This window comes from Lampetra fluviatilis, chromosome 2 (assembly GCF_964198595.1).
Source record: "Lampetra fluviatilis chromosome 2, kcLamFluv1.1, whole genome shotgun sequence".
Classification (NCBI taxonomy): domain Eukaryota; kingdom Metazoa; phylum Chordata; class Hyperoartia; order Petromyzontiformes; family Petromyzontidae; genus Lampetra; species Lampetra fluviatilis.
In genome coordinates, this window is record NC_136276.1 from 6,867,958 (window position 1) to 7,012,136 (window position 144,179).

The window sequence follows — 144,179 nt, forward strand, 5'->3', positions numbered from 1 at the left end:
GATGCTGCGACGAAATAATCCACCGAGTACCTGCCGAGAAGCTGATGTCATCACTCCTACGTGGACGTTGCCACTCCCATCGTCATCATTATTCTTGATGAACGGCCAACATCCCATCAAGCAGTCGTGTCCTGCCAAAGACCACTTACTTTTGTTGACAGTTAGAATGGTTAGACTTGGTCATTAACCTGCTTTTTTCGCAATGTAATTCCAACCGTGCAATTTCCCATGCTTCCCCATACTTATCGAGTTTTTTTTTCTCTCAACATGTTTTATTGCTTTTAATGACTGTGTTTCGGAATTGATAACAAAAAAAAGTATGGCGAATAAGCGTCTGGTCACGGTGCCTATTATCCTGCTCCTCGTTGACTAGAGGAGGCGGATCAACATCGTGAAACTCCCAAACTCGTCGAGGTGCCAGTTTGTCTCGTGGGGTGGGGTTGCTTGTCCAGATGTCACTACGTGGAGGGGCTGGAGCAGGACAGGAATTGCTTCACTGAGCACTCGCTACTGATGTTAGCCGTGGCCAGGAATTAAACTCAGTTCATCAATACTCTTTGATTCTTTCGGTAAAGTCACGTAGGTATAAAATAAAATAAATCACGACGTTTCGGGCGCAACACAAGCGTCCATCATCAGGTGGGAAAGCATGGTCTGCTGTTGAGGCAGACTGTTTTAAAACGTGACTTTACCGAAATAACCCAAAGAGTATGGATTCCTGCAGTCACGAAAGCTTCAAATCAGTTCATCAAGTTTCATAGTAGAACAGAGTAAATCACAATAGCATAACAGGAATTTGAAGCACCGAAGATTCATCTCATATGTTTACCAAGTGCTGCTCTGATCTAATCCGCGGACTAGTTCAGTACTAACTTGGCTTAGAGAAGGGGGCGCTATCACAACTAGTGTTTCCAACAGAGTGATGTTGTCATTATATAGCGATTTAGTTGGCGGGAGGGGGGGGGTTCCTCGCGACAAATTGTTGCCAAAGTTGCCAGCGACGCATCGAAACTATTCTTTTTTGGGGGACCAGGGCATGCTGCAGAATTAGGAGCGATTCCATGTGCGTATTAACGACCCTCTATCAGTTTACCGCTTTGCAATACGCCGGTGTATTGTCTAGCGACATCGTTGACGACTGCATACGGTCTCATCTGGTGACTTTTTTTCGGTTCGCTCAGCGACACTCAAAAGAGTCGTGCTTACGACGACACGCCGTCTCGTGCCCAACCACAACGCCGTTCGGCATGATGTCCCACGTGTGGTGGAAGCTTATTCGGGCACTCAAGAAAGCTCACGGCGCCCGGAGCGAAACGTCAGACGTCGTTCTAGAAGTGCACGGAACGACGTCGGGAGGAAGTCTTGTTCAGTATCTCTCATCTTTCAATCATCACTCGCGTGGTTATGGGCGCGGCTCCATCCTCCCTCGTCCACCGCAGTCGCACTCCTTGGGGACACCTGTGCTGCACACCACTCTAATTTCCACTCTTGAAATCGGCCCCTCCTTTTTATATTCATATAAAAAAAACTAAAAACTGTACTCAACAAAGACATCTTGGTTGGAAGTGAAGTGAGGATGGTGGTCGTGGAAAATGGCCGGGTCACCGCGCTTAATGATTTAAAAAACACGAGGTTGTGTTAAGGCTATAATCATCTGACAAACGCCTCATTGTTATTGGAGTGCTGTGCATTATTCGTGTCGGCGCCTTCGAGTCTGACCAATTCGGACCTGTTTAGCAAAGTTAGGTGTGTGCTCGGACATGATACGTCGCTGGAAGAGATGATTTATAATGATGATGGTCGATACGTTGATTAGGAATAGATGATGATGATCGATACGTGTATTAAGAATAGACGATGATGGTCGATACGTGGATTAATAACGACTGGGTGGCAGCCAGGAGATGGAACGCATCTGAGCGGACATTTGACGAACATCTAGTGAAATCGGATAGTGTTCAGGTGCCGAGTGCATTCTAACATTGCAGGATTGTAATAGATGGTGGCAGTTGGAGGAGGCATTCATCCAGCAGTGGATTGATAATGCCTGATGATTGGTGGTGACCAAATCACTTCGAAAGCCAAGCATGGCAGGATCGTGCATGGATGGTTGACCACCATGTACAAAAGCAGGCTGCTGTGGAGGCTACGTGGCGGGGCTTCAGAGTTCAGTGCAGACAATGTCCCCTTCACCACCAGCCCGCACTGAAGAGCGTGAGTGAAGTATGGTGTAATGACAGTAAAGTCAGCCTGCGGTGGGAGTGGACAAGTGGCCACCGGAGGTAATGACAGGGGAGTCAGCCTGCAGTGCGAATGCGCTAGTGGCCACAGGAGGTAATGACAGGGGAGTCAGCCTGCAATGCGAAGGGACTAGTGGCCACGGGAGGTAATGACAGGGGAATCAGCCTGCAATAAGAAGGGACTAGTGGCCACGGGAGGAAATGACAGGGGAGTCAGCCTGCAATGCGAAGGGACTAGTGGCCACGGGAGGAAATGACAGGGGAGTTAGCCTGCAGTGTGAATGGGCTAGTGGCCATGGGAGGTAATGCCAGGGGAGTCAGCTTGCAGTACAAGTGGACGGCAGAGTCTGCTGGTGGAGCGAGCGTCTAGAGCCAGCGAGAAGGTTCGGGAAGGGTGGCGTGGCCTCGGTCCGTATATAAGGGAGATGCGCGGGAGACTCGGGGCTGTTGCAGTGGGGTCTCCGCCTGTTCGAGTGAACGTGTCTCATCAATAAAGAAACCATCTCAATACAAGGGTGTCAAGTAGTCATTGCACATGTACACGGGAGAGCTTGTGCATTGCACGGTTGATGTTTCTCAACACGGAGCAGACGCAAAGGGAAACGAGACGGCATTCGTCATCCTATTATACGCTTTAGATGAGTACGATTATGTGGCTGCTTTAAATGTCTACACGACAAGCCACTTCAGTTGTGCTATCATTTGTGGCCAGGTCGCTTCTGAAAAAGAAGCTCATAGCTCAGTGGGCTTTACCTGGTAATATAAACAGATTTTTTTTTGTGATTTGAATACCTTTCCTATACTTTGCACTCCTATCGTGTTTTCCTACTGTTGTAACTTTCTGACCCGCCCCTACTGGACATCTGTGAATAAAGAGCTTTATAGCTTATCGGATTCCTCCAATATACATAAAAATTCTGATTCTGTTGGCCCTAAAGGAATATTTCTGATAGACATGTAACAACAGATTAGTCATAGATAAACAGACCTCCGTTCATGCATTTCCACAAACATGCGTGTTGAACGTCTTTCGCACCCTACGTCGTAGCCAACCGTGCCAATCGGAGGTGCGGGAACCTCAAGAGGCAGGTTCGCTCGCACACACACGATGGGGCATCGGGACTTGAGAGGTGGGTAGCGAGGTGCACTTTTGAGGTCTTGGTTGATGATGGGTTGGGTTGGTTGTTGTTGGAAAGAAGACACGCGAGAATGGAACCCTGCATTTTCGCTCCGCGTACGGCTATTGTGAGTGGTTTATCATAGAGGTGTTTGGGTTAGGTCGCGTACATATACATTTGGCGACAGCCAGATTTGTGGTTGCCGACTGATGATGCTCGTTGTACTTACTGGCGAAACGTTGTACTCGAATTATAAATGTTTTGCGTTTACTCTCCAACACACACCGGGTGTGCGGAAGTAGTCACTAATCGGCACGTTTTGTGCACGTGACAACCCTTACTAATTGTTTGTGTGTCGGGTGGCGGCGGGTTTAACGACGCATTTATATTTTCGCGACATAACCCAAAAATCTGTGTTATGCTATTGTGATTGGTTACGCAACCCCTTGAACCACTAGAGGTCACTATATTATTTCGCCATTCGGTATGATACAAAAAAATGTAAACCGCTATTGAATCGCAACTCCGAAGTATGGAAATATAATATGATGATGATGCATCTTGTATAAAATATTGTAATTTTATTTCAGCCCTTCGTCAATCCACTGCTGGACAAAGACCCTCCCGCCAGTGTGCCGAAAGAGTAGAGTAATGGCGTTTAATAACTGCTTATTACCTGCTATGACATGAATCGTAAACATTCAATTTAACAAAAGCCGAAACTAACGCATGGATGCATGTTGGGAATTGTCAATGGGAGACGGAGAGATGAACACATAGGTCAGAGAATAAGTGCATATTATAGACATATTGATTGTCAAAATCGGCTTGATCAGGTCACGTCCTTTAGAAGGGGTGATGGATGGCTCGTGGTGGAGACTGATTATGGAGTGGCAGCCAAAGTAAGGGAAGTCATCCATGAGTAGGATTATAGTGAAGCAATCCAAGACAGCGAGCAGGTGAATTGCTTCACTATTCTGGCAAATCGCCCGATGATGCTGGATGTAATTACCAGCGAAACGTCGTACTACTCAAATTGTAGATGTTGTGGATTTAGGCTCCAACACACCGGTGGGCTGAAGTTGTAACTATTGGGCGTTTTAGTTTACGTGACAAATTCCTTACTAATTGGCTGCGTCGGGTGGTGGATGGTTTTGACACGTTTATACTTACGCGATCTAACCGAAACAAAAACCTTTACTATGAATAATATTGGTCGCGAAAGCCTACGTGTTAAACTGGAGTGAGATGGATTACAGCATGGCAATTCCATGAGGGGTCCCGAAAATACTTCTGGGCTCTAATCTAGCAGTTGCTCGATCAGGGCTGGTGATGATTACTCGATTACTATTTAAAATCAAATCTCAACTGAGCAGGATCGGTTCGACTGACGGAGTATCATCGTCTCCGTGCAATCGTGGATCGGACCGGCTTCGTTAGGAATGGGATTTTTAAAAATACTATCTGGGGCAATATGATCAAATTTAAACCGCCCACAACAAACCGTGTTCGCCAGTCATGCACACCCAGGCCGCGTCTCGGGCAGTCTGGCACGGGGTTGGAGCTTCGTCGTAACGAGAGACAGCGAGACTTTAAACTCGCAAATAGCTCCGTGGAGAGATCACTGCGTGTGACCTGCAGAGAGTGACATTTCAGTGACGTCAACGAAGCAGGCTTCAATTCACTTGAAAGTTATTTTTCTTCTTCCATAGCCTGAGATGCACAACACATTATATAGAGGGACGTATAAATGAGTAAATTGTGTTTTTTTCCAAGAAAACACGTTCTATTTAACCATTGCACCGGTTAGCATACACGTCTAATCATTTTTAGCAAAGAAATAGTCAAATGTTAAACGTTCATTAAATGTTCTTCTTGTTACGTGTGTTCGCCAAACTGGCGAAGTCTGAAAAAAACCTGGCACTGTTGTTAAATACAAGTATTGTACTGTGACAACACCTCCGATTAGTGCGGTTGGCTATGTATGGCGCGAAAGAATTTCAACATTCGTACAACATTGTTTGACTTGATTATAACATACCGTGTCAACCCATACCGTTTACCCGTATTCTTGTACAAGGAAATTGAGTTTTCAGGTGCATACGACATACAGCCGTTTCAATACGGGCAAAAACATGTTTTTGCCTATTTTATTGTTTTTCCCTTGTGATGGGACTTTGTAGGATGAACGTTGAGATTTATAAGGGCACGGGGTAACCAATAAGGTCTGAATTGGTCTGTAATACGGTAGGGCACCGATAAGGGGTTGACAGGTATATGTTTTAAGAACCAGACCAGGTGGCTATGAGCAGGAGAGCACCAATACAACAACAATATTGCGAATTCCAATCCTCTTTGGGAGGGGAGTTGCCTCAGCCCATCAACCCTCCGGAATCCATAACGTGAGGACCACTGACTGATGATGCGGACAAACCCCTCCCTGCCCGTTCAATCTGCGTACTCCACGTGTCACAATACCGCTCCCTGGTGACGTTTCCTGAGGTCACAGTTTGCGCTCGCGGGGCCGCGCAGTGACCATTTACTGCCGCTAGAGGGCCCCACGTCACTTGCCTTTTCATTTCGACGGCAAGCGTGAACCCTTACGGGGGTTTTGTCGACGTGTAGTATTTTAGCCGTTTATCCATCACTGCTAATAAGTGAAAAGTCGTGATTGAAACTTTTAATATGGTTTCAGCCAATTGCAGCATGATCATATCCCATGGCAATATTCTTATCTGGCGATTGTTATAGCCATTTAGAGGCGGTCTGTTAAAGAGACCGCGTGTGTGACGTGTGGTTTATGCTTACAGCAACTGGCACAAAGGCTCGTTATTAAAACGTCTGAGAGGGTATTTAACTTGCGTAGACGACTTTTTTTTGATGCCGTGCCGACATAATCGGTGGATATCTAAATGGAGGCTTAAACATGACCCACGTCACAGGAAAGTTCTGTATTGAAAAGCCCGCAGGCCACCTGGTAATAATAGCTGCAGGTAGATAGCGATGCGAGGAATGTGGAAGGGTTCTGTTCAACCCATCAGGCTCACAATAAGCCTGTTCAGTTTCCTTCATCTTGCACAAGACTTCATTATGCGCTGCTTTGCTGACTAAAACCTATGTTTAGAATCAAACGAGAACTCATTTCACTTGAAAGGAGGGCACGGTGCAGAGCACAAACAAATATCATGCTATCAGGCATCGGTACGTTTTTATTGCATTTAAAAATCCTCACTGAGTCTCAATACTTTTCAGTAGGGTTCTGGCAATGTTTCACAGTCGGGGGCGATGATTGCTTCGTGTAAACCCACATGGTTAATATGCAGGGTTTTTCTCAGCATTGGAATGTTTGGTCAATACTATTCAGATTGCATGTTTTGTATGTTTTGTTAGGTGACCATTGAAGGTAGGTGTTCATTTGATGTAAAACTAAAGTGTACTTGGTTCATGCATACATGGTTAGCGCACCGCGCTAGGAACCAAGCAAGTTGAGTTGAATTCCTGGCCACGGCTGACAGCGGTGAGTGATGTCTGAACCAATCCTTGGCCTTTCGATTTAAAGCTTTCGTGACTGCAGGGGTTCATCTTCTTGGTTCTTTCGGTAAAGTCACGTAGAAGGAAAATAATAAATTAATAGACAGAGTCTGTCTACTTGACAGACCTATTCTCCACCTGAGGACGGCTGCTTGCGTTGTGGCCGAAACGTCGTGAGAATTATTTTATTATGTTTTATTTTTATTATTTTATTATTTCCCTTCTACGTGACTTTACCGAAAGAACCAAGAAGACATTGCTTGGCCCTCTTTGCCTTCACCAGCCCGCACTGACTATCAAGGTGAAGTATGACCAAATAACTCCCTGCGACTTGCAAGGTGTGGAGAAGACCCCTTATCCTGCAGCAAAATTACATTAATATCCATAATATCGTTTTTTTGGGGGGTTAGATCGCGTACATATAAATGTGTCGTTAAACCCACCACCACCCGACACAGCCTACGTGTTAATCTGATGTAAAGATGACTGGCGGCTTCGTTATTTTCGTTCTGTGCAGATGTTGCTTTAGAGGTAAAAGGCAATTATGTGCATTGTTGTGTTGCTTTAGAGGTAAAAAAGCAATTCTGCGCATTATTTAAGTCTACAGTATTTATAGAGTAATAAACATGTTTCACAGAAGTCGAATTGAGCATTTGCCAAAGGGTTCTGGCGCACACGCCAAGACTAACTTTCTCATTCTACGTCTTAATGGTTCTTAACATTCATCTTGACAGCTGCCACCTACAGCACAGTCCTCGCCAATAAGAATAATAATCATAATTTAAAAGCCTTGAGCTACAAAACAGTGTTTAAGTATAGTGCATTTGCTTTGCCATGTATATGAACGTATAGTAATGCTCATACAACATGTGCATACATCTAAACTGAAGCGTATTTAACACTGATTGTTTTAATTAAAATTCGTTATAAAAAAAATGCCGAACGCATCATTGCACAACTAGGCCCTTAATATTTATTTATTTATTTCGGTAACCCTGTCCGACATTACAATAATGCACACAAAGAAATCCTTTCAGGTCACCTAACCGGTTATTTAATATATGATCTGAAGCCAAGCCCCTACACCATCCAACAGCCTCGGTTCAAGGCGCGCTCTGCTCACTGCTGCATAGACAATGCACGAGCAGCAGAGATGAGATCAAAACATTAATTTTCAGCCACCACAGTTCCCACAGCTGATGCTTCTTCCTCGCTCTCTCTCTCTCATGGCCCCACCGAATTCCGTTCCGCCATTGCTTCCAGCATGTACACTACCCCTCAAGGAGCACATTTCAGATAAATCTTGCACTAAAGTCGCGTTTGACTAACTGCAGAACAATGGACATAGTGTGTTTTTTTCCCCTTTAATTAAAAAAATAAACCACAACGTACTGGAGCTTAGTTTACTTTTCAATATTTGCCATGTGTGGTGGCCAAAGGAAATGCCGCGGTATTTGAGGGCCCGATGGATGATTGCGTTTGAACTTTGATCCCCTTAGCACGCGCCAGTGTAGCACTTCGGCAATGAAAACACGCGCAAGCACAAGCATGTAGACTTGTTTTTGAACGTGCGCATCGTTTTGCCTGCAAGTATTGGGGACGGTAAACATGTTGACAGCTCCATATTCAAAAATGTATTTCTATACACATTGCATCATCGAACAGGCACTTGTTTTCATCCAAGTTTATTGAGCAAAATGTTGTTGAGTCGCACACTTTTACTTGAAGGTGAACCGTGCAGCCCTGTACGCCTGACCGAACGGCCTCTACTAGAGGGGGGCCTAGAAAGCGAGCTCTATAATGCCCCCTCTGTCAGGTTTTTCTTTGGCCAACTCTTCCACGCTGGCGAGACACCTTGAAATAAGTAAGAGCGCTCACGCTATTTTTTTTCCCACCACACGTATCCTGCCGATCAACTTAACTTCGGTGTACCCATGTTGTAACGGTGAGCAGAAGCGGGCAAGTTTAAGAAACTTGACCACTGGTTTCAACTGCCACGCCGGGAATTGAATCGAACCAGCAAACTCTGGGTTGCAGGTCCAGTGCGTGTCGCCAATACCACGCACACGCATTGCTTCATTGCTGTGTGTTTGTGGAGCGCACGTTCTGCTGCCAAGCTCATAACAGGTGAACTGTGGAACCCGTGCTTGAATGGTGATGAATGACCAGCGCTTTAACAACCAGTGACTGCACGTTAATTCATATCCAGCACAAACCACAATGCTTCAATGTCCCAATATTTCATACGAAAAAAGTCAACCCACGCAGCTTGGATAATTCATCATTTGTAATGCAAACTTTTTTCGTTGCTTCTCATCCCCCTCCCAACTAATTTTTACAAAAATACAAGTAACATTTTTATATTTTATTTAAGTGTTTGTACAGATGTTGGTAGAGTATTTATATATATATATCCATCTTGATCCATTGTTGGATAAGGGCCCTCCCCATGCCGTGGGGGTTGTTTAACCATACTTCACTACGCTGATCAGTGCAAGTTAGTGAAGGTAAAAGAGCATTAATATTGGAGCCATAGAAGTACAGAGCAACAATTGACTTTCGACACTTAACCCTCTGCTTCCCACCACATAGATCAGCAGCTTATAACATGCTGTGCACGGATGGTCACCCATCCCAGTAGTATCCAGGCTCGTTCCTTTTTAGCTTCTGCGATCTGACGAGATAAGTTGCGTTGCGGGTGATTTGGTCGCAGGCTTGTACACGAATGCAAATGTGGTTCGACTGCTATGTTTCTTGAGGTGTTACAAGTACGTTGAGATTTAAACGGTTTTAAGGAAGAGAAAACTTGAAAAAAATAACATCGGCAAAAACCACTTCACGTATTCCCTTAAAAATGTCGTCTTGGCAAACCTACTGTGTCGTGGCTTTCCTGCAAATCTTTTTTTCTCTAAAAGACGCGCATCTGTTTAAACAAATGTCATGCTGATGCTGAAACATTGGCTACCATGACCTCATTGTTACCATTCACTCACTAAACACCCCCTCGTGAATCACAAGTACACCCACTGTTGCAAAATCTCGTAGAGGAAATGAATTAGTCGTGTAGATTAGGAACGTATAATGCATAGGATACATACTCCTTTGTCAATCCGCTGTTCGATGAAGGCTTCCACCATGCTGTGTCAGTCTTTTTTAACTGGGTGCAATTGTGAACAATATCAATATCAGACATTAGTTCATATAAGCGGCATAATCATTGTTTTACTGTAAGTCATGGGGTTTGAGTGGCTATGCTGGTCAGGAGCGATTGATAAACGTTGAAGGCAAGGAGGTAGCTCCAAGGCTGGTTCAAATAACATTCGCGACTGAAATTAGCCGTGGCTGGGAAACGAACCCAGGTCACCGGGTTTCTCAGCATAGTGTGCAAAACGCCTTTGCTGTCGCTCCTCTGCCAAGGACTGGATATTTGGATAAAATAAAATAAAAGTATTCTCATTTGGTCAAATTAATGCGGATGGTTTGGCGTTTGTAATATTGGTGGCTATCATAATTCAGCTATTTACTTTAGTTTGGATGCTGGTGATGTCTATAGAATGCAATATATAGGGTGGGCATGGAAAGTGTTCTTCTGTTTTGTAGAGGTTCCCGTACTATCGCTAAATTCTAGGCTAGAATTTCTGACCAATTGGAGATGGTTATCGGGTCTAGCAACCTGTAAAAATTCCTCTGCGAGTCAAACTGATGCAGGGAAATATAGCTTGTAGACCTGGCATATTCGTGGTAGAGTACTCATGGATTCATTATGTTTAATTTCAGGTGTGTGATCTAATATGGCAGATAGGATACATTTAATATTTTAAGTTTGATCTTTAAAGCATAAGTCACCGGTTCGTTACGCTGGGCATGGTGGTTGAAACAATTAGTAAGCTTCTTAATCCCCCCCCACTGCCCAGCCTCTGCCCAGCCAGTAGTATAATTGGGTTACGCCACAGTTCATCGACGGGTCGCGAATAGTGGGGTAAAGTGCGGGTAATCCCACCTCTGGATGTTAACTACCTCGCCTGGTATACAGGTGGTCGTGGGACTCCTGTATATTTGGAGTTTTCACGTTCTCCCCGTGGTCACGTGGACTTTTCTCCGGGATTTCCCTCCACATTTAGAGACATGCGTTTAGAGTGTTTTGGCTGCTATAAATGTCTGCATGATAATCGACTTTCTTGAGCTATCATTTGTGGCCAGGTCGCTTCTGAAAAAAGAGCTATACAGCTCAGTGGGCCTTACCTGGTGAAATAAAAAAAATTGTTTAGTTCAGTTTATTCCTAGGCGTTTGGCCAGCGGGGATCAGTAGGCCAAATGCCATCTATTGGGGCCATCCATAGCTCCCTCTTGTGGAAGCCCTTCCATAATCAGTGGGGTGAGCAAGACATTTCAGGGAAGCACATTTACCTTCTAGCCCGCATGAGTGGCGTTTTCAACCAGACTGTGATTACAATATAGTACATTACAGTATTCATTCTGGTGCATGAGGATAACCCTGGTGATGGGGAACCCTTTAGCTAATTCATACTATCGTGTTGGAGGGCTCCTGCAATATCATTTCAGAATTGTAATTAAATAATCAAAAAAGAAAAACATTACAAGTATGGTAGCCCAATAATAGTATGCACGTCTCTAAATCCTTTAACATTTTACTTCATTAGGAAGACAAAATTAAAACATTTCTTCCCAGACGATTTAAATCTAAAATCCTGGCTTCTTTTTATGACCGAATGTTCCGGCACCTGCAGTGACTTCTGCTGAGAATCTGGGGCGAATAAATGGATACCACACACAAAAAAATCTGACTTACTCGAGCATTGAAGGATGAGCAGCTTTGAAAAAAACCCTCAAGTTTAATAATCTATCTGTCAAGGCGTTAAATAAGAGTTAAAGCTGTTTGTTTAACGCGCTCTGTAAATCGTCCTTTTATAGCTGTATCGCATCGCGGTTTTTTTTTAAACCCGAGTGTGGTAGTTTTGTTCAGAGACTGTGCCCCTTATACAGAAAAAAAACACTGTAAAGGAATGCGTGTAAAATAAATGTAGTCCTCTCGTGCCTTGAGATGCATTACAGTGCTGGGCTCAACAGCCACAAAAGCGCATTCCTGCTGCACACTTGTTATCATAAGTGATTCAAGGCCAAATGTGTGAAGGTACAAGTTCAGCCCTGCAATTTCTTACTCACGCCACTCCTGATGGGTTGTTTTTTCATCTTGAGAGATGTGCGAGTACCCACGTTTTACCCCACCACGTGGGACCTGGCGATCGACTCCGGTGTACCAATTTTAACTGTTAAACTATGTAATCTTTTTTATTTTATTTTACCAGGTAAAGGCCCACGGAGTGACGTAGCTCTTTTTTCAAAAGCGACCTGGCCAACAAATCAACGAAGTGGCTCATCACGTGGAAATATGCAGCAGGCAAATACTCGAAACGCCGTGATGTCGATCCTAAATGTGGGGGGAAAAAACCGGAGGACCCGGAGAAAAATCCACGCGACCACGGGGAGAGATGCATGCAAGCTCCAAATATACAGCAGGCGTCAGCGTCGGGATCGAACCCCATGACATCCTGTACACAAGGCGAGGCAGTTAACATCTCCTAGCCACCGTGGCGCCCTGTTGGGGCGACAGAAGCCGGGAGTTGGTGGTGTGGTGGTAGTGGTGTGGTGGTGGTGGTGGGCGTTGAAGATGGTCAAGAAACTTGCCCGTTGATTCAACTGTCGAGCATGAACCGTCGACCTCGGGATTTACGGTAAATGCCAGTGGGGTCAACAACTGTGTACACCCACGACATAATTAACCCCCCCCTCGCCACCAATTAACGCAGATACAATATGTAAGCCGGGCACAACGCCCGCAACGGAACAACAGCCGTTGATGGCAACGCGCAATGTTTCTTAGTTACACATTTCAGACTTCGTTTGGCTGCTGTGCATGACGAACAATGGCTTGCGAATGCTTCACCACCATTGTCATTCGCAAACAAAAAAGAAGAAAAATTCCTTGCGACCGAACAATATGTAATGAACATTTTCCCAGTGCTCGTTATTTTTCGCAAAGGACCATTACTGTGCTTATCAATGAAAAGAACAGTGTTCGGTCAACGTCCACGGTGGTGAAAGGAATATTTCAGCACGTTTTCAATGATCCTCGGACTGTACCAAGCCTTGCGAGGATGCCAAGTGTATACCCGCTTCACCAAGGCTCATCCAGGGTACAGTGCGGCTCTTGAGTATAAAGTGGCGACTTTGATAGGAACCTCAACGCCTCTACTTGCACGAGGCCGATGCCCGAGCCACGCGTACAAGAGCACCATGCGTTTACAACCAGCTCAGCTCCCACGGTCGCAGTTGAACATTTTGGGCCAAATGCCTCGCGTTCAGCAACGTGGGGCAGTGACGCGGCACCTGTGCTGGCGCGTTCGCCCCTTTTTTGCAGAGGTTCACGTTTCGAATAGAGTGACCGCCCTGATAAATACCGCGGGTGTATTAGCTGTCAAAATATGCGCCGTCCGTTTCCAACGTTAAAGATCCCGTGACGTCGCTCGCAAGAGTCGGCCGTTGTATGCCAGCGTCGTGATCATTTGAAAAATTACCCGCAATTTAATCAATTGGGATTATGAAAGAGAGCCATGAAACTCAGGAAATAAAACAATTCAGCCCAACTCATGGAAAATTTTGAGCTGTGTCTATCTCCAACTAGTTCTATTGGCTTCTGCTCGTGTAATTCCCAGTTCTAGACTATCTTATTGGATAGCTCTCCGATGTTTTCGAGTTGAACCGCTTGTTGCTAGGCATGTCCAACGATTTGTTTGTTCCGCATGCTGGGAAATCTCGGGAAGCTTCTTTAGGAACCAGAAAACACATCGGAGAGCAATGCAGCACAACTGCAACAACATACGTCGAAGTCGTAGTAGTATTCTCATGACGTTGAACCATCTTTGACTAAACTTAACTTTTTATTTGACCAGATAAGGCCCACTAAGCTAGACAGCTATTTTACTGGTAGGAACCTCCTGGTTACACCAGCCCACAGGGGATTATTGTGTCCGTCCGTCCGTCGTGCAGGAAGGGGCTGGGTGGGGAGGGAGGGGCTGCGTGGGGAGGGGAGGGTGGGGAGGGTGGGGCTGGGTGGGGAGGGGAGGGGATGGCTGGGGAGGGTGGGGAGGGGCTGGGTGGGGAGGGTGGGGCTGGGTGGGGGGTGGGAGGGGTGGAGCTGGGTGGGGAGGGGCTGGTCACCCCGTGGTGCCCTTATAAAACGCAATGTTTAACCTACTCACGCCGGCTTGTGCAAGCCCTCACAGTCGGGCATATTTGCGGGATACACCACGCCGCCGTTGACCCTGGCCATTGATCGAGCAACCCAACGTTCCTACCAGCTCCCTCCGCAGGAATGTGTTTCAGAAGCGACTTGGCCACAAATTATAGCCCGACGAAGTGACGTATCGTGTGGAAATTTACAGCAGCCAAATACTCTAAACGCATGTTCATGCTAAATGTGGAGGGGGAAACCGGAGGACCCGGAGAAAAATCCACGCGACCACGGAGAGAACAGGAAAACTCCAAATAGATAGGCGTCAGGGTCGTTAACATCTCGTCACCTCGTACATCCCTTGAGACCTTGGCTGGAGAGTAAGTTGCTTTTAAACCCAGCGTCTATGCTGGGTTTTTTTCCACCCTTCTACATCGGGTCTGGCAGAGCAGACGGCGCAGACACTTGCTAGACTGGCTTTCTGGGCTGCAACCCACATTGGCTCACAGAATCCTGAACACGGCACCCTGGCATGTACCTTGGCGGTGTACCAAACACACGTCACATCAGCCCGTCAGGCGCAGGGTTACAGGTTGTACTGCAGCCGAAATCATAAATGCCACTACAATATATATTTAAAATAATCTGCTATGAATGGAGCCCTGTTTATGCCAACTCGCTTGCAAAATCCTCCTGAGGGTTAACGCTGGGTTTCTTGGTCAACACCTGTGCAAATAAAGGCCACAGGTCCTTGCCAACTGCTACGCTGTTTGGTCGAGATATTTTTTTAAACTTGACTTTTGGTCGACGTGTGTGTATGTGTGTGGGCCAGTCCCTGTGTGTACCCGTTCAGTTGTGCGTGTGACTGTGCACAGGTGTGAAAGCATGCAAACGGTTTAACATCTGGAAAGTAATATATTACTTTCTAACGACATTGTGAAAAGGTGAAATCTGATCGCAATGCTATAATTAACACAGCAGACTCACTCGGCATTCTGCTAGGTTAAGCAAACTTTTATTTATATGTTTCTGGTATAAAAACTGTGTTCACAACCAAGAGCTACAAATATAGAAAAGTGTAATGTGTGACGATTACCGTAAAAGTCTGATAAAATTATAATACATTTAAAATTACATCGGGCTACCAAATCATCTTCACTGCAGTGTTGTCAACTGAAAAACGAAAACTGCAATACACAAATGTGTGCTGTATATTTCAGTGGTTTCAATTATTGTAGGCTTCAGCAGTAATCATTGTTAAAAATTATAATACAAAATATACATATACCAGCACAAAGTCACCATAAAATCATGCAAAACAGAGTACACTATTTCGATTTAAAGCTTTCGTCACTGCAGGGATTCATCTTCTTGGTTCTTTCGGTAAAGTCACGTAGAAGGGAAGAAATAAAATAATAAAAATAAAACATAATAAAATAATTCTCACGACGTTTCGGCCACAACGCAAGTAGCCGTCCTCAGGTGAAAACCAGGTCTGTCGAGGCGACAGGCCGAAACGTCGTGAGAATAATTTTATTATGTTTTATTTTTATTATTTTATTACTTCCCTTTTACGTGACTTTACCGAAAGAACCAAGAAGAAGAATACACTATGCTTAGCTGCATGATCCTGAAGTTGTTGTTTTGAAGCGGGATAATAACTTGATTAACAAACTAAAGGTATTCACCCGGCAGTGTTCCATTATGCAACAAGCACCCTCATCTGAACAAAATATATATCTTAAACCTAGCATTAAAAAAAACGTATTTATACTGCAAACAAATGATAATACGTAGCATAGACGACACAAATACATTTCCAGTCAAACCAAAACCATACTCTTACCATAGGACTCCACACAAATACTAATGTGCTCTACAGTTGCAGTTTTCATATCTATCATTTATTTTTGCATGTCGACATATCAAAATAAGCAAATCTATATATCTAAAAAGTTTCTCTGTGCAAATTTAAAAGTGGTCACCTTGAGCAAAGTTGCGTTCAATTTCACACCCTACTCTCCCGTTCTTCCAAATCATCATTTACAAAAATAAAATATAAATGTACAGTCCTTTTATCCCCCACTCTATGTGCCACTTAAGATGTAATTGTGAATAAATGCCGAAGGGGTAAGCAAACGAGAGTAAATATAAATAATTGTGTATTTTAACCAATTTAAAATGTGCACAGATTTACATTTGCTTTGGAAAGTTACAAATCACAGCTACGTACCTTGTAAATTAATAAATTATTGCAAATTTGATATTAATGATATACTGCAGAAATGCTTAACCATTTAGCCATGAGTTGCTATCTGTCGAGAAGGGCATGACTATGTCTTTCGTGAAGGATGTGGATATTTCCACAGAAATCCCATTCATCAGTGATGTGTCAACATGATCAAACGAGTGCGCAAATGTACGATTCGTGCTGCGCACAGAGGGTAGTGGCTTTCCTGCCGCCGCCACTACTGCACTCACTGTGTCCTGGTGTGACATATTGGTATGGGTGATAGTGCATTGTGCTGCAGCTTAGAAATGATAACGTTGCCGCTGTCACTGCTGCTACTACTACTAATGATACTGGTGCCGCTGTTGATAGTTTTATACTACTGCGGAGGCACACACAAGTGTCCCTGAGTGTCAAACAGTGGTGTGAGTTGATAGAGAGTTGTGCAGCGTAACCGCTGCAGGCGTCTCGGCAAAGTCCCCCAAGTATTCCACGTTCTCTGCGGTGCTGAGCATCACGCCGCCATTCTGCCTGGGCCTGCTTTTGGCCGGCTGCATGTTCAAGTATTCCTGGTTTCTCTCACTCGTCGCACCGGAGCCGGGCGCTGGCCGCTCGTCACATATCAAGGGGCAGTCGGGTTCTCCTGTCGACGGTGTCTTCTCCTGCTCCATGTATTCTGGGTTTTCCATTGGGCTGGGAAAGTCGTTGACGTAGATCTGCTGATCGCCTCGGGGGCCGTGCGTGACGGCCGTCGGGCTTTCCAGGTAATCCGGGTTCTCCAGCATCAATGAGGGGTCACCTGCGATCGGGTTCACGTGTGTCGGACAAGGGATGGCATGGAAATACTTAGGTCAGAATGAGCCCTTAAAATGTTGCATCAGTCGGAAAACAGTTGTTTTTTATCTTGGATGACTACATTGTTATCATTGTCATCATAATAGGGGTTTCCCACTTTTTCTGGCAACAAAACTGAAACCTTTTTACGAGGATTCATGTCTGCATCAACCACAATACTTGCAGTCAAAATGCAAATAAAAACACACTGATAATATATGCATTGTCCTTGAAACTGATTGGCAAAGGAGGTCTAATGGCGATCATTATTATCATCAATTTGTTAGATTGAAATGACAGCCTATTGAGACAAATCTCTCTTTTGCAAAGATAACCTGGGGGAAATTAAATACATTGTGACTAAATATATTGCCGCGCTGGATCATTAACGATAGCGATGGCTTCGGGAGACATTCATAAATCAATGGATTGATCGTGGCCGATGATGATTAGGATGCCTAAAATCACCCGGAATGCATTCGATCTTTTCAGATCTCGCAAACTTAACAGGGTTGGATCTGGATAGTGTCTAGATGGGTGACCACTATGCACAGCAATTTGTTTTCGACTGCCGCAGGGCTACAAGGCGGACAGCAGAGAGCAATGCTGCAACATCCATTATTGTGCTGTGCTTTTGTGCTCAATAGCCACTCTCCCCACCTTCATCGTAGCACACTAATCAACGTGGCGAAGTATGGTCATGACCTGTACTGTGTGGGGAGGCTCTTTATTCAGCAATGTATTGACAAAAAGGGCTGTACGTGCATAAAATACAAGACAGAGTTCAATACGTGTGTAAGATTAAATTTAACTTTACTTAAAATCAAGATTCTAGGACCCATATCTGTAGCACCTAGCAGTTCAGCAGCATTGATTCAAGCAATCCTGACTACTGTTGATGATACACTGTATGTCAGTCCACAGTTGGCTTCTACTGAATAAATACTGCTGGAATTATGCATTCCCAGAAGGCCATGGGGGCCGATGGATTGTGTAACAAAAAAATCATATTTTTTACATGGAGACACAGGTATATGTTAAAATGAGGAATATAATCTGCTTATCCGTTTTGCAAAAATGAAGAATGATAAAACAATATAATGGCGTTGCGCCCGAGAATACATCCACCACAGAGACTGATCAATGAAATTGGCTCGTGCGCAGCAGATAGACAGATGGTTATGTCACAGGGCCTTCAGAGTTGGCTGACAGCTTGGGAGGAAGGAGGGGGGGGGGCTTCATCCAGTAGTGGATTAATCATGGTTGATGATGATAATAATGAACAAATAACCTGTAATGGATCTGATCTCATCAGATCTCAAAAGCCAGGCAAGGGTTGCCCCTGGATAGTGTATCGAGCAGCGGGGGATTGATCATGGCTGATGATGATGATGAAGAATTCAAAGTGAGTGTGAATATAAACGTGGCACGCACCAGATTGGGGCCAACCAGGGTCCGGTAGGACATCCGACTCTTCTTCCGTCGGGGGCTGTGCGCCGGGCGACTTGAGGTAGCGCAGGCTGTTAACCCTGGGGACAATTCCGCACTTGGCGGTGGTGGCGGCGGCCGCGGCGGCGGCACCGTCCATGCCCTTGGCCCCCTGCTCGACCCCGTTGTGGTGCACGCTGCGGCCGAGCCGAGGGTGCGGGGTCACGGGGACACGGGCGCCGTGGCCCCCATCCCGCACGGGGCCCTCGAAGGAGGCGGCCTGCCCGTGAGCCCGGCCGGAGGCGGAACGTGACGACGAGCGTCTGTCCGCGAGCAGCGGCGCTTGCTGCACGCAAACACGCACGCAAACACGCGACCACACTCCGTGTTTAGCCCGCGCTGTTGGCTCGCGTAAGTTACCATCAGTTGTGTGAGGCTGACATACAAGTACATGTCATTCCACCGTTGGATGAGGGCCTCTCTGTGCAATGTAGGCCGAGGAGGTTATTTGATTATGCTTCACCATGTGGGTTGGTAAGGGCAGGCAGCATATACGTGAAAGCATAGATGTACAGTACAACGACACAACAATGCTGTCCACCAAGTGAGATGGTTTGAAAGTTATCTGCCTGTCACCTTGCACAATAAAAAATACTCAAGTTGGTGATTATTACCGCATAGGCCAGGGGTCGGCAACCTGCGGCTATTTAAGGACTGATTCGTGATGTCATTTATTCAGGAGCCACCGTCTCATAGTGACATGGCATTGCGGCTCTTGAAATATTGAGTTTTTTTTACCGAATTCGAAAAAAATGTCTCTTCTTTTTATTTTGTTTGCTGACCCCTGGCCGAGGCCAACATTTCTGGCATGGTCCTTTGATTGAAGTGCATGTCCAAAAGAATAAGGGCCGTTGCATTACATAGTAGCCTTGCCAAAGGGTCTTTCTAGCGCTGTTCGGTGGAACTCAGAAACAGGGTTCACGGTGTACTTCTTGTGCATCACTCACAGGCTTTTCGCAGCATCGTCATCACACTTTGCATCACCACTGTCGCCATTAGCAGTATGGAGCCGCCGCTTCCTGCCCTCCTCTCCTTTCTCTGGCTTCTATAGTCCCTCTATATAGCAGGAGCTGAGCCAATTACCCAGGCACACCTTGGGTAACGAATGCCATCTCTCCCTCAGCCCGAATTTGCACAGTCAATCTGCCACAAGGCCGCGGGCTTAACAAAAACTTTTATAAGGCAGTGTTCATGATGAATGTCGTGAGATTTTTTTTACTTCTACTGCCAACACAGTCACTTGTTTTTTTTTGTCTGTCATCCAGTCAGATTTTCTTCAATCAAACATTGATTTGATCCGAGATAGAACAAAAACAATCACTATAACACGTTACCTATCATTACAATTATGAACATCGCATCGTTTGTGTGACATTGGATTTCCGGGGGCAAAAAAAAAAATTGTTTCCCTCGGTTTCCTGGACTTGAACGTAAATTACGTTGTACTTCAAATATGCTGCAGATAATGTCACTTGCATGCGCATTAAACGGTGAAACTAAACTTACACTGTTTGTTGGTGACGTTGGAGCAGCCGAACTGTCTCCGTTGGTCTGGAAGAAAAACAACGATCGGTGTTGTTAAAATATTCAATCGTAGTCGGTAACCAGGTGGCCCGTGGGTCAGTGGACTAAGCCGGCACCACCGAGAATCCCGGGTTCAATTCTGGATCCTAACCACCCATGATTACACCGTGTTCTCAAACGTAGTACGAGTTGTTTTTCTCTGTAGCAGGGCATGTTGGAAAGGTTGAGAGTCCCACATTGTCAATCAAAGATGTTACAGACGGAATCTCAGAAGTAGTTATGTGATATCTCCTTCCGTGGGCCGTTTTATAATGCAATGTTTTTGCACTGCTGTGTGAGAATCCCTTAAAGGCTGCTTCTCTCATGACGATGCGTTTTAACAGCTTGGAAAACAAAAACTTTTAACAAACTATTCTGTATATGCTTCTTAGGAGGTGTTTAGTAAACCGAATCATCATATTCACAATTTAAACAATCCAGAAATGGTTCACTACATAGCATACACGGAAGACTATCAGATAAAGCAACTTACTAACTTACCCAAGGTCTCAACCACCTTGAACGGCAATGTAAATGCATCAGTCTCTAGACTACGAGCCACAGGACTAGCTCTACAAAATATTACATACCTTGGAAGTAAAATATTTCTTAGCATTTAGTGGAGATACAAAACATAACAAAATGCAGCTTTAGTGCAAAATAGAATGTGCCAGAACCGGTCAGGAAATTATTTTTAAAAACCCAAGTGAATTATGAACAGGAAACCGAGCAGTCGACAGACTCTCTTTAAAATGCTCCGGAAAATGAGCACAATCAATCACCAGGCGCTCTGAAGCCAAAATGGCTTAGCACGTGGTTATGGATATTTATTGGCGAGAGGGCATTGCGGCGTCACCGTGGTGACCTCATGTGCTGACTTCATCTCGGCGGTCTCACCACTGCAGATGCCCCCCTTCTCCGGCCTGTAGGAGGAGGCTGCAGTGTAAAGGGCTTAGTATTGAGGTACTCTTCTCCATCCACAAAGTCATTAAACTCATCGTCCTCCAGCAGGTTCTTGTAGAACTTGCTGTCCAAGGGGCTGTGCTGGTCATGCAGTCCATCTCCCTGCAGCAGAAAAGTCAGTGCAGTCAACAGAGCCCCACTATTTCCCAGCGCTCACTCTACATCCAGTGGACTCTCTGTTCAGTGGCTTAAATATATGCTCATACTTTTTGGTGATTAAAGTCAGCTGCGAGCTGTGTACATTTGTAGGCACGTTGACCTGCACTCACCTGGATGACCAAGAACCTCTTTGGATCTCGGGCCATCTTAGAGAAGTCTGAAATAAGCTCGCTGAACCTTGGGCGTGCCTCAGCATCGATCATCCAACCTTAAAATGAATAAGAAATAAAGTTAACATAGGGTCCGGTTAAATTTCCATGTGTGGACTTATACATTATAGAAGAACCTCAAGATGGAGTGGGCACATATGGCTTACATTTGACCATGACCATGTACACATCAATGGTGCAGATAGAAGGCTGAGGCAGCCTCTCCCCCTTCTCCAGAAGATCTGGTATTTCTCGGGCTGGAATTCCATCATACGGTTTTCCTCCAAACATCATCAGCTCCCATACGGTGACTCCTGCAGGGACCACAAGCAACAGCAAACTCTTATTCTACTTTGAAGTCCACGTGTGGTTCAAACAACTTTCTCTAGAGCACTTTGAAAATAAACAACTTTCATTCAACAAAACAGATCGTATTCTTACCAAAACTCCACACGTCGCTCTGGTGAGTGAATTTTCTGTACTGTATGGATTCCAATGCCATCCACTTGATGGGCATCTGAGAAAAAAAAATACTTTTTTTTTCAAACACGCTTTAATGAAATGTACTGTCCGAGCTGCCCCTCCCCCTGCCCCCTTCCCCCATCGCCCCTCCCCTCCTTCCACATCCCCCACCCCTCGGCGTGGCTCCCCGAGGCTTGCCGTGACGTAAGGGACCACGTGGTGTTTTACAGCCAACGTGAGTTGAGCGTGGACAATTAGAGGCGTAAAAAATATTGTTTACAAATATTTATTTTTATTTTTTAATGATAGAATATAGTATTGTCATCAGTATGACATACCTATACCAAGTTTGCAGTCGATACGACATTGGGAATACGGTTAAAATTGAGTTACAAGATTTGTGGATACGACAAGACATACAGTAAGTTAAATAAAAGCGTGTAAACAGTTTTAAAATATTTGTTTTGGATTTTTTTTATGATAGAATATCGTATTGTCATCAGTATGACATACCTATACGAAGTTTGCAGTCGACAGCACATTGGGAAGTGTGTAAAAATTTAGTTACAAGATTTCTTTTTTGAGGATACAACAGACGAAGTGAGTTAAATAAAAGCGTGTAAAAAGCAGGACTTTTAAAATGCATGACTCCAAGCGATGTATTCTAAACATATGCTGGTTTTGCTATTTATGAGAATCTTAAGCAGGGCACAGCTATTTGTACAATTGCCAAAGCATACTCGAATGTTGTCTAATAGCCATTCATGACCATTTTTAAAATTAAATGTCCTTCTTGGGTCAATAAAATAAGTGCCACTGTAGGACGTCACCGTTCAATGTATACAAATATCTGATAAAGGAATGGGAAGTTTCCACCCAAGGCTCAATATTGCTTCATTAATTTCACGTCCATCATCGCGACTTAGTCAGATCAATGGCGATCATTTGTGTGCCCGGCCAATAGTGGCACGTCAATCATCAGCCGGGCACGGCTCCCCTAACAGATGACACTGAAGCAGTTGAGCGAGCCATCGTCTGCTCTTCGTCGCAGACGTGCCTCGAGTTCTGGGTCCAGCTGAGATAGACTGCTGACAACTATGAGCGCTGCTCGTTAGGGCACGATGACGTTGATAAATCACAAAGATAGCAATGCACTTGAAGCCAATTGTTGCTTTCATTCGTAAAATGGAGTTCAAGGACTATTTATAACACCACAGAGCCATTCGAGTTAATTAAGGTGTTTTCTTCAGATGCCAACATCAACCAATCAGTCTTTATTTTACGTGCCAATATCGCCCTCAATAAAGTAGGCATCAGTGCATGCATGTTGAGCGTCTTTTGCACCGTACGTAGCCAACCGTGCTAAACAGAGGTGCGGGAGAATGAAAACAAACTAAACACAAAAAGCAGTTCTAAAGAAACGGATTTTCAATTTAGATATCAAAGTGCACAACTCCAGCGGTACGGGGGCATAGAGCAAGATGAATGAAAAAAAAAGAAAACCTGTCACGACCTCAGCGGCTAACACGGACCTGCTGGTTTGCTAGTTGAAGAACCCATAATCCTACTCCTACAGTACTTCCGCAGGCCTTGCCGCACACGACTGGCGAAGGCTCTGTGCTGCGATTGGATCCCGGCGCCAGTGGCGGCGATCGTCACCTTGCCCCCCTCGGCGTGGTACTCCTGCTCGTCGCCGTCGAGCAGCCGCGCCAGCCCAAAGTCGGTGATCTTGACGTGGTTGACGGCCTTGACGAGGATGTTGCGTGCGGCGAGGTCGCGGTGCACCAGCCGCTGGTCTTCCAGGTAGAGCATGCCCTGTGCGGGGGGAGGGGGGGGGGGCAAGGAAGTGGGGTCGAAGGAGCAAATGGTGGTGGGGGGGGGGGCAGTAGGTACCATGCCGCTCAGCTTCACACACCAGGGTTGTCGTCTGTCCTGGTTCGTATATTTTTGACATAGCTGTCCTGGGAAATCTGTTTCAGTTTTACCAGGACGTAAAAAAGTACCGGTTTTTTCAGCTGTTTAATATTACACCACTCAACACACGGTAATGCGTTACACTAATGTGACATTGAAATATTCCTCCTGTGACCCCGCGAGGTGGCAAGGCTAGCTCGTGCGAGCATCACTGGCGCAAAAGGAACGGAATGCGGAAAGGGATAACAAACACTGTTACTACTGGACATATCTCAGCTGAGTTCTTAACCTTTTGGTGTCATACACCGGTGTGTGATGGTGCATGCCCACATTCTAGTGCCCGGAAGGTAAAATGGGGCCGCTAGGAGTGAGGATACCACATTGCCCCACCCCCCCCCCGTGGCTCCAAAATGTCAATAAGTGGGTCACTGATGACAACGATAATTACAATGACTGGAAGGGAATAGAAGGGGGGCAAAGGAAGAAGAGCAATGGAACAAACGAAACCCATGGAGACAAGTTTACTGGACATCTGTGAAACTACCGGACATCTGTTGAAAATAAATATTCTGATTCTGATCGAGACGGTGGAGTACCACGGTGGTACGTACCTTGGCGATCTGGACACACCAGTTGAGCAGGATCTGCGAGTTGAGCTTGTGTACGTGCTCGCGCACGTAGTCGAGGAGGCAGCCGTGCGGCATGAGCTGTGTCACGAGTTGCGTCGTGGAGGTCAGGCAGATGCCCAGCAGCTGCACCAAGTACGGGTGTTCCACGCGCGCCATCAGGTACGCCTCCTGCACGCGTGCGCACGAGATTGGCAACTTTTGGGACAGGCTACCTAACGATACGAGCGCGACTCCCTCTACCCCTGAATAAGAAATTGTGTTCGAGAAAATAAATATTCATCAACAGACACGACATCCCCACGCGACGGAAGGGTGACACCGGCTGATTATGCCACTGTGCCCCACTGGCATGATCCAATCAAGATCAACCCTTCTCAAATAGTTGTATATGTAATACAGGCGGCCATGTGAAATCAAAGCCCCATTCATATAGCGACAGAGTGATATGGTGCTTTTTGTTTAAGTGCTGTAAATATGGTGCTGATACAGGGTTATTATTTATAGAACATTACAATTATGTTGTTCCGTATATGAAACTCTACAGGGTATTGAGAAATACGAGGTGATATCGGCACTCCCTTGGTGTTCCATTATCTTACTTGGTTATAAATAAAGGATGTGCTGATAATGATGATTGAGGACAATGAAGATTATCATAATGTAATTATTGATTAATAATGATGATGAGGATGGATACAATGCCTGCATGTAGTGCTCAGCATTACACTTGGATCTACCATAATAAACATCTCAATTATCATCATCCGACACATCAAGTGTTCTTTCACAGCAGTTTCTGTGCAGATGAATAACTACAGCCTTGCATCCAGCCTCAAAAGGCATTCGGTTACAGACAGCATCGGTGCAATATAAAAACAATTGCAGATGATTTTCCAAATATGGAATTATATATAGAGGGGACATGGTTATGCAGTGATTCGTACAATGCACTAAGATCCCAACAAACTGAGTTCGATTCCCATCCATGGCTAACATCATTGGAATTTCATATCTTTCCTGTCTCTTGATATCACAACTCCGCTTCCTCAAGCCGCACTGACCAGTATGGCTAAGTATGGTGTAACAAACCCCCACGAACGGCATTGTATGGGAGGCCTTCATCCAGCAGTGGCTTGATAAAGGCTGTAATTGTTATTTTATTACACAGGAGTCTTTATCTATAGTGTAGTGTATGTGTTGCGCCATACCAAGGCGCTGTGGTTCTTCTTATGGTCACCACCCCCACAGGCCGATAGGGGGCGGCCGAGAGAATGAGCGGGAGGTGAGGTGGTTGACCTGGGGTAACCCCCCCCCCTCCTGGGTACCACGTGACCGGAGGTAGAGACCCCAGACCCCCAAGGGGTGGGGCTGGGGGCTAGGGGCCAACGATTAATTCCCGACCTTTCCAGAGACTTCTGGAAGGTTCTGGAGAAGGTGTGGTTAGGAGCGGGGTAAGCCCCTACTTGTGTATAAAAGCCGGTCCTCTCAACGGGACCGTCAGTGTTCATCTCCTCAAGACCCGAAGACGTCTGAAGACTAGGCCAGCACCCTGGGACCCTCAACCGAGGCTCTTGTAAGAGCCGGGTTGTAGCGAACCAGCGGTGGGACCCGTACCCTGGCTAGGTAGGGTCAGCCTAGCCTCCCCTAGCTCCCGTAGCGGAGGACCCATGAGAGCGTAGCCCGGAGTCTGTAGGGCCCGCTAGAAGGGAGGCTGTACCTCCCTTAGGTTATCGGGTAATGGGGGCGTACCCCGTAGTGTTACAGGAGCGATAGGCCTGAGTGTTACGGCTATCGCTATTGGTATTGTTATCGTTTATCGTAATAAACACGTTGCCTCCGAAAGAGAAGTCTCGCTCCACGTTTATACCCACAACATATGTGTGGCACATCAGTTGCCGTTGTGTAAAGCAGCACTGCATGGTTTTAATCTTGCGCCAATCCGCTGCGTGGAATGTGATACTTGCATCCAGAATCTCCTTGTTGGCCTTCGGGGATGTGGCTTCTCTCAAAACTTTGATGGCAACGGAGATCTTGACCGATTCTCCCTCGGGTATCCATACCCCCTGTGAAGGACACAACAACATGAGGTCACTGCTGTCAGTGACATTAATCAGACAGGCGGCCGGATGGCTCAGTGGTCAGAGCACTCCTCTCACACACGGTCCCTCCCATTAATGGATCCAGGCTGTCCATTGTCAGATGTTTTGGTACAGTTTTCCCCAAAATATTTTTTATGCTTGGCAAACACCAACGTGCAGTATTCATCTTGCATGAATTAACGCATAGTGGGCCCATGAGCATTCATATTTCCAAAGTGTATGGGATGTCGGGAGCACGGATACTGAGGGAAACTGAAATATGTCTTGATTTTAAGCTTTCGTGACTGCAGGAATTCATACTCTTTGGGTCTTTCGGTAAAGTCACGTGACTTTATCGAAAGACCTAAAGAGTATGAAATATGTCTGTAAGAATTTAAATACATTCGTCCTCCCTCCGTGCACCCCTCCACTTGAATAAAGTTCCCCCGTAAATGAATCAGTGCCCCTCCTTAACCTTCTTCCATCCCTCTCTTAAAGCTCCACATCTTAAAGCTCCACCTCTTAAAGCTCCACCTCTTAAAGCTCCACCTCTTAAAATTCCACCTCTTCTCCATTGCCCATTCTCTTCCTCTCCCCTCCACTGTTTCCCATCCCTTCACTCCCTCTTCATGACCAATAAGCACCATCTGCCACGGTCACCTATTCCTCAGCCCCTGCAACGTCCCTGCCATCTAAATCATTATTTTATGTTAAATGTTTTACACTGTGCTAATCACCTTGAGTACAGGTCCTCTATACATATGTAGTGACAACAGGGATGTCATTGTATGGTGCCGGCCCGGAAGAGCCGTGGCGTGCGATGCACCGTCATCGCGTACACCCCGTGGTGGGTGTAGTACCAGCCCTAGCGGGGCTTGGTGAGCGTGGGGATAGCGCGGACACCACGCATAGTGTGCAGTTCGGTCTCCCACGAGCGGTAGCGGCAGAGTGTCAGCCCAAGGACAGGGTTGCCCCGTGTCATGGCACTCTGGTTGACTCTGCAGACACGTGATATAGAGCAGCGGTCCCCAATCTTTTTGGCACCAGGGACTGCTTTCGTGGAAGACATTTCTTTCACGGACCGGGGGGAGGGGGGGGGTTCATCATTGGGTCTTTCCAAAACTGTGACTGAGACAAGTGCGCAGTGCGGGAAAGAGGCGCGGATGGAAGTGGTAAATCAAATAATGGGCCACGCGCGGACTCACCACTGTGCGGCCCAGTTCCTAACAGGCCACGGACCGGTACCGGTACCAGTCCATGGCCCGGGGGTTGGGGACCCCTGATCTAGAATGTCCAAAGAGAGGCCCCCAGGTGGGGGGACTAGGGGGTGATCACGTGTCCGGCGAGAGCTCTCGTGAGGGATCGAGGGGGGGCTAGAAGGCTCCAGAAGGTGGGCAGGGCCAGGGGCCAGGGGCCAGGGGCGGAGCGGCCTCGACCTGTGGGGGGATATAAGGCGGGTCCCTGAGAGGGACCGGGGTCGCTGCATTCTACAAGTTGGAAGCTCTACGTCTCAAGCTGGAAGCTCAACATCTACAAGCTGGAAGCTCAACATCTACAAGTGGGAAGCTCTACGTCTCAAGCTGGAAGCTCAACATCTACAAGCTGGAAGCTCAACATCTACAAGTGGGAAGCTCTAAGTCTCAAGCTGGAAGCTCTAAGTCCTATGAGGCAACCACGTGGTTGCGGACCCGAGTGAGGGCCCGACCCTTCGTAGCAGTAACTCCTCTGTATAGGGTAGTTAGCTGGATGGTCCCCACCCTAGGCTGTATCTGGTGAAGGGGCAGTTACCCCTTTGTGTTACGTGTTACAATAAAAGTGTTGCCTCTAAAAGGAACAACATCTGTGACTCAGTTGGACCCACTACACATAGTAAATAGGACATTTTCTAAATTCATACTTCACAAGCCCGATTTGATCTCACAGATTAAAAAAAATTTCACTTTTCCTGTTTATCATAGTCTGGTTAGTTTCATATGCAAACCTTGTACACTGTTCCAAAGGCCCCTGAGCCCAAGACTTTTCCCTTTTTCAGGTGTGTCTCCTTGATAATCCGTAGCTTTGATTGGTTCGGAACGGCACCGCTTGGCGTTAAAGGCTGCACCAGCTGAAACAGGAAAACAGACAGAACAAACACCTGTTACCATTTCCCTTCAAATACAAAAGCTTTAGAAACGTACCACCACCATCCACAGTCAAATGAGCCAATTTCTCAATACGAGAGTTATAAAAGATTATTTTTATTCCTTGGATCTTGTGACACAACAAACATTATGTTTGTAGACACGTGTGCAATGCCACCATTATAGGGTGGATGGGGATGGTGCATGCAATAGACCGCTCCTTCACCTCATTTTCGATGTACTTTCGGAGGGTTTTCTTACGGCGTTTTGTCTGCTGCCTCTTGAAGATAAAGATGCCCAGTACAAGTACGACGATGACAAACATGATGCTCAGGCCCGATAATATCGCCACAAGCTTCACGCTACAAAACAATAAAATATGAATTAGCACTTTGATACATATGTAATGCAAGCGTAAATGGGGTTGTTGCTGGGCTCGGGTCCAATCACACGGCCCGGGGTATTGGGGGGCGGAGCCTGGTCTGCAGGGCGTGTGGGAGGGGCCACCGTTCACCTCGGCTCCAATGGGAGGCGAGGTGAATGGGGGCGGAGCCAGCGGGGTAGTATGGGAAGGCCAGAATGTATATAAGTGGGAGCCCGGAAGAGATCGGGGCAGTCGGGGAAGTTAAGAGGCTGAGCCACGTTGGGTGGTGAGGAAAGAGCCGCGCCATCGGCCACGTGGCCGAAGGACCTCTGCACGCCGTCGGCCAGCGGTGTGCGGAATGCGGGAATAGAGGAGCTAACGGAGGAGCGTGCGTGGCACGAGAGAGAGAGAGTGCGTGGTACGCGAGAGGGAGCGTGCGCGGGGCGCGCGCGAGACGACACTGGTCCAAGAGGAGGCCAGTGGGGGGGTGCGGAGAAGAATCTAAAAAAAAGACAAACGGAGACTAGCATCGCCTGACTGAGTATTTTATTACACATACATTGATGCCACCACTCCTCGCCAAATCATTCTACCCTCCACCAGATCCCACCATCTGGCCTGAGATCTTCGCCTTGGTCACCAAATTCATAGAGACCACTCCAGTGCCTGCCTCATGAATCGGCCCTCCCCCATCCTGCACAGGTCTCACCCAGCGTAACTATTTTTGCCTTCTCGTATCTACAACACTTAACTGCCACGTTATCTTCCAGACCTTTGAATTGCTTATCCTGTCTTACCGTAAAATTCCAATCATCTGTCTCAGACACCTGTGTTCAAATGCCAGAAACTTAGTTTCAAGCTGCTTATTTAGCATCCAGGGGCCCAAGTACCGAACAGCTTATGCACAAAAGGGTGACCGTAAGTTTACATGAGGTTTTGCGAGTAATGGGGAGCAGACAATTTCTCCATTAGGTTACACACACAGACCAGCACAATTGACACATCATCATAAATGCACACGCAGAAACACAAAATTCATATTGGACATGCATGGTGCGATCTTCACCTATTTTTGGCCATTCCACTGCAGTCTTCTGCGTTTGGTCCTGTGCAGCTGAAAACATCGGGTTTGGGGGCGGGGGTGGGGTGAGGTAGGGAATGAAAGTTACAATAAGTGACTTCATTATAAATGTGGAGCGCCACAACAGTTTAACACATGCACAAATTCATGCACACGACAAGAGACGTAGACAAATGCTCCGCTGCTCACCTGTGGATGCAGCTGGTGTGGCAAGGCATGCAGATGTTGAACGCGTTTGGATACTTGTAAATGACCGTGTTGTTCTCTCCCTGGATGCCGCTGGGGCATTTCGAGACGCACAGTGGTCCCTCCTTGAAGTTACGACACGCGGAGCAATTTTCTGATCCCTGCAGCAAGCACCGGCACGGCCGTCAGTTAAAACAAAAACCTCCTAGAACTATTGTCCTTTGCTGATCAGCAATTTATGGCAGATGTAAGAAAAGTTGACAGCATCCACATTGAACAACAGAAGCACTTGAAAGTGGTCATTGATTTTTGATATTCACTGCTTAAGCAGGGCAGCAAAGGAATTAAATTAAATGATGCTATACCTGGCTGATTTGAAGTTTACAATTTGCTGTTGCACTTCTAATGAATGGAAATGGTGTGCGCGTGAGAGGGTCTGCATAAAAGGCCATGAGCAAGCATGGGATTCCAACACCAACTCCACAGTGTCCTTTCTGCATATGAGGTCAATTCCCCCTTCATGAGGTCAACACAGGTGGAACCAGCACCATATATTTGCAGGAGCGAAATAACTTACTGCTGTGTACTAGTTTCACATAGTTTCATACTCTGCTGCGCTAAAGATCTTTGGATTTGGAATTCCACGGTTATTTGAGCGATAATGCGTTCAATCTGTTATGCGTTATCGCAATGTACCATGTGTTATTCAGCATTATGTCTGAAGTTTCACTCCACTGCTGGGAGCTTCTTTAAGAAATTAATTCCTGATTAATGTCCCGGCATCCTTGGACATTGTGTCAAGCAACACGCGGCGCAACCCGAGAACACATAAGACAGCAGCAATACAGCATGAGTGTGAAAACCTAGGCAGTAGTACCTCAGGCCCTTTCGTGTACAGAGAAGTTTGGATTTACGGCCACCGTCATTTCCTGACGACAACACCATAATAACCGAGATGAATAAAAATCCCCATGCATTGGAGCGAAGGTGGCTGTGCATGTGAGCAGTACAGACCGGGCCGTTGCAGGTGAGATTGTTGTTCACAGGAAGGCACTCCGGATTGCACGGCTTGCACACGTTCCCATCGGCGAACTCCCGCACCTCCCTGTCACACGCACACTGCCACCATTAGGGCCACCATCCCTAGCCATCTCAAAGGGATTACATTGTATATCTATAGAGGCAATCAGTGGGACTGTGAGTTTCCACGTGATCATATTAAACGTTAACTTGTTTGATTTATTATTATAAAGGCATCTATTACCTATAAGAATGCAGCACTGTTGGACTACACATACCACAGACCGAAATTGGCCTGAATGTTTTTTTTAATTAGTTTTCGTTTGCAATATTTAACAGGCCAATTGAACCCCGGCAGAAATTCTGAAGCGTGGAGATATGCGTGCTGAAATTACATTGAGATACATAAATATGAACGCGTGGATTACAATGCATGTACAGGTTAATGACGGCATTGAGACCATTCATAATAATAAAAAAAAGTCTGGGGGCTTTGGAAGGACACGTCGCTAAATAGAATGATGGCAGATGGTCAAGAACAATGAGGGAGTGGTAGCCAAGGAACGGAATGTGTCTGAGAGGACATCCACCAAGGACATGTAGTGACTAAACCAGTTCGATTGCAGGTGATATGTAGATTCTTATATCACAGATAGATACCACCAGATTGTGTAGAGGCCTTCACTCTATAGTGGATTAACCATGACCGATAATGATGTCGAATATCTTCATTGCATGAAACTAGAGGGCTAAGATCTTAAGTTTTAAAGCAAGCCCCAGCCAAATGGAATGCAAGAAGGTACAACACTTGCTTAAGCAATCGTGGTGTGGATCTCTATGTGTACAAACAAAACGTTGGGGATTCCCTTGATGTGATGCAGGTTTAATGCAAACTAGATTTATACGAGGGTTATATGCTGTGCACATACAGCTGAACATTTCCTGGGTACTCTTGAAGCATATGTGGAAATCCGATTTTTTTTTTGTCCTAGTTTCAACTTCATGCTTGGGCAGGGTCACCGGAGCAGTGAGTGAGGTTGGCAAAGAAGTGGGTGAGGCCTCTGAGCCAGTAGGTGGGGGCAAACATCAAAAAGAGTGAGGCCATCAAATTTTTACATTTATTTTCTTTACCCAGGTGAGGTTGGGCTGACAGAGGAATGGGCTGCCAGCGCACTATACGTTGAGCCTCCAAGAAATGTCGTGGCTTTACACACAACACAAACACGGTGCACCGGCCCTTGGCACACAGATGCTACTGGTGGCAGGTCTCAGTGGGGCGACGTGCAGTGCTCACCCGTGCATGAGGTTGCAGGCTTCCACGCACGTGCGGTCTCTCTTGAAGTGTTTACAGGCGAGGCACTGCGAAGGCCCGGGGCCCCAGCAGCCATCGGTAGAGCACAGTACATCGCACTGCTTGTCTGGGGAATTTGGGGAACACACGGAATCATCAAGCTAACAGGGACACCGACACGCACTTTGCGGTTGGGGTGGTGACATCGCTGAGCGGTAACACGTTTGTTGCAGAGATTCGTGGTTCGGACCAACGGCCACCCTAGTTAATATTGCGGGTAGATTATCCAAAAATATGGTAAGTCTATTTGGCAGTGGGACGTTATTCGAAAAAGAGTATCTCTTCACTTCATCTCATCACTCCTATCTCCATGCAGTCATGTAGAGTTCCAGATGCGATTATCGGGTAGCCAAAATCGCAGATAGCAAGTTTGTGAATGACGAGGGAAGACTGTACAGTTCAGAGGGCAGAGCACTGAGAAGCCACTGTTGAAATACCGGGTTAAATTCTGCAATCACCCAGCTTCAAACCGTTTCTCATATGTAGCGACTTGAGGGGTCTCAGCCTGGCCACCGATGACTGCCTAAAAAACCCATTTTGTAAAATTTGGTTTTGACTTAATTTGATAACAATTCCAGCTCCGTCAGTAAAACAGTTACGGTTTGACCGTCACGTGACAAATAACTATGGGGCGGAGCATACGACAAAATGTACCTCCCTTACATGAGATAACAGACAATAACATTCTGAAATGGTCAGCGAAAAATTAAGCAGTGCTACCAATCCGTAGCCACACGGGCACGGTGCTTGTTTTTTTTTAACCGTGTGAAAACTCTCGCGACAAAAAAACACATTCTCTACAAACAACATCCAATATCAGGTCACAGATCCATGTGCTCATGGCAACATGCAGTTTGCAGCATACCACAGTTTTTGTTGTTGCCCATATTTTTAAGCTTGGTAGATGTTGACCCAGTCAGAAGGGTCCAATTCACAGAGGTGTAGAAGCACAGCTTTTTGTTCTGCTGAATTAAGATGTTGCCGTTGCTGATCTCTTGCAGAGATTGCAGATTCAGAGATGTGATATTGTTCAGGTTAGAAATTAAGAAAGAATACTCTTTAGAGCTGTAAAGAGAACCAACAGAAACACACACAAAATAATGTTGGTACAAAAAGTTACAACGATCTGGCGATGGGCATAGCAGCCTTTCCTCATTTACACCAGGGCTGAGAGCTTGCGCTGCATGCCCAAGCGACATCGACAGATCATCCGTCCATCATTTTGTCCTGCGGTAACATGTGCTTCCAGTTTGTTTAACACTGGCCATGTCGAGCCCCCTGTTCCCCAAGGCTTTTAGATTTATTAAGGCCCCCTTTAAGCATAGTCTCACTACAGATTTTATATTTAATCAATAAAGCAAAACCCAACAGTTGTGTTTACGTTTGCTAAACAACATAGACAGCATTCCATGTTGAGTGCTGTCATGCAATTATAAAGGGTATGTATTCGTTCAATGTATATTTTTTGTAGCTTAAACATCACCTTCTCAATTCTCTGCCTTGCACGACCCTGAGGTTTTCGAAGACCCCAAGATGCGGTAACTCTTCGGGCCATCCCTCGATGTTGAAGTATCCTGTGGTATACATTCTCTCAGTCAATGCACCGCAGCATTGCTAACACACAGCTCATCATTAGGCATGTATCGATAGAACAAATTAGAGGAGGCCATATAAATTACACAGAATAAACGAGATAAAGACGAATAGTTGATCGCATTCAATTATGACCCCAAAGAGGGACAATTAATGGAATTGTTATCGGGTAAATATCGACAGTAGATACCGACTGATAATTATAAAACACTGGCTGTACAGTGCCATTGATCAAATATACCACTCAGTACACAGCACCCTATATGTCATCTCTTTCACAAAAAAATATTCCGCCTTCCAGGGCATAGCTGGTTTAGCGGCCGTTGCAAAATGCACCCAGTCGATTGACCGTGGCTGATAATGATGATGTTAAGATGCACCTATCTTATAAAAATGACATTTAACAGAGTACTTTAGAAACGGTTGTGCTTCACATTGCAAAAGGTGTCTTGAATGTCAGATGCCCAACCACACCTGTTATTTCCTGCACGGTTCTGAAATTGTTCAGATGCTCTGGATCCATGCGTTCTATTTTTAAATAAGGATCCCTGAAACAAAACGAGAACAACAGAAAAAACACGTGAATTGCCGATTGAGAGACCCAACATGCAGTCCCTGCGTTAAAGAAGAGTTCCGGAATTTCGATTTAAAGCTTTCGTGACTGCAGAGATTCATATTCTTGGTTCTTTCGGTAAAGTCACGTAGAAGGGAAATAATAAATAATAATTTATTTAAGTCATGTAGAAGGGAAATAACAATAATAATTTATAATTTCCCTTCTACGTGACTTTACCGAAAGAACCATGAATAAGAGTTCCTGAGTTCACGCCGTGCGCATCACTGCTTTACAGTGGAAGATGGCAGCCTTCACGCAGCCCCACTCTGTTGAGTGACAAATCACGACGAATGCTATCAATGCGGAGACCAAACATCGATCATCAATCTCCCGGTCTCCAGCTCAACAACACAAGCCACGCCAACAGCCCTCTTCGGGGCAAAACAACGCGCCAGATGGGCCCTGGGACAAGGATCCTCCAACTGAACATTGAGGGACTCTCTGCGAGGGCCGAGGTCCGAGTATGTCGCAATCGTAATGAATCAAAAGGCCAAAAGGCGTCATCTGGTCCAACACCAATGGAGACTAGGCTCTAAGAAAAGCTGTGTCGGGTGTGGACCATTATCAGAGTTGTTTCTTTTTGTATGCATTTTGACTGCTTGTGTTGCAGTTATTGCAAACATGATGCCTTGTGTAATAAACGACTGGACCACGATGTCTGGCTCAGTGTCCTTTATTATTCGGTTCGTGCTGTACACCCACACGGCTGTCTTTACTCTGTAGCTTCTCCACGGTGCTGACTCCAATGTCGGCCCGATCCACAACAGCAGCTCCGCTGCTGTTTCTCTCACACAGCCCCCCTTGGCTGTACTCGCTGCTGCTCTTCTCCCTCCGCAGCTCTGACAGCTTCTTGCTCTCTCTCTCTCTCTCCGCAGCTCCTCCTGGCAGCCACACCGCTGCCTCTAACAAGCAGCCCCCTCTCTCTCTCTCTCCGCAGCTCCTCCTGGCAGCCACACCGCTGCCTCTAACACGCAGCCCTCCTGGCTGTCTCCTCTGCAGCTGCACACCACTCCGCAGCTTCCTCTTATCTTCGGGGTTGGCTCCCGATGGCCGTCGGCGCCCCCCCTCTCCACACTCGCCCGCGTGGCCTCACTCTTTTCCGCTCACACCCCGACTGACTTCTCCTTCCGGTTTACGCGCTTAAGGACCCCCTACCTTTCACCCACGTCACCTGGCTCCGCCTCCTCGTGACGTCACATCCGGAAGGTCGCTTTCGCCCGCATTACACCACCCTCCCCCATAGAAAAAACCCAGCCGACCTCGGCTGAACAACACCAAAGCGTAATGCGGTGAACCGACCTTCCCCCTTAAAGGACACTAAGCATGCAATATAACAACAAGAACAACACACAAGTAACATCGACGAACGTACGGAAGCATGCGATAAATACGACGGCAAGAACAAGAACAATAACAACATACAATCAACGAAACGTAAGCGATTTGGAACGAGTGCGGGTCGCCGGCCCGTCCCGGACGGTCGGCGGCCCGCTTGTAGAACGGGGACGCGATGGAACACGAGAAATGACAGGGGGTAATTCCCCTGCTGCGATTGGAAGTCCACCGACATCTCGTGTCCCTGACGAATCAGTCTTGGTCATATTCCGCGAATGCGCCTGCAGCGGGGTCGGAAGGGTCGCCGGGCTAGAAGGTCCCGCAGCCTTGGCAGGCGCCCTCCGAACAGGCCCACTCCTCCCCCGCGGTGTCACGGTCGGCCTGTCTGGAACAGGTACGACAGGCGCTCCAGCAAGATCAATGGACGCAGGCGGGGAAGAGTCAGAGTCAGCAGCAACAGACCCCGGCAAGGCAACATTGGGAGATGACGCATCACGTAGGGGAGCAACATATGGTTTCAACCGCGACGTATGAACAAACCAACGGCGAGAACCAAACAGAACGCGCGCCGACTGTGGATTGGGAACCTCAATGAGGCGCACAGGACCATGCCAAGGTTTGTGCAATTTAGGAGAGGTCCCCGGCCGCACCTGCGGGCAATGGAGCCAGGCCAGGTCTCCCACCTTCCAGGGGCACTCCCCCTCAGACCGCCGAGCATACCGCTCGTTCCGGGCCTGGGCTTTGGCCGTAGCCACGCGGGCGTTTTCCCGCGCCTCCGTAACCCGGCGAACCGTGTCCTGAATGTATTCAGGGAGTGGTTTACGAGGTCCCTTCACCCCAGTACCCAATTGCACATCCACCGGAGGCACGTTTTCCCGACCATACATAAGGTAAAACGGCGAATACCCTGTAGCCGCATGGGGCGTCATCCTGTACGCCGAAAGCACTCCGGGGATGTGCAGATCCCAATCCGATTGCTGTTCACTCACGGTATGGCAAAGCATGGCAGACAATGTCCTGTTCAGCCGCTCAACCATACCATCCGTCTGCGGATGGTATGGAGATGTCCGTATCTTCTTAGTCCCAAGGCCTGCGCACACTTCAGCCAATAATTTAGAAGAGAAATTTCGGCCCTGGTCCGTGAGGAGTCTCTCCGGCGCCCCCTTATCCATAATGTACCCAAACAAAAAGGCGTCGGTGATGGCCGCGGCCGACTGATCGGGCAACGGCCAGGCCATCGGCCAACGGGAGAGATACTCAACCCCTACCAGCAAATATTTATTTCCCCTCGCCGATGGTGGGAAGGGTCCCAATATGTCCAGTGCCACCAATTCATTGACTCGAGACACCTGAATCGACTGGAGAGGCGGCACGTAAGGATGTTTCGGCGGCTTACGTTGTGCACACGCAGGGCACGCGCGCACGTGCCCTACGACATCTGTCGCCATGCCGTGCCAAAAATAATGACGTTGCAACGTCAACAAGGTCTTCTGCACCCCTAAATGTAAGAGAGTGTCACAATGGAGGGTTCTAATCAACTCGAACCGCAAGGACGTTGGTACCACCAGGCGCCAACGTTCCTGGAACCCCTCCCGCCACATAAGCAGACCATCTCGGAGAGCGGTTTGCGGCCCCACAGCCGTACTCGGACTCCCATTGTCCTTAGCAGACCGCTTCCGCAAGGACACCAATGACTCATCCATCATCTGTTCCCGGATCCAGACAGACCGCGGCAGATTCAAAACCCCGTCAGCCGGTCCCGGTTCCATCGGAGTGTCCGACTTCTCGACGGCCAACGTGAGCGGCTGAGGGGGGTTTGGAATCGGCGAACACCTATGCGTCCCCGACTCACATTTACAAGGGGCGCGCCCCGGTAATCTGGAAAGTGCGTCAGCGTTCGCATGGCGCACTCCCTTCCGATGTTGAATTTGGAAGGAAAATTCCTGTAGCGTGTCCAACCAACGTGCCAACTGTCCGGATGGCTGGTCAATTTTAAGGGCATATTGCAAGGCCGCATGATCCGTACGCACAATAAAAGAACGACCGTAGAGGTATGGTCGAAATTGCCGTAGGAAAAAAACAACCGCCAATAGTTCTCTGCGAGTGACACAGTAGCGGGTTTCCGCAGGAGACAAGACTCGGCTACCATACGCCACGACACGCTCTACACCCCCTTTAGACTGTGATAACACCGCCCCAATACCTGTGTCACTCGCGTCCGTATCAAGAATGAATGGGTGATCGAAATCGGGATAATCCAATGTTGGGGCCGTGGCCAATAGATCACGCAGACTCCGAAAGGCCGCCTCCTCCGGCTGTCCCCAAACAAACTTCCGTCCTTTACCCGTAAGGAGATGCAAAGGCCTCGCAATCGTCGCAAAACCCGGCACAAATCTTCGGTAATACGAGGCAAATCCCAAAAACCGCCGAACATCCCCCACGGTGGCCGGAGTCGGCCAATCCCGGACGCACGCCGTCTTTTCCGGATCCGTGGACACTCCCTCAGCGCTCACAATGTGCCCCAAATAGCGGACGGACCGTTGCAGTAGGTGACATTTCTTTGGTTTGAATTTCAATTTGGCAGAACGCATCCTCGTGAACACTGTCTCCAGCCGCGTCAAATGTTCATCGAATGTGCGGCTGAAGACAATGATATCGTCCAAATATATAAGACATGTCTCCCACTGCAACCCCGTCAAAACGAGCTCCATCAATCTTTGAAATGTAGCAGGGGCCGCATTCAATCCCATCGGGAGACAGTTGAATTGAAATAACCCCTGCGGCGTACGGAATGCGGTTTTCTCCCGTGAGGACTCGTCAAGGGGAAGCTGCCAAAATCCCGAAGAGAGGTCCAGTGTGGAAAAGAACTTAGCCCCCGACAATGCGTCGAGGGAGTCATCCATACGCGGCAGGGGGTACGCATCTGCCACCGATATCTTATTCAATTTGCGGAAATCAACACAAAATCGCAATTTGCCATCCTTCTTCTTAACCAAGACGACTGGAGCGCCCCATGGGCTGTTAGATGGCGATATAATGTCTGCAGCCAACATGTCTTCCACTGCCCCCCGTACGTGTTCTCGCTCCGCAGGACTCATCCGATGCGAATTTAATCGAATAGGGGCAGCATCGCCCATCTCAATGTGATGGTAAAGCAACGAAGTGCGGCCCAAATCCAAATCATCGGAGCTGAACACATCGGAATATGTCAACAACAATTTACGCAGCTCAGCACGTTGCTCCATGGACAGGGAAGAATTTTCGTCACATAATTGAGCAACCCAACGATCATCCGAACTCCTTGGCTCGGAAACCCCAGCAACAACTCCCCGGCTATGTGGACAATCATGGGTCGCAAACGCCGTAGTGGCATGTGCCACAACCGTACCGGCCGGGACACGGACGTTTTCTCCCCCCGCATTAAGCACCTGTAAAAACGGTAATTGATCCGGCCGGACGATGGTCTGTGCCCCCACTAACGCCAACCCGGTTGTTATCGTGGCGGACGGTGACAACAAGACCCCTACTGCTCCTAGCCGATCAGGCAGGGGCTTCCGATACCGCAAGGGTATAAGCATCTGTGTACCAGGTGGGATGTCCACAGATGCGACGGACAGCGCCTGCACTTGTACGGCCGAAGCAGGTCGCCCCCAGGGCGACGGCAGAAACGAGATTTGACGGCCCCCCGGCAGTTCAATACAATTCTCATTGATTTTGATCAAAATGGGCATCTTAGCCAAAAAATCGGTGCCTAACAAACAAGGAACCGCCAAAGATCTCGATATCAACACAACACCCGAGGCCGACACATCCCCAATAGATATCTTAGCATCCACCTGACCCACGATACCCATGCTACCCCCGTTGGCAGCGACGCACGACCCATAAACCGGACGCACAGCCCCCGGCGGGATGCCCAACAGATGAAAAATGACATCCGAAATAATAGTCGCAGACGCGCCCGAGTCGACCAAAATGCGCACGTCCACACCTTGTATGGACCCCGGTACAGTGGACGAACCCGTAGCGGCCGCGACAACTCTCCGTGCCAATTTGCGCCACTGCGTAACTGAATGACAAGGCCCCGTCGATGGCCTTTCTTTAACAACAACAATAGGATCGCGCAACACAGGTGGTGGGTGAGGTGGAAAGCCTTGCCGAGTGTCTGGTGCGTGCCGACATGCCTGTTTCGGAGGATCTTTAGCCGACTTGACCAGTGCCGAGGCCTCCTGCTGCGGCGGAGCCGGGAAGCGGGCCCAGCAGTCTCTGGCGTAGTGGCCCCTACACCCGCAGCGGAAACATTCGGCCTCGTTGCGCCGAAGCGCAGGCCTCGCCTCCTGACGGCCCCGTTCTGGTAGCACCGCGCGCGGTCTCGGCCCGCCGCGTCCCGTCCATGGAGCGGAGGCGGCCGTCAGTTGTTGAGGGCCCCGGTCATCCGGAACATAGACAGCCTGCGCAGGGTTCCACCCCAGCGCATCCCCTTCTTTGACGGGCCCCCCCGTCCACGCCGTCGCTTGTTTCCAGCGACGGAGGTTGAATTGCGCATCGAGACACTTAGCAGCCGTCCGGGAAGTTAGCTTCTCATGCCCACACACAGGCATGGGGATCCCTAGATCCCGAGACAGCTCCAACATTTTCCCTAATATGAGAGGCTCGAGCAGGTCCTGTGGCGTCTCAGGATAAGCTGCCATGGCCAGCTCCAGCACCGCACCCCTGAACGCCACGGGCGACTCCTCTGGTGCTCGTTGTCGTTGAGCGAATCGCCGATGCGCATCATCTGGTGGCTCATAAGCATCGGCCATTTCTTGAAAAACACCACGTAAAGTTCCCTTCTTATCGGTCGTTATGGAACGGAAGAATCGGACAGATTCGTCGTCCAGGAGAGTCGGCAACACCTCCAAAGCCTCCGCATCGGTCCATCTTGCTGTGCGTACCGCCGCCAAGAAGCGGCAGGCGAACGCGCTCCAGTCCCCACCGACGGAAAATTCTTTAACCGTTGTAAGGTGGCGACTCCGACTCCTCTTCCCGCCGTCTTCCAATGGTGGTGGTTGTGATGGCAAATTCAAAATGGCGTCGGCCCGCGGCGTGGCCAAGATGGCGGTTTGGCGCCACGGAGCGCGCAAAATGGCGGCCTCTTGCCGCGTGGGCAATGGCGGCGGCAGGACAGGCAACGTGGCGGCCCGCGGAGCACCACTTGCATCATCCATCGTCCCTGGCGCGACGAGATGGCATAGATGCGCCAGGACGTCCTTAAGTGCCTCCAGTTGTACCGCCATCGCTTGCCATCGTTGATCCGCGTCTGATGATGTCGACGGACCCGCCACCGCGCCAACATCCTCCACTCCCGTTCCCGTGGTCGCCTCAGCCGGGCTCTCCTCCACCACCCCAACAGGATCCGTGGTTGGAGGGAGTTCGTCGTCGTCGGACGAAGAAGCCGATGCAGGCGCCGGATTAACTTTCTTCCTCACTTGTTTCGACATGCCGTTGCACTTCCGACACCAGTGTAATAAACGACTGGACCACGATGTCTGGCTCAGTGTCCTTTATTATTCGGTTCGTGCTGTACACCCACACGGCTGTCTTTACTCTGTAGCTTCTCCACGGTGCTGACTCCAATGTCAGCCCGATCCACAACAGCAGCTCCGCTGCTGTTTCTCTCACACAGCCCCCCTTGGCTGTACTCGCTGCTGCTCTTCTCCCTCCGCAGCTCTGACAGCTTCTTGCTCTCTCTCTCTCTCTCCGCAGCTCCTCCTGGCAGCCACACCGCTGCCTCTAACAAGCAGCCCCCTCTCTCTCTCTCTCCGCAGCTCCTCCTGGCAGCCACACCGCTGCCTCTAACACGCAGCCCTCCTGGCTGTCTCCTCTGCAGCTGCACACCACTCCGCAGCTTCCTCTTATCTTCGGGGTTGGCTCCCGATGGCCGTCGGCGCCCCCCCTCTCCACACTCGCCCGCGTGGCCTCACTCTTTTCCGCTCACACCCCGACTGACTTCTCCTTCCGGTTTACGCGCTTAAGAACCCCCTACCTTTCACCCACGTCACCTGGCTCCGCCTCCTCGTGACGTCACATCCGGAAGGTCGCTTTCGCCCGCATTACACTTGTATAAAGGTGTCAGTTTTGTACCAGTTTAAAGGGTAAAAACCTACTACTATATTTTGCCACTGGTAAAGGAGGTCTCATAGTGAGGGTGATGACACTTCGCTGCTCCTGACGCAGTTATCTGGCTCGAGCACCTGAATGTGAAATTTTAAGTTGTTGCTCTGTAATCTACATCTACAAGGAGGAGGGGGAGGGGGGAGAGCAGCTTGATAATGCCTGTGAGATGGAGGCCAAGCTTACCCGTTGATGCCCGGCTTCTGAATGACGAGGTTTCCTGTAATTTTTGTGCAGTTTTGAAAGAGGTGGATATTGGCAGAGTTGATCGTCTGACTTTCCTTCAGGCTCCCGGACCCTATTCCGTCACACACTAGCACAAAGATACCACACGTTAGATAATAATAATCATAATCATAAACAACCTCGTGTAAAAAAACTTGCAAATATTTACCTTTGATTTAAGCTTCATCAAGAAGTTTTACTGTTGTCAATATTGTACTGTGCACTGCAGAATCATACTTTGGTGTTTTATATCCTTGCAAAACAAGTGAAAGTTGTTGCTTGGAAATGTAATGTTTTAAACACTCGTAAAATATGATAATGAATCAAGAAACCATTAATTAGTAATGTAGACCAAACAAATAATCCACTTTGCAGAAAGAATGGTGTTCGTCATATAGCGACTGCTTACGTCGAGAGCAATCAGTGACCTTAAGCAGAATGTTGTTAAAAAAGTTGGAATTTATGTACCTTGTGAAAAACTATTTCCGGACATGTTTATGTCCGGAAATTATCACATGGCACCCAGTGTGTGAGTGCACAGTTGAGAAATTCACGATTAAGGAGCTGTGCTGTGTTCTAGTCTCCAGCACATTCGAAAATAAAGATTCTTCTGTGTGTGTAGAAACCAGGTTGTAAAAGAGCATGATGGGTGAGAGGTACCTTTGGGACAGATGTCACCGCAGGCGGTGCAGTGCTTAACCCCACTGCTGTTTTCTACTTCCATTTTATTTGCGGAGCACGCGCGAACACATGCATTTCCGTCCACCACAAAATGACCTAATATGGGAAACAAAAAGTATTAGCAGACTTTCTTTCTTCGTCTCCACACACACATCAAATATTTTTTTAACTACAAATGACGGACATTAACCAAAGCCCTGGGTTGTCTTGTGGTATTGTTGCAAATTCTCGGAAGTGTTAACATTTTTTTGAATCACCCTGTAGAGACACTCACTTGGGCACTTCTCCAGGCAGGTGGCCCCGTAGCTGTACTTGCCATATGGGTTAGGCTCCTGCTTGAATGTGATTGGGCTGTAGACCTCGGGCGACGGGCAGAGTTGTATGCACGCCCCGCTGTCGTTGAAGCGCCTGCACGCCTGTTATTCCGCGAGACAAAAGGTGGGTCGCATCTCGACGGGAACCATTCCCGTCCCTGATAATAATGATTATTTTCTTGCGCGTCTTAGATTACGTGAATATAAATGCGTCATTAAACCCTGCCGCCACCACCACCACCTGACACAGCCAACTTAGTGAGGTTTGTCCCGTCAACAAAATGTGCGAGTAAATTACTAGTAGTAGTACCACACCACGGTGTGTGCTGGAGAGTGAACCCACGACGTTCACAATTTGAGCACCGTGACGTTTCGCTGGTGATTGCAACCAGCTTCATCGGGCGATTTTTGCGCTGTAGCGAAACGGTCTAGGCCATTACGCCCTTCACGCCACCAAAGCCATCGTGCCCACGTGGAGGAGTCACGGGGGCCGCGGGCACATGCTGTGCAAGTGGCTGGCTCGTGCAGGTGGGCGAGCGGACGTCGTGGTTACTGCACAGGGCGACAAATCCAGCTGCCCCAATTCGATTCCCGGCCACAAAGAACATCCGTGGCAATTATTCGAAGCAGTCCTGGGGCCTCCCCTAGGTCATCTTAAATGAGTACCCAGTGCAGTGTGCAAACATTAGCAATGGGATGACATAGGTGGCCGGGGGTGGTCCTCGCCACAACCACTAACTCGTGTCCTGTGTCGGCCTTCATAGGTGCTCGCTAACAACCGTTTGCTCCAACAGCCTGTGCAGGCTATACGGGGTATCTTTGTCTTTTTGTGTGCCACTCACGAAGCAGTCGGTATCCAAGGGGCCTGTACATCCACTGGCGCACTGCCGGTGGCAACAGTTGTTGGAGTCGGGACCGTTGCAGCGTGAGTCGCACTGCTTGGCGCAATGCAGACTCGTGACTAAAGGCAGACGGACACAGTTAGTGCACCCACAATACCGCATGCACACCTACGTATGTACACGCTTGCATATAAAACACAGCGACACCAACTGCAAAGAGGCACAACATCAAATATTGACGATAATTGATCAAGGTGACAATATCAAGTTTCAAGTCTATTTTGTTTAACCAGGTGATAACTCAATAGACCCAGGGGATAGTCTCATTTACAAGAGGTACCTGGGGCATTAGGCAATCACTGTAATACTATAGTTCCATTTGAGTAATTTTGTATTACCCCTATAGGCACACGAGCACTGGCTTCCTGTTCAGTTCAGGTTCGATTCTAATGTCCTGCTCATGAAATATTAAGCTCTAAATCAGTGTTTTTTTAAGCTTTACTGCAGCCTTGCACCCCTTTGGCTCTCAATGGTAAAAAATATAAATAATGTTAATCAATGCATTGGTTTGACGAAACTAATTAGTTGTACTTATGTGCTTAATTTGTGTTTCCATGATTTACCTTCTAATATCATCTGGCATGTCTCACCGCCCCAGAAAGGGCATCTCGCACCCCCAGGGGGTGCTTGCACCCCAGGTTAAGAAGAACCACTGCTTTAAATAACCGTGGTCCCTCTATACCGAGAAGAACGTTTGACCCCATATGTACCGAGTCGGTCTCTTGGGTTACACGATCCAGACTTGTAAAATAACCCAATTGTGTTGAGAAAATGCACGTGGCAGAGGATTCGCCTGGAGCGCTCCTAAACTGTGGAATGAGCGGCCATGATCAGCAGGGAGGTTACGTCTGTTATTCTTATATTAATATAAGACTGAAAATACATGTTTTTTTTAGATATGGCGTTCACACCCTGATATTGTATTAGCTTAAACTGCTTTTAATATTAAGTATATACAGTAGAACCCCTCTTAACGACCACCCCTGTGAATCATTAATCGCTTAACGACGGGCCTCCGTAGAGCCCCATGTGTAGTGTATAGTGTAGTGTATAGTAGTGTAGTGTATAGTATAGTGTATAGTAGTGTAGTGTATAGTAGTAGTGTATAGTAGTGTAGTGTAGTGGATAGTAGTGTAGTGTATAGTGTAGTGTATAGTGTAGTGTATAGTAATGTAGTGTATAGTAGTGTAGTGTATAGTGTAGTGTATAGTAGTGTAGTGTATAGTAGTGTAGTGTATAGTGTAGTGGATAGTAGTGGTGTATAGTAGTGTAGTGTATAGTAGTGTAGTGTATAGTGTAGTGTATAGTGTAGTGTATAGTAGTGTACTGCCTCCATAGAGCCCCATGTGTTCGCTTACCAACCATTCCCCTGTTAACGACGGGCTTTTGTAGGTACAGTAAATATTAATTAATGCATTGATTAACCGTCTTTCTTTTAATAGTATGTGTGTATAATGGTGTTAGTAAGTTTATGTGTTAATATCCAATGTTTAAATATTATAAAGTACGTTTTTGGGTGAAAAAGGGGGTAACTTTCGATGCTATCAGAACGAATTAAACCTTTAACGTGTTTTTCCTATACTCGCTTAACGACCAAATCACTTAACGACCAAATCACTTAACGACCAAATCACTTAACGACAGGTTTCGTGAAAACAATCACCGCCATTAAGAGGGGTTCTACTCATCTTCTTGGTTCTTTCGGTAAAGTCACGTAGAAGGGAAGTAATAAAATAATAAAAATAAAACATAATAAAACAATTCTCACGACGTTTCGGCTACAACGCAAGCAGCCGTCTTCAGGTGAAGAATGAGACACTGCCAAGCTAGGAGCTTATATATAAGCTGAGTTGGAGGTGGAAGAAGAAGAGAGCCTTAACAAAAGAATGTGCATATCAAGAGGAATTTAGCATATTCATGGGAAATGCGTAGGAGATAGGCGGGGGGGTTTCAAAGTCATTATGCCCATGCATTATGCAGGATCAGCAGCACCAAAGGGAGGGGGGGTAGCATTAACAAAGGGAGGGCATGTTAATAGTATGTAGAAGCAATGAAACATGTGAATGGGAAAACGGTGGCAGGAGATCCGCAGCGGAGCAAATAATGCATTCCCTGTGGAGAACACAAGATACACAGTTAATGCCAGTGAGTGGACTGCGGTCTGAAAGTCACCATAAACGTGAACAACAATCAGTTAAGATCCGAAGTGGTTTATTACGTCCTTCCAATGATTGCTGAGCCAGAATCCATCTTCTCGGTTGAAATTGTCTCTGTGTTTGTATATGTGGATCGCCTCATGAACGAATCTCTCATGGTAGCCAGATGGCTTGCAGAGAACCTCTGTCTTGGAGAAGTCAATGTCATGTGAACCCACTGAATTGTAACAGTGATCTGCCACGGCTGAGGTGTTTGTCCTACCGTGTTTCAGGTCAGCTTTATGTTCACGGATGCAGTCTGAGACGTGTCGTTTGGTTTCTCCAATGTAACTGCTAACAGCCATATGGCTACCATGAGAGATTCGTTCATGAGGCGATCCACATATACAAACACAGAGACAATTTCAACCGAGAAGATGGATTCTGGCTCAGCAATCATTGGAAGGACGTAATAAACCACTTCGGATCTTAACTGATTGTTGTTCACGTTTATGGTGACTTTCAGACCGCAGTCCACTCACTGGCATTAACTGTGTATCTTGTGTTCTCCACAGGGAATGCATTATTTGCTCCGCTGCGGATCTCCTGCCACCGTTTTCCCATTCACATGTTTCATTGCTTCTACATACTATTAACATGCCCTCCCTTTGTTAATGCTACCCCCCCTCCCTTTTGTGCTGCTGATCCTGCATAATGCATGGGCATAATATGACTTTGAAACCCCCCCGCCCACCTCCTACGCATTTCCCATGAATATGCTAAATTCCTCTTGATATGCACATTCTTTTGTTAAGGCTCTCTTCTTCTTCCACCTCCAACTCAGCTTATATATAAGCTCCTAGCTTGGCAGTGTCTCATTCTTCACCTGAAGACGGCTGCTTGCGTTGTAGCCGAAACGTCGTGAGAATTGTTTTATTATGTTTTATTTTTATTATTTTATTACTTCCCTTCTACGTGACTTTACCGAAAGAACCAAGAAGATGAATCCCTGCAGTCACGAAAGCTTTAAATCGAAATTTAGGGGTTCTACTGTATATATATTTCTGCTTCCTATAATGGTTTTATACTTACTGCTTGTTATTATTCTCTCCGGATGCAACCATTGACAAAGATTGATCCCTTTATAAATTGTAACATTCATTTCTTTCACTTTTTTTTTGTAGATACAAATAAAATGTATAAAGAAATGTAAACGTTTTCTGTAAACGAACCGTTGAACTCAAGTGCTGAATACGCAAAAAAGCAGAGGGCTTTTACCGTGATGGGTAAGGATGGGCAGGATGGTATGAGGGCATTCGACTTACACTTCTGGCAGTAATTTGCACCTTCATCCCAGCAGTGGCCATTGCAGGACGGATGGCAGGGCTTGCCTGCCAGAACAGAGCGGCGAAGCCCATTTAGGAGAACAACAGAACGAGATGTGAGCTTCCCACAAACACAACCGTTACAGCGCCCGCCTCTCGCACTCGACGTTTGAGCACGAGACGTCCAAGCTAACTGCCACTGTTCCACTACACAATTGAAACGGCACATTTTTAACATCTGAATAGTGAATATCGCAACCATTTTCTCTCGGCTTTAGGGCTCAGAGCTCTTGTCCTCGATAGCCTCTCCGCTTGACTGCCAGGACTAAGTTTCAAACTGACCCGGGTTGAACTGGAGGGCTATTTACGCTGTCACATTGGTTCTTTCCCCAAGGATCACCAGCCTGCCCTAACATAAGTTGTCTTAAATAATCCTTCTGCATAGGTTTTAGTGGTTGTGCTGTGCAGCTTCTCCAATGTGTTCCCAGGTTGCACCACGAGTCGTTCGGCACAGTGTCCAAAGTTTCGCCTCCATGTGCTGGGAGTTTTTTCAGGAAGCCGAAAAGACATCGGAGAGCTAAGAAATATGTTACATTATTGCTGTTTGATGTTCACCTCCATGGGGATGCTAAATAATTAATAATTCTGATAGATTTATTTTTTAACTTTGGTCATGCAAATGACTCTACTGCCACGAATATTATTTGTACGCACATTCAATGTTATTTACGCCTTTAACTGTATTCTGATGCACATTACGCCACTCACATGTTGATTTGAAGAAGTCCAGCTTGTTGGTCACGTTTTCAGGGGACCCCTTGCTCTTGAGGTCAGCCCAGTTGATGGTATCAGCGAAGCAGAGGTACTCATTGGAATCGAAGTAGACAGCTCCTTTAAGGATTTCTGCGCGATTGAGACACAACAAATGGATCCACTCTGAATTGAAACTTATTTCGTGGTGTAATGGTTAGCACACTGGACTTGCTATCAACATCTTCACCAGTTCAACCTCCCTGGGGGACCAGTTGAAGCAATGGTGCAAGTTTATTAAACACCTCCGCCTCTGTGACATCTAGCAGTTTAAATGGGGACACGGTAGAACCTCGGAGATCGAACGCACCAGAACTCGAACAAATCGATGTTCGAACGATATTTCTGAAGATTTTTTGCCCCGGAAACTGAACGAAATTCGGAGGTCGAACGGGCAATCGCGACTTGAAAGAACCTGTACGGCTGAGATGCGTTTGGCCAGCGTGCATGACGCTTGCCCAGACAAATGGGACTCCCCTTCCAAACAATGACACCACCACCTCCTCCTCCTCACCACCTTCCACTCAAGCCATCAACTCTCCCTACTACAGGTAAAATGAAGTTCAATGTTCATTTATTTCATTTATTCCATATATGTATTCACTTATTCCATTTACTTATTGTGTTTCTTGTTTTTTGTATGATTTTATGCATGTAATTACTGTAAACTTCGTGTAAAAATGCTTTATAATGAGAGATTTCTTGTGTCTGCAACCAATTAATGTCATTTTCATTAATTCTTATGGGGAAAATTAATTCGGTGTTCAAACAATTCGGTGTTCGAATGGCCGTCTAGAACAAATTAAGTTCAATCTCCGGGGTACCACTGTACCACAGTTTGTCGACTGACAAGGTTGCGTGTGCCGGGGTAAATTATAGACATCCCATGCCTGTTCAGAGATGTTTGACCAGGATGGCAGAGTAAGCTACCACCCACAAGGGCTCTCTAGAGCTCCCTCTTGGGGGAGGCCATTTAAGCAGTGGGGTGTGCGAGCGATTGGGGCGGCACTCCCATGAGCGAGCAATGGATGTGCGTACCCAAGAGGCCCATCAGGTGGAGCCGTCGAATACCCTGCTGCGACTCAGGCTGCTCCTTGTTGTAGTTGAGCAGCACGCTGAGCGCGTACTTATTGTCGTAGAGCGTGTTGCCGCGGATGAGACGCAGGTTCTCCAGGGGCACGTAGTCCACCTCGTTGAGGGCGATCAGCACGTACCCAGACACCTCCCGGATCGACTGGCAAACAGCATGGAGGCGAGCGGGATGGGAGAGTGAATGAAGAGTTTAGGTGAAAAGTAAAATAAGCTATTTTTTTTTACTTTACTAGGTAACGCTCACCAAGCTATTAAGCTCTTTTTCAGAAGCGACCTGTCCCACAAATGATAGCTCAACGAGGTGGCGGCTGATCATGTGGACATTTCTAGCAGCCAAATACTCCAAATGCCTGTTTCAAAAACTGTAAAGGTGCAGCCCAGCAATTGCTTGCTCATAGCGTTGCTGGGGGGAGGGCTCCGCTGGAGGGATCTCTAAGAGTGCTTCCATGAGACGGGAGCTCAGATGGAGGTACAAAATAAACGTTCAGGGACCACCTTGGCAGTTTCTTGACAAGCATCACTATCATCAGGCACTGTCCATCCATGGTCCTGCAATGTTGTTGCTCCATCTCTTTGGCGCATAGTCCTCTTGGGGTCATTCCCTCCTTATTTTTACTGCTGTGGCACTGAGTAGGGGGCCTGTGCGTTATTTAAGGAATGCATTGGTAACACCACGTTTATTAGTACCCATTTATTTAAGCAGCGAATAAGCGTGAACTCCTTGATAAGCCACGAATTGCAAACGGTTGTGGCAAAATTCACCATTATGGCCTCGTAAAGATGCGGTTGAGGCTCGTGAACTATCGGCACAGTGTCGTCACACACCCGCAGGAAGGAGAGGTCGCTCCCATTGAGGATGTTGGTGATCTCCAGGTTCCCCATGACGATCTCACAGTTGGTGTACATTTCACGCAGGATCTCGTACTGCTTCTCCTTGTTACTCAGCAGATTTAACTTGTTCGTTGTCCCAGCACAGTCTGCAAATAAAGCGCATGACGGCATGACATTAACATACAAACAGCCCATTCTGTGAATATTTGATATTGTATTCTTGAACGATTTTGGGGAATGGTCCGGAATGGTGTTGAACAAAAATTGTCACCTGTTAAACTTTAGTGCGGTATTCCCATATGAAAGATAAGAATATGTTTTACCCTTTCTGCTAATAAAACAGGTGCTAAGATGTTTCATACCTTGATACTGGCAAAAAAAGGTCCCATTTTGGTATTACCATCATTTGAGATGCCGCTTGCAAAGAAAATATTTTTGTTGCGACTGATAAAAGATGTTGGGAAAAATGACCCCTGTGGAAATGCTGTTTTCCAAGCCATTGCATAAGCGAGAGTGGGCTTGAGTCCAGTTTGACATCCTTGGCTAGTCCTCCATCTAATTTATAATTCTATTTTGATTTAAAGCTTTCGTTTTATATTTATTTTATTTTATTATTTCCCTTCTACGTGACTTTACCGAAAGAACCAAGAATTATAATTTGATGGTAAGATGTATGTTCTGGATATCTTCACTTGTAATTCTATCTGACAATATCCTTGTCTGTTTACACACGAGTGCAATAATCACAATCATTCTACTTTTATCTTTGTTTTAACTGAATTGTACTCGGAACGGTTTTAAAAAGTAATTTTTACCAAGCCAACTCGCGTGACAGGAAATGTATTTGAATGAATACTTAATTATGTTTGTGGCGGTATTTTCAATTCCCTATGTAATGTAGCTGTTGCCGATTTGCTCTGATTTCTAAATCTTTTCAGCAATGCTTTATATTTCCTTCGTTATTGTACCTTATTTTATCTTATTGCATCTGCCATGCTGGTGACCCATGTCACTCTTGCAAAGGAGACTTCTAACCTGCCTCTCCTGAACACTCAGCCGGTCGAACAAAATAATCTTCAAAACTTTAAACTTGAGCTACAAATACAAGAAAAGCAATAACGCGTGTCGAAGAAAAAAAACACCACCCACGAAATACTGACCTTAACTTCGTATACAAGAGCTAGAGTCTGTGGCCAAGGAAAGGGAGGTCTGGACCGCCCTGCTTAACATGCTGCTGCCACGACCCACGCCGGGACAAGTGGATTGAGAAACAAACGACCGAACTTCGTACACCGCAGTACGTCAATCTCAATTCAGACAAGAACACTCGTTTGTCAACAGTGACAACCGCGAAATATTCTTAGTTGTGTGTTGTTACCAAGAGCACGGCTCGAGAGGAGACCGCACGCATTGCTTGTAAAAACAATAAAACTATACCAGCAGGAGGTATGTGCTTTAGAAAAAAAAAGACACTTTTGTGAATGTCACATTTTTTTTCAGCATTACTCTTGGCATGTTTGGTCAAAATGGAATCATTAGTGTTCTCAGCTTAAGCCTCATCACTCGGGACACACCCCAAAAGGGCAGACACCTTAAGAACGAGGAAATGTGTTTCACAATGGTCAACGCATTCCATAAGTGCACACTCAAGCCACTTCTTTAAAAGGCTACAATTGCATGCATGGACATGATATAGGGGGGCTCTTAAGAAACACAATGCACAATCGCAAAAATAAAATACAAATTGTAAACAGCACAATGTACATTTTGATGACAGTTACAGAAGCCACAGGGCTCTCCTGGCATGATTGCTTTTAGTTAACAGCGAGATTCTACGAATACAGCACTTCACACGTCTGTACGTTTTGTTTGAACACCTTCAGATTTCATTTTTGCTTGTGTTTACTTTTGTTCGAGAATAGATTTTGAAGACACAGCTGCACCTGTGTTCTCTGTGGACAATCATCTCTACCTCAGGCACTGAGTGAAAGGTAAACAAAGGGCCCCAATCACGATAGCTATCAAGGCTGCGATATTGTCTCTGTAAATATTGCAGCGTGCTCCTGACTAGGTGAAAACACGGTGGGTGGACATCTCTGCCACCTATCCGCGGCATGGAGTGCGATGATTTGGTGAAGTCATGATTCGGCGTGATGCTTCCATGAATGCATTTTTTTTATTTGTTTTGTTGGGTTTTTTCTCTCTCAGACTTGTGGGATTTTTATTTTCTGCATTTGCCCAAATGCAACATTAGCGTAGCATTTGTGTATTTAAAAAAAAATACAGACCAATCCACTGCTAGATGAAGGCCTCATCACGCTATGTTAGGTCTTGGGTGTTGTTTGATCATACTTCACAGGCACTGATCAGTACGGGTTGGTGAAGGATATCACTGTCGACTTATGTTAGCCATGGCTAGGAATCAAACTCATGTCACTGGATTCAGAGCACAGTGCATGAATCAGTGCACCAATTGGTGCCGTACATTTGCATAGAATAAAAAAAAATCATAAATGAATCCTGAACGATCATACGCAGTCAATTATCGCAGGACAGATGTATCGTGATCATGAAAATACATTTTAACCGATGCATCATTCCATGTACATTGCTCAGTGAAGACTTGAGTTGGTCTGGGAGACACACGAATGGGGAAATATGGTATGGGGGGCGGGGTGTGGGGTGCGACTGAAATGGTTGGCATATTGCAAGGTGGCAGTTCCACACTGTGTGCTCTCTCCACACTGCTCACGGTGATTGGCAATAATTCGGCCACGCCACTTAAAACACTATCAGGACATATGCTGCACGAATGAAGCACCTAAAAGCCGGACGTCCCATTGTAAAAATAAACAACCGCAGCGAGGGACACCTTTTTATCTGTTATTTATATTGCGAATGAGATGTGTTTACGGCTAATAATGCACAATTCTGTGCATCCCGCATGTAATATAAGCTGCCCATAAATTGCTCATTAATGTGTGGAACTGGCCTTTTACCACCTGCTTTTGAAGGGGCCATCTGCTGTCTGACTGCAATTAAGTTGCATTCCCTGTCCAAATATTGGAAAACAATATTTGCACGAGAGTCATGTTGATGGATGCTGGAAGGTCCCTGCAGCCTTTATGTGACTAGGATGGCGTGTTTTTGTTTTTATTAAAATGGATGTCTTGCACAAAACACACTTGGTGTACACCCCTTCTGTCTTAGAGGACAACTTGGAATGTCACGCTGAGCCATCAATGGCTACTTTAATTCGCGTTATTCAGAATTGTTGGAAAAAAATGTACAAACATTTATCGCACAATCGCGAGCACACGTACACACGTACAGCAGCGCAGACCAAGTGTTATTGGCTGCGAAAGGACAACGAGCGTCTCTCAAGGGTATACAGACTACTCCCAAGTAGCGGCATGTTAGGTTTTCTTTCGCCGCACAGTAACGCCCAACAACCCTTGCTGCCCTTCCACCTCGGTCACGTGCCTCGTTTCCCTGGCAGTGGGAACTGCACTGGCTCAGTGCTCCCACCGAAGCTGGACTCGATAGCACAATTTCGATTTAAAGCTTTCGTGACTGCAGGGATTCATCTTCTTGGTTCTTTCGGTAAAGTCACGTAGAATGGAAATAATAAAATAATAAAAATAAAACATAAGCAGACTCTGTCTACTCGACAGACCTGCTCTCCACATGAGGACGGCTGATTGCGTTGTGGCCGAAACGTCGTGAGAATTATTTTATTATGTTTTATTTTATTATTTTATTATTTCAATTCTACGTGACTTTACCGAAAAAACCAAGAAGATCGATAGCACAAGTTCCTATGGCAGCCCAGCCTGGCCCAGCCGAGCCCCTGGATGTTGCAGATCTGAGCCGCCCTCGCTGTCACTTTTCGACACAAGCCAAAGATGCAGTCGTGACGTTACGGGGTGAACGCAGACGTGAGACGAGCACACGGTGACACTCGGTTCGTTGAGCTGGGTCAAAGTCAGAACCAGTTGTCACATTACAGCAGCAGTGCAGAAGTCTAACATAGCCTATACGGATAAGAGATATTTTTATTTATCAGGCCACTTATATGCCTTGGCAACTCAAAGTAACTTATATCACATCTCATCTTAACGATTTAATTTCCCTTCGAGAGTCGAGCCAAGAGGACCGACCCCTGGTGGAAGGTGAACGCATACGGTGAACGCACGCAACACCATCCTATACCTGCATTAAGTGAAAATTTTAACTCGTTTAAAGATTGCCTCCTGACCTTCACCGTACACGGGGAGAGGGGCCTATGAGGGGAGAGCAAAGGGAAAGGGCCGAGCTCACAGAGGCTCATGACACATTGATCGTGGTGATATGTACCTGGTTTGTGGCTGCAGTTGATCAACTTAACAATCCACTCCTGGGGCCGGCACAGCCTGGTTCTCGTTTGTCATGGAAACTCATCAACAGAAAGCTGAGCGTTTCATTTTCCACAATTCCAAACAGCGCAGGCCTTTACAGCCACATTTTATGACGCATTGTACTTTTAATTTGACTGAGTAAATGTATAACCGACTCGGAGAACTGAGTAAATAGTGGAGATATTTTGCACAGCTTCCCACTCCGTGCCGTCTGGAAATATTCACGGAATTGAAATGCACATTAACCAGGTGAGGTTGGCACAATGCTTTCTACCGCCCACTATTTCTAATACTTCAATTGCGATGAAGAAAATGCACGTTTAAAGCCAGCAACAAGTGTAGGATACGTTCTGTACAAGCATAAACACAAACACAATCTACCAGCACGGAAGAGGGCATATGGCAAATACTGAGCACTTCTGAAACCCAACGGGAGGGTATTCGTAAACCTCAGGTACAGACATTGTTAATTGACTTATGTATACAAGCCAGGGTGGAAGAGTGGTGGCACAGTGGTTATCATACTGGTTTATCAACCCAGGTGACCAGAGTTTGATTCATGGACACGATCAACATTAAAATAACATATGAACCTTATGGCGGGACCCCGGGGTACCGAATAAACGGAAGTCAAAATCGTAATTAATGAATACATTTTTGGCGACTCCGTCCCACCGCGCACATAAACGCCGCGATCCACCTGGCGCGGATCATTCTGTTGTCACGTCGTCCAAGCGCAGTGAGGACGAATGCGCAGAAGAAAGAAAACGTTTTAACTTTGATTGGCGCATCATGTAGAGCTCGTCGAGAGGAATAGACTGCCGCACCATTCGCTTTCAACCGACATAAAATGACGTCGCAACGCAGTTTATGCGAGAGCCGGGGGCTTATAGGACCCCGGGGTTCCGCCATAATGTTCATTTGGTGACAAATAATATGTACACCGAACTGCCTGCTCTCCCCGCTCTCCCAGTCCCCCTACCTCCCCCACCCTCTTAACCAACCTACACTGGTCAGTGTGGTGTAGTTTGGTTACAAAAACCTACGTGAAAGGCTGTGGGGAGGCCTTCAACCTGTAGCGGTTTGGTGAAGGGCGTGGAAATTATCACTTGATTTGTTAATTATTGCACAAGCCAACTGGCGCAGGTACATGAGCAATACAACAAACGTGTATGGACAAGAATAAGGCCAAGCCATTATTATTACTGATTGGTCATTATCATAAACCATGATTGTGCCACCATTATATCAGAGCCTCTGGGTCTCTATGTGAGGCTATGAATCTCCACGTGGTCAATATCTCACACCACGGACCAGTGGTGCACCAATGCCCACTTCGATCATTTGCTGGGGGCATCATTCCAGATAATCATCAGGCTACTCTTGAAGGACGGTGACATTCACCCACAATCAGCCTCAATGTGTCTCTCTTGGAAATAAAGAGTTACCACTGATGAGTAGAAACTCACTTGCCTCGCCCGAAATTGTTTTATTTCCTCACGATTGCTGATCCTGGGTTGTGTTAAAAGATCATACGAACAGCTTTTAATCATCACCGTGACGCACGAAAAATTGCGTTTCTTTAATCCTCACGAATCTGCGGAATCTAAAAAAAAAAATCCATGAATGAAAACTCGAATTCTTTCTCGACAAGAGGGGCCATAGATCAAGCTGATTTTAAACACTGTATCGTTGAAAGTGCGCCAACATCGTCAGATGCATTATTGCAACAATTTATGACTGCAATTCTGTTTAGGGGGGCTCCATTTTAGGCGTGGGCAGTGTGGTTTTTTTTTTGTAACCCGCATGCCTCTCACTCGACGGTGAGGACAGATGCAAAGCTCCTCCTCGGTACGTTATGGCACCGCGTAAGGGGCCGTCCATAAATGACGTCACGCGATTTTTGACGATTTTTGACCCCCCCCCCTCGTCACACGGCGTCACAAAAAGTCAGACCCCCCCCTCAAATATGACGTCACAAAGCTCTGCCCCACCCCCCCAAAAAAAATAAAACATGCTTAAAATCGCTTTCAACTATTGTCATTGTAGTGCGTACTTAATGTGCCGTTGCACTTTGATGTTATAGGAGAAAACATGTATTAAAAAGTCTATTTAATTAAATAGATCGTGATAATTGTTTTTTTACCCTTCTATTTGGCAACAAAACTGACACCTTTTTTACATGGAGTCATGTTTACATAGACCACAATACCTGCAGTCATAATGCAAACAAAAAACATAACTCTGATAATGTGCACTGTCCTTGAAGTTGATTGGTCCACACCCGAGACAGCTTTCCTTAAAGCCTAGTCTCACATGGGTTGGACCAGATGACGCCAAAAGGCGCACAACTCAAAGACAATGCACCATCAGAGTATGAGAGCTCGGGGTAAGCATTTACACCATTGGAACCTCATTTGCCAATAAAAATATGATAATTGTTTTTTTACCCTTCTATCTGGCAACAAAATTGACACCTTTTTTACAAGGAGTCATGTGTACATAGACCACAATACCTGCAGTCATAATGCAAACAAAAAACATAACTCTGATAATGTGCACTGTCCTTCAAGGACAGTGCACATTACCAGAGTTATGTTTTTTGTTTGCATTTTTTTTTGCATTATGACTGCAGGTATTGTGGTCTATGTAAACATGACTCCTTGTAAAAAAAGGTGTCAGTTTTGTTGCCAGATAGAAGGGTAAAAAATCAATTATCATATTTTTACCCAATCAACTTCAAGGACAGTGCACATTACCAGAGTTATGTTTTTTGTTTGCATTATGACTGCAGGTATTGTGGTCTATGTAAACATGACTCCTTGTAAAAAAAAAGGTGTCAGTTTTGTTGCCAGATAGAAGGGTAAAAACCCAATTATCATATTTTTACTGGCAAATGAGGTTCCAATGGTGTAAATAGATCGTGTTGTCTATATTTTGATGTGACGTCACATTTCTCACCCCCCCCCCTCCTCGTCACACATCGTCACAAATGTCTGACCCCGCCCCCCCCCTAGGTGCGTGACGTCATTTATGGACGGCCCCTAACGTCATGGCGCAACACGAATTATCACGCAGGTGACGGCAGAGCGAGCGAAGAGCTGTTGCCAAACCGTCTGCCTCTCCATCACCGGCCGAGAAGAAAAGCCAAGCCGCAACGCACAACAGTTCACGGCGAAACCCAAGCAGGCGTGAAGTGAGTTGGGCGGGGGGGGGGTGGTTTAAATGTTCTCTACATATAAATGTAAGCAAGTAAATAAGTTAATTAATAACCCAGTAAACGGTTAGCATCGTTGGACTTGCAATCCAGAGGTTGTTGTTCCAATCTCACAGTGAGGCTGTTGAAACCGCTTGCTGCCTGTTGGCCAAGTTTCTTAAAATCACCGGAGCAGTGCAATTGAGTCCACCACAGCGAGTCTATCGGCAGGTCGTGAGTGGTGGGGTAAAGTGTGGGTACTCTAAGGGGCCGTCCATAAATGACGTCACGCATCTGGGGGGGTGGGTGGGTGGTCAGACATTTGTGACGATGTGTGACGAGGGGGGGGGGGGGTTGAGAAATGTGTCAAATCAAAATGCGCAACCTTAAATAAATATAGACAACACATTCTACTTAATTAAATAGACTTTTTAATAAATGTTTTCTCCTACAACATCAGAGTGCAGCGCCACATTAAATACGCACTACAATGACAATAGTTTAACGCGATTTGAAGCATGTTTTATTTTCAAAATGGAAATATGGTTTGGGGGGGAGCAGAGCTTTGTGACGTCATATTTGAGGGGGGGGTCTGACTTTTTGTGACGAGGGGGGGGGGGTCAAAAATCGTCCAAAATCGCGTGACGTCATTTATGCACAGCCCCTAACCTCTTACAAGACGTCCAGCCGGCGTGGAAGAGCAGGTGGATTTTCACTCTACAGGGGCCCTCTGGAGCTCCCTCCAGTGGAGGCCCTTCCACCAGCAGCAGAAGGGCCTCTGCTGCAGTTGCAGGGCTGCGCCTTTACACATGTATACTGCCGAGGGAGGTACAGGCCGGTGGGACTCCCAGAAACGTTCCCGTTGTTTTAATTGACGCGCTGGGAGATCAAATCGGAACCGTCGACCTCTGAACTTGCAAGTCCAGTGTGGTGACCATTACAAAGCATGTACAGTAGTTGTGCACACGGTCTTATGTCGACAGAACACAACGACTGTACGCTCAGTTATTCCACGTGACGGCAGTGAAAGCTTGGCTTCCCCTCCATTCCTTCACTTGGAATTCCTCTCCATGCGGATGCATAAAACATAGGCTGTGAGAGGGGGGGAAAAACCACGGTGTGTGTATATATAACGACACGGGGAACATTTTCAATCCATACTCTTTGGTTCTTTCGGTGAAGTCACGTAAGGTAGAAAAATGAAAGATCCCGACGTTTCGTTCGCAACACAAGCAATCGTCATCAGGTGGGACAACCACAGCAAGAAAAACTGCTGAAGTAGTCTTGTTTTTTTACCAACGTGACTTTACCGAAAGAACCAAAGAGTATGGGTTCCTGCAGTCACGAAAGCTTCAAATCAAGATTTTCAATCCAATTGAAGACTGTGAATTGCACTTTTATGTCGTTTGCGATCATGTGACTATGGTCCAGATCGGAAATTGTTGTCATATCTAAAAGGGTCATGAAAAACAACTCTTGGATGCCCCCTTCTCATCTGAAAGTTGGCTGCATTTCTTAAAAACAAGGTCACATCTATTCCAGTAAACATGCAACATTAGGCCAAAGTTGGCCAAATCTTGGCCCAAAGTTCCATGTTTACTGGAATTAACACCCCCCCCCCCCATCCTTCACGCGCTTTTCTTCTTACAAATTGTACAGTCACTTAATGCAATTAATCCTTTCCTTTATTGTAAACCTTACAGTTTTCCACGTCAACATTTCCAGTGTGTGTGTGTGTGATAGATTTCATTTGAATCTAAAAACCAAAGAGACGAGGCAGTTTGCATTCCTGTGGCCATGATTGAGTACTCAGCCTGGAAAGTGACGGACATTGCGCTACTTTGTAAAAGCAAAGTGATTTCACGCTCCGTTATTATTTTCTTCGCACTTTGTGAACAAAATGTTTCAGTGGCATTAATATTCTTAGGGGTTTTTTTGGGTAAAGTCACGTAGGTAAAAAAATAAAATTAAAATTAATAAAAGTAAAATTAAAATAAAATTAAAATTAATAAAAGTAAAATAAAATGTTTCAGTGGGGCCCTTTCGAGCCTGTGGCCGCGATTGTAAACGTCGCGGGTGGTGGAAGTACGTGGCGACGTTGTTGTGCAAGTGCGGCAGTGCCCCCCGCCCCCATCTCCCCGCCAGGCTCTCGCCACCGCAGAGGTGCCCTGCTGACGAGCTGCGATGACATGCCGCTCGTCAGGATGTACAGACGCCCCCACACACCCCACCTCCGTGTTGCCAACTTAGCGATTTTTGTCGTTACACCTGGCAAATTTTTATGTTTACCTGAAAGCGACTTTTTCACAAAGCTCGCAGATTTGTGAAACGAGGACACGATGCAGATTTAGAAGCGATTGCAGATTTAGAAGCCGTGCATTAAGGGCGATGTATCGTTTTACGATGCGCAATACACGGTGGGTATCCGATTGACATTTTTGATGACTTTCAGAGGTCTATCTAGCAACAAGTAGACAATCTTTGAGGTTGGTTGGCAACTTTCAGCGTTAAGGAGTTGGCGATATTGGAGCTCATCAGTTAACCAAGTGGCCTGGACCACTCACCACTGCCGGGCAGAGGAGTTGCAGGGAGTTACTGTGTAAACAAATGGTGTAACGCTATAAATCATAAGCCAATGACCTTGCCAATGCAATCACAAGGTCATTCCATGGCATTAACAACCCTGTGTAAAAACCATCTACGGTTGGGACTATGACAAATGTATACTTATGGGGATGGTTTCGTTTTAATGCGGATGGTTACGTTTTATTTGTGTGTTTTTTGGGTGATTTGTTTACCTTTGTTGTAATTTGCATTACTATCATGTTTTTTTTTTACTGTTTGTCGATGTCACGTTCTTACCCGCCCTTACCGGATTTCTGTGAAAAGAGCTTTATAGCTCATCGGATTCCTCCAGTGTAAATTAAGATTCAGAATCTGATACTTAACGTAATGTTACCATTAGTCCTGTTCCAGTAAGCAGAGACCGAATGAGCGCGTCTATCCACTGCGCATGCAGTGCCATCGCTCTCAGGTCGCACGGGCCGAAGGGGCCCCGGCACCACCAGGTTATGAAGAGGGGGGAATTGGACAGTGGTCGGGGGGGGGGGCTCATTTCATTCCTAACACCAGGGTCCGTGACAACCACGACACGCCACTGCCCCATAAGTAAAACGTGGCCATTCAATGATTTATCTGCACAATCCACCTCCTGCAAATGATTCAATGACATACTCTTTGGTTCTTTCGGAAAAGTCACGTAGGTAGAAAAATAATAGATCGCGAAGTTTCGATCGCAACACAAGCAATTGTCATCAGGTGGGACAACCAGAGCAAGAAAAAACTGCTGAAGTAGACGAGAGATCTGCCGTGGCACGAGGTTATATAGGCCTCGGCAGTAGGGGGGGGGGGGAGAGAGAAGGGGGGGGGGGCAGAAAGTGGACCCCGCAGCAGCACCCGGGTCACTGGAGTAAAGTGGACCACCGCGGCTACTGCCGAGGCCAATATAACCTCGTGCCACACAGCAGATATCTCGCCTACTTCAGCAGTTTGTTTCTTGTTGTCCCACCTGATGACGATTGCTTGTGTTGCGATCGAAGCGTTGTGATCTATTATTATTTTTCTACCCACGTGACTTTACCTGAAGAACCAAAGAGGATGCGTTCCTGCAGTCACGAAAGCTTTGAATCAAGATTGATTCAATGACATGTCGCCGATGTGAGGTCATGCTTTCATTCGTTTAGTTTGTTCTGTTTGTATTTTTTGGTGTCCCGTGGTCTGTCTCTGCTCCACCCCAATCGTGCTATTGGCCTGAATGAAATATGTCCTCCTTATTTGCATGTGCATTCTTACGGGTGTGATTTTCATGAGTCGGCGCTTAAACTGTAAGCACAAAAGTTTATATAAATTCCTATCACTCTATGCATGAGGTACATGCCAAGTAACTGGAAAATGGGCACTGCACAAGTGTTGGAAAACACGTTACCAATACTGTTGACCACTTAAGTGATTTTGGCGCTTGATCCAGCGACTTTTTGGACTTCCCCTAGAGACAACATTTGATCGAGGCGACTGGTGACAAATGCAGCGAATTTCTGGCAAGAGGACATGATACAGGTTTTTGGGAGTAATGCGAGGTGCGTACTAATGATCCTGTATCAGTTCACTACGTTTAATGCCGGGTAAATTTAGTGATATTTTGACGACTTTAGAAAGCCTATCTACAAATACCTCACGACGTTTTGAGGCTCTCTCGGCAGACTTTCTGCTTCAAGGAGTTGGCAAGACTGGTTACCGATCCCCTTCGTGTGCTCTGCCAATGTACACGTATGGGCATCACAATGGTGCCCGGACCTAGTGGTCGTATTTTCACAACTAAAATGCCTGGGTGGTCCTTTTATAAGTCAGTTTTATTGCTGTTTCAGCAAGCAGCATTCCAGCGTGGTGTACAGGGACCTTCCTCGTCTGCCTAATGTGCTTGCGCCGAGCCGTTTTTCACACTGCCCCCCCCTCCCCTCTGCAGCGCCAGAGTCGTGATGTGCCTGCGTGCACACTGACTCGTGACTCGGTGCGCAATCGGTGCGCAAATGTCTGTAGGCGTGAATGTGGTGGTGCTTCCAACAGCCGCAGTAATTCGAGACAGGTCGCGTTTTGCACGAACAACATTTCCCAACGCGCAGCTGCCAATTTGAGCACTAAAGTGGCGTTAAAGTTTCACCGGCGGTTGCCAACACCAACGAGAGATTTTTTTAAATATATAAAATGCAACCTCACGCACACAAAGGCTCAACCGTACAGCCTTTTTCGTGACTGCACGCACATACCCACACCTCCAATCCCCCACTACCCTTTCCTGTGTCCTTTTCACATGAAATCTCACTGCGTAGGTTTTCGCGATTGTGCTGTATAGCACTCCGATGTGTAGTCTGGGTTGTGCTGCGTGTTGTACGGCACGATTTCCGACGCATTGCTCCACGCGCGAAACGTCAGACATCACTCCGAACAACAACACACCCGGTACAACCCAGAAACACATCGGAGAGCTTTCATACGAAGCTACTGTCGTTCAACACTCTCTGAATGCAATGCCTCCATTACAACAACAAAACATCCTTCACGTTGCTCAAATAGCTCATTACTGGCGTAGCTTGCGTGAGACGCCTCTTGAAGAACTTTTCATGCAGAGTCTCGTATTCTGCCCTCAAGGCTATGATTTATTCAACTGAAATCACTGAAATATTGCTCTAAAATGTATTGTTTTGTTTCGTGCTGCAATTCCTAAAGTAGGAATTCATATACAATTAATACTCCCCTCCCCTCTGTAAGCATCTACGGGTCTGCTCAATGTTTTTTTTTTTAACACAAAACCCAAGGACCAACACCATTTAAATAAACATTTCAAAAACATCTTCAATACAAGTCACATTGCCGTCAACTGCTCATTACTCAACGTGCACTTTTGTGGGTTTATTAAAGCTGCATTCAGTTTTTAAAAAAGAAATCTAAGGCAAGTGAGCGCTCTTCGCCTTTACACAAAAGTAATTCCCTTCATGTATCTTAGAAACCTCCAAGAGGAATATTTTCAGGCGCACTTGTGTGCTTAGTCCACTGTGACACTCGATTAAAGTGGCCCCGGGGGTTGTTAGGGGAGGTTCACGAGCACGTGGTTGGCACAATCCATAGCCACAGATAAACCTCGCTGCCGCACGGCTGCTTTGACCGGCAGCGCAGGAGCCTTGCGTAATGAAATCACCCATACGCAGGTGAACTAACAAAAAAACACGTTACATTTTTTTTATGTTCTGATAAGAAACAAGATTTGTTTTTATCTTTGTGGACCTAGTTTGCCAGTATCAAATTTTATTTTAAAAATGATGAAAAATAAGAATAGGTTTGACCATTTGCGGCAATAAAACAGGTGTTTAAACACCAAATAGATAAATTTTGCAAGGCATCATGTCTGCATTAACCACACAGTTGCGTATGTTATATCTTATCAGCGCATGTTTGTTTGCGTGTTTTGCAGACTTGATACCTTGAGAACGTTACATGTTTGGTGTTTGAACATCTTAACTCCTGTTTTATTGCCAGAATAGGATAAACCCAATTTTAAATTTTCAACGATTGTTTTATATATTGTATGCCTCATTGTGATCGTGAGCGCATAGGGACTGGCGAGGACAACCAGGTGGAGTTCAGGGGCCAGAGACGCAGAGACGCAGACATCCCTCGAGGCTCAGTTTGTGTCTCCATGTGCCATGCACGATGGGTTCTGCGTGAAACATCAAGAGGATGCACGAAGAGAAAACCACGTGGACCAATACATCTCCCAGTACGTGAAAAACTCATCGATTGTCGAGAATTATAATAAAATATTCACATCCCTTAGCCAATCCACTGCTGAATAAAAGCCTCATACTATGTCAGTTATCCGGGTTGTTTGACCAGGCTTCGCCACACTGGTCGATGCAGGATAGTGAACCGCACTGAAGGTCTAACATCAGTGATTGAGTGATATCTGAACCGGTACTGGGTCATCCCATTCACCTACCTGCTGGATAGTACTGTTATTCTGGAAATCCCATAAGCTGGTGGAATAAAACACATTGTATATGTTTACGTGGAGATAAGGACTGAGATTTGTTTATATTTGTTATTCCCCATTGCGAATGGCTCGACTCATCCAAATACAGCATTCACCAACAATGGATGAAGAATGCATGAGTCTAATCAAAGTGTCTCCATGCTCAGATTTTCTATAACAGGAGCCAGTCTGTCCATCGGATGACTGCTGCTGACCGACAACACAGTGGTCATGTATTTATTGACCCTGGCAGGAGAATAAGCTCAGTGCTCTCTCGACTGGGATTTCAATCACAACCTCCTGTGAAGCAAGAAACGTTGCCACATCGCTCTCCAATCAGATTGCCATTCCGTTACGGGATATGCACACAATTGTGTAAGGCAGTATATAAAATATACAGCACAAAGATCCAAACAGTATGTATGATGCCCAAAGGCATGGCGTTAAGAAATTTGTTTTTTTACATTTGCATGAGTTCGTCACAGTCCAATGTTTAGGACACTCCAACTGACTGATATCGTCGGGATGGGAGCCCTGAGAGATAAATTCGCTGTTTGTCATTATTCACCACGGAGTTTAATCCCTATGGATGCTGCCATGGTGCAATGGTTTAGCACACTGGTCGTGCAATCTTGAAAAACTCAACACGTGCGTCAAACACATTCCTGCGGAGGGAGCTGGTAGGAACGTTGGGTTGCTCGGTCAATGGGCAGGGTCAACGGCGGCGTGGTGTATTCCGCAAATATGCCCGACTGTGAGGGCGGGCACAAGCCGGCGTGAGTAGGTTATAAGAGCACCACGGGGTGACCAGCCCCTCCCCACCCTCCCCTCTTCACCCAGCCCCACCCCTCCCATTTTTGGATGCAGGACGGACGGACACAACAATCCCCTGTGGGCTGGTGTAACCAAGAGGTTCCTACCAGTATAACACTGCCTTAAATTTACTACTATAATGAGCCAAGAGAATGTATGTTTGTGTGTCCCGCGTGTGACGTCACTCCACATGCCGCACCCCCTCGTCATTAATATTCATGAGCGGGTGGATTTTTACACTCACGCAGAAGGTTGAGCGGAAATTTTAAAAAATCGCAAATTCGCTTTAAGTTTGACGTTTCTTTATTGAAAGTGAATCTAATAAATAATTCTACGCAGCAACAAAGTGGAGTTGGTTTCTTTATTTATTTCCTTAGCACTTGAGACAAAAGGTAAGTGTAATTTATGCTTCTACATTATGGTAAAATAGAAATTTCTCGGTGATTTTCCAGATATTGTATCGATTTCCAATTTATTTCAACTCCAGCGACCGAAAGCAGAAGAAAATAAAGTATTAGAGCAGTGAATTTGAACAAATTGAAGGTCAGTTATATACAGTGCTACAGAATATGAAGTGGGGTGTTTTAGGACTTCGTTTTGTGCAAGAATCACTGCCATTAATACAGTGCAAAATTCACTGCCATTAAATTTACACAAGATACAATTATACTTTGCTCAATTTTTTTCGTAAATATTACAGCTTCCGTCCTAGGACGAGCAAAGAAGCTAGTAAAACATATATGTCCTGTAATGTGACATTTCAGGTAATGGCCCTTTTTCATAGCACATACATAGAGGCCAGACAGATAGATACATTTAAGTATCGTGAATGTTATATATATATTTTCTTTTAAGGCACTGCTACTCAAGAATGCGTTGAGGTTTTTTTGTTGTTGTCGTCGTTGATTTTGTATTGTGCACCACCGCCAACCCAGCAACGCCCAAACGACTCGCGATCCAGAGGTCGTCGCCTAGAATTCCGACCTCCCAGCGCGGCAGCCAAAACAACGGTGCCCAGGTTCCTGAATCCACCGCCCCGACCGCCTACGTTGACCCGGCAGTATAAATGGGCAACAACCACAGAGTCGATCGGCAGGAGGTGGTGCGGTGAAGTGTGAGGGTTCTAACACGCCTTGCAAAAAGACATCTGGTCAGCGTTGAAGAGTAAGCCCAATAGCCCCTAATTGAGGCCCTTCCATGAGCCAGCAATTACAGGGCCCCCATGTTCACCTGCATACCTCCTTTTTGTGCTCTACTTAGGCGATGGAGCACATGCCGTGATTATTGGGCGAGTCTGTACTGTTCTTGGACACCAAGCCAAGCAGCTTCGTGAAGTCACTGTCATTTGACGACAGAGGCGCTGCTGGCTCTTCTTTACCGAACAGCTCCACTCTCGGCCGTAAAAGGTAAAGGTGCGGCCCTGCAATTGCTTTGCCGTAAGCATGACCTTCTTTAGCACCGTACATAGCCAACCGTGCTAATCGGAGGTGCTCAAACTACTGCTGGCCGAAGGGCCTCTGCTAGAGAAAGAACCCCTCTAGAGGGCATTAGACTGACTCTTCTAGATTGGCCAGACATCTTAGTAGAGGAAGTGAATATCCACACTTTAACCCCAACCACATGTGATGTACCCATTTATGCTGTACTGCTGGGAAGAGAGAGGCTCGGGGTTTTAAGAAACTTGCCGATTGCTTCAACTGCCTCACCGGGAGGATGACCCGGTTAATCTCTGGATTGCAAGTTCAGTGTGCTGACCATTACACCAGACTTTTCCGCAGCGAACTTTCGTGATAATACTCACTGCTGATGAGTCCTAATTATAACAAAACCGGTTTAAAGTTGTGTCTCACTGCTGCCTGTCAGTCGGACACATTTGCTCAAATGTTATTTGATGGTGACCTACGACAAGAGGAAAACAATGCAGTTCTTCAGGAACAGTTGATGGGTTTTCCAAAGGTATGAAGCTGTACGTGTAGTTGTGTATCATTTGAAACATTCCACCATGGCACATTACCTTTTTGAAAGCGCATTCATCGATTTGAAAACGTACAGCTTTACAATCAGCATAGCCTTTTGTACCTTAGTGTTAAAACATTTTTTATGTTACATGTGCATCTGCATCATTAAATGGTAACTTTTTTTTTTAAGAACTGTATTTGAATTTGCTTAAACGGGACAGTTCCATTCATCAGCACACATGTGTTTTTCTAGTAGCTTATGTTATTCCATGGAACAATGGGGCTAATGGTGAACCCAAGTGTAATATAAAGCGCGTTCTTTTCTATCCCATCATTAATGATTCAACAACGCGCATATTTAACGAGACACTGAGGCATTATGAAATCGCAATAATTTCCTCCCAAATGGAAATTGCGTCATTGAGAACTTCGTATTGTCACATTGTGGAAGTCCCGCCGCTCTGCTTTCTCATGTTTGACTTGGATGCCTGCATGTGTGGTGGGTGTTCGCTATTTGCATTTTTACAACTACCGTGTGTCTAGGCAGTCAGTAATGGTGCTGCAATGCAGTCATTGCAGCCTCACAATGAATGGCAAGGACGATTACTCAAGGCTGTAGAGCAGGGCAGGAGGTTGCACGTAGTCATTTGTTCACGTGCACAGTTTAATAACAAACGGCGATATCGCATCAAGCAGCAGGATTTTTGGCTTTGTTTGAGCATGCGGTATTTATTTTTCCACCCCACTGTGCCAATACACACAAATTTTTACCACATAGAACGTGTAGGCATGGGGCCCCGTGGTGGCGAAATGTTAACTACCTCGCCTGGTGTACAGGGGTTCGTGGGTTACGATACCAACCCGGACACCCATATATGTGAAGTTTTGTATCTTCTCCCCGTGGTTGCGTGGATTTTTCTCCGGGTCCTCTGGTTATTCCCTCCTGATTTAGAAACATGCGTTTAGAGTATTTGGCTGGTAAAAATGTCCACATGATAAGCCACGTATGGTTATCATGTGGAAAATGCTTTTTGTGTTTAAATTTTCGTCGTTCCCCCGCATCTCCAATTAGTATAGTTGGCTACGTACGGTGCGAAATAAGTTCAACATACATACATATTTCGTTGAGCTATCAATTTGTGGCCAGGTCGTTTCTGAAAAAGAGCTGTATAGCTACAGTGGCCCTTACCTGGTAAAATGTAAAAAAACGGTTTAGTTTTAGGCATGACAACAAATCCATTGCTCCGGCTTATGAAATGGAGCATAACACTGAAAGGCAGGCATCTCCAGAGTCTGTGAGGACCCCTATATTCACCCACCGGGTATTGGGCCAAGATCCCAACATTCCGCCTTCTGCCCAGGCAGGCCCTCTCCGGCCAAAGCCCAAACCCACGCGTCGTCATGAAACCTACACCATGGCCGCAGTTCTCACCCTTACAAAAGGCTCGTCAACATCACTCTGTTCGCCTATTCTTTATTGTGTCAACTCACATCCAGCTAAAAAGTACCGCAAAACAAACATCAAAGTAACGTTTGAGTTATTTTGTCATATACACGTGAGGTTCTTTTTTGTTTTTTTAAACGGATGAAAATTGACTGCACAACCTGCTTAAGTGGCACACATTCGCTATCAACCTATCTGTCGCAATGTATGAACGTATACATATATCCTGTACCATTAATCTCAGCGCTGATATACAATTATTACCACCTATGCCAATTGTCGCATTACTGCACTGAACAAGCAGACTCATTATGGATCAGCAGACACATTACGGCTCAACAATATATTATGCTGTAATTGAGAAAATCGCAGTGGACCGAGAGCTTTGAGTCTGTGATTGTCACATAATTTACCTTAGGGAGTATGCTTTTAATATGAGATACTCCCTCGGGTAAATTAACCCCCATAACCAACACGGCGTGGGAAGGCCTTCATCCAGCAGTGGATTGACAAAGGGTTACATTATTACATTTATAATAAGTATCATTGTATTAAATGTTCACGGGAAGCATTACATTAGCTGGGAGTTGTGTTGCCGAGGTCATGCATTAAGCTCTTGCATCGATACTGTGTATGAACACGAGAAGTTTGTTTTTGTTTTAATTAGTGCATCCTCGTCATTGCAATGGACAAAGTCAAAAGTCCTGCCATTGAAGACAGAAGGCAAGAGACAGCCCATGATGGACAGGGGGGACGGGTCAAGCTGTCAAGAGGGCTGACTGAGAGGGCCTGGGGAGCTAGTGGGGATACGTTCGAGTTAGGGAGGGTGCGTTGGGTGTTGTGTTACGGCGTTGGGTGTTGTGTTAAGTCCCGAGTAAGCACCTTGAGCTAGAGTGAGTGCTGCTGCTGCTGCACGAGTGCTTCTCGACGCACATAAGCATCTGCTGCCTGCATGTGTATGCAACCCTTTAGTTTCATCTCGTTTAAGGCATGAAATAGTCACTGTAAAACAAAAGCATTTACGTGACACGCTAAACAGCATGGGTACAATCTGCTTTGTCTATCGTGCGTTCTGCTTTCGCGGCCGCCCTCTGTGCACGTGGAGAGAGGCTGCATCACCAATCACGCATTTGTATTTTGTCCAGCTCCCTCCAACTTTGCTCACGGTTTGTATATTATCAAACAAAGCTCGCAAATTAAAAAAAAAACATTTGCAGCGGACCAGTCCGTGTGTGCGAGCAGCCGTTAAAATGTTAGAATATTTTACGATTTTTTAAAATTGACTCTAGGATTCAGAAGAAGAGGGGACTGACCCTTCAACCAGTTTGCTGACAGGTATGGTGCATGTACACATATCTTCCAAAACACCTCTACGTTGCTAATCAAGGCATGCATTTGGTTAGAAAGCCACAAAGTAAACAGTGCTCGATGACACTTCATTGGCATGCTCATGCAGACAGATGGCATTACCTGTTATGAACAACAGAGCAACGATGAAATTGTGGAGAGGAGTATTTTTTTAATGCTGCCCGCAAAATGCAAACAAAGTCACACCCAGTACACGGTACTCAAGTACATAGTCTGATGGAACGTGAAGGCGTACACGCGAGCGAGACTTCCAGGTAGGGCTTGCACACACGTCACTGCTTTTTCTCTCCCTCTGTGTCGAGAATGAAAACTAATTTCTTCATGAAACTACTTTTTGATTTTAGCTTGTAGTCCCCCCCCCCACCCCTTGCACGCACCTCCGATTAGCATGGTTGGTTACGTACGGTGCGAAAGAAGCGGCCAACAACGAACAGCAGCAACATTGAAGTTGCAATGGACGAGAATTCGCTCGTTTCTTGAATTGAGCAAAGGTTGTTGTGAGAACTCGGGAAAGGAGACGATGGGAGGGAATTCCAAAGTCAAGCAGTGGGAGGAAACAAGCAGAATGAGTGTTTCGACCTACAGTGTGGTGGTTGAACACAACATGTTACGTAAGACCAAAATACGAAAGATTATTTGTAATTGGCTGTCTAAAGAGTAGTATTGTATAAGCCCCCCTCCCCGAGGGAGACAAAGTAAAAATAAATAACTCTCGGTTGTTGAAAATTTTAAATCTTAATCCACGAGCAATAGGTCAATGGAGAAATGCAATTTCTGATTGCATTGCGGTACGATGTGCATTGCTAAGCTCGTTTAAGTTGGTGAAACTCTATTCAGCGAAATGTGATTCACCGTGTCATATAAATGCGTGTCTCCCACAGCAGGGTTTAACACAAAGAATTTACGTGGGTCATTTGTGCTTAATAGACTAAGGATAAAACCCCGCTTCCCGTAATAAAAGTCGCCCTGGTGGGTGTTTGGAAGATGTGCTCACGGGGCTGCGTTACGGACATCTTAGTCGCGTCACCGCCAACGCGACGGTTGCGCCAACAGCTTCAAACACAAAGTTCTCAGCGGATCGTTACAGAACACGTGCGGAGAATGTGCCTCTTGCACCTCCCTCTCATGCGTATAACGATGCGTGTCCGCTAATCCGTGCGCCCACAAAATTGCATCTGAGAAAAGTGTAATGGCTTAATGGCGGTGACAGAGCACATGAGGGCGGCGTATAGTTTGTGACCGGGAGGGGAATATAGAATGTAGAACAATGGTGGACCTTTAATTGTAAGATATAATTACATTTGTCCATATAACAGCGTACCTTTAGCAGCAGATAAGTGTCGAATGAAGTCATAGCATCGAAATATTTTAATCATCCCTGGGTGTGCCTCCTCGTGAATGGAACACCACATTTAGGTGACATCACGTCTTGGGGCCAATGAAGGCCAGAAGAGGATTTTAGGCCACCACATGCGGACCAATTTTTGATGAACTGAAGCCAGAAAAACCCACAAGTACAGTCCCAACGCCAAATACTGGAGAGGGTACGCCAAAAAAAGCAACTAGCTTTGCCCAACAACAACAATCATAGTTCGTTCCAAACACAAATGCCAGTGAAACGGTGTTTATCATTTGTATTCTGTGTTCAAAAAGGCATACCTAATGGCCTGCACACAGTTTAATCTCTCAGCTGAATTTCGCCTTTAAAGCATGGTGCATACGGTCTGTTAATTAGTCACCCAAGCTGACTCCGTAGCAAAATGGACTTCATTGTGCAGAAGGGCATGCAGGCTTACAGACCGCACAATAATTACTTTCAAAAATGCTCTACACTAAAGAAAATGCACACCTTATGCCTCTGACCACCAGCAGACTGAATCAAAGAGACACTAGAGCCATGAATCTCAACACTTTGCATTGACAGAACCAATAAAAGTAACCTTTATTTACAGTACTGGACTGCCTTTTTGTTTATAGTCTTGTGTAAAACTAACAAAAATAGTCCGCTCCGAGACACACCAGGCACGCCACGGGCTTAAGCAAGCCCTGCCTCAGCTGATGAACAGAAAAGAAAGCCAAAATCGGTCAAGACTTTTCTCGTAACGAACCCAATGGCTGCTAACAAAAACGATCTCACAGAAGGCCGTGAAGCCAATTGGATGTGTAAACATACTTTTAAAAACAATATATATACGAGCGGAAAGACAAATATGACAATGAGGCGTATTGTCCGCTTATTTATTTTGTTTAATAATAAATGTTACAGGTCAATGAGCACGGGAACCGTGTTGACTACACTAAGCCTGCAAGCAGGGAATGTTAACGAATACTAATGGGAAGTCTATAGCGCATGTTTGTTTAAACTATCACGTGGCGTTAGGCTGCCACAGATACACTTAAAGGTCAGGTGCTTGGTTTAGATCAACATTCGCAAAATTTCAGGAAATTACACGTCATTTGGAACAGGTGGTGGCAGGTGGCAAAACAATTAGCAAAGCATAAAGAGGCACGTACATCACATGTACAGTTCCAGCCAGGTATCAGCCAAGAGAAACGGACTGCTTCTTTAACGCTAAATGCGCAATAAAGCATGTCAGAAAGGCTACCTGTGCCTTATTCATTACAATGAATATATCTTGCCGTTGATCTGCGAGCTTTTACCATGTTCGTGACCTTAAACGAGGATATTAATGTTTGATATTTTTTAAATTAATTAAGCTCATACCTGCGTCCCTTGTGAAACATGTGGATATGATATTTGGAGATAATCTTTTAACACAAGTTGTTTCACAGTCGTGAAAGGTCTTAACGGAGCGGTGAGGTAATGGAGTGGACTATCTGTACTTCGCATGTGTGGCACCAAGGATCCGGCTTTAGCAAAAAGCTTCATGCTTATGCCACTATGAAGTTCCTAGTTCCTTAGAAAACATTTAATCGACGATAGGTAATACTTTCCGATATGGACGTGCATGGTTTATTTTACCACGCATTTTATGACAAAGCCTTGATATATTTGCAGTGGGTTTCTTTTTTTACGTGCCGCCATGAACCATATCTTGAGGAAGGTTCAATTTCTGGCAATGTGTCTTGGTGTCAAGTTAGTAGCTACCCAGGTCCGACAATCTGGAAAAGGAAGTGCAGATAGCAGCAAATGCCTCCAACTGAAATGCCCCTCGCAGCAATAAACCGTCGTGCACTGTCTCTATTACACATTTATGCATTGCCTGAGGCTTTGCATTCCATCTTTGAAAATAATCCATGAGCATAGATAAGCGTATAAACATTAACGATTGGACAAATAAACATTCAAAAATGGACACATCAGTGATTCAATGGGGGAGGGTGGGGGGCAAAAAAAATTGAAAATAAAACATATCTGTTGCCGAATAGACAATTATGCTTGTGACAACGGTATTTCCGTTTGTTTAAGCAAATAAATAAGTGCATCTGGGCAAAAAAAAAATGTGTTCATACGGCTGCCGACGTCACGCCGGATGTTTATCTTGAACACACGAACACCTTTGCTGTACTGCCACCGCAGCCGCGGGCCACGGGGCGATCTGCCCCACCTCGCAGCGAGCGTCGTGCGTCAATTGGTAAATTACTCCCCGATATTCGTCATCTGCTATGACGACAGGAAATGCAGCCAGACACGGTGAAGCGATCAGACTTGACTCACCTTGTGAATTCCACCTTTAACCGTGACCTGTGTGCAATCCTGGTGTTAGACACAAACACTTGTTGGTAGAAGCTGAGAGATACCTGGTTTTTATCCATATGAGGTTGTTTTCGATCGCGTAAATATTGCGGTTACTTGATAGACACCGTTTGCCTTTAAAAAAAATTCCCCTTGCTGAGTCAAGTAAGTGTTCAGGTAACAACATGCACGGTACATAAAATACTAAATAACATCCGCCAAAGAGTTACTACACGGATGCGTTTGCGGTTGTGCTGTCCAGCTTTCTGATGTGTTTTCAGGTAGTTCTGCGTGTTGTGAGGCATGCTGTCCGACGCTTTGCATGACGTGCTTAAAGCTTCTTCATGACATTAATATTGGTAGGAACCACCTGGTTCCACCAACCCACAGGGGATTATTGTGTCCGTCCGTCCGTCGTGAATCCAAAAATGGGAGGGGTGGGGCTGGGTGGAGAGGAGAGAGTGGGGAGGGGCTGGGTGGGGAGGGTGGGGAGGGGCTGGGTGGGGAGGGGAGGGCAGAGGTGTGGACTCGAGTCATGTGACTTGGACTCGAGTCAGACTCGAGTCATGAATTTGATGACTTGCGACTCGACTTGGACTTGCATAACAATGACTTTGTCCCACCTATGAGATGTGGACTCGAGTCATGTGACTTGGACTCGAGTCAGACTCGAGTCATGAATTTGATGACTTGCGACTCGACTTGGACTTGCATAACAATGACTTTGTCCCACCTCTGGGGGAGGGTGTAGAGGGGCTGGGTGGGGAGGGTGGGGCTGGGTGGGGAGGGGCTGGTCACCCCGTGGTGCCCTTAAAAAACTCAACGTTTAACCTACTCACGCCGGCTTGTGCCCGCCCTCACAGTCGGCCATATTTGCGGAATACACCACGCCGCCGTTGACCCTGGCCATTGACCGAGCAACCCAACGTTCCTACCAGCTCCCTCCGCAGGAATGTGTTATTGTACACGGAGCACAATACGAAAACACTTCAGAGTTGTAGCGCAATCGTGAGATCGCACATCGTAGTAGTAACACAGATTAGCATTACAAGATACCTACCTGTCATGAGCTTCATTGACAGAGGGAATTTTTATTATTCTGAGATTGATTTTTTTAAAAGCTTACGAGTGTCCATCAAGTCGTACGAAATTTCCAATTAAGTTTTGCATGATTTTTTTTTATCTTTCCACGATTCTCACTCGTTTCGCACTTTGCTCTTCAGTGGTGTGCCGAGTAAAAACGTTTAGAATTGTTGAAAAACTACTTGACATCGACCCCAAGAGAGAGAACAGGAAATAACCAGAACTGCTAGAACACACTGTACAATCGAACATTCCTTTTTTCCCAGTTAATGGTGGTACTTAATCTGTTCATAGACATGCTTTGGGATTTATTTATTTGTTTGGTTGGTTGCAGTTAAATATGCTCAAAAAAGCATGGAAAATTGTGCAAACATAACCAAAAGAAATTATATTCTGGGAACAACTTCCGTCCGTCAAGATGTGCTAGCATGTAATGGGTGAAAAATTTGCCGCGTAACCGCATTTGAAATGAAAACAAGTTGATGCCATTTCAATCCTTGCTGTTATCTGCTGAGCAGGGTGAAGCGAGTACAGCGATGAGGGGAGGACTCGGCGTGTAACTCAGAGCAACCCACAACGCCTCCTCCTACAGTACTACATACCAGTCCTGACTCAACTTGGCTAAAATAATGATCATATTTTTTAATAATAAAAAACATCTTAGATTGTATACATAACAAATTCTGCTCAAGCAAACAAATACTTTCAACTTCTTTGCGAGAATTATGTATCGAACTTCCATTTACTGCACCGATTATTTTTTTGTTTAACATTTTTAAAAATGCATAAGTCATTGCGAGTAATTTATTAAAATTAAGATATGAATGTGATTATGCATTTGTTAAATTGTGATTTAAGACCACAACAACAAATCTGGGATTATCGACATTAATGCCGATGGATCACCCCCCAGCAGAAACCGGCATATAATTCATAAATCATAGCTGCAAACATATTTAAGCAGTCTAAACCAATTTTTTTCTTATTAAATGAACACATTTCTGCGGAAGGAGCTGGTAGGAACGTTGGGTTGCTCGGTCAATGGCCAGGGTCAACGGCAGCGTGATGTATTCCGCAAATATGCCTGACTGTGAGGGCGGGCACAAGCCGGCGTGAGTAGGTTAAACGTTGAGTTTTATAAGGGCACCATGGGGTGACCAGCCCCTCCCCACCCAGCCCCACCCCTCCCACCCCCCACCCAGCCCCTCCCCACCCTCCCCACCCAGCCCCTCCCCACCCCACCCTCCCCTCCCCACCCAGCCCCTCCCCTCCCCACCCAGCCCCTCCCCTCCCCACCCAGCCCCGTCCTGCACGACGGACGGGCACAATAATCCCCTGTGGGCTGGTGTAACCAGGAGGTTCCTACCAGTAATATAGAGTAAGTGCATACATGATATTCAATGACATAACAGTATTAAAACGTATCTCATAAAAATGCACTATAACTACATTTTTTTTATTTTCTGTTGGTAAATTATTCACAAAGCACAGACAGGTCACAATAGAGTACTGAAGCAAAGGTTTTCGTCCAATAATTATCAGTGGAACTTATTTTACAATGTCATGATATTTGATTTATAGCAGAAGGCTTTTTGAAAGTAGCTAACAAAGAAAGCCGTTGGAATATCATCAGGCCAGGGTGAAAAAAACGTGCAAAAGTGCAGCATGCTACACAAACCAATGCTGCTCTGTGAGAAGAAGGCTACAAAAAGTCATCGGGCACATTAAATAAATAATTGTGTAACATTTTACACCACCGCCTGGCACAAAGCTAGGCAGGGAGTCTTTCTCAAATGGAATGTACCGTGTGTGCAATGCCATGGCCATTTCATCACAAGCAGCCTCCTCCATGCTCTTTCACCAATTATTCAACACATTTAATTTAGCAAAGTAAATGTGCAGCAGTGCAATTTGTTGCCAATGCCACTGCCAGCAGAACTGTCTCCACGAGAGAAAGCCCTTCTAGTGGAAAATTTCGCCTCCTCTTCAACACTGGCCAAGCATCTTGGAATACATGGGAGTACCCACACTTTAGCCCACTGTATGCGACCTGCCGATTGACGAATTGAATAAAGCTAGTCAATGCATGTACCTGTCAAACAAGATGCACGTCGTGGTGTCTGGCATGGTGTGTTCCCTTACCCTGGAATGTCTGTCTCAAGTTATCAGTTCAAGGGCAGTTCCATGACTCAAGCTCCCTCCATCCCATCCATTCCCACTTCCCCCATCTCTCAAAATACTGCATCAGAGTTCTTGAGCCATAACTAGTGGGCAATATTTAACTACACTCTTGAATCTGTAATAGATAAAGATCTACATCATTAGACCTCCTTTGCCAGTAGCAATATATATGAATAGGGTTTTTCCCCTTTTTTCTGGCCACAAAACTGAAACCTTTTTACAAGGAATCATTTTTTTACAAACACAGTGATAATATATTATCTAATATATTATCTATTATATTTTCTAATATATTATCTAATATATTATCACTTTGGTTTTTGTTTGCATTTTGACCACAAATATTGCAGACATGATTCCTTGTAAAAAGGTTTCAGTTTTGTTGCCAGAAAAAAGGGGAAAAACCCTATTCTTATATATTGCTACTGGCAAAGGAGGTCTAATGATGTAGATGCTTACCCCGAGCCCTCATTACTTTAATATTGCATTGTCGTTAAGCTGTATGCCTTTTGGCGTCATCTGGTCTAGCACCAATTGAGACCAGGCTCAAAAGAAAGCCGTCTCTGGTGTTGACCAATCAGTTTCAAGCACAATGCATATATTATCACTGGTTTTTTTTTGTATTTTGACCACAACTATTGTAGTTAATGCAGACATGATTCCTTTAAAAATGTTTCAGTTTTGTTGCCAGATAAAAAGGGGAAAACCCCTATTCCTCTCAGTAGATAAAGAGTTTATATATTTCTTGAACTGAGCAAGGTTATAAAACCCTTGGAAATGGCTTCCTCATGCCTTCCTCAAGTGTGTTTTTTTTAAGGTGACACCATCAACCCATGCAGTTTTACATCATACCTCGTGGATAACCCTGAAACAGATATTCATAAAGCAGGAGCTTGCAGATTAAAGCTCTCCGACTCAAATTCAGTTTATCTTCACGCATCAAGCAATCTTACTGAATTATTTTCCTTATTCTCGACACTGTATGCCTTGAATGAGTTTGCGGGATGTAAAACGCAGATGAGAATTGGCTCCCACTGCTCTCCAGAGTCTACAGAATGCACCTCCATCCGACTGTTTATGTTAGGACGCAGACCAGATTTGGCACTTCTTTTCTTCGTGCAAACTTATAAAAGCAAAAGAAAAATGTAACGACAGACCACACAGAAATATATCCTACCACTCTCAAACATCACGACTTTACATTTTGGCTTAAAACTTGCTTGACTGCAGGAATTCATATTATTTGTTCTTTCGATAAAGTCACGTAGAAAAAAAAGTAATAAAAGTAAATAAAATAAAAACTACGACGTTTCGATCACAACACAAGCGACCGTCTTCAGGAGGAAAAAATCGCTTGTGTTGTGATCAAAACGTCGTAGTTTTGATTTTATTTACTTTTATTATTATTATTCTATCTACGTGACTCCAGAGTCTAGAACCAAAGAATATCACGACTTTATTTAGACTTACCCGCACTGACCAACGTGGTGAAGTAGGGTCAAATGAAATCTCTATGACTGACATGGTATGGGGGAGGTCTTCCCCTAATAATTGATTGACAAGAGGCTTTAAATTAGTCCACACAAACACACACTTTGTAGGCCGCTTTATTGCAAATTAATGACCTGTTAAATGTTCCCCTGCACTTGCCTACACGTTTGTCCCCACGGAGGTTATTGATGCCTTCAGTGCACTGCACACTTGTTTAACGCACCCAGTAGTACGTCTCATTTCAAAGTGTAAAAAGAAGAAACAAATTGATGGTATGCAAGCACGATGAAAGTTTTCATTCAGTTATGAACATGAAGTGCAAATTAATTTCAGTGCTCATCCATAAATTACAATTGACAGCGTCCTGCACTTAGTGAGGAATTTACCAGCCACTCCACGCAGCAACACATGAGGACAGAGTAACACAAATAATAATTAAAGGTCTCGGGTGAAATGCCATGATGTCACGGAGGGTGAGCGCTGGCACACAGGGCTATACCGAATAAATGAAACTTGAAACACATGTGGAGGATGCGGCATTTCGCAGGGCACTGTCGGCTCAGCCCCACAGCGCTCATCACACAGAAGGAGCTTGGACACACCGGTTGGCACCGACCGGGTAGGGGGGGGGCAGGCAGAGATACGGGCAGGAGCGTTCACACACCTCCTCGACACCGGTCACAGGTCACCCTAAATTCTTCCCCTTCGTCAGCCTCTCCAGCGCCAGCTTCCGTGCCGTCGCCTGAGAGCCGAGCAGAGCAGGGTGCACAGCACAAGGCTTATTTATAACTAGCCCGTGTAGGCTTGTATGTTCCACAGCAAGGTGGCATGACCACACAACCTCTGGCTATGTGGCCCTAAATTCCAATGGCTTCAATTGGACTGTTGACCCCAGTGAAGCGCAGTAAAGTGCAGCGCAGTGCCCTGAGAAACCATCGGTCTGTCTGTATCTCGGTGTAAAACAGCAATGGAGGTTGAACAATAAAGGATTCAGCTCTCATATTCACTGCATTCGATCTTTGTGCACTGAGCCGTTAAACATGTAAGATTGCTGTGAAGCTAGGATATGGGAAGTTTTATCTTTCAGACTGCACTACCATCAAACACAGACCTTGCCGTGGTGCAGTAAAGTGTGGCTTCTTTACGACATTCTTTTTACAGCAGCTGTGTAATTCCAATGCCGGTTTGTTTTTCTCCAAGGTTATGCTTTGCTGGCAAACCTCGCAAAGCAATCCTGCGCTCATGCAAAGTGGTCAATGAGAAAAGAGGGTCACATTTTTCTGTGCCCACAATGGCTGACCCCGATTGTAAAGGTCAACATTCGTGACCCATGTTGGCTATTGCACATCAGTCTGGGCAAAATATACCTTTCCACCACCGTCATTAACACCGCCATACAACAGATATATATAGCAGGCTAACCCTTCAGGCAATGGACTTTTTTCTAAACAAAACAAATAGGCAATTGCCTCAAAGCGTTTCTCAACTACATTTTTCAATCACAAAAGAACTGAGGTAGTTCTGATAAGGATCAGCCTCGCTCATGCTTTTCGGTCAGCCAGCTCATCTCTCCAACAGGAGGAACTCACTGAGAAGGAAGTTCGCTGCTTCTTCACACCCAAACTGGTTCTCTGCACAGGCATGTGGCCGTGCACGTCAAAAGGTTAACAATGAACGTGGGGGTAAAACCAAGTTTTATTACACGACAAAAATGTGTCGTTATACTGCGTTGGCAGTGGCGAGCAAGCAGAAGTCGTAAATGTATCCAACACGTTCATCAAGAACGCCGTCCTGAAATCATGAAACGTGTACAAGGTGACGTTTTTTGGACAATGGCCTTTTTTCATAAACGTTGATCGATCAGGTTGCAAAATAAACTGCTTGTAGCTACTTTAACTTGACGACATCTGGGCTCAGCCCAGGCAGGGCAAGTAGGATTGCGACCTCTGAGGTACAACAAAAAAACAGGACATATCAGAGTCAGAAAAACATCTTACAATGCCATATGTGCGGAGAACTACATACTTATGCATTTGTTATGAGTGTTGTGTGTACCTCAAAAAGACTGTTTCTGGGTCACCCAGCTTAAAGACAAGTGCTGCTAGGTTATCATTTGACATCCTCAATTCTTGGTGGCTTCGTAAATCTCGGGCATGCCAAGACACAACCCACTGACAAATAAACCGCTGGGCTCAGCAACAGCAAGACAAAAGGGAGGAGTTTTACCTTTCCCCGTATAACAAACCAGGAACCTTTTCACAAATATCTCAACGACGTCTGAATATATCTCACTTTGCTGAAAGCGGGCAAACTATTTTTTCACGCAAATTACAAACGGGAACACTAGAGGACTGTACTGTACTGGCAATAGTTTATACCTGCGAAGTTGTACAGAGCAAAGGTTAAATCCTGCCACGTGACACGCAGTTTTATGGGCCAACTCGCCAACACCTTAACAACACAAGTGACATGCTCATTGTGTGTACAAAAGTCCAAGCAAACTTTGCCGCACAGTAGTAACGTACCGAATGTTCTCTATAACGCTTCAACAGTCATCATTATTATCATCAGCCATGATCAATCCACTGCTCGATGAAGGCCTCCTCCCCAAGCCAACCCTGCGATGTTAAAAATCAACCCCAGCACCTGAACATGAGAGCTGAGTTAATCACTTCACCCCCTCTCGTATGCGTTCCTTTCCTTTCCAGCTAATATCCTTTTTTCTGACATGTCCTTTTTTGTGACATGTCCTTTTTTGTGACATATCCTTTTACTTTTCTCAACAGATTGAATTACATCATTAACCTGCGTATGTTGTATGTATGCTGAACGTCTTTCGCACCATACGTATCCAACCGTGCCAATCGGAGGTGCGGGTGAAGAACAACAAACTAAACACAAAAAGTAGCTCTAAAGAAATTAGTGTTCTATTTTTCAAGGTATCACAGCGCTTCATAAGTACAGTACTGAAACTGCAACTTGTTCATTTAATACACCCACACCAATTCGACATAAAAACATGAAAACATTTTTTTTATCTTGCCTAACTTTCGTGTGTGCGCAAAACCGGTCGATTACGACTGAAGTTTTGCAGGGGGGCACAGTGCAGTATTGTGAGCAGGAAAGCAACAGCACATGGCACGTTTCACTTTTAGAATTGCGAAGGCACAGCCGAAAGCCGTGCCAGATCCATCGTTATCTTCCAAAAGAGCAGACAGACCCTTTTGGCTTAACCTTCCAATTACCTCATTTCCTTCGAGATAAATACGGGGGTGCACTATGTTTAATATTACAAAACAATTACAGGGCTTTGTCAATCCACTGCGGGATGAAAGCCTCCCCCCACACCACATCAACCATGGGGTTTAATTGGCCATACTTCGGCATGATGTTCAGTGCGGGTTGGTGAAGGAGTTTCCCGGATTCATATCAGAAAATCACGCACCACGGAGTTAAGCTATGGCTGGGACTCGAAATCTAATAAATAGGTCCTTAGCGCGGTGCCCAAAACCCTGTCGTGCTTACATTCATTTGAAATAGGGCAAAAAAATCTGTATCATTAATTACGAGGAAACATGTTTCAGAAGAAAACTTAATTGCATTACAGCGTGTTTAATGTTTCACAGTTCAGGCAAGTGTTGGTTTGACGCTTGTGCAAGTTCCAAAAATGCCATGACATTTACTACCGAGAACTTGTGGTATATAAATTGACTTTTTGTGTTTGCTCTTTGCTCTTTTTGGAGTGTAGCTCAATAATGGAAATGGCTTTATCTAGACAGAACTCAGAGAAGTGCAGTAATACAACTTGTCAAGGGTCACACATCACATTGTCAGTATTGCTGCAAGTTTCCCAGATAAGACTATGAAACATAGAATAAACGGATTAACTTTGCTATGCTTCTAAGTGTTACTAAACTTATTTGTGGACTGCAGTGTGCAACAATTTATTCGCCACCCTTCCAGCATTTAAACGAATTGTCACAATTCGCGGTTGCAATTCTATTTAAGAAAAACATCTATTTTTTCCTGTGTTTACTATATTCTTTATATTGTTACTTGTTTTTTTTCTCCAATTTGTACGGGATTCGTCGCCTCCTTCTGCCCAAGTACACCAATCGCATTTAATATGCTTAGGTTATGAATCATTAATTCATACAAACACAATTAGATACATCAATCATGATGGATTGATGCATTGTTACATAATGCTTGCAAGCCAGACATTATGTTTCGTGTGACTAGTCACCAGGCCATGGATTCCTCTTCCCAATATTAAGCTTTATTATTTTTGGGATATTTTTACAACAGCCATGAATTATTTTGTTTATATATGGGCATTTCTGCATCTTCAACCTTGTGTCGTTTTCTGGCTTAATAGTGATGGAGCATGTTTAAAAATAAAAATGTACAGTATTATGCAGTCAGAAAGTATCTAAAGCGAATACCAGTTCTATATTTCTTATTCACAGCACATATCTATCGATAAAGCAGTGAAGGCAAAATGAATTGCGTCAGCAAGATGATTACCGATTAAACATCGTTCTCGTCTAGTTATCCATGCATTCGTTTGCCTCCTCACTCCTGCTTGTGACACCTTTGTGCCCCACGAATATGGTGCGTTCAAATCAATCATTGAAAAAGCAGCGTTCATTAATACCACGCGACTAACCAAACTGTCAAAACGAGTGCCTTTTCCCCCCACACACGAAGCTTCTCCTCCCAGCGACTCGTTTCAGCTCCGCAGCGCCGACGGTTGTGGGCTTTTCAGCTGGGAACATTACATCTCATGCCGGGGGTCAGTCTGGGGTCAACACAGGTAAATACAGCCAAACAGAAACCCGTTTGTGCGACCCCAGAAAAGTAACAAATGACCCCCGATGCTCAGGAACGGAACACAGACACCCTCACCCCCACCACCCATTATTGGTTTAATCACATCACGGTATTTCCAGGTCGGCTGTTGTTTACCTGTGCCACTCAGCTGAATGGAAGGGACACACCTGTGTAACCCCCCGCACGTACACTGCTATCACAGGCTATTATTCCATAGTATACTGCTACATTGTGTTCAATTTCTAAGCCAAACCGTTTGAGTATTATATATACTAGAAAGCTTTTCACGTGCAAACATTAACCAAGCAAGAGTGGTATTTGTTTCCTCGAATTAATAAGCTAAACAAATATGCATGATTTATTTAGTATATTTAACAGCTTAGTCCACTATTTTACAAATACAGTATTCCATCCGTTTGCATACAATGCTCACGTTAACAATGACTATAACAAATTCGTTTACCTATACAAGGGTCACATTCTCACCTCACACTCTACGAACATTCTTGTTAAAGTACTGGGAAAGCGTGTTGATTTTAAATTGCATTTTCAAAACCATTGACATTCGCCTAGCTAATGTCAACTTCATCATCATCATCATCATAAGCAGCAATTGATCAATCCACCGCTGGATGAAGACCTACCCATGCCATCGCCATCTCTGACAGTTATGCAATGTAACGTCGCTTAATCTAACAGATGTCAGTGCAACACCTGCGGTTCTGCTGCGTTTGAATGATCTGATCACTCCGATGTCATCCCATTTGTAGCAGTCTCACGGCAGTCCCAGTGTAAGTCACTGAAATTGCTGTGGATGAGTGTATTGTTGACACAGACACTGATGTATGTATGTAGAACCTCTTTCGCACCGCACGTACCCAACCGTGCTAAGGGCAACACACTAAACATAGAAAAACTCGCCACTGCAGTTTTCACATTGGCAGACATCGGCCCTGTGTCGTCAACATTTTACAAACAATATTCTGACTGGCTGGGTTAGCACATGGCACGTGATAGCTTGGAGATACTGGGATGTGTTTACGTGGCTATGAGCAGAGGGCAACTGGAAGTGGGGATTGTGGTGAGAGTTCAGTTTGTGCTGTCTGCCCTGTGGAACAATATTACCTCACAGATTAACAGTTTACGTAGCTAAAATAACTGCTCTTTTTCATTAGATTGGTGGAAAGTGTCCAGCAATTCCTTGGCACATTATTAACAGACGCCGTACTGTATTCCTTAATCACTTTAAATAAGAACAGCTGCTTCGTGACTACCAATTCCATGCACGCATACAGACACTACTTCTCTCCCTAGATATGTACAGGCAGTTCATTGTCAAAGCTGTAGTCATCGTTATCATCAGCAGCGATGGCCAATCCACTGCTGGATGAAGGCCTTCCCAAGCTGCTACCATCTACCATGATCCTCTAATGTAATAATCCACCGAGCACTTGCACACAAGCTGATTCCATGAAGGCTCAATCTCACAACTAGACATCCTCTCAGACTCGTCACATTCATTGGCTGCCAATCCACCATTATTCTTGCCCATCCGCCATAATCGCTTCCAGTGGTGATGTGTCATGTCCAAGCCCTCTTACTGTTCTGAACGGCTTGAATTATGTATTTAACCTGCTTCAGCGCTCTAATCCATGTGCCATCTCCCAATGTGATCCCAGGCAATCATCTCTCCACGCTTCTTTGCGCACTTTCAGTTTTTCGGTTAATACAGTATACTGAAATTGGACGAACGCAGCTGACATCGGAGACTGTGATAGTGATTCATTTGGTTACAGAAAAGGAAAGTAAACAATATCCCTCACTATATTTTCAATATCCGCTCTGATCAAAAGCATGAAGGGCAGGTGCGTGCAGTCTTGCATCATGAACATCCCTCGGCAAAAGATACGCGTGCTTTTTGTCCGACACAAGAGGCAACGCGTTGTGTAATAACACAGTACAATTACTCATCAAAGCCTTTGATTACATCTAGCACTGTACACACCTCGCAGGCATATGACCTATCTCGTCTGATCTCAGAAGTTAAGCAGGTTGAGCCTGAAAAATGCTTGGACCATTATTCAATTATATTTTTAATAATTGTACAAACAGGTCGTTAAGGGGCTTGCGGGGGGTGGGAGGGTGTACGTGGTGGGCAGCAGAGATGAATGCAGAATGTCCATGGTTTAATTGGACTCGACTTGTATGCTCCCACCTCAGTTCTGCCCACCTTCACCAACCCGCACTGAACGACTTGGTGAAGTGCAATGTAATGGTCAAAATAACGCACGGCATGGGGCGGCCCTCATCCAATAGTGGATTGACAACAAAAAAGCTGTAACATGTTCACGTGAATACAGATGATTCCGTCCCAGTCACCACTCCCCCCTCCTCTCCCACACGCCCTCGCCCATTCACTGCAGGTGGAACTCAGTCGAAATAAAGACGGCTAATGGATGCCCACGGTTCAGAGGCGTCCAAAGCTTTATGACAACTTGTCTGGCCCCGCAGTCGCGTCGCGGGGCCGCGTTTCAGCAGCGGAATGTGGCACGGCGTGGTTTCGTACAAGTTGTTCCCTCATATAAAAAAAACTGAACCGACTCGCTTAGTCAGGCAGCCGAGATTACTCTGAGAGAGGAAGAGGAGGCGGCGTAGAGAGAGGGAGAGACTCCGAGAGAGGAATAGGCGGCGGCGTAGTGAGAGAGACACTGTGTCTAGCGCAGTTCGGAATATTGAATTTGAGCTCCAAAGCTCACTCGAAAAATATTTACCAGCATCACGCACGCACGGCAAGGATTGAGTACACCCGGTGTTATTTTTGTTTTGGGGAACCGAATGTGCACGCATGCAAAGTCGTGAGAAGAAAGGATTCGCCTGTTTATGCTTGACAATATTATCCGAATTATAAGACGCTCCAGAAAGTAAAACGCAACCCCCCCCCGCCCCGAAACGCGTACCAGGTCTCAATAAATTAATACAAATCGATCACATTCACACACACACACACGTGTTTTACTCCAGAGAAAGAGTAATGGTAACCCAAGCAAGTCAACGTGACCGGCAAATTGAGAGAACTGGTGGGGGGGGGGATGGGGGTCACAGTCCTTGCCTGGAGTGGGCCCCCATACCTGCGCTAGGCGTGACACGAACGCCACCCAATCTTGATTTGAAGTTTTCGTGACTGCAGGGATCCATATACTCTTTGGTTCTTTCGGTAAAGTCACGTAGGCATAAAATAAATAAAATCACGACGTGTCGATTGCAACACAAGCAATCATCATCAGGTGGTAAAACCACAGCAAGAAAATGTTGTTGCTTGTGTTGCAATCGAAACTCCGTGATTTAATTTATTTCATACCTACGTGAAAGAACCAAAGAGTTACGCCACCCACACAACACGTCTTCTCCCTTCAACGTGGTTCGCTCGCTCGCAACACAACAACAAGCCCTTTTAGTCTCACACCAACAGGGAGGCGAATGCGGTGTCAAAAAAAGGGCACGCGACAGGGTTTTATTTTTTTGACACCTTTGCACGGCCAAGGTAAAGAGGTTTGCACGCCATCGTTACGCTTACCGCAACAGGTGTACACACAGGAAGGATGCATAACGTTGTGTGGGGACACTGCAGCAGAACAAATGAAACATTTTTTGTTCGTATTTTATTTTACAAGGTAAGGCCCACTGAGCCATGTAGCTCTTTTTGTAAGAAGATACCTGACTATCACAAATAATAACTGTGTGGAAATGTATAGCAGCCAAATACTAATTTAAACGCATTTGATTCTAAATGTTAAGGGAAAACCCGCAGGACTTGGGAGAAAAAGCCACGCAACAACGGGGAGAACATGCAAACTCCAAATATGCAGGTGTCAGTCAGGATCGGAATCGAACCCATGACCTCGTGTATACCAGGCGAGGTAGTTAATATCTCACCATGTCACAAAAAACTCCACAGTAGTAATAACACTGGCCTGGAAGGGAAGCACATGTAGCACACACAGGCGACGTTTCGGGCAATGATCCTTCAGAATATCACGTCAATGGTGTACAAGGCAAGTACCTGTCTTAAGGGTTTAATAATCAATTACCAATCACACACAGGAGGCTTCTTCTGACCTGACATTTTACAGAAATAAGACCCCGCTGTTTCGAACGATTTTCTTTCGTAAATCATTGACGCGAGCCATCCAATTTGACGTGATTCTGGGCACAAACCTACGCAGTGGAATTTACGCAAGCGCTCTACGAAGCCCTCGTGCGGTCTATGCTTACTGCCAGCATACGTGAATGTTGCACGGACTTTCAACTCGGCTCCTTCACACGACACTGCGTGCGGTGTGTGGTAGGAGAGGGGGAACGCACACGCACGTCGTCGTATGGGGAAGAACCGACAGCTCTTCCTTCTGCGAAGTCTCACAACAAGCAGAAGTTTTTAACAAACAAAAAACAAGCTCGACTTCGCGCTCACTCACCTATCTGCGAGTGCACCTTTCCGACAGACGCCAATGCACAGACCAGATGCAGCACTCCCATTCTCCAGAGCATCGACCGCATTTCGTTCGTCGACGGTTGCACACCAGCATAAATCACCGACCACACACCAGTTAAGACGGTTTAACTTATCCTCCGGGTTAACGCAAGGGTCGAGGTTAAGCAACAAAACCACTGATGGCAACACGAGCAGCAGCAACTCCGAAATGAAGGGGGGCGTTGTGGAAAGTTAGAGAGGGTCCCCGCCGGGACACGCAGAGGGGGAGGAGTACGTTGTGTTTCGGAGGCTGCAGCGAGAAAAGCGACGTTCGGTCGCTCCCAGGCGCCGTGGCCAATAGGCTGCGGGGTTCGTAACAACCCCCCCACCTCCGCACGTCAGTGTTAAAACTGTGGTGGAGGCGCTCTTTGGCAAACACCAACGCCAGAGAGAGAGAGAGGGAGCGAGCGAGCGAGCGGAGGAGAGGAACGCCCACGTGCTGAGTTGCCCCCCAACCTCTTGGGAGCTTCGCTCTCCCCCCCCAAAGCAGTGGCCTCAAAGTTAATTGCAACATTTAAACCGCGTTGGATATGCGTACTGCATATGCACGTGTGCGCGATTTAAATCGACGATTTCCCGTGGTGTGATGGGAAGAAACACTAATCTTGCAATCCAGACATTCGCCGTTTCGATCTCCTGGCGCGGCAACCTAAAAAAATGACACATGTATGACATCCATCTCGCCTGTGTCCACCCATCATTAACACCATTGAAGCGCCACAGTCGATCCGGCACTCGGCAGGTTCCCTTGGAGTGGGGTAAAGTTTGGGTACGAGAATACCCACCTCTTCCAAGATGCCTGGCCAACGTGGAAGAGTAGGCCAAATACCCTCTTGCAGCAGCTTTATATCGACCCACAGACACGCACAGACATCCTCTTCCTCAGATCGAGTGGTGGTGGGGGGAATCATCTACGAGTTCTGCGGAAAAAAGACCTTCACAGCTCATCGGATTCCTCAACAATAAATATTCTGATTCTGAATAATGCTCTGAATGTATTCCCATTTCCAGACCTGGTATACATTTCGCGAAGGCTGTGGCTACTGTTTACTCGTCTACCAGCAATCCAGAAAAACAACGTAAGTGAGATTTTAATCCGTGGTAAAGTTGTTGTTCACAACTTGGCGCTGTGTCGCGAGACTTCGTGAAATATTGAGGGATTATTCATGCATGAGGGTCATGCAGCCAATGGGAAGGCGACGCCACAGTGGGACCTTTCTGCTATCCCTTTACGGCGCACGTGCTCAGGTGTGCAATATTTATGATGGAGGAATCCGATGAGCTATAAAGCTCCTTTTTCGCAGATGTCCAGTCGGGGGGGGGGGGGGAGTGTTGGTCTGACTGCACGAGGAGCCGTTTGTGTCGAGAAAGTGCGACGCGCATTTCACGGGAGACCTCGCATATTTCTGAACGATAGTGGCGATTAGTGGCTGCATTCTTTCCATTGCCCCGCTATGGTGCACGCGTTGAGCAGAGCATGAAATCAGATAGGATGTGCAAAATGCAGCCCGCTAAACTGTACCGTGTCGCGATTCGGCGATTGTTACCGACTTTGCCTCATTTCAGCCGGCAAAGTCTTGAACGCTGTCATGGGAAAATGGCACGCCACATCCATCTCGCTTTATTTATCCTTTCCTACGATGAAAACATTTTTAGTTTTGCTGGCTGGTGGCTGACTGGTGGGGACGTCATCGCGCACACCTGAGCGCGATGACGTCACAGTGCGCACGTGCATGGGCAGTGCTGGTTACATGCTAAACATGAACCTGTGCATAGGATTGTACGAATATAGGGTTCACATAATTTAAGATGGTTGTGGATACGCGCACCTTGGAGGCTTGTATCGAAGTCGTAATGCCCTATACCCTACACCAAGCAGGTAACGCAGCGTTCCGAGAAACGTCGAGTCAGAAATTCATCTCTGGCTACTCAACAAGTCACGAGTGTTGGACGTTCTTTGTACAAGCCGACTTAAGCGTGTCCCATTGATTTACATTCACGATTTGCGGAAATAAATGACAGTGTAACAATTTATTTTAAATTTTTGTCCCTGGGGAGTAAGTGTTATTTCCTAATTGCTTACGTCTTAAAAGTACAGAAAATGGCTATTATTCCCCACAAACTTTAGCTTTTGTGACCAGGACAGTGATATTTAGAAATTTCCCTATTTTCCAGAAAATTCCAGATAGATTCAGTGCTGAGTAAACTTGGAGTAACTTCTAGAACTTTCCAATAATATAAATAGTAATATAAATACAGGGGCCTTAAGCCCACCAGTTCAGTTTAATTCCAGCTGCCTACGTGGATATATATCTGCATTTTTCTGAGATGGCATCGAGAGGCTGCAAGCATTCAGTAGACGCATTTTGCTATGTCTGTGGAAGCATCTGCTAAGATGTGTGGCTTCTTGGGCAATCACAAGGTCGAAAACTATGTGGAACTGGTTGAGACTGGTGAAGATCTACGGCACAATGGGCTCTGGGATTGCCCTCAAAGTCCATATCCTTGATGTTCATCTTGATAAATTCAAAGAGAACATGGGAGCGTACTCGGAGGAGCAAGGGGAGGGCTTCCACCAGGATATACTGGACTTTGAACGCCACTACCAAGGACAGTATAACCAGAACATGATGGGAGACTACATTTGGGGGGCTGATTCGTGAAAGTGATTTAGTGTCATCGTACATCTCGAAAAATTAACCCGTAAAAACAAAGTTTTTCACTATAAATCCTTTAAATGCGTGTTCAATTGGCCACAACCCAGCCCACATTGGTCTTTGAAACGGGCGGCTAGAGTCCTCTCGTCCTCTGGCTTGAGATGGCTGCCACCTATGGGTCAGATTATTGCCTGCCACCATTAAGCAATTGGTAATTAAATATAATTGTTTTTTACCTAAAAAGTGTAAAATTTGGGGAAAAAAATGTCACGAAAAGAAATTGTCACGCACAACGAGTCTGTGTGCAAAATGTCAGCTCGATTGGATCACGGGAAATGGGTTAAAAAACGACCGAAAGATTTGCATGGTCGTAAGCGCGCAAGCAAGCAAGCAAGTGAACTTAATATAAAGGATTTAAAACCTACTCACTTCTAAATATTTTGTATACATTTTTGCATTACTTTAGTATAAATCAATGTTAATTTTGATTCATGTTGGGTTTTTTCTGACTTTATGTGAACGAAAAGACACAAATTCGCCCATGTTCTCATTAAAAATAGCTAAATTTCAAAATATCACCGTCCTGGTCACAAAAGCAAAGTTTGTGGGGAATAATAGCCATTTTTTATACTTTTTTGGTATAAGCAATTACAAAATGACACTTACTACCCAGGAGCAAAAATGGTGTTACATAGTGTTACTATTTGTGCCAAAAGCACCGCTTTAGTAGGGGGGGGGGTACTAATCAGCACTCATGGAGGTATTGAGAGGTCTCCAGATTCTTACATTTAGCACTTTGAAAGACACTTATATAAGTATAGGTATCCACTGCTAGCTAGTTGTGTGCTTTATGATGTAAGATTGCGTTGAAATTTATTAGTTAAACCATGATAGGTACGCACAAATGGCAACTGAATCGACCGCTTACAAAACTAAACAGCGCCACCTACCGCGCACAAACTGGCATTGCCAATAAACGTCAAACATTATTTCGGGCATTTTCACATGTTTTTCAACGATTTGTTTATTAGCATAATTAGTCGACCACACTTTCAGCCTTTTTTGAAAAAATATGTTTCCTATAAATAACCAAAATCTGCAATAATAAAAACAAGCGACAGCAGCGAGAACTGGAGCAGTATGTTTGGCGGGAAAGCAAAGACCGTCAAAACGCCTTAAAGTCAACGTCTCTACTAAAGCCTTTTGCATTGTAGAAATCAATCGTATACAACCCCATCATTCGTTCAGCTTCACTAAATACATCACTTAAAATACAACTGTAAAAACGTTCAGGCCTACAATCAAGAATCCCAGCACAATATAGTTTGAAATACAGTATACAACATACATAGAGAGCCTTCATTCGGTATTGACTTCAATATTTTAAAGGGGAAATGTTCCATAAGAATGCATCAAACGTTCAAAATATCATAAAGTGCCTTCAAATCACACAGTACTTTTGGTCAACAAAACGAGTCTAAAGTACCCCCATCATTGCTGCAAATGTTATGCCAGAATATAACTCCCAAATAGGTGTGTAGATACATCAACATTTTTTAAACATAACTGATGATTTTACTTAGAAATCTTTTTTATGTAAAAATAACTATTCAACATTCAAAGCGCCAGCTATCACTAGCCAACTAATAAACAAACACTTAGTTACTGAACCTAAAAAGTGCATTTTTGCAGTTTTATTACCATTAATTTTCAATAGCACTGTCTTACAGCCCAGAAATAGTTGACATGCAAGTAAAAATGCAAGCTAGCGATTTACTAAGCAGCCATTTCACTGAAAGGTACTACTCAATATTTAAAGGCCAGCAGAGGTTAGCAAAGGCATTATAGAAATGTCAATAATTCATGTCATAGCACCAACTGTTGCCAGTCAGCAACTACAACAGTTCCAATCACAATATTTTGGTAGTTTATGACTGGCATGTTTGATCCCCATTTTCACAATCAAAATAAAGATTTTTTTTTTTACGGTCACCATGCTTTAGATCACTCTTAGCAGGATGTACTGTATTATATTTTAGTGGCAAACCAAAACCATTTATGCAGTGGCTAAACTTAACAGTTTAGCATTGTCAGAGCAACCAGAAAAATAATGGTTCAAAGTACAGTATTTGAATACAAAATGTGCACATGATTACAAGCAGAAATGGAGCCCCACGTCATTGCTGAAATATTTAGAAACCAAACAGTGGCGAAATGTTTAGTAGAAGTACATTTTGCCCTCAATATATCAAGGAATACAATTTCAATGAAACAGGTTTTAAAATGTGCTCCAAAGGTTTGTCCACAAAGATGTGCATAACAATAATCACTTCATTCTTCGGATTTAAAAGTATTTTTGTATACAACACAAAATTTGGCTCACTTTAAGCGACATAGTCTACTATGTTTCATTATTAGAATGGTAACAAATACAATGGGATATTTTGATTTTACTGTGGTATTTTTTTCTTTTACTTAATAATCACTTTAAAAACTAGGCTATATTTGCAACGTAAAAGTACATCTTCTATTGAAGCTTCATGAAACTCTTAATCTTGATCATTATATCAACTAAACCATTGTTTTCAAATACAATCCATATAAGTTCACATAAATCTTACAAAAACATTATCTCAGTTCCAATCCATTAGAAACTGCTTCAAAGTGCTTAAGATGTCTTTCAAAACAAAGCAGCTATCCAAAATTTGCATTTTAATAAATGTCATGAGGGTGAAAGCAATAACTTCTCCATTCCCTGTGTAAACAGGTTCACCATGCTCTTTGAGCAATCCCCAGACCCTTTCCTTGGTGCACACTTTGTCATATTAGTGCAATTTCCCATTCTTGCTTACTCAATCGTACGAATATGTTCTCCACGGATAATGTGTGAAGAAAACTCGTATCGATCTCGACTGCGGTGGCCGCACACGTTACACTCGAAAGGGTCACGGAAGCCATGGCAGCCCATGTGTAGAGTGTACATCACGTGGTCAAGAAAGATCACCTGACAGTGCAGACAATTGTATGCCCTCATGTATTCCCCATCAGGCCCCATTACCCGATAGGCCAACCCTCCTTCCGAGGCAGGTGGCCTTGGCTGTCCTCCCCCTTCTTGTAGCTGGGGCACATCTTCCCTCGCTGGTGTACTTGCTGCATCTTGCGTGGCACTGGAGTTTCCGGTTCTTGACTGACCTGTGCTGCAATTAGCTTGGCCTTGGAACAGACGTCGGCCTCTCTCGTCGTGGCTGCTCTCAGTGTCTGTGGAATCGGGGCAACTATTGCTGGGCGAAGACGCCACTGCTGCTGTTGCTCTACCGTGAAACCCCAGAGATGCTCTGTCTCTTGGCAATCGTTGCTCCGATGTGCCCTTCTGTCTGCCGGACGACTGGAACCCATGCCCTGGAAGGGGTGATCCTTGGCTCCTAGGGCTTGGCTGGCCCACTGTATGAGAATAGACCGCACCAATTACTGGTGCATAGTCTTCTATTGAGTTGGGAGGGTTCGGGATGGCGAGGCTTGGAGATGGAGGCTGAATGCGATTGCTTTCACTGCTGTGTAAGACCAAAGGCTGCAGTGAAGGTGACTGCGACAACAGTGGCCTGACTCCGAGATATGTAGACATTGCTTGTTCCACACAATGAGGTGCCTCATTTTGATCCGAGCTTACCATTTGTTCACAGCGAATATCAGATAAATCCAAATTATGACGCTTCTGGTCTGCAAATAAACATCAAGAAAAATCTTTAAATAGGAATATGCTTTTAACTCAAATCATTATTACATAAGTAAACAAATCACTATGTATAATATAAACTTCAAGTATTGCATGTTAAGTAAAAACAAAATCATGCTTACTAAAGAGCTTCTGTGGGGTGGAGCTTTTGCGTTTTGCCAAGAAGCTGCCTGGCAGCTGGTCCGGTAGGGGTATTCTGTCTGAACCAGCCTCCAGTAACCCGTCAGCAACCGGCTGATCCAAATGGACCCTAATGTCTGCGTCTGCTGAACCAGATCACAAAACTGACCGTTAACAAAAGTGTCATAGGTCAGTTTTGTAAAATCATTTCGTCACTAACAATGACTTTATACAACTCAAATGGCATAGGCATCGTGGAATTATTGTCGCTTTAATATTAAACATTTACACATCCAAGTAAAATCGTGTACCTTCTTGATTTCTGGTAGAAAGCTGCTGCTGGTATGCAGGGCAACGCTCCAGGTGTTCTTCTAGTGAGCTGCGCTGCTTATAGCAGCGTGAACAGTGGCTGCACTTGTATGGCTTTCCAACTGTGGAGAGAAAAAGGGGCAGTATGGTGTCTTCTAGTACTTCCAGTAACTTTATATAGGAACGAATATAGGTGTCAAGATTCTACGGAAACTATAGTAATATATATATAATTTGTTACTTGGTTAATCTTTTTGGAGAAAACACATCCAACCCTCTTTTAATGTCCCTGTAAAATCCATTGCATCGTTTCATTACAAATAACCTTGAGGTGTCATCTATATATATAAAAAAGGGAAATTTGTGAATGTGTCTGTTCGAAATGTTTAGCATACTTCCCAACATGCAACAAACTTGAAATTTGGCACGTGGGTAGCTTCCAGACTGGACACAATGTGGGGGGGGGTGCAATAATGAATATATTTTGCACGGCAAGTGAGCGGTGACGTCACATCTGTGATGTCACCCGCATACAGCAACGTCACGCAGTGTGTGCCTGCTGACGTCACACATCCTCCCCCCCCCCACCAAGTCTCGGGCGAAGTCAGGTAATAAAGCTAGTTAAAGTATAAACATGAAATTACCATAACGTATAAAACTGCACTACAGAAAAATGTTCCCGCATTTCCGATTAGCACCGTTAGCTATGGACGGTGAGAAAGTTAAACGTACATCCATGAAGATGACGTTTTTTTTCGTGAACTATAAGTCTAAAATTTTTAATAAATTACGATGGAGAAAAAGGTTTAAAATGACGGGTGGATAAAGACTCACTGAAACCAAATTTTCAACAAATCCTTTTTCATTACATGGTTAAACATATTGTTTCCAAACAAATTTCAGATATCACTTTATTAGCTTCAACGGACGTGAAATGAGTGTAAAGTACACGCGAATATATAAAGAAAGGATATGTCGTCATACCTGAGTGCGTACGAAGGTGGCCCATCAGAGCATCTCTTCGACGGCAGGCATAGCTACACAAGTGGCACTTGAACGGCTTCTCGTCAGTATGAAGCTTGATGTGGCGCAGCAGGTTCCCTTTTTGTGTAAATGAGGCACCACATTGGCTGCACTGGAAAGGACGCTCACCTGCATGCAGATCACGATTCATCCCCACATTATAAATCAAGATTTTTTTTTTCCAATGAGACCACTACTAACATGAAATACTTGCTTCGATGTTTTTATTCCTTGCAGATCTAGGGAGCTAAGTAGGGTCGAGCCTGGGTAGTGCTTGGCTGAGTGACCACCATTAAAGGCCATGTTGTCAGCTGCAGGCAGTGCAGGTAAATTAATTGTTGTATTGTACCATACTCCAATATTTATGTTCCCTGCCTTCACCAACCTGCACTATTATAGTAAAGTATTGTCAAATTGACGAATTGGCGGTACACCGGTGCAGCGTGACACACCGATCCTCATAAAAGTCTGACAATGCCACTGCTGCCCTTTACTGAGTTGCTGACTCTGCATCAGAAGTTGCCTTAGATTCAGCAGCGCCTTTCCCATTAAAATGTGCGACATGAGTCAATCTTTAAGATACCACTGTCTGCCAAGAAATTATTCCGGAAATTAATCCAGGAATCGTCCGACCAAGCCTCGAGCATGAGTCAAATATGCCTTTTGAACACGGAGACAATCGTCATCAGGCTGAGTGCTATGTGCCAACAGACTGTGAAGCTTCATGTTCAGCTGCTCATAACATTTGTCTTCGACTGCATTGACATCACGACAACTGATTTTGCCGCACCCCATAATATTTTCTGACCGGGGTGGCGAATCGCAGGAAAATAAATAATTATAGCGATTTTATTTTATAAAGCGCACTGATATACCGCCAATACGTTAAAATATGACCTGCATGGCATGGGGAGGCCGCTCGTCCAGCAATGGCTTACAAAAGGGTTATGCATGTACATGGTTTTTGTGCGAATACAAACAATGATAACATTTTCATGAAAGCCAAATTTTCCATTGCTCTATTTTGAAATGTTTTACTATACATACAATCAAAACAAAACTTGTCAGTTGCTTATGATTAAGTTGTGTAACATATTCACATTCAGCCATTCTCACCAGTGTGGCTGCGCTTGTGCACCATAAGAACATTGGGGCCAATGCACACCATGCCGCACACATCGCATGCCAACTTGCTGCTGCCATTGCCACTTGAAAATCGTCTCGTTTCCCCTGGTGACCCAAAGTGCCCTCTCTCCTCGCTGCCTTCATCTAATGCGCCACAGCCCAACATGGACCCGTAGCCATCTGGCTTTCCATCCTCATGGCAGCCCGCATCCTCCATCCCATTGGTCAGTTCATCCTGCGCATGCACACCCTCCACTTCTTCTTCCTCCTCCTCTTCCCCACCACTGCTGATAACTTCTGTTTTCACCGAGCTTCCTGGACAAGGATGATAGCAATGCCTATTTTAAAAAAAAGTACACTTGCTTGGCTAGACAAAGGGATTTTTTTTACTTTATAATCTTCAAGTTAATAGTGTCCACTTTGAGAAATGTTATGTTCAATATACACAAGTGCAGCACCTTGAGGGTTCACTATACAATTATTACTCAACATGTTTTTATAGAAACTAAAGTTCATCCTGCTTACAAAATACAATGCCTTTGGATAAGTGCTAAATCTCAGTACCTGTGCAAGCAAAAACCCACAAAATACTGCAGTATCCACAGAAACACCACTAGTGCTTTATGTCCATGATCATGCTTCGCATGCCAATTAAGGGCAGGTCAAGAGTGAAAGATATGCTTCTTGTGTCCTAAACTTTTGGCCTGTTATTTATTTAGAACTGGACCATTTTACAGAAAATGTTATGGCCACTAACAACAATAACCACCGGATGAAATGTAAACTCACAGCAATATTTTAGTGTTTACTAGGGCCTTGAGATAAATGCAGTGCATCAAAATGATTGTACTCATAAACTGCACAGCCCTAGTGAAGAGAAATTTCACCAAAAGGAAACACTGAATTGGCCCTTTTATGGACCTTTAAAATTAGTTTTTTTCGAAAAAAAAGGAGCTGATGACATTTTTAGCAATAGGATGGTTCAGACAGAACATTCTATCTTCACATTTAGACCAAAAAATCCATTAGTAAATGTATACTTGCCCTTCTACGACAAACCTTGTGAAAATCAATTTTATGGAGACTTCTTAAAAATGTTTACCCGTTTCTGCAGACAACTGTCTCATTTTCTACACAACAGCTAAATATAATTCTAGCACAACATAGGACTCAATTATGCCTTGTTGACAGGTTATAAAGGAAAGTTTAAAAATATTCTTAAAATAATTACAAAGTTCAGCTAAATTTCTTTCCTCTTTTCAAACTTTGTATCATTACAAAAGAACAAATATCAGTAACTGCATTGGCTATGTTACTAATAGTTATCTATACTATTATTTAACATTGATATTTATTCCATGTCACAGTAAACCATGAATGCGCAAAAATAGTACAACCAGCCATCTGGAGAAAAAAAAACCCGCAGTGCCAGCAAAAAGAGGAGCGAGTTTGAGCTGCAGGGAAAGTGGAAACGGTTTGCGGGAATGCATCTTAAAGTGGACGAGAAGGCTAAAGAAAACAACATTATGCGTAAAAACTACTGTGGTAAGCTGCTTTAAATGTATTCCCTTAACATAGCACCCACATAATCCCATGTGTTAAATGTACTGTATAGCTAAAGAACACCAACATTATACCATTCCTGGCAGAATTTGATTTTATAACAATATTGTAATTCTCTAAATTGCTTATGAGAATATGAATACGTTTTAAATTATATAAAATGTTATTGGGATATGGTTGTCTGTATATCGAAATCACTTAAAAATATTTGACATGTTAACATACAGAGAACCTTTAAATACAACCTACACGTCTAAGCAACTTTTTTCAAGCCTCTGAAAGTTGATGGTGTCGCCCAGATTAGTGACCAAGTCATCTTCTCCATTTGCATCCTTAACCATGATAGCTGTATGCCTATACAATTATATCTGCCCACAAATCACCCAGCTGCTGGGACATATATACTCAAATGTAGAATGTGTTATACACGACATCTCCAAACCACAAAAGGGCATGGGAACATTTGTTTTTGTTATATGGTACATAGCACCATAGCAACCACATACCTCGAGGTATTGTCTTAAAGCATTACAATTTGGGTAATATTTATTACGCAGTAATTGTAGATATTATTTTTTGATGAGGATTTTCCAGTACACGTGTTTACATTAATAACAAAATAAATAAGCAGACAATACGTCTCCTTAATATATCTATCCCTCCATGTAAGATATCAAGTATTTATACACATCACATCAGCCACAGGGCCTTCTGGGAGTGCTTAATTTTATCAGCATTATTTCAATACAAGCAACTCTGAACTGGTTTTTGCTGATGATACAATCCCAAAACTGGTCCAGTTTGCTTGTACTGAAACAATACTGATGAAATTATACACTCCAAGCTTTGTAAAAAATAATGTTACATTTATGTGGAAGGCAGGATACATTGTCCGCTTATTTATATTGTGCTTATATTGACAATCAGGAAAATTGTATGCATTTAATGTTTTTCAGAAACATATTAATTATGATATCAATATTTATTGTATCATTAAGTCTCCAAAAAACTCACCGAGTAAAGATTAGGAAGCCTATTCTTAAGGCAAACAATCCAATTCCTTGTCATGGTCGATTCAACTATTATACCTCGGGGACTGGTAACTTCTGTACCACCTCTTGGTCTGAAGTCAGAGCTTATCTTATGGAATTAGTATTCACTGCCACAGGAATAGAAAATGTTCACATTGCCTTAGAACAGCAAAGGAACGTAGCACCAGAATGGAAAGATAAAGTTTTTTTTCTAAGATGCCATATGAGTATTTTGGAAAATACTTTGCATAACAGTGTGACATAAAATAGGCAACAGGATCAACCAAAAAATGCTTTGATCATGATCACTGAGAAGTAATGAATGTTGGAATATTCTCATAATACATTCAGTAATCATTCCAAGAGTAGTAAGTACACTGGCCACCACCATTACTCAGCCCTCTTACCGTGAACGGCATGTCCTGGAGATGATCTGGGGCTGATGGGACCGCTGGCATGAGTCCCCATGCCAGATTCCAGACAACTTTTATCTGGAGACGATGCCCCGCTCCCTGTAAAAATACCCAACAAGTTCTCAGAAGTCAAAAATTGCACATGTAAATCAGAACCTAAACAAAAAAAAGTCGGCGTATTAAATAGACTGCATTTTGATTGTATAAGTTCTCTGAGATGCTCAAATAAGGAAATCATGCGTAGGGTTGTATATAACACACAAACAAAATCTCCCATGTGAGCCTAAATGAACAGAAATACCGCTTGTACAATATTTCTATATTTAGAAGCATTTACTTAAGCTGCATATTTGTACTCGGTGTGCTTGTCACTATTAGCATAAAACACTCACTTTCGAACCTGAGCAATATAATTTTTGCATGAGCATACACGAAATGCTATAATAGTAATGTGCATGTTTTATTGAACTTTCACTATTTCTCAAAATATTTCCTATTATTTCAATGTCCCTCTTCCACTTGGTTGCACTGTATAAACTAATTAATTATAACTTTTTTAACAATAAGAAATATACCCACAAAATAACTGTGGCTTGAAGCCGAGTCTAGACTATGGTATCTAAGTTGTAAGGTATTCTTGGAAGCTGCATTTCCTAGTTGTGGGTTGTACTTCATGTGCTTAGCATACAGGAGTACCGTTATGAATGTCGGAATGCCAAACATCATTGTGATTCTTCTTTTTGATGCGTTTTTTTTAGTTAGACATTGTGTATTTGTTGCTGTCATTTTACGTGGCATTTAGTCACCAAAAGTCCCCATGAATCCATAAAAATGGAAGGTTATGTGTGAATCCTATCTGGCAATGAGTAACTTTCCACAGCATCAATAATGGTTTTATTTTGGCATGCCAACTATGGAACCATGTATTAGTCCTGGTTACAATATTTAAAACATTACATTATGGTTTTCTATGCATTAATGTGATATAATACTGTCCTACCAACTGTATACATAATTTAGACTGAGACATTGACAAGACTCCGGAGTAAACTTTACCAATTATAGTAACTTATTTTCTCAAAAAATATTTTACTAGAAAAATGGTTGGTGTGTAAATAGTTTTTAGCCAAATTTGACTTCCATATAAATATATATATGCAAGTGTAGATGTAATAACAAACATGTGCATTGCATGTACAAAAGACAAATAAAAATAATATAATTTGTGGCCATTTTATCATTCAGATCACCAACTCCAATAGTTAAGAAAATGTGGCCATCATATAAGGCAGCAGAGAAAGACAAGTGTACCGTTTTCATTCTGCCAACACCAAACAGTTCTGATTGTACATAACTGATTCCAAATGAGAACAAAGCTTCTCTGCAGATGTATCTGTTACAAGTTAACAAAACTACCCCATGAGCCTTTAGATTGGACGATGCAATAGCAAAGAGCAGCATCCCAGCTATGAAGCCATGGTGAATCAAAGAATAGCATCCCATACTCTTTGGTTCTTTCGGTTACGTCACGTAGGTATAAAATAAATCATGACTTAACCGAAATAACCAGAGTATGGATTCCTGCAGTCACGAAAGCTTCAAATCAATAGCATCCCAGCTATATTTGGCAATCATACCCTTTTAACATCCTTAATTCCAATTGGTTGATTTCTAAAGTGATTTTATAATTGCAAATCTGACCACTCTTAATTGCTGATGGCAATAAAAGTGCAATTTTAGACTAGTACCTGAAAGTTGTGCATGTCCATTGGTCCCTTCAACTTCCATTGTTAAGGCACAAAGTTGAAGGCCTTTAAAAACACGCATAAAAATAAAAAATATAAACCTCCATTAAAAATATAATTTATTTCTTTTAACATTAAAATGGCTGTGCAGTATAAGCTAAAAAACATTTGGCAAACTCATCTGCATTAAGCAATCCCTGGTTGTAGTAATTAGCATTTATATGTAGTGTTTTGGAGTACATTTTATTATTGCTATCTAGTGTTTTGGAGTACATTCAGTTTATTATTCAGCAACATTTTATATATGAACTAAATAGAAATAGCACCTACACGTTGTAACACTTATGGAAAAGGTAATCGTTTTTTAATAGAAATGAACACTTCTTAAAGCATTCAGTCACTGATGAAAAAACAATTATAATATACTCAAGACAGAATTCTCATTAAATGTGGAAAATCTGTGGAAAATGTCGAGTGATGGTTGGTAACTATATTTTCTGATGGTCTTTTAACTACATTCCAATTAGATGTGCTGTGTGGTAAAACATACTTTAAATGCGTGAATTTCAATTAAAATGTAAGTCCATGCTTGAGAAAAGGTCTAATTTCAACTCCCAAATATTACCGAAGAAAGTTCTCTGTAGTGTAGGATAGTCCGTCGCAGCCAACCCTCGGGTCGAGGGAGGCAAGAAACAAACGATTCTGAACAAAAAATTACAATTTTGTTTTTATTATTAAGATTTGCAATAATTCGAGACAAAACTCAACTCTTTTGCAAGACATTATGGCATTTAAACTCAGGTAATCCTACATGCAAAGCACAAATCGACAGGGAAAACTTGATCTAATGTACCCTAAAAATCTAATTTTCATTTAGCTATATAGATGTACCATTTACAAATGATCAAGAAATGCCATTATTCACTGAACCAATAATGACAATAATAAAATTTGAATATTGCTTTCATAACCACTCTAAAAATGTTTTTTCCTTTAGTGACATTTTTAGAGTTGTAGCATGTGGATATGCAATGAAAATATGGATTTCAATTGATTTTCTAGCCACAACGTGTTGTCATGTAAAATGAAGTAACATTTACAGAAAACTACTAAAATTCTAAACTGTTATACAATTATTTTCATTATCCTTAAATATTACTCTTCTAAAATATTCTCCTTTATTAACAGGAAGTATGCCATCCCACGAGCATCTATTCCCCCCACATATCTTGCCCTTCTTCATGTCACTTCTCTCCCCCCCCTCTCCGCTTCTCTTTTCCACTAACTCAGAGTTAACATTCATCATATTTTATTAATATTTTTTTTAAACACTGGTAGGTTTTCTGAAAGCTGCAGGTCATGGCTTGTCAATTGAAACCCAACTTTACCATCTGTCCTTCATAACTAACAGATGGTAGGCTATTGCACTATACAGTTGCTGTTAAATCAAATAAGGCAACATATAATTTATACAAATTATGGGCTCGAGTACAGGAAATGTTCGTAAAATCCGGCAGGCTGCGATTATAGTAGGATTTGAAATTCCATAAGAGAATGTGTGAAAAAAATCAAAGAAAGTATACATAAGATCACAATGTTTGGGGAGTGACAGTGGTTGGAAAAGGATTACATAACTCTCAGTGCACCAAGCCCATCAGCTGGCTTCAGATCATCATAACGTGCACTACAGCCAGTCTGTGGTTGACCTAATCATATTTTTGTTTCATGTGAATTAGCAATTCACATTATTAAGTTACATTCATATTAATGAAGTGATTTATGTAATATTACGAGATATTTGAATTTGTTTTCCTTTCACAATCAACTTACGAGTGGTCCTGATCACACCTAAATTATATTCTTATTTTATGATGATGTATTGCATGTCGTCCTGCAGTGTCTCAGAAGATGCGGCAGGTAAGGCGATATACTCTCACAAAGGCTATTCACAGTGACAAGGTAATTTCCGAAAGTTGAATTGGAGAAACCAAGGTATAACACACAAATGAAAATACAACAGTGCATGTATATCTCAGGCGATTATTGAAGGTGGACTAGGATCACAATTATGAAATAAAGAGGTAAAAATAAAGAGGTAGGCTGAAGTGCTTTTGGAAAATTAATTTAATAATAAAAAGAGTAACATACCAATGTGTCTAAAGAGGAAGGTTTTTAAAAAGTGCATACTGTCGCATGAATCAGAGAAATAAAAACTGAAAACTAATCCAAAGCATGTAAAGTGCATTCTGGGAATTAAATTGAGTGACAAAAAGAGGAATACATGGATTAGAGAACAAATGCAAATCAGATATAAATGGACTATTAAGAAAAGTGGATTTAAGGCACACTGCTAGAAGGATGATGGTTGATAGAAAAGACTGGTGATGGAATTGGTGCCAAGAGTAAAGATGCCAACACAGACATGCCCGAGATTACCACTATGGAGAAAGAGCGATTAGATCAGTTCATGTGCAGGAGCAATGCAGATTATGGCATCACAATACCATGAGGATGATGATGACATGATGCTTCATCCAGCAGTAGACAGGTAATCCTGATGATGATTAAGACAAATTAGTATACATTACACTATGTAACACAATTTTTGTTCCTAGGTACTAAGTGTTATTTTTTAATTGCTTATGCCTATAAAGTATATAAAATTGCTATTATTCCTCACAAACTTTGCTTTTGTGACCAGGACTTTACCTGAACGAAAGACACAAATGCACACGTTTTCTCATTGAAAATAGGTAAATTAAAAATATCACTGTCCTGGTCACAAAAGCAAAGTTTGTGAGGAACAATAGCCATTTTCTGTACTTTTGAGACATAAGCAATTAGGAAATTACACTTACTAACTAGGAACATTTTTTTTTGTTACACAGTGTTATTCAAAGTAACTGAGAGTGCATGAGCAAAGTTCAAGGTTTGGGTAAGAAAAAAAGCACAACTGGCTTCAGGTCAGGAATGTAAGGGAAAAGAGATGGGAATGCCTTAAATGAATTCCAGGTCTTGCAAGCCAGTTTTTTTTACAGACAGCAAAAAAACCTGAATGTTTTACACCAGCCACTGTGATTAAAACCTGGAAACTGTCTAGCTTGGCTCTTGAGCATGCTTTGCTTTTCAGGGGACACACTGAAAATTGATGACAACGACCTGAATGTACATAACAGAAATCAACGGGAAAATAAGAATAGCAACCAATTCCAAAAGAATGACCACAAAGAGCGGTGGTAGCTAGACAGTGGCTAACAGGGCATTTTATCCCGAGTTACTCGTAGTTGACAAATCAAGATTTTAAGTTGCATTTTAAAAAATTATTGCGAATCACTCATCTCATTGCTTTCTATGACCAAGCAGTTTTACAGACCTTGGAACAACACATGTATTTATAATAGAAGGTATGTTTTCTTTCTGGAAAAAGGTAAACATTTCATGCAAGATGCATAGTGTTTGCCTTTAGTAGACAAGACAGTGGAATGAAACAGAGTAGACAGCAACCTATTGAAATGGACACATTAACATCTCAACTGCAATGCTGCCGATAACATTGAACTTGTTATCTCGCGAGTCAGTTGATCAGAAGTATGTGTACCCATGGTCAATTCTACCTTCATGCTGCATTCATAGACTGTTTCTGTGCATATGTCTGAGGCAATAAAACAATCACCCAACATAAATTGTTAATGTCAGAATTTCAAATTCCCTAAAAGTAGAACCTGTAGTAAATTGTGCCTTACATCATTTTTTATAAGGTCTACTGAATGTAATATTGCAGAAAATTCAAACTCATATTTACTTGGTGTAATGAAATCCCATTTTTTTAAAACAAGATAACCAAGACTTGACTAATTTTGTGTTTGCAATTCTCTGCATGACTTTTGCATGCATAATGTATCGGACTTATTATTTTTATTTCAGCCACAACTTTGAAAACTCTGCAATATATGTCTACGAACAAACCACACTGAGTCACCCCATCTTATCAGATTTCAAAAGCAGGATTCAGCCTTGTTAGTTCTTGGATGAGAGAGTGCCCGAGTTGCTGTGGCTTTGAACTGCGAAATTGATAGGTGATGGTAGGCTGCAAATGGATTCTGGAACTCATCTGTACAGAGCATTTGAATGTTATCCCCTTCTATACAAGGATTTTCTCAAGAAACACTCTGGTTTACTCTCACATGCCAAATACTGGAAATTGGCCATACATCCCAATGCAGAATCCTCCTGAAAAAGATCACTAAGACTCAGTGGGGCTTTACTGGGTAATCATAAAAATTGTAATATACTTTACCCAGTTATTTAAACTAGTTTTAAATTATCCTGGCCCGTTATCAAAATATATTCATTGTGGAATGAGAAGCCTTATCTTGCAGTACTACCCTCTCCTCTTACTTTCAAATATCAAGGGCATATTTATATGGTTGCACGCCCTATAACTACATGAATACATTCAGAGGTGATTTTAGTGAAAAATATTTTTTTTAATCGGGTTTTAATAAAAAAAAATACAAACTGAAGCATAAAACGAGGTATAATGCAAAAGTATGTTTAATAAACATTAAATGCCCTCAATTGTTACCATTAAATAGCGGTCTTAGATACCGTACTGTAATATTTCAGACACAAAAGAATCAGGTTGCGATTACAGTGAAAGAGAGACTATCTTAAAAAACTGGAAATATTCAACATATCAGTGCCATTCTGTGCAACAGACAAGCAAGCCCCTGTTATTACGACACACACTATCACACAAAAGGCATTCACAACTGCTGCACACGACTGCAGCGGCCGGGATAATACGAAAAAGAGACGACAGATAAAACTGGGAAGCCTTAGATTAAATGAGAACAGATAAGAGAGAGCCGAGAGACCAACACAAGTGGGCTTCCAACCGAGTACAGTAACCACCACGCTGTTACCACGATCAATCCCTGCAGGCTCAGCCATTGGAAAGCCAAGAAGATTCGCGTGGCGAGGGAGCGGCGGCTATGATTAAAGCTGACTTACACAATCGCAAGGCACACAGGGGCTCTCCCTCCGACCACCGTTAGAATAGCCACAGGATATAAACGTGCATAATTGCTATACATTATCTACGAATATACCGCTGTATACGGTACACCGATAGCGAGATGTTTAAAGGGATGGTAATGCACGCATGCATTCGGATAAGTGCATTAGCCAATGCAATGTTGAAATGCGTTTGGAAACATTCTAAAGGTGAAGAATTACGATAAAAGTTAAACACTGTTATGCACTACATAAGGTCTGTGTTGAACTACATTAAGTATTCTGATTATACTGTACAGTAGTTTGTTTTGCTGCTCCGCCAGATTAAAATAATTCAAGGTTCCCGTGGTATTTATAGTAGTTCCAGCACTGTATGCAGTGTGCCTATAGCAACACAGTACTGTGCAGTATACTTTATAGCACTGTACATGGTGCATAATACAACACAGCCCATCGTTTAAACACATGCATAATCCTTCCACACTATCTTATTTGCGTTGCTTTTAAAACACCACACATCACAAGCATCGCCGTATCGCATTGCCACCGAAACAAACCCTCCAGCCCGAGCTTGTTGGCCTCGAGACTGTACTGCGAAAGAGTATTCCCGACAACACTGTACCAACTTATATTTACACACACACATATACATACACACACATACATACACACATATACATACACGTGCACCGTTCACGTGCCCCAGTATGAAGTACTAACGACTTGCTCTGCTGTACTCTACACGTGTGCATTGGTGGTGAGGTGGGGGTGGGTGGGGGTGGTGGGGGGGTGGTGTTGGTGGTGGGGGGGGTGGTGTTGGGGGGGGTGATGGTGAGTGGTGGTGGGGGGGGGTGGTTGTGGGGGGGGGGTGGTGGTGGTGGGTGGCGGTTTGTGGTGGTGGTGGGGGGTGGTGGTGGTGGGGGGTGGTGGTGGTGGGGGGTGGTGGTGGTGGGGGGTGGTGGTGGGGGGGGGGTGGTGGTGGGGGGGGGGTGGTGGTGGGGGGTGGTGGTGGTGGTGACCCAAGTTCGGAGCGTTTCGACTCCCCCCTCCTGCCCTCGGCCGTGTTGTTATTTCTCATTGCGCTTATCGGTGTGCAGTTATCGTATCGCTCTACACTACTTCATCAATTAATTAACGCGACCCCCTCCAATACTTACAAGGCGAAAACGCCTGCTGTTTACACAAGTGGACGGCTTCAAGAACGCTGTCAATTCCGGCATTTGATTAAAGTCCGTTACTCAGAAGCCGGTTTTCACACAGAAACAAGTCAATAAGACACCACCTCTTCTTTAACTTACACGAGTTTAAACGACAAAACAATTACAAACAAGTCCACTTTTGGTGTTACATTCAACGGGCCTCTGCTCACTTCAATCCGACCTGCTCTGCAGAGATACTACTACACATGTACAGTGCTCACCTTCCTCATCGGCGTCTTTACATTAATCGGCGAACGCAATCAACAGCGCCGGAAATACGTTCCAAGTCATCGGCAAGTCAATCTTTCTATACATAAACAATAACGAGAAACGCCGACGGACGCTCAGCACTAAAACACACGCACACACACACACAAAACCTCGTTGCAAATAATCGACGGGGCCTCAATCTCGCTCCACGTTACATAACCACGTCGCGACGGCTCTCGCATCGCAAAGAGCGGCGCCGCCACCTCGCCTCGCCAGCCCCGCGTTGCCTTTCTTCATCCCCCCACCCACAACCAACCAACCACTGACCAACCAACCAACAACCACGTACGAGACAAACCCGGCCTCATAAACAACCACGGCAACAAACGCACTCATTGCACGCTATCAACAACGGCGACGATGCCGATGGATGGTTGATGGTAGTGGCAATGGGTGAGGATGATAACAGTGACCCATTGGGTCGTCAGGGGAACGAACGTGCGAAATCCCCCCCCCCCGACCCGAGCCCCGAGTCCGAACCCCGAGCCCCGAGCGCCGAGTCCGACCCCTGAGCCCGAGTCCGACCCGAGTCGAGCCGAGCTCACCCCCGAGGCGGCCGCCGCCGTCGTCGCACGCGCCGAGGCGCCGAGCTCAGCGCGAGCCGCGCGCGCGCAGCGGGGGGGGGGGCCCGCGGGGGGTGGGGTGGCAAAGGGGGAGGGGGCGGAGCAAGTGGAGTGCGAGGTGGGGGGGGTCGTTGAAGCTCAGCACAAGGGGATTGCGTGGCGGGGGACGGCACGAGAGGCGGGGGGCGGGGTGAGGGTGGAAGGGGGCGGGGCGGGGGGAGGGGCTCTACGGGGTGGAGATTCCAGCGACACTGAACTGCTGATGAGGCGCCGTTTGTCGAAACGGGTTTCAGGGTTTGCGAATGGTGAAATTAAGAACGCCGCTGAAATTGTTCACTCCCCGAAAGGCCGTGGTCGCCGATGGGCTGTGTGGTAAAGAATAGTGTGGTTTGTTTGTTGGGTTTGTTTTTTTTTCACGTTGAATAAGGCGACAACATCGGTCTGCTTATTGTGTTGTTGAGGTGCATCAGGCTTTGCTAGATGGGGCGGGGCCAGACAGAGTGGGGGTTTGGAGGGGAGGGGCCAGTGTGGGAGCTTGGGGGTGGCGTGTCTGGACGGGGGGAGGGGTGGCGGGTGGGGGGGCAGCACGAGGCGTCAATAAGCGTATAGGGGCGGGGCGAGAAGTTGTATTGGTCAGAATGGAGATGGGGGCGGGGCAGAGTGGGAAGGGGGGCGGGGCAGAGTGGGATAGGGGCGGGGCAGAGTGGAGATGGGGCGGGGCAGAGTGGAGATGGGGCGGGGCAGAGTGGGGATGGGGGGGGCAGAGTGGGAAGGGGGGCGGGGCAGAGTGGGATGGGGGCGGGGCAGAGTCGGATGGGGGCGGGGCAGAGTGGGGAAGGGGGCGGGGCAGAGTGGGGAAGGGGGCGGGGCAGAGTGGGGATGGGGGCGGGCAGAGTGGGTATGGGGGCGTGGCGTCGACACGGAGGGGGCGTGGTCAGACACTGGGCGGGGCGTGGCTCCAAGCTCGCTTTCTGCTACTCGGCAATGACTGATTTGTCGCTTTATAATTACACTCACATCGATCACAACTCAACGCGATGCGGTACAGTACTTATACCGTACACGATTAGAAGTGTATCGTGAGAATCGATTACTTATGGATATATTATGAATATATATCAATGAAATGTATGGCCAGAATTGGATAGACAATTACCGACGATGAAGATGATACAAAATTCATTTAGGAAATAATTCATTTATTATGGAATATTTTCGGGGCACCGCCGCCCCCCCTTCCAACTCTGAGATAAGGAAACGTTTTCCGGAGCTCAGCTCTAGACAGATCTGCATGTCGCACACTATATCACTCGTCATTGCAACCTTATATTAACTCAGAATCAGAATCTTTATCCTGGAGGAATCCGATAAGCTATGAAGCTCTTTTTCGCAGATCCAGTAGGGGCAGATCGACAAGTTACAACGAACAATACAAAACAACGATAGGATTGCAAAATAGAGATAAGGTAAGCAAGTCACTCAAATAAATAAGGAAATTATCAATAATGAACAAATTGCATACATTACTCCCAATTTTTTTTACACCAAATGCAAGCTTGGGCAAGGCAGCAAAACAACAAAGCAGTCCCAGACCACACCAAGACAAGATATCCGGAGAGACCATCACTGAGCTATCTTTATTCTAAAGATCCTCAACAAGTCCCCAATTGCCATTGCACGGACCAATTGGTGGCTTGGTAACTCCCTGCCAAAGCCTCAGAAGTTATTCCTTATTTATAACCATAAAACTTGGGTGCTCAACGTTTCTGAAATACCATTACCGCTTATCTCCAGCTTGGTTCCCTCCCTTCACTCCCCCGATGTATGTCCCTGTTACACCAAAACACCTTGTTCACTTTCACATGCACCTAACTTTTTGTATCTGGCGCTGTCTATTTTAATATTCGCGTGTGTTTCGTTTACGACCGTTAAATATTGCGCCTCATTGGTTAGTTGCGCAATATTTTTTTTTTATGGGTGCTGCATTCGCTCTTTGGAATACAGTATTGATGGTTTTGTTTTTGTTGATGCTGTACTCAGCACCATGGATCTCCCTTCTAAAATATCCGAGAAAAACTGGCGAAACGGAATCATCCGTGTAACAAATCAAATAAACCGTTAAACCAACAAAATAGAGAATAAACGAAGTAGAAACTAATGGAATGGAGATCCTCGAGATTTAAAAATCATTACATACCTAACGGCCCATTCAACTACTTAAGGGGCGGGGGAGGTACGTGGGTGTGGGAGCTAATGACTGCTCCAGAGGGTGGACAGGCAGTGGTGAAGTATGGAGGTTAGGGATATTATCACGGAACAACCCGCCGACCCTGTGGGAATCCTCGAGGAATGGTAATAAACAGACATTGGAACGGAAGGGAATGAAAAGTTGTTCACATGAACGGGACCTTTAAATACGTACGTTTTAGGAGCCAAAGTATGGAAATTGAGCCAATGGGAACGCAAGGAAGAAAATTACGATTGACACTGGCTTATAAGTTTTAAAAAATAGATGATAGTCTAACGTTTAGGTCAATGACTATTTTCAAGGAGATGGGCTGAATTACAGACCGGCGATTAAAGTTTACACTGTGGCTTAGATAAAACTTGCATATTTCAAAGTTGCGAGATAATTAAACTTTCAATGATTATATTGATTAACAACCAAAGCCAACAAAACTTAAACGTGCATACAAAGGAGAAATATTATGCGTATGCATGGGTTCTGTAAAGCTTTTCAATGTGTTTCGTCGTATATATTTAGTGATGGTACGTTTCAAACCGCATGAGATGACGTCACATGGCGAGACAAACGAAATCCCAAGATTACGTACCACGTAATGACCTCATCTGGAGGGAAAGGGGTGGGGCATATTACCTTTTAGTGCCTGTTTTCCTCTCCAAGTTTTAACAACCCTTTGACACAAGGCCGATGTTCTTTAATTGGAAAGAGTTAGTAAATTAGAACTGAAGGAACGTAACTACCAATGGAAATACATTTCCAAATGTCAATAATAAATTATAAGTGAGCCCATCCGAAAAATGACCATTGTCCGAAAAGTCAATCTGTATCATATTCTCTGTTACTCCGCAATGTTAAGAAATGTTCTTTGGTTTTGAGTTGTGCTTCTACAACATTGCCAACGCAGATCCTTCGTGCTTGATTTCCTCTTCGACACAAATATTTTGTTCAATGTCAAAATCTGCTCTGACATTTTATTGAATCATTAATTATTATTGCTATGCTGGTGCCTATCTCAATCTCACTCTGCACGCGCATTCTAAAAAGCTCACGCACGGGACGGGAACATTCTGACCGGACTGGACTGAATGAGACGGGAACAATTTCTGACAGAGAGAGAGGGAGAGGGATTTAATGGGAAATATGTTTTGTTTGTCAATCTCACTGAACATGATGAGATGGGAAAACTTTTATAGGGACGTTACAGAGATCCAAATGTCGTTTGATATGTTCACCTCTGCAGTGGATGACAGACTGCCTGAGTTGGTGTAGCTTTGTATGTTATCCATCTGTGACGGAGGGTCCGTCTGAGCCCGCAAACTCGTCCTTCAAATGGGGGCCGGCCACTCATCAGACCCCGTAAGCCGAACCATCCCACTCAGGCAAACCCCAATCCCACAAAAAGGGGGAGGGGGGCATTCCTAATTTCGCAACCACAAAACAATTTAAGAACGCAACGAGACCCAACCAAAAACACGCGACACGAAACCAAACACTCCACACCACAGATAATCGGGAATAATGTGGTTCACTCCCAGATGCCAATAGTACGACTTGTCCTCTCGAAATCACAGGCCTTGTCCCGATCGCCATAATTTACGAATCACAGCTGGGAACTGCGCTTGAGCAAAGCGTACGGCCTCTTACTCCCTCCTGCACTGGGTGGGATGTTGAACTTGGAATAAATAAGTTACGCTTTAAACTCTGCCTGGGCGACTCTTGTCTCACTCTCAATTGCAGGCTGGGTAAAACTTGAACATTGCCTGACACGTCGCCTATTAACTAAGTTTAAATTGAGTTGAAAAATGTTGAGATTTTTGTTTGTTATTTGTGCCCGTGCATCTACTGCTAACGCAGCGTCACCAAATTGTTTGTTAAAATTGTTAAACTGTTGTCGAGAGCGCGAATCGTGGTGGCTGTGATCACGGATGGGCGATAGCTTTGATCACGCTCAACGAATACACACGCCCCTATAAATCCACGTGGTGTCCACACGTGCTACTCACTGCTGTAGTCGGGCACGTGAGCCACTTGTTTTACAATACTATTTTACAAATCCGGCTGTCCGCCTGATGATGCTAGTTGTAATTACTGGCGAAACGTCGTACTCAGATTGTAAATGTTGTGGATTTGCTCTCCAACACACTGGTGTGCTGTATTGGTAACGAATTGGCATGTTCTGTTTACGTGACAAACCTTACTAATTAGCTGTGTCGGGTGGTGGCGGGTTTAACGACACATTTAAATTGATGCGATCTAGCCCAAAAAAACACATTATTTGACTGTGTTATGCAAAAAAATAATTCCATCGTTTCGAATAACTTTCTACCTGCAGCAGACCTAGGTTTAATTAATGGCAGCCCAGGATTTGGGCTGCAGGAATAGGAACGATGAAATCAGCTCGTGTGCACGTGCTAGCTGACATTTTAAAAAACAAAATCTGAATCTTTATTTATCCTGGAGGAATCCGACGAGGTACGAAGCTTTTCTTCACAGATGTCCAATATGGACGGATCAGCAAGGTGACAGGATCGTGACAGATGGCTTGCGGCATGGGGATGCATTCATCCAGCAGTCGATTGACCACGGTTGATGATACACGAACGGTAGATTGGGAATGTCGATTGCATGCGTTCATGAGAGATCACGTATCCTTGTTGTCTCCTCGACCACCAATAGTTGTAACTGATGTTTTATCTCAACCTGTTCCTGGCCTCCAACGTGAACGCATGCCAAGATGTATGCTGGGTTGCGGTGTTTCAACATCACAATGAGCAAATGCGTGTGTGATGGTCATATCTCGAGGTTTATTATGTGCTCGCCAACAGCACTCATGTTGCCAACTCAAGCGAGTTTGTCTCTGTATTTAACAACTTTTTGGATTTCCGTTGCGTCTAAAATTTCTCAAAGCGACTATCCACAAATCTAGCGAATGTCTTGGGCGATCACATGATGCAGATTTAGGAGCGATTCCATGGACGCATTAAGGATTCAGTATCAGTTTAATATTTGATAAATTGTCTAGTGACGTTTGACGACTTTAAAAGGTTTCCCTCGCGACTGTTTAAAGTTTGTTTGGCGACTTTCAACTTTTAGTAGTTGCCAACACTCATCCAACACTTGCTCTTAGAATATTGAGGTGAGGAGGGGCTGACGAGAAATGCGTCGGTGTGCCTGCATGGGTGAGTTGGCGCGTAGGAAGAGAGGAGCATGCGCGTTCTGCTGTGTGTGAGTGCGTGTGGGAGGTGAATGGTGTCGCTTGTGGAAAGAATAAAAAAAAAATCTTCAAAACAGGAAAATTCTACCCACGGGAAAATTCCGGGCGCCTGCACCACAACTGCACGGGATGTCAGCTGCGGGGCTTAGGGCGCGGGGAGGCTGAAGACTCCGTGGAATCTGACCCCGTCTGCCCGCCAAGTGGAGGAGGAACGTGAATCGGGCTGGGGAGACACGTGGGTCCCGTGTCGGACTGGAACGGGAGATTCCGGGAATCCAGTCAGTGGAATTCACCTCCCCCCCTCTCTTGCTCTGGGAACCGCTCCCTTGATCCCCAGAAAGTATTTTTTTGCTCTTCGCTGATCCCAAACCACGAACCCCTAACGGCTACACATCGGCAACAACAACAACATTCAGACTCTGTCTTCTCGACAGACCTGTTCTTCACCTGATGACGGCTGCTTGCGTTGTGGCCGAAACGTCGTGAGAATTATTTTATTATGTTTTATTTTTATTATTTTATTATTTCCATTCTACGTGACTTTACCGAAAGAACCAAGAAGAAAAAACAACAACGTTGCATCTACGGGCTCGTGTTCATTAGTTTGTCGTCCTTCCCCCGCACCACCAATTAGCGCGGTTGGCTACGTACGGTGCGAAAGAAGTCCAGCATACATGCGTACAATGGCACAGGTAAATTAAAAGGCAATGGTGCAACCACGCGACAATAGTTTGCTTCACGCAGATGCACGCGAAAGGCCTCCAACTGCGGGCTTCTCGAGACTAGAGAACCGCTCTTCAGAGTATGTTGGTCTACTCTACCACGCTGGTCCGACTTCCTGGAATAGGCGCGAGTTCCCACACTTTACCGCACCACACGGGAACTAACTGGTTGGTCTACACATTTGTACTGCTAGACGTGGTTTACCGAAATAGCAGGGTTACATTTTTCAACGATTATCTTCCGTGTCGCTTGTAGCCTGGAGTCGGCGTGCGACTGGTAGCCACGCGCGATGGATGCTCGATGTGATGTGCCGTGTGAATTCATATTTTCTGGGTAACAGATCCAACAGATATTAAGCTCTGCAGTCACATCGAACACAGTTACCGTACAGCAATGTACTTAGAGAATTCGTTCCGGAAAGTAAGACGCAACCCGTAAACGCCCAGTGTCAATAACTCTTTATGTACAAACCTGGTCACACACACACACACACCTACCGGATTATAATATGCGCTCCCAATTTTTTTTATTTAAAATAAGTGGGGAGGGTCTTATAATCTGGAGAATACAGTACCAGGACTCTAGCATGATTCATGACCATGCTTTTTATGTATTTCTTCACTCTCACCTGAAGACGATTGCTTGTGTTGCGATCGAAACGTCGTGATCTATTATTTTTTATTTACGTGACTTTACCAAAAGGCCCAAGAGGATATTTAGCCAAATCCAGCAAAAACACGGGGGGAGCATTTAAACGATACCCCGGCAGATGGCGCTTGAATATCATTCACAAGGCGAAAACAACATTACAATAATATTAGTCTGAGACCATTCTCTGATTTCCAACCCTCACTGACCAGCGAGGTGAAGTATGGTGAAACAACGCCTCAACCAATACGGCATCCAGCAGTGGATTGATAAAGGGCTGTAAATGTATTGTAAAATAATGCACGAATGAAACAGCAGTGTCTGTAACTCGACAACGGTTTACCGCTTAGCACTGTGACTGCCTGTTTCATTAATACAATAAAATCTAGTTGCCTCTCGTCAAAATATCATGGAATGTTTTTTTTCTTCTTTCGCCTAAGTTAAATCTGGCACATTGGCACGTCTCGGAAAGGAAAGTTTATTTGAATAAATAAACACTGTGGAAAATTACCTGACACTCTATAAATACTCTCGGAGGTTTTGTGGTTAATTTGGTCACAGGAGTGGGAATTTACAGAAAAAAACCGAGGAGATTTCATCGGAACTTGGGCACCGCCAGCCATAAGCAGAGCAAGTTAAAACACAGGGACGCATTAAATATCAGCTCAATTTATCAGAAACGACGAGTTAATTTACATTCAAATGCAAAATTATGTCTTTGTCTGCATCGTTCTTCTCCCGTCTCACAATGCAATGTTTTTGTATTCCTATCTCTTAGATCTCGCTACATCTGATTAGAATATTAATTTGTTTTTGATATACTGTAGCGCCTTTTAAGCGAAGGCGCCCGAGAGCGCTTATCACGTGGTAAGCGACGTGAACCAAATCTCAAACGTTTGAAACGCCATTCCCCTGTGGGCACAAGCTGACTTCAGCACATTCAAACATTAATCTGTGTGTATAATACCAATTGAGTAATTTGCGGGTCACTTGTCGAATTCTATTAATCTGGACCATGGCGCTGGCACATAATGGCCCACTCGTTTCGAATGGCATCCAGGGCATCTTTCGCGTCCACTGGGAAGCTGACGGCACGTATCTCACTGCTGGTACACCCGCAGTTATGACCAGGGCGGCCTGCCGGAAATCGAACCGCGAAACGCTGCCGCTGGGCCACACCACAGGAGGATTTGCGATTCTCTTCAAAAATATTCGTATCGTTTTCATTGTTATTGCTCGTATTTTTTTACGCGTATAGTTTTGTGCCCACCATTATAGCCGAAATTATGTGCCGTACATATAATGCAAACGATAAATCTATGCATCAGGAGCTTCCCCCGTCTACCTCATCGTGTCTCTATGGCACACGCATCTCAATTTGCCCACCATAATGATCGGTTTCCGCTTGAGCAAATTGTCATATAATCCATGCAGATGCTGTTCACGAAAGATGTTATTATAGTGCGTTGCAATATAACAATGCCCATTTCCCAAAACATTAATGATTAGTTAATTATATATACGTGTTGCTTCGTCGAGTAGCGTTATTATTCGTGCACATATAGTGTGTTATGTAAAACGCTCGCTGTTTTTTTTATTTTATTTCATAAGCTAAGGAGGCTTGCCAAAGTCTGTAGCGTGATTGTTTTTTGGATAGCACTTTAAGCACTCACTGATAATCCGCGTCAGTTCTGTTTTACTTTGAAACTCAGCTGGAACGAATGGACCCGTGAGTGTGAGGTCAAAAGGAGGAGGCTGGGCCTGATTTGACGTGAAGTGATCGTCGCTGGGCTCTGTCTGTGGATGACAAGTGCGCACACATCCACCCAATGCCAATCGGGGGGCCGGATCCGACCCCCCCCCACCCACAAGCAGCAGTGCCCCTTTTATGTATATGTAGAACTTCTTTCGCACCCTACAGAGCCAACCGTGCTCATCGCAGATGCGAGATTTCAGCTTTATCTGCACCCCCCACCCACATCCCAATTTTACATCGCTCCAGCCATGGTTACTTTTCCTGTAGACTTCACTCAGATTCTTCCTCCCGCGTTGAGGACTCCGTCTCCCAGACTGCTTCGTCTCACCCACGTTGTGTTCAACCACCGCACTGCAGGTCAGACGCTTTCTCTTTCTGCGTCTTCTCTCCCAATCTTTACTTTCCAAGGTTCTGATAACCCTCCTCAATTGAAGAAACGTGTTCACTCTCATCTATCCCAAATGTTCTAGTTTTGAAGCTTTCGTGACTGCAAGGATTCATACTCTTAGGTTGTTTCGGTAAAGTCACGTAGGTAAAAAATAAAATTAAAAATTAATAAAAGTAATAATAGAAATAAACTTTAAAAAATAAATCACGACGTTTCGGAGGCAACACAAGTCTCCGTCATCAGGTGGGACCGTCACAGCTAGATTTACTGTATCAAGTGAGAGAAATATTCCAAGATACAAGTTCTTAAATACAAGTGAAGGGGAGGAGGAGGGGGGAGGAGCTTATCTGAGTGTGGTAGCCAATGAATGGAACGTATTGGGGGGGGGAGGCGGGGCTAAAAGGTGCACATGGTGCTAGAATCCAAAATGTGATTGCTGACCGCTCGTTTGTTGCTGGCCGCTTGGCGTTTTTTTTTGGGGGGGGCGGGCAATGAAGTGAAAGGTGGTATCGGTGTTGTTGATACCACCACACCTCACCGTCGGTGTCTTCCTCTTAGATCTTGCAGCAACTGCACAGTTGACATCTGGGTGGCTAGTTAGTGAACGGTTGAGCTCAGTTTACTGACCTTCAAAAGGTTGCTGTCACAGTATTCCGCGTATGAAGAGTGTGGATGCGTGCCGCCCCCCTATAGGCGGAGTTTTACTTTTATATTTCGGGGGGGAGGGGGGGGCAGAGTTTCGCTTTGTCCCTCGAATTATGAATCGCGGGTGCATATAATGACATTCTTTATTTTTAATCTTAATTGTAAACTACTGAAAGTAAATTTATGAAGATGTCCAGTTTGTAGGGGGAGGGGGGTCAGTGCCCCCTCGTAAACACCACCCATGCCCCCCCCCATATTTGGCTGCCCCCCCCCCCCCCGTTTACTTTCGTCTCGCAGTCGCTACTGACGAGAATCCACCGTCGACTCCACGCGATCAGTTATGTTGTTGTTGCAGCCACGCTTTTAGTAACAAGCAACGTCAAGGGTGTTTTTTGTTCACTGATGAACTTGATATTTATAGTTACAATGGACAAAATACGTGGGACAGAGCACAATGACATTGGTGTGTTCTTGCTGCCGGCAAGAAATGTTCAAATGAACAATATCGCGGTCGTGTACAATTGCTGGTGAATTGAAATAATTCTACATTTCCCTTTGTGCTGTTGCACCATTACACATTGGCCAGCATTTCACATCCGGATTTTGATTATCATAAACAAGGAAGGCAAAAAAAAACCCCACATGCACAAAACAAGCCATGGGAAGGTCAGATAATGTAGGGGAGCCTTTGGCACCTTTCCCATCATCGCACACCCGTGGAGTCCTTTTGTCGGTAAAAGGCGTTTATGGTTAGCGGTTTGGTTGCCATGGTTCTCTTTAGGAACATAATTAAATTTAACTGCTTGAGTACATTTGTAATTATGTGCTGTGTGCAGCAGACACAATGCCTGGAGACGACGCGACAGAGCGAGGCTGGTTGTGAGCTTGGGCGATAAGGCCTGCCGAACAGATTTGCATGAACAAGTATTGCTCTTCTTGGTTCTTTCGGTAAAGTCACGTAGAAGGGAAATAATAAAATAATACAAATAAAACATAATAAAATAGAGAATTATTTTATTATTTTTATTTTTACTATTTTATTATTTCCCTTCTACGTGACTTTACCGAAAGAACCAATAATAAGAAGAACCAATCCCTGCAGTCACGAAAGCTTTAAATCGAAATTTAAGTATTGCTCTGGCTGCGGCTCGAATGAAACTCATACACAGGCAATGAGCTATTAAACAATTATACAATTATACAACATAACGCGATGCAGTAGCGAGGGTTGTGCCTTGACATTAATTTTAAATGCGACAAAGATTTTTTTTTTTGTACGCGAGCCCCATTAAGTGTAAACATTAGAATTGTGAACACGCAACGATGTTTAACTCTGCGGTGACAAGTGTTGCACCGTGTCCGTGGCAGAGCTGAATGAAAGCATTAGTTTGTATCGGGTGGATGGAGCGATGAGAGGAAATTTGATTTAATACGTGTAAAGTAGGCGAGATGTGGATGTGCGGGTGCCGCAGTGGTGAGATGTTAACTACCTCACCTGGTATACAGGATGGTCGTGGGTTCGATCCTAATCCCGACCTTTGCACCTGTATATTTGGAGTTTGTGTGTGTCTCTCTCCCCGTGGTCGCTGTGATTTTCTCTGGGTCCTCCGGTTTTCCCCTCCACATTTATAAACACTCGTTTAGAGTATTTAGCTGCTTTACATTTCCACATGATAAGCCATTTTGTTCAGCGGTATAACTCAGTGGGCCTTACATGGTAGAATAAAAAAAAGTGTTTTGTTCAGTAGGTGGTAATGAGCATCGTGATTTGGTTTCTACAATGGGCACTTTAGAGTCTTACTCAAAAAGAGTTACTGTAGCTCTTGCACTAACGAGCATGAGGTGGTGCTCATGTCTTCTGTTGAGCATAAGCCAATAGTGGAAAACCCCATGTTCCGACGATAGCGTAGGGGTGATGCCAAATAGACAACCGTAATTTGAACTCCCAGCCTTCAGATCCGAGTGAATCGCTGTAACCATAGTGCTACTGATAACAGGTTTTTCCCTTTTTTTCTGGCAACAAAACAAGTGTTAAGATGTTAAAATCCAAACTTAATCCTTTTACAAGGAATCATGTCTGCATTAACCAAAATGCTTGTGGTCAGAATGCAAACAAAAAACATACTCTGATCATATATGCATTGTCTTTGAAACTGATTGGTCCACACCAGAGACAGATTTCTTTTGAGCCTCGTCTCAAACGGTGCTTATTATTTCAGTATTTTGATAATAACAATAACGCTTAATTATGTGAGAGCAAATCGTTTATCGTCTCAGTGAATATGACTTTTACTGGTAGGAACGAAGTGAACCAGCCTACAATAGATTATATCGTCCGTCCGTCCGTCTGATGTCCGATTAGGTGTAGCAACATCGCCCCCTACTGCAAACACTTGGCAGGACCCTACAATAACCTTTAGACTCAGTGAGGCTTTCCTGGCTAAACAAGTGTAACATTCCCTTATAATTCCCTGAGATAGTTTTTAATAAAAACATTCAAATTAAAAATTAACTCACAGAGGCCTAAAGCCTACAGCTAGGCATAAAGCCTAGAACTAGGCCTCAAACTCTCCCTTCGTATCGTACCCCCGCCATTTCATTTTAGTATAGCCATTCATTTGTTCGTTCCTACCAGCCCACCCCGCAGGGACCTGTTATATATTGTGTTCTTAGAATAAAATTTGCTATTAAAAAATCCACTCACTCAATTATTGCTTTAATCTCGCTAATTTACGTCTTCTGTCTCGGAAATCAGTGCCAGGCAATAATGTGTGTTCCTCGTCAACAACGGCGTTCACCGCCTCTGGTTTATGGCTGCCCTGCTCCGCTCACCGCGTGCATCACGTGGCTGGGTGATCAAACTCCGAGGCACGCTGAAATGTATCGCTCAATCGTTCGGTGTCATTTTTTTAATGAGCACTGCAGGGAGTCAATGTGGCGAGTCCCAGAGGTGGAGTAAAATGTGCAAACCCTCAGCTCTCCCGACGTGGCTCGTGTGACTTGTCAGAAGGGTGTGTCACTTATGCAGTGGCACGAGGACAAAAATCATAACACACCTTTACCTTGACATTCCACAATAAGTAGAATGCACCTGAGCCTTATCAGCGAATTCAGACAGGCACTAGCAAATAACGTTGTATTGTCTGTGTACATATGCATTCTTATAGTAAAGGTGGAATGATTCACCCCCACTTACGCTCCTGCCCGTAATGCATTTTCACTATTCCATACTACGATTCAAGTAAAAATAAATACGTAATTTTTTCATCGCGGCAAATTGTAGCACCTTCAGTGGTTACGGGAGCCATGTGATGGCAATATTAAAATGGATACAAAAATTTGCAATAAAAATTAATGCACACGCATGAATTCTTTCACGTATTTTCCCTAATAAGTACTAATCGGCTATAACAGTAGTAGCCAGGAAACGGTAGATTTATATTCTTGGTTCTTTCGGTAAAGTCACGTAGAAGAAAAATAATAAAATTTAACTATAAAATAGTGAGAATTTTATTGTTTTATTTTTAGTTTTTAATTATTTCCCTTCTACGTGACTTTACCGAAAGAACCAAGAATATGAATCCCTGCAGTCACGAAAGCTTTAAATCGAAAAAGGAAACGGTATGTTCATGAGCCATGATGAGACCGGAGGGCTTGGTTCGAGACCGCAGGGCTTGCTTGTCTCTGCTGGAGAGGGTGCCGCACACATTGGCTGGCAGGGCTGGGATATCGAGACAACTGATTTGTGTGTTCAGTCTTCTGGATCATCTTCATCAGTGGTATCATGCCCCATACAGACAGATGGACAGAGGTTAATGCATTTTGTCCTTATTGTTTACCTAGGGAAGCCTCATTGAGTCTCGTGCCACCTTTTGAGGGGGAGCCTGCCAAGTTTTCACGGCAGGAGATGATGATTGCTATGTAAATGCCAATTGAGTAATTTGCGAGTAATTTGGGAATTTGGCAGTTTTGGACCCTGACACCAGGAAACAATGACCCACAACTGCGAAATTAGTTCAACCTTTGATAAGCATTAACACTCGCTTCGTGCTTGTGGGCTTAAGAATCTAAATTAAGAAATGAAACATTGCATTGCTCATCCCCTTTATTATAACATACAACACACTGATTGAATTCAAAACTTAAGCGTACTGTAAAGAAATGCCGTCTGTGTCTGGAATAATGTCCAATGTTTAACCTTTAAATGTGTACATACTGTATTATTCAATCATGTTTCTGCACAAATCCTGCCATGAGATTTCTTCCATAAGGGATTTTCAAAGCGAGATTTCTCTGGAATTTCGTCACTTTAATTTAGGATGGGGATAACAGACGAGTCCGTGTATGTCTGCCGCTTAATAAACAAACAGTTCTAACGGGGCATAACGTTTAATTAGTATCAGAAAAGTAAGCGTCGTGAGTTTTACGCCCTCGAAGCATGCAGTGTGTCATTTTATGTGCTGGTGTCTCTGTCACTGTGTGCTCATGTTTCAGTTGAAAACCTTTACTGCCAGAACTTTAGCTGTATGCGCATTGATTGTAAGTGTTTAATCGCATGTTGGTGAAAACCAATCAAGTTTATCAGACCGCGTTGACAGCAAGATGTTAAAATCTACAGCACCGGCATAAAATTCCGATTATTTTAGAGCCCCAACCATAACATATCAATTCGGTTATCTTATAATAAATTAACTGGTGTCGAATTTTGATCCTCAAGGAATTTTACAAAAAAAATGGTTTAATACCAATTTATCATGCATCGTCATTGATTATAATGATTTATTTTGGGGTGGTGCAGTGCTGTCGTGGTTAGAGCATTGTACCATGAACCCGGCGATCTGGGTTCAATTCCCAGCCATGGCTGACATCAGTGGCAAGCATTGTCTGAACCAGTCCTAGCCTCCTCTTCACTGACCCATACAGACCAGTGTGGTGACGTACAGTCTCAAAAGCCCCATAACCAACACGCACGGTGGGAAGTCGTTCTTACAGCAGTGGATTGACAAGGAGCTGTTTGTTTATTTATTGGGGGTACAAGGCCAAAAATGCCATCAATTTGGACATTCGAGGCATTTATTTAATTTGCAGTTTATGCTTAATATAAACAAACGTTAAGTAAAAATGAGAAATATTCCACCTAATCACAGTTAACATCCAGTAAGGGTACATCATGGGACCTCCTTTTGCCAGTACCAAAATATGAGAATAGGTTTTCCCCTTTTTTCTGGCAACAAAACAGGTGTTAAGATGTTAAAATCCAAACTGAAACCTTTTACAAGGAATCATGTCTGCATTAACCACAATACTTGTGGTCAGAATGCAAACAAAAGACGTACTCTGATAATATATACATTGTTTTTTAAACGGATTAGCCCACACCATAGACAGCTGTCTTTTGAGCCGAGTCTCAAAACGGTGTTAGACCAGTGGACCAATCAGTTTCAAAGACAATGCATATATTATCAGAGTATGTTTTTTGTTTGCATTCTGACCACAAGTATTGTGGTTAATGCAGACATGACTCCTTGTAAAAGGTTTCAGTTTGGTGTTTAAACATCTAAACACCTGTTTTGTTGCCAGACAAAAGGGGAAAACCTATTCTCATGCAGTAAGGGTATTTGGTTGCATACTGCCAGACCTCTGTTTGCGAATTTGTTCTGCTCTGATCTGATGTTTCAATTGTTGTTTCATGTCATTTCAGGTCATTTTATGGAGATAAAAACCTCCCTCTCTTTACCCTTTGCTGTTCCAACCTCTCCCACGCATTTTTGTGGCTTAACACATTATTGTTTTGTTACACTCACATAATGACAATCGTCTGTGCGAGCTATGATGGCGGTTTGTGGTTTCCAAGCTCAGTGATGTCATTCGTAGCTCTTGCAATAACTAAACTGGAGGACAGCAGAAATATATATACACATAAATACACACACACACCAAAATCACACCCTATTACAGGTTCTCGTTGTAATCCTGCCAACGCCTAGGTGATGAAAGCCATACTTTTTCTTTTTAGTGTATTTAGTGAAATTTCATCTACGCATTCACCGAATAGATGGAGTGACGTGATCAGCTGATTTGTGGGGAGGGAATGGTATTTTGCAATCGTGAGACCACAGAGCAATGGCGACAGTGTGGAGCAGACTTCATCCAGCAATAAATTGATAATTGCTGTTGCTGATTAAGTGTTTTCAGATTGTAAAGCTCAGCTTAAAAAATATTGCCAACATGTGAAAGTGTCTTTGCAAATACGTTTATTCCTAGAAGCCAATTACACTATATGCAATTTACACTTAAGGGTGTGTTTATTGTTACTATATTACATTATATTTCGGTCTTCAGCATCATCAGCATCAGCCTTGGTTAATCCAACACTGAATGAAGGCTTCGATAAGCTACCATCATCTTCCACAATCCTGCCGTGCAACACTCCGACTGTCACATGTACACGAACCGATTTTCGCCGCTCCATCTCCATGAAATGTTCATGTAAATAATAAAAAAAAAAATGTAAGTCCAAAACTATCAGTTAACATGATGCTCTGGCCACTAATGCCCGTTTCTGGTTTAATCCCTAATCTCTGCCATTACATACAATGAAACAAGAAAAGGTAAAAATGAAAAAACAGAGCAATGTAATACAATACACTATTAGACATTCTTGTAAAAAAAAATCATCCTGTGTGTTAGTGAATTTTTTAATATTTTAGGCAGGAAATTAGTTTTCAAATTTAGATTTTTTTTCTGGGGGGAGACCCCCAGACCCCCTGTAAGATTTCGTCCCCCCAATGTTGACTCCATGGCTACGGCCTTGTAACGGGGCACACATGCCCGGCTACCTCAACCATGTTTGCATAACTAAGCGAAGCTTTGAAGTTGTTCCAAGTTTTTTTTTAAGCACGATGCTTGAATGCATAGGACAAGGTGAGTAAGGCAGCTCTTAATTTCAATCGGGCCTGTCCGTGTCAGCGATCCGCTAAATATATTTCCGCCCCTGGTACGCCACATTCAATATACCTTTCACTATGGCTGTGACTATCAGTCAGTGAGTACACAGACTTCAAAACGTGTTCGGACGGTAAGATGTTTGTCTCTTTTGTAAACTATATGATGCAGTACAATCTCCACCAGACTTAAAACAATACCGGATTATAGATGGCATTGCGCGTCATCACGCAGCTGCGCGTTTTTTTTCTGTTTCTGGTCTTTGTTTTGGGAACACGTTTATTGAAATGTTCTCACACTTTCATTGCTTTCGCGTGAAACGTTATCTGACATTTTTATGGAAGTAGAGCGATAATCACGGAGCTGATGCAGTGTTTGAAATTCACAAATGACAATTTTCCAAGCAGAATTACCGGTCGTGGATTCCACTATGAGCATGTCCTCCCATGGACATTTTTATTTGCGTTTAGAATTCATATTTATCCAGTTTTGCTGTTATCCTTTAGCTGAACCCTTGATCATAACCTGTGACCTAGTCAACCTTCATTTGAGGAATCCACATTGAGTTCCTATATGCCGGATTGTGCACAAATCCAGCAAAATTGTCTTCTCGACCAAGCGGCTGCATGGAATATTTTCATAAGTTCACAAGGCTTGCTCAGGAAGCTGTCTTTTTGCAGCTTGTTATTATTCGTATTAAGGAAATTGCCGACAATCCAAGCTTGTTGTGCAATGCAAGCAATGCTGATATTAAAGAAAAATTAATTGAGAGCTATTTGAAATGCCTCCAGTGCAAGACTCATGGCGATGTTTTGTATTAGCAGGTCAGTGTCATTTGGAGCATCAGATGTGGATTGAACCCTTAAATTACCTGTCAGTTGTGGATTCTCCAGTCGCACGGGTGACGGTGGTGGTAAGCATTGGCGTAGCTCACACTTTAGACACTGAATCCATTTGAATCCTTTTTCATGGCCGAGCGGTAGCATGTTTGCCGCATGTTGCAGAGGCTCTCGGTTCAACCCCTGGTTAATACCACGGGTGTGTCGACCATTGATACGTGTCGTCTACTCCACAGAGGAACTTAAAGATCCTGCGACGTTTTTTTTCCCTGGTGTCTTAGTCCACATTAATTTGTCAAATGTTATTAATAACTCACACGTTTACGCCATTGTGAAAAACACGCAGAGCAACATTTGTCCCTACTTTCCGACATGCACATGATGCTGCATACATTTTGTGTAGTACAGAGAAAGCTGTCATTTGAGGTCCCCTTGACGAGACTGCAGCAGTGCATTGTAATGGTTGATACGAGATGCGAAGAATTGCTGAGGCATTTAAGTGCACTGTAAATGGAAATCCTTATCCTTACCGATTGCAAGGGGAAGAGTGGGCAAAGCTGTCCCCATTCCTGATGCACTCATATCTCGTCTATAATGAAGAATAAATTATCTACATCATCATCATTAATATCATGCACAACTCATCTCAGAGCACGTTCAAATGAGTAATATTGTTATCACGCAGCAGTTGATGCAAAATCTGGGAACGCTTTGCAATTTCCTGAAAGAAAGAAAGAAAAACATTACAGCTGTTATTTATTTTCGCAACAGACGATTCAACACTTCACATGAATCGCCAGCTTCATTCCAACTGTCAGAAATGATCCATTATAGATAAACGTCTGGAGTCTAACTATACCACGTGAGGTGGAAATGCTTCGTGACCATACCCTTACAACCCTTTTATGCGTGAAAGCTAAATATTTAAATGTATTTTTTTATTGAAATTATGCACTATAATAAAATAATAAACAAGGATACTTTTCACTTCGGGAAAATAAAAAAACACGTTTTTGTCCATCAGCCCATAGGGTTCTTTTGGACCAACGTTATCTTGCAGCACAGACTGGTTTTGACTTTCTGAGTCTCATCAGCAGAGTCTGACCTATTGAACAAATGCTGCTTAGGTCAACATCAAGATGTCATCATGGCCAAAGCCGTCGATGCCACCACACAGTTCCTACAGCTGCCACATAGGAGAGATGCAAAATCCAAGATGTGGACTAACAGTTTCCCACCGTCTGCTCTTAGGTCTTCCCCGTTGTTTGCCAGACTCATGGAGACCATCCAGTCATCCACACCTCCGATCAGCACGGTTGGCTACGTACAGTGCGAAATAAATTCAACACACACGTACATACATGCATCCAAGTGCCAATTTCCATAACCAGTCATCCCCCATGCTGAAAACACGTCCTACCCAACTCAGTAGTTTTTGTCTAATCGTTTCCGGGAAGGTGAATGATGTTGTTGGCAGGTGCACTCTTAGGACATCGTCGGGCCCATTTATCGCAGTGCAGAAAACCTGCAGCACAGTGGCTTTGCATTGTGGTGGCTTGTGGGTAAAGAGGCCTCCAAACTCTTGTCTGTAATATGAGAACACCCGGCAGCATTTAATAGGCTACACTCTGCTGACGAGACTCGTAACGTTGAGACCAGTCAAGTTTGAACAAAGGCTTTTGGAAAACATTTACGAAATGGCAACCACAGGAAAGGATGTCCCTCCATGGAGATGGACCAATGCGATCGGCTCAAACTTAGCATTGCGATTGATTATGGGGTTGTAGAACAGTAAGGGGGAGGCTTCATCCAGCAGTGGATAACGGCTAATAATAATGATAAAGGTTATTTACAATGACGATGAATTAGATGGTATCTAATTTGAATGTAAAATGCCAAATCCTATCGTCCTTACACGGTGACCCATAACATGCCTTTGTTTCACCCCTTCCCCTCGATGGGTTATTTGCATTAATACCACAACTGGGGACATTTTAGAGCAATGTCCTTGCTGCCGGTGATATCCCTGCTATGGTCCAAACGTTAGACTTACAGGGCAGGTGTGCCTCAACGTTTTCGTGAGCATTCATAATCCTCTACCTCTCGACCACCCATTGTGTATTCACCATACACGTTCTACGTTACGCCATCCGTGATGTAATTCTGCAAATGTAAGGGACTATTCTTCACGTGCCCATTTTGCCACACACTCCAAGTCGCCTGGAATCCCACCGCTAAGTGCCCCGCAAGCTGCCGAGTACACAGAATTGCTGCATGTCATAATCGACGTATAGTGTCCAAAATACATGGTGAAGGCACAGCCCTGTAATAGCTTGCCCACGCAACAGCCGGCGGACGGGCCTCCACTGGACCGAACGCTCAGCAGGTATTTGGCCTACTCTTTCACGCATGGGTGGAAAAAAACCCGATTTTTCCAGCGGCAAGCATCGGGTTTTTTCTTTAATACAATTAAACCCGATTTCGGGGAGTTATAACCTGGTTTAATGAATACGAAACTCTGATCCAAGGCTTAGGCTGCTTCCTCGTCGGTGCTGCTATCGTACTCGGGGGGCCATCGGGCACGGGGTAGTCGTAGAATGCGGCGGGCAGGTTGGTCTTGATGAACACGAGCTTCTCCACAATCGTGGGCGCCAGTGAGTTCCTTAGCTTGGAATGGATGAAGCCCATCGTTGAGAAGTTGGCGAAGTGCGGTTCTGCAATTAGAACCAATTAAACCGGATTTCTCCCAATCTCAGATGATCGGGTTTAATATAAAAAGACAATTAACCCCGATTGTAAAAAACCCGACTGTGCCACCCTTGCTTTCACGTTGACCAGATGTGTGGTGGAGAGGTGGACGCACCCACACATTAGGCCACCACACGTGACCTGCCGAGTGACTCTCTGTGGCGTACCCATATCTACTGCTGGACTGCTCAGTGGACAAAGGTGGTGCGGGGGATTGGAGAAAGTTTCCCACGCGGGAAGATATAATCAAGCCTGCGACCTCTGGTTTGCAAGTGCAGTGGACTAACCATTAACCCACTGCAGCTCCCCACTGCATCATAGCCCCCCCCCCCCAGCCCCATCCCTCATGAAACACTTTGACATTGCCGAGCCGTAGGACGATTACCGCCCGTCGCAGTTGTTGCAGAGGCTTGCGGGTTTGAGCCCGGCAGGTGCTATTAATATAAAATACGTGGCGTTTGATTTACAGTGGAGGTTAAAGATCCCGTGACGCAATTCGAAAGAGAGTGGGATCCTGTGTGACTGTAATCACCGTCCAAATGTGACCAATTTAAAATGTACCTGCTTATTACCTAATGGGTGAAATCGCATAGCAGCGACGCCCCTGACTAGCAGACCATACCCGTCTGTGCAACATCGCATCTTCGTGATAGCCTTGCGCTATAAGAAGGGCGTAATTACCGAATGTACGAAATTATTACAATTATTAAAGGTACGGTAACCTGGTAACGGAATGAGCAAACACAGTAATTACAGGACTGGTTGCTATAACAACTAACCAGTGGGAATTCACATTTCCCTAATAGCCCAATACCTGCTGTGTATTATCTGCCAACGATCAGACGTCTAAAATTATACATCTGATAAATGGCTTCTTAGCTCTGTGGGTTGGGTGGACCTTTTTAGAAATAGATTTTCACTTAAAAATTCTGAAGTCAACCGGATCTATTCTGACGAGCAGCGAGAAGGTGTCCTAACTGCATCGGTTTTCGCGGTTGAGCTGTATAGCTCTGTGATGTGTTTTTGGGCTGTACTCTGAGTTGTTCGATATGTCTCTCCACGTGCCCGAGGAGAGCTTCTTTAGGGAACAAGGAGTGTTGTCATCACCAGCGGCAGTTACGGCTGACCCCGGTGAATCGGCGGTGGAGCAAACGGTTCAAAATCGGTGGGTTGCAAATAAAAATTCTGTTTGGGTTTCGTTATTTTCATCATCCTCTCCGGGTCGATAAAATTGGTGTATCACTTTGTGGCGATGTCAACAGTGGTTGTCCTGTTTATATTTTCGTCCCGACCAGAGAAATTTGGAATTTTCCTTCACTGGCTCAGGGCTGTAAATAGAAGATGAGCACGGCCTCTTCAATGCTCATTTGAGCAATAGATCAGTTTGACTTTTGCGTCTTTACATTCCTTATCTTCGCGAAGACGACCAGAAATTCAGCAATGGTGACGAATGGTGTTTAGCTGGGCTGCTTCACCTCTCCTGCTACTTCTGCTCAGATTCTTACAGAGGCAACCCAGAGTCTCTTTGCACAAGCGACAGTTATCACATTGTTTATAAACAGCAAATGGATGCACCAATCTTTACCAGTGACATGGGCACAGCAGCGCAAATACACCCACCCACCGTTTGGTTTCACGAAAAAAATATATATAATACTCATACTCTTTGGTTTTGTCGGTAAAGTCACGTAGGTAAAAAATGTAAAATAAATTAAATCACGACGTTTCGGGCGCAACACAAGCGTCCTTCTTCAGGTGGGGACAACGTAGCGAAAGCACAACCGCTTAAGAAGGACGCTTGTGTTGCGCCCGAAACGTCGTGATTTAATTTATTTAAAAAAATGTACCTACGTGAATTTACCGAAAAAAACAAAGAGTATGATTCCTTGCAGTCACGGAAACTTCACATCCAAAAGTAGAGAAGTTGATGTTATTTTAAAGCGAATCATTGCAAAATTATGGATTAACAACCTTTGTGAATTTATGGCAGAGGTAGTTGATGAAAGAGGCCGCGATTTGCTTCAATTGTGTTGCATTCTATAATATATCCCGTATGTACTGTATAGGAATTGGCTGATTGGACAAATACTCTGGGTCAGTAAGAACTTGATTGAGGTCACTTGGGGTACAACCCCGAGGCCACTGGTCGTTCTGCCTTCACGTAGCGATACACGCAAGCACACATTGCTTTCGCGAAGGTTAATTACGGAGTGTGTCCTACAGAGAATCATATAAAAGCAATCACAGTGATTTTAAAATAATGCATATGCACTGAAATGCATTTTCCCCCTGGCCCAATATGAATCAGCGGTGCAGAGAGGGGCACTTTTTAGCCGACAGGCCTGACAGATTGCTCAATTTCACATACTGTATTACACACTCTACAGACAGTGGGTGAATGTCATTAGTTTAAAGTATTGCGTTTAGAACAGCGCGTGAGAAAAAGCGTGCGTGACAGTCGCTTGTCAGATTGAAAAGCCCCCTTCTGGTAAAAGACTCTAATTAAAAAGAAACTTTTTAAAAGGCCCGTTCTGAATTGTTCACTTCTCTGCTGCAATTATTTTTTGTGAAATTCTAAACAGGTGCGACGTCGCTTTGTGTTTTGACCGTGAAGGTTTTTTTTTTACTTTTTTAAAGATATTTGCAGAGAAACGCACGCATTTTACCGAGGAGTGAAAGGGGGACACTTTATAATTGCCCGTGCTCCCGTTTATATAATTGCGAAGCACTTGAGGATTAAAGGGGTTGGCTCCGGCAAGGGACATCTAAAAGCTCCGCTATAACAAAAAAAAATAAAGGCACACCTTTCTTTTTTATATATACAAGGTGGCTAAAACACGTCGCTCTATCGTGTTATAGCAGCCCTTCTGGGAACAATCAGTGAGTTACTGTACTTCACAGCACTGACCCAAACCCATGCGGCTAATAACCCACCTTTATGCCCAGAGTAAGATTGGAAGCAGAAGCATAACTAATGACGGGGCAGAGGGGACGCAGTCTTACCGCAGGTGCGAGTCACTGTGGCAACGTCAATTAAAACTAGAGGTGGGTGGGAGGAGGAGGAGGAAGCGTGGTGTGATGAGGTGAGGGGGTGAGACGCGGGGAAGGTCCATTCAAAGGAGTGGCTCAGATGTGCTATTGTGAGGCGCGCCATTGGAAGTCGGAGGACGTTTGAAATGGTGCGATTGGGAGGGACAGATCGGTCGGGAAGTGGGGAAAGTGCCTTTGACAAAAAAAATATGCCATTATTGCTGATGTTAGCTTCAATTGTGAGGTCTCTGCGCACTGCTTAGCTCCGGGCAGATGTTGCTCTTTATATCACTGCTAGGGACAATGTCACCCAGGGGATGCCTCTGCTGATGGTCAAGCAAAATGCAAAAGGCCACGTCTGCATGCGTGTGTGTGCGTGTGGGGAGCGGTAGTTCGATTCCCGCTCACGGCCAACATCAGTGACGATTATTTGAACCGGTCCTGAGCCTCCTCTAGGTCGACTCAGCCTCAAATGAGTAACTGGTGTGGTGCCTGAAAACATCGCCACTAGGGAGACAAAGACGGCTGGGCGTAGTGCTGGCCATCCATCCTTCGTGTGCCGTTCTGACCTTCATTGGTGCTCGATAACAGTACTTGCCCCAACAGTCTGGTAAAGACTCTAGGGGGATATTTGTCTTTTTGTTGTGTTGGAACGTGACCGTGTGGAGCTACACTCCATCACAGGAGCGGGTGGAGGAGTATTGGCCCTGATGCTCATTGTGGCTGTCACGGGTTACATTGTAATTGTGTGCTTTAGAGGAGCCAAACATATGTACATTATTAACAAAACCGCTTCAGCATGTCTTTTTTGTTGCTGTGAATAACGGTTGCAGAGCACGGGCCCAGAGACCCAATTTGCATATTTAGCGAAAGGATCAGTCTGCTAGACCGAGTCCATGGCATAGGTGGGGGACTCGAGGTCACATATGAAGTGACGTTTTATTTATTTATTTTGTGAGAAGCAAGTGTCTCTGCTGCACATTGCACACAACTAAGGCAACGTTTTATAAACAACTGCATTGCCTTAGGATGCTAATAATCATTTTATAATGCTCGCTTTTTTTTCCTCAAAAATAATTAACAATTGCTAAATTTACATGAAAATGCCATTCCTGTTAGATCAATTTTCTTTTCATAGAAATGATGTGCCTTTTATTTAATCAGGTAAACCTTTCATGAGATTCAATCTTTTATAAGCAAGGCCTGGATGACTTAAATGCCACCGCAGTGATAACAAATAATGTATGACAGCTGTATTTATCATCGCTTGTAAACGCTTCTAGATTGCTATAATTTATTGAAAAGGTGGTAACTTGTAAATATATATGTCATTGCTCAAGGTGTTTATTCTTCAGTTTATTTATTTTCATTTCCTAAAGATATGCATCATGTTTGCATTAATGTGGAGCGCTATATGGCAGGCATTGCCTACCAGAGATTTAGATTGTATTTAAGTGATTATATCAATGTTTTTACGTCCGGTTTAGCGTCTCTTCGTTTCTGTATTGGTTACCCCTCGGTTTGACTCGCAGGACAGCTATTATATCCATTTCAGTTGATTCACGTGAAAGATTGACTTGATTGCCTTGCTTTTATTTATTTATTGACTGACTGATCTAATCGATTAACGGGAGCTCGCATTTATTATAATTCAATCGTTGTGTCTCTGAAAATATCCACAAACCGCGTTCTCCTCCCAGACGTTTAACCAGAGAACACACACACACATCTGCTTATGAAGAGGTGTAATGCTCGATCATCCGACATCAGTGCATGTTAAAACAAAATGTAGATGTGGCAAGACCCTTCATCTTCTTAAAAGACAAAAAATTACATTTCACGTGGTTGAATTTCCTTTTTGCTGTTTACTTCTACCATGTGCCTATTCTCTAGTAACATCCACTATCTTCTTGGTTCTTTCGGTAAAGTCACGTAGAAGGGAAATAATAAAATAATACAAATATAAAACATAATAAAATAAAAAACAATTCTCACGACGTTTCGGCCACAACGCAAGCAGCCGTCCTCAGGTGAAGAACAGGGCTGTCGGAAAGACAGCGTCAGTTTACCGTGGACAATTAGACCCAAGCCGAAACATAACATGTAAAAAATATTGTTTAAAATATATATAAATACATTTGTATTATAGAATATAGTATTGTCATCAGTACGACATAAGTATACCAAGTTTGCAGTCGATACCACATTGGGAATTGGGTTAAAATTGAGTTACAAGATTTGAGGATACAACAACGACAACAACAGACTGAGTGAGTTAAATGAAAGCGTGTAATAATAGTACGCGTTTTCAATGCGCTGTTCATATTGTAACAAGCGTTTATACCAATGTTACTCTACATAGTAGTGGGTCGCCGCTCCTCTTATCCACATTGATACGATTGGTATGTGGGGACTAACCGCAAAAAAACCTATCTGCACAGATGCATACGGACAAGAGAAGTATTATAATCAAACAGGAGGTATTAACGGTGCAACGCATCTCATCTGTTAAACATCTGCAGGGAATGGGATTGTCATCGATTTATCCTGGCTGCAAACATTGGTGGGGCACAAATAATAATGAAGACAAGAGAGCAGTTTCACTGTATTATGCATCCCGTGATGACAAATAAAGGACTTAAGTCGTGTAGGCAGTTTGAGCAGCTTTGGATAAGACTTATGATCCTGCCCGCACACGAGCATGGAGTGCATTCGCTTGTTCAGCTCTTCTACGCATTCGTCCTCGCTGCTGCTGCGCTTGAACACGACATGACAACAGACTGATCTGCGCCAGGCGGGTCGCGGCGTTTATTTGCGCGGTGGGACGGAGTCGCAAAAAATACATGAACTAATTACGATTTTGACTTCCGTTGATTCGGGACCCCCGGGTTCCGCCATAAGGTTCATATTATATCCACAGAAGAGAACAGTTTTCCTTTTCGGGAATGGCACTTAAATGTTTAATTATCTCTGGTTTCAAGAGTATTATGAATAATGATCATCTTCAGTAAGAGAATCACGTTATCCTATTTGTATCCTGATTTCTATCCAGACAAATGGACAGTAGGGATACTAGAAAGCATGATGGATGAGGGTTTTAAAAGACAAATGTTTGAATCCAGCCTGGCTATGGCAACACGCAGGATCACAGTGGGAATTTAGAATGTGTACAACGGCCTGGCATCACGTGCTCATGCAGTGACCCACAAACCATTAATTTGATTCTCATGCATTTCATTAATATGGCAATTATTGCCACGCGTTTTTTTGTCTTTTTAACACATGTCCAAATGTGCCACACCTCCAGCATGAACCCCATTAGAGTAACGCTGCACTCCTGTAATTGCTTGCTTGATGTTTGGCCAGTGGGGAGTTCACCAAGTCGTGCTGAATCAGAACGTTGTCGGAGTGATGTGGCCGCACCATATTTCAGCCTTGGTCACAGGGGGCGGTATTAAACCGGAGGCGTTTCGCACCTCATTCCGCTCCGCCTTCGGGATAGGAATCTGGGGGTGAACAAGATGAGTTGTCTTCTGTGGAGTGGTCATTGATTATGCAAAGGACAGGCAGATCATCCGTTACACCTGTACCTGATTTAGGGTTCCACAGTGGCTGGGGTTTGCGATCTGGAGAGCTAAGGCCGACAGGAGCATTCAGTAGTCGCAGTAAATGATCCGATTGTTCAGCAAATAACACACTTCCCGTGCTGTGAAAGATGCGGCGATGAGGTTCTATTCCAAGCCTGCACTTGTCTGATGAATAATGAATGTATTTAATTTATTAATGTCACTCGCTTAGTGGAGATTTTATTCTGGATGCTAACAAATCTTCTGAATGTCATGACAAGTCTTAAGAGATGAGCTAAAACTTAAAATGTACATTATCTCCCGCCATAATTGGTTGTAAGAAATATACTTCCATTTAAATGTAAACATGTATATTGCATCCCAAGGTCTACTTACTATTCGCCTTGTCTTTGCAAACCATGAAATGGATAATTCACTTCAGCATATTCTCTGATACATTTTTAGTGTCAACTGGTCGTTGAAAACCATTCGTCTTTCATATTCCTCACGTGTGCAAGGCATTGCTCACACGGAACCCGAGCTCCCTCCTTTTGCAAGCCAGAGCACATGAAGACCACGCTTCATTGACTCATCGGTTAAACAAAAAGCTGGTGCATTCATAGCTCCTTTCAGCAGAGCATTACATTAATTCCGATTTAATCCCTTGTTTTTTTTTTTGCGTTCATGGACAACGCGAACTCCGGTGAATATGCGAAGAAAAAAACGTTTCTTACCATGTTATAAAATCGTACTTTCTGCTCAGACATTACAATCTCTGCTCCGACATTTTTTTTCCTATTCATGTTATTTGTATTCCACGTAATCAACCGTGCACACACGCACATCGACAAGGCATTTAATGTGTAGAGGCATTTTTTGTCATAACAAACTCAATCTTACGATATTGCTGCGAGGTATCTAAAAAATAAAACAACAACAACAACAACTGTTTATTTGCCATGAACACGGCGCTTCAGTGTTTGTCCCGAGTCCGGGTCACCTGGGCAAGGGCACGGGTTCCCATGGGCGATTATCAGTGCCGCGATTGTCCGGGCGGCCGGTTTGTCATAGCCGTCGCGCGAGATAGTGCTGCCCGTTTCCCCAGAGTCGCTCGTCACAGACGCGTCGCTCAGTCTGCTCCGACACGCTCCGAACCACGTCGAATGCAGCACCCAGAGGTGTGGACTCGAGTCATGTGACTTGGACTCGAGTCAGACTCGAGTCATGAATTTGATGACTTGCGACTCGACTTGGACTTGCATAACAATGACTTTGTCCCACCTCTGAGATGTGGACTCGAGTCATGTGACTTGGACTCGAGTCAGACTCGAGTCATGAATTTGATGACTTGCGACTCGACTTGGACTTGCATAACAATGACTTTGTCCCACCTCTGGCAGCACCATCTGAGATACAAACGCGTGTCCATCCTTTTTTTTCGGGGGGGGGGGGGGGTGCAAGTGCTACCTAAGATGTCGTTAAAATCCAAATTAAAGTGGCTTCCTGAACGCATTGGTGCGGCGCATTTAAGTTATTAGCTGCCCGTGAACGCTACTGCGGGGCGACATAACGAGCAACCGGTGGCTCGCACGGCGGTGAATGTTTCGTGCTCCATCAATGCAACGGTGAGCATGACATCGCTGGGTAGTTTACCGATGCACTCTTAATTACCTTTATTGGCGCGCTTTGTTGGAATGAAAATAAATGTCTCGCAACTGTCTTGCCACGAGAGATTTGATCGCAATTTGCACAGTCTAGCTCTGAACGCTCCGCCAAAGTTACTGGTATTGTATTTATATTGTGTACGCACGTGAGAAATGTGCACAAGGCATTTTTAATTTACGCCCTGTAATTGTGGGATGTGAGGACATATTTTATTTACATGAGAGATGTTCAGGTTTGGTGTTAGAATCTCATAGAGTCAACGATGTCTTTGCCGATGGCAGCTTATGTAAAGTTCTTATCTGTGCTTCTGCTTCGATTTAAAGCTTTCGTGACTGCAGGGATTCATCTTCTTGGTTTTTTTCGGGCAAAATCACGTAGAAGGGAAGTAATAAAATAATAAAAATAAAACATAGTAAAATAAAATTCCCACGACGTTTCGGCCACAATGCAAGCAGCCGTCCTCAGGTGAAGAACAGGTCTGTCGGAAAGACAGGGTCTTTTTATTATTTCCCTTCTACGTGACTTTACCGAAAAAACCCAGAAGATGAATCCCTGCAGTCACGAAAGCTTTAAATCGAAATTGCAGGTGCTTGTCTTTTCGACAGACCTGTTCTTCACCTGAGGACGGCTGCTTGCATTGTGGCCGAAACGTCGTGAGAATTTTATTTTATTATGTTTTATTTTTATTATTTTATTACTTCCCTTCTACGTGACTTTACCGAAAAAACCAAGAAGATGTGCTTCTTCTGTGAAGATGTTAGTATTATTATTGTGAGAGAGAAAAAAAAAACATACACACAGGGGTTCAAATCACAATGACGATGACCTCCAGGGTCAGCATCCGCACCGTGACTTCAAAAAGAAACACGAACATAAATCAATGCGGCGCTTTCTGATTAGTATTTTTTAACGAGATGTGAGGTATTTAAATAAATGTATGCAAATCACACAGCGCACGGTACCATATTAAAATGAAACGAAAATCACGCAAGGCTCCACAACAGCAACAACATTCACGGAATAAAACGGGCCATTCTGCAGCGTGACCGTAACAGGCTCCAACATAAAGTGAATGCATTCTAGATTTGAAGCTTTCGTGACTGCAAGGATTCATACTCTTAGTTCTTTCGGTAAAGTCACGTAGGTAAAAAATGAAATTAAAATTAATAATAAAAATAAAATAATAAAATCACGACGTTTCGGAGGCAACACAAGTCTTGATGCAGCAAATCTGGCTGTGACGGTCCCACCTGATGAGGGAGACTTGTGTTGCCTCCGAAACGTCGTTATTTTATTGTTTTATTTTTATTAATTTTAATTTCATTTTTTACCTACGTGACTTTACCGAAAGAACTAAAAGTGAATGCAGTTGTCTGTAGCATTACACTCCTCCACCCCAGGCCCCCAACCCGCACTTATCATTGCCCCATCCACTTACCCTGTGAATCCTGAGTCTGACAAGTTAAGCTGGAATGAGGACACGTCAGACATGACACCAAAGAATGATGAAAAGAACCCGGGGATATTTCTGCTCACATTTCCCTCCCTGCACGCTCACCTATTAAATCGTATCACGCGCCGTGAAAATGACACATCGCTAATCTTGCTCGCTGATGGAGATGTTAGCCTGCCAGATGCTTTGCGTGACACTAGAATTGTTTGCTTTTAGAGTCAGCTAGACATCGTTCAAATGTGCACGTTATAGAGCAACATTTTCATGAGGCAAATCATGGCAAGGAAGGTTACAGAGTCACCAAATGTGCTGTGGCGTTGTCAGTCGAAATGTTGATTGTCTTTTGTTCTTCGGTCCGTATAAATGTGAAATTGTTCATGTAGAGAATACCAACTTCGCTATCGCTGTGAATATTATCTGCTTGTTTTTGTGCCGTTTATCAGCTTGTACTGTAACTTCCCACTGCCTGGCCCATTTTGTTTTCCATTCCTTCCTTTCGTTGGCTGCTCCTGTCCAGTAGTGACCTCTGAACTCTGTGACGTTGTTTCGCTGCTGCTATCTCTTCCACTGTCTTGTGCTGCTTCTTTTGCGTATGCATGTTGGACTTCTTTCGCACCATACGTAACTAACCGTACTAATGAGAGGTGCGGGGGAAGGCCAACAAACTCAACACAAATAGCACTTCTAAAGAAATTAGTTTTCAAACTAGATTTGAAAGTGCATAGACTTCTCTGCCTCCACTCAAAAGCTGATGTTTTCTCTCTCATATCTCGTTAGCTGTCCTCACGACGTGTGTCCTCCCCAATTGCTTTGCTTTAACCCCTGGTTCTCTGCCTATTTCTTCATTAGTAGCGTGCCCCACTGCTCCACCCAGTTTTGCATTGTACATACATACATATGTCTACATGTGCCATCATCACCAATGTGCTTGAAGAAGAACGTTCATAATCACTCTCTAGGCCTCCATCCGACAGTGAATCGATCATGGCTTATGCTGCTTTGATGATGATGATGATGATTGACATCTCCAGTCGACACTGCTTCTGATGCACTGCTAAACGTGAGAATTTATGCCGCCGCTGTTTGTGACCGCGCAGGCAGCGGTGGAGGCCGCGATGTGATCTTCGTGTCTGGCGCGCCGTTGAACAAAGCAGCCGTCGCGGGTAACGAACGGGACAAGGATGGGAGACTGTCCGTGAACGAAGCGGAGCCTGTGAGTGACAGCTGAGGAATCCATTCTCCGCCGCTCCTTTGCCCGATGGCCTCAATCAGTCTCAACACGCAGGCTCGCTCCCTCGCTCGCGTCATCCCACAATGCCCCTTGCGTGTCTGTTTACACGTCGCGCATCACGGGACTTTGGTCTCCGTGTCTTTCGTTCGCTAATGTTGAGACGACACGACCGGGTTGAATTCGAGCAAAAGGCAGTGTCACCGTGCTCAAGCGAGAGTCGAATACTTATTGGTGCTCCTCTCTCTATTCTTATGTTTTTTCGGTACGTGACTTTACCGAAAAAAAAACCTAAGAATATGAATTCTTGCAGTCACGAAAGCTTCAAATCTAGAAGTAATGCTCCTCTCTCTCTTAGTGACGCTGTGTCGATGATCGAACGTCCACGTTTTGGTGGCAGTGACCACTTCTCTCCATAGGGCAAAACACTGTTGACCTTTGCACAAAGCAGCACTCATTTCAGCAACCCTAGAGGCACAAGCAGTAGGTTGAATCCTGACGTTCAAACTCACAAGACCTTTAATGTTGCTAGTTAAGCACGCTGCTGCAACACCACTCGACCACATGATAATCTCAACGTGGGCTATTAATGTAGACAATGCTGAAATCGAGAGCGTGGTTTTGTTAATCCCTTATTTCCTTTACAACCCGCCTTTGGGTGCCACGGTGGCGAGATGTTAACTACCTCGCCTGGTACACAGGAGGTCGTGGGTTTTATCCCGACCCTGATACCTGTATATTGGGAATTTCCATATCCTCCAGGTCTTACGGTTTTGTCCACATGATAAGCCACTTCGATGAGCTATCATTTGGGGCCATGTCGCTTCTGAAAAAGAGCTATGTAGCTCAGTGGGGCCTTCCCTTGTAAAATAAAATATATATATTTATAATTTAGTTTATAGTTTATAATGTGTAAATGTAAATGCAATCATAGATATAAATATTATAAAATTGTCTCATTTTTTTAACAAGACACCAAATACACATCGAGATGATTAAAGGCTTTGAGGATGAAGGATGTCGTTTTCCCGCCGCTTTCAACCCGTGTCTTTTTTTTCGCAAGCGACACCATCTCCCGCGTGTGGCTGCTGTTTGGTTAAATTAATGATTTAAATTATCCTCGCTCGTAAGGCAATTCCTTCATCCAAGAGTCCCGCGTGACACGACCGGTGCTGTAATGCGGTGCAGAGACCTGGGCACACTAAGGAAGCGAGAAGAAAGAAAGGCACTTTGCAAAGTCAGAGATGATCGTGCTACAATGATGTTGGGAAAATCTCGGGAGGAAACGAGGTGGAATTAAAAAGTGAGAGCCTAGGCAGCGGTTAATAATATTCTTGAGAAGGTAAGGGACGAGGAGATAATTCGATGGTTGGGGTGTGCGTTGAGAAGAGACAAAAAAGACAATTAAAGGCCGACGGAGATGTCACTGGTGCAGGGCAGCACGAGACGAGACTGAGGGTGCGATGGGAGGAAGCGGCGTGACGAGCTATGAGGCTAGTGGATGTGATTAAAGAAGAAGGCACATAAAACGCAGAGGACAAATACCAGAGCAGCCGAGCCCAACTTAGAAGTAGAACGGCGCGAATACCCTTCCCCTGGGAAGTCATCAGAGCTAGAGTGTCCTGCATAGGTAAAAAATAAAACAACGACCATGGATACGACGAAGAGTGGCAGTGGAAGGAAATAATCATTTTTTAGAGTGCCATTGCATTCGCCAATGCCCCGCTGTGGCCCGCAGTGAAGGTGCTCAGTGGCTGTTCTCAAACTTGCTGTGAGTCTCTCATCGGCGGCGGTGATAACGCTTCGTGACGCGAACAATGAGCAAACGAGCACCTGCACCCACGTGGTCCGTGGTTGCAGGTGCTCGTTTACTTGCAGGTGCTTCTTCTTGGTTCTTTCGGTAAAGTCACGTAGAAGGGAAATAATAAAATAATAAAAATATAACATAATAAAATACAATTCTCGCGACGTTTCGGCCACAATGCAAGCAGCCGTCCTCAGGTGAAGAACATGTCTGTCGGAAAGACAAGCACATGCAATTTCGATTTAAAGCTTTCGTGACTGCAGGGATTCATCTTCTGGGTTCTTTCGGTAAAGTCACGTAGAAGGGAAATAATAAAAAGACGCTGTCTTTCCGACAGACCTGTTCTTCACCTGAGGACGGCTGCTTGCATTGTGGCCGAAACGTCGTGAGAATTGTATTTTATTATGGTTTTACTTTTATTATTTTATTATTTCCCTTCTATGTGACTTTACCGAAAGAACCCAGAAGATGAATCCCTGCAGTCACGAAAGCTTTAAATCGAAATTGCAGGTGCTTGTTTACTTGAGCCATTTTGCATTCCACGCGGAATCAATTACAGTGTAGTTGAAAAATTATTTCGCAATAATTTAACCTGATGACAGTTTAGCAGGCAAACCATGACTCTGGGGTTCAACAGGCGCCGTTTGTACCTACCCGCACGCTTCCTGTTGGTAATTAAGCCTTACTTGGTGACCTTTTAAAAAAAAAGCACTTGCCGTGCGAAGGCTGTGATTCGCTTTGTTAAAATGCTGCCCTTGAGGTTTTGACAGGGCTAAAAATCGAGAGCTGTGTGTCTCATTAAAAGTTTTACAGTCCTCCGCGGAAAAACATGTTACTCCTCGACAGCCTTTCGCGTGGTGAAGCGATGCCAGGCATCATGACTTCAACGGTCCCTGTCACTTGCATTCTGCCTCACACATCACCGGCGCTGCCCATTTCTTCTTGAGTTCCAATGGCGAATTTACCTGAGTATCACACGTACAACAATTGCACGTGTGTCAAAAAAATGCTCAAACGACGAGAGTCGATGTCTTAGATACAATACACAAAGTCGACAGTCCACGATTTGCCCCTTTCAGTCTGCTGGGATTCTATTTTGTTCCGTGCAGTAGTTCAGCGAGCCGTAGCTCCAGTGGTACGGATGGGGAGCCTCAGGCCCTGGAGAAAGCGGTTGCCAAGGCACTCGTCAGCATGGACGTCAGGAATGTCAGCGAAAGTGACGGATGAGGTAGAAGGAAAGCACGGCTCTCCGCTGTGGCTCCAACGAGTGCAGGGTCCTGCTGCAGGAAGCTGTGATGATGGCGGAGAAACTCGGGTCACTGCGGAAGCGCGTCGCTGCATCCAGGGCGATAATAAGTGATATTTAGTTTTAACTTTTCTAAAAACACGCTTTTATGAAATGTACTAGTAATGGAAGAACTCCACGACTCCAGGAAGTGGCCCCGAATCTTGCCATAACGTAAGGGACCATGGCCAATTACAACCAACGTGAGTTGAGCGTGGACATTTAGACCCAAGCCGAAACATAACATATAAAAAAGAATGTTTATAAATATTTATTTTTATGATGGAATATAGTATTGTCATCAGTTTGACATAAGTATACCAAGTTTGCAGTCGATACCACATTGCGAAGTGGGTTAAAATTGAGTTACAAGATTTGAGTATACAACAACGACAACAACAGACAGTGAGTTAAATGAAAGCGTGTAAAAAAAGGGGAACAAGTGACAGCACCCACTGTGGGTTTAAGACAACGAAAACAGTTGATGCATTCCCTTTGGTTATTCGGTAAAGTCACGTAGGTAGAAATAAAATAAAACAAATCACGACGTTTCGATCGCAACACAAGCAATCTTCATCAGGCGGAACAACCACAGCAAGAAAATGCTAAAGTAGGCGAGCGAGCTGCCGTGGCAAGAGCTTATATAGGTAAGAAAGGGGGAGGGGCAAGGGGGGATAGAGAGAGAGGGGGGGTGTGGGGTAGAGGGGGGGCTGCGTGAGCGCTAGGGGATGCACGTCAGAGGAGAGTCGATGGGCTTGAAACCTGGAGTCATCCGATGCGCGCCATATCTTCACGAAGGGGATTTGGATCGAGGGCATATCAAGTCATTCCCATTAAACATGGCGATGTTTAATATCACATCGTTGTACTTTTTTGTGGTTCAGATATATATGTGCAGCATAACTCATAATTTT

At 44.6% G+C, this 144,179-nt stretch overlaps 2 protein-coding genes across 9 annotated transcripts; both read right to left on the bottom strand.

Annotated features, from left to right (window-relative positions):
- Positions 1-15,154: 15,154 nt before the first annotated feature.
- LOC144940819 (receptor tyrosine-protein kinase erbB-4-like) lies at positions 15,155-88,559 on the bottom strand. The gene is made up of 28 exons (XM_078867254.1): positions 88,261-88,559; positions 50,739-50,890; positions 49,860-50,055; positions 48,780-48,914; positions 48,012-48,077; positions 44,492-44,610; positions 43,610-43,751; positions 43,315-43,431; positions 42,616-42,742; positions 34,800-34,873; positions 34,216-34,306; positions 33,598-33,797; positions 32,676-32,799; positions 31,376-31,466; positions 30,365-30,522; positions 30,161-30,208; positions 28,957-29,092; positions 28,592-28,714; positions 26,497-26,595; positions 24,515-24,700; positions 23,649-23,804; positions 21,969-22,044; positions 21,695-21,841; positions 21,489-21,586; positions 21,154-21,321; positions 20,200-20,244; positions 18,640-18,979; positions 15,155-17,170 (listed from the first exon to the last, which is right to left on the bottom strand). Exons 1-28 carry the CDS (start codon positions 88,340-88,342, stop codon positions 16,785-16,787), a joined length of 3,882 nt encoding a protein of 1,293 aa, XP_078723380.1. The 5' UTR covers positions 88,343-88,559; the 3' UTR covers positions 15,155-16,784.
- A 3,412-nt stretch (positions 88,560-91,971) lies between these two features.
- LOC144940825 (ikaros family zinc finger protein-like) lies at positions 91,972-109,154 on the bottom strand. 8 transcript variants are annotated; one of them, XM_078867296.1, is made up of 10 exons: positions 109,066-109,154; positions 104,540-104,589; positions 102,661-102,737; positions 102,039-102,101; positions 100,285-100,389; positions 97,275-97,598; positions 96,120-96,287; positions 95,138-95,257; positions 94,829-94,972; positions 91,972-94,690 (listed from the first exon to the last, which is right to left on the bottom strand). In XM_078867296.1, exons 4-10 carry the CDS (start codon positions 102,076-102,078, stop codon positions 93,822-93,824), a joined length of 1,770 nt encoding a protein of 589 aa, XP_078723422.1. In that variant the 5' UTR covers positions 102,079-102,101; positions 102,661-102,737; positions 104,540-104,589; positions 109,066-109,154; the 3' UTR covers positions 91,972-93,821. The 8 variants fall into 8 exon arrangements, with proteins under 8 accessions (XP_078723422.1, XP_078723414.1, XP_078723442.1 ...); XM_078867288.1 differs by lacking the exon at positions 102,661-102,737 and having other exon boundaries at positions 109,066-109,148; XM_078867316.1 differs by lacking the exon at positions 104,540-104,589 and having other exon boundaries at positions 109,066-109,113.
- Positions 109,155-144,179: the final 35,025 nt, after the last annotated feature.

Bases quoted from the DNA above. Each gene is read 5' to 3' on its own strand.
- LOC144940825 (XM_078867268.1), bottom strand. From the start codon at position 102,117: ATGCGTGTTTTTAAAGGCCTTCAACTTTGTGCCTTAACAATGGAAGTT. The intron at 97,599-100,284 runs GTAAGAGGGCTG...ATCCTTGTCCAG, and splicing joins TCCAGGACATGCCGTTCACG to GAAGCTCGGTGAAAACAGAA. The intron at 96,288-97,274 runs GTGAGAATGGCT...ATCTGCATGCAG, and splicing joins GCACAAGCGCAGCCACACTG to GTGAGCGTCCTTTCCAGTGC.
- LOC144940819 (XM_078867254.1), bottom strand. From the start codon at position 88,342: ATGCGGTCGATGCTCTGGAGAATGGGAGTGCTGCATCTGGTCTGTGCA. The intron at 50,056-50,738 runs GTGTGTGACGAC...GCTGTTTGCCAG, and splicing joins GCGACCTCTCCTTCCTGCGG to TCGATCCGGGAGGTGTCTGG. The intron at 42,743-43,314 runs GTACCTCTCACC...TCTTTGTGCTAG, and splicing joins CGGTGACATCTGTCCCAAAG to TGTGTGACGGAATAGGGTCC.